Raw genomic sequence first — 136,556 nt, forward strand, 5'->3', positions numbered from 1 at the left:
ATATAATATAACTAGAAGGAAATGAGCTGCACAAACCTAAGGGTATTAAAAAAAATCTATGTGTTTTAAATAGTTTTAGAGAATCTGTTGCCCATTGTGAATGAGTTTTTTTTATTTCTTTCTTTCTGCCCTTTGGGTGATTCACGCGAACCCCCTCCTTGAGATGGTGCATAAAAGACACCATTTCCACCACTTCCTCGGGTCTTTCCTTCCTTGGAACCCCCTCCAATCTCTATGGCAGGAGGCCTCTCTCTTTCTCTCTTAAACTTGCTCTGCAAACAAGAGTTGTCCACATGAAAATTCTTCTTTCGTATGAGACAAGAAATGAGGTTGCTGCCGTGTTTCACGTTGAATTCCCTACCAACATCACTAGATCATGATTAGCTGCATTTGTCCTTTGTAAGCGTTTGCACTTTATCTTAAAGGTAACCATTAAAGGGTTGATACATCATGATCACATTGATGGTTGGCTAAGCTCACACTGGAAGTGGTATAGGGTATGGAACTGTGAGACTTGAATTGAGTTTGTGCTTTTCCAGATACGCCCACAGAAAAGGAGAGAGGAGAGAACAGAAGTATGGGAGGTGGTGGCAACAAGACTTGGTTACTGATTTAATGAGGTGGCTTCAGTATTTGGCTTTAGTCTCAAAGCGGCAAATTTGAAGAGGGGGTGATGGTGAACATTTTATTGTGAGTCCTATGAGTTTGGTATTCCTGTAGGTGAGCTAAAAGGAGGTGTTTGGTAGACAGGCAGGAATGTAGATTTGGGCCTCCAAAGAGAAGCCTGCAGTATTAATTCGGGAATTATTCACATCGAAGTAGTAGACGAAAGTGTTGCAGGGAAGGCTGAATTTAGATACACAACACTTTGTGAAACACACTGAATTTAGTATCTACAGGAAACACCACCACTCAAAAGATGGAAGGGGAAAGAGAAGTTAAAGGAGATTCAGAAAAGGCAGCTATAGAAGAAGAGAAGACCCAGGGGAGGGTAGATTCATGAAAACAGGAAATACATTTGAGGCTAACTTCAAGGTTAAGGATATAAAATATCCCAGAGAGGTCAGAGGAGTTGAGAAGCAAAAGACCTTTGCTTGTTCTCTAGCCACAAGCTATGATGAGTTTCCTGAGGACCTGAGCAAGGGTTTCCTCAAAGGTCAAGAGGCATGAAAGATATTTTCAGAATGGACAAGAAAAGAAAGGATGAGGAAAAGGAGGTGGCAACAAGAAGTAACAAGGTCTCTTGGTCTTAGCTTTGCGTTCATCTGTTGATGGGTAGAAAATTCTATGCAAACTTTGACACGCTGCAAACAGGCTGCCCTTGCCTTCAGGGTATGCTTTGCGTTGTCCTTTCTCTCTCTCAAGGCTTCTCCAATGCTATGGGCTCTGGCAAGAAAGTGCCCGCATCTGTGAGCTGATGAATAACACCCTTGTCTTCCATCTTTCAAGTGAACAATTCTGAGGGCATTCCATAAACGAGGCTCCATGGCATTGAGCCCCTTACGCTAGAATGATGACCTTGACAACAATGCATATGTCAGCTTCTGTTGGTTTTTCTTTCTCACTAGATTCTTCACTCCTCCTCTCTGGATATCTATCAGAATCCACACCCACACCTCAGGTTCTGCTTGGGATAATTTCGACTGAAAAGAAGATGTTTTAGGTAGCAGAGATGTACAATTATGCACATATTGAGAGGCAGTCACTCATTCTTTTTTTAGCATACACCTGAGCTCAGCCAATGGAACCATAGGCTGCTCAGAGAACAGAAACCAGAAGTGGAGATGAAATGGAGCAGAGAAAGTTGATTTTTCTCTAGCAAACCATTTGAAAGGCCAAAAGCAGTAGATTAAAAAGATAGGCAGAGGTGGAGCTGCCATATAACCCATAAGCAAGAGAACATGAAGAGTCCTTTCTTCTCCATGACTCTGGAATTTCAATTCTTTTGTGCAACTCTTCACCCAAGACCCCTTTGGCCTGAAGTAGCTTCAGCGAGACTGTTTCCTGCAGCTACAATAGCCTTAGTAGAGTCAGTGTGACCAGAGGAACATGTCTATCAGCATGGGGTGTGTTGGTTGCCACCTCTCACCTCTTTAAGCCAAAGCCCTGCCTTTCATTTTACCCAGAGACAGACAGAGAGAGAGAGAGAGAGAGAGAGAGAGAGAGAGAGAGAGAGAGAGAGAGAAATATTTCACTTGCTGCTTTACCCCCTAGATGACCACAATAGCAGCACTGGGCCAGGCTGAAGCCTGGAGCCTGGAACTCAAATTCAACCTCACAGACACTGGAGCCATCTACCTGCTGCTTCCCTGGAGGAGGCAGGACACAGACAAGGAACCTCGGCATGAGATATGAGCATCCCGAGAAGAGACCTAATTGCCACAGCCAATTCTGGGTCTTGGCAGCACTAACTTTTGGAGATTTCAGCACTGACTCTATTGCTATTCCTGGTTGAGGGCGGCTGGCACCTGGGAGCCATCTGGAAGGCAAGGGCTCAGATGGAAAAAGGGAAGAGATGGCAGTGTTCGTCCACATCTTTCTCTTCACCATTGGCTCCCTATCTCCACCAAAGGATGCTGTTTCAGCTAGGGGACTAGAATACCCCTTCTAGGTATGCAGGGAACCTGCTCTCATCTCTTGCTTTTTAGGGTGGGAAATGGATGGGGTGAGTGGTGGGAGAAGCGCTACTGTTGCTGGGGCCCCTCCTCACCCCCCACTGGAACTGTAGTGCTGTAATCTTCCTCTGGCTTCACCTGCTCCCTTTAGTGTAATTTCTGTGATTAAACTTTTACATGACTCAGTCCCCCAGGGCCTGATGAAGGAAGGTAGGCCATTCAAAGCATCTGGAAAAAGGTACTTTGAAACCAAAGGGATGGGAAATGGAAGTAATTTGTACCTGATAATAGAAGACTGTGGTGTTATGCTACCTTGAGAAGTGTTTTTCATGTTGAAACAGACCTGTGTCACCATACCCTAGATGAAAACTTCAATTTTCCCCTTCAAATGCAAGGTGAAATCAGGCCAAAACAAAGCATGGGGGAAAATCTGGGCTAAGAGGGGTTCTTTCTATTTAGAAGGCCCTCAAACTGAAGAAAGAGACAGAGGAAGTGGGACATTGCTTATTTTCCTGTCACCTTTTTTTTTTAAGATTTATTTTTAAATTTTATATGAAGGGCAGAGTGATAGAAAGGAGAAAGACAGAGAAAGAGGAATTCCATATTTTGGTTCAAAATGACTACAAGGTTTGGGGCTGGTCCAGAGAGAAGCCAAGAGACTGGAAGTCCATCTAGGTCTTGCACATGGTTGGTAGAAGCCCAAGCCCTTTGGCCGTATTCAGCTTCCCAAAGCACATTAGCAGGGAGCTGGATTTGAAATAGAGCAGCCAGGATTCATACTGGTGCTTATATGGGATGGCAGCATGGCAGGTGGCTATTTAACCCAATATATCACCATATTATTATTATCACCCAATATTATTCCAAAACTTCTTGTTGAGATATAACATATATAGGAAAGTGTGCAAATATCATACTATACAGTCCAGATAATGTTGACTTACTGATCAGACCTGGGTACTAGCATTCCTAACAGCTCCCTGAAGCTCCCCTTGTATCTTACAGTCACTACCCATTCTCCTCCAAGGGTGACCACTACTCTGAATTTAAACACCAGGCATTCATTGCCTCTGCTCTTGAAATCTATACACACAGAATCAATAATAATACAATTTCCTTTGTATTTGGCTTCTATTCTACATTGAGCTAGTAAGATTTATCTAGGTTGATTCAGTATATAGTTGCTTTCTGCTTATTCTTTTTAAAGATTTATGCATTCATTAGAAAGGGAGATAAGGAGGGGAGAGAGAGAGAGAGGAGAGAGTGAGAGAGCGAGCTCTTGCAGGAGTTGCTTCGCTCCCCAGACATGTCACAGAAAGCCAGAAGCTGGAGCCAAGCACTCCATCTGGATTGGCCATGTAAGTGAGCAGAACTCATGCACTTGGGCCTGAGGGATGATTCCTCTGACTCCTAGGGCCATTCCTGGGAATCTGCATCAGAAGGAGTAGCTGACTCAAGTGAGGCATCCAGCTGACTTCAGTGGGATGGTACGGAATGCAGATGTCTTCATCAGTGACTTAACCCTTTATGCCACAACATCAGCCCTCGATTATTACTAAAGCCATTTCATGTTTAAACAACTGTAATTATTACTTCTACTGTTAATAGTCATTTGAATAAATTTTAGTTTGGCCTATTAGGCGTATGTCTTTCTCAAACAATATTTATTTATTTACTTATTTGAAAGGCAGTGTTGAGAGAGGGAGAGACAGATCTATAGGGAGGTGTGTCATACATCTCCTGACTCACTCCCAAATGGCTGAAATGGCCATGGCTCAGTCTCTGTGTAGATGATAGGGACACAAGTACTGGAGCCCATCCTGTGTTGCCTGTCATCCACAAGCAGATCTGCAATGAGTTCCTGCCTCCTGGCTTTGCCCTGTCCAGCTCTGGCTATCGCAGCTGTTTGGAGGAACAGAGCAGTGGATAGATTTCTGTTTGTCCTGGCCTCTGTTTTCTTGTTGTTATTGTTTTTGAAGATTTATTTATTTTATTAGAAAAGCAGAATTACAGAGAGTGATACACACACACACACACACACACACACACACACACACACACACACACACAGAATCTGGGTCACTCTCCGGTGGCTCCATTGCCTGGAGCTGAGCTGGTCCAAAACCAGGATCCAGAATCCAATTCTGGGTCTCCCAAGTGGGTGCAGGAGCTCAGGGACTTCAGCCACGCCCCCTTCCTTTCTCAGACTATTAGGTGGCAGCTAGATCAGAAGTGGAACAGCTGGGACCAACATCCATATGGTATGCTGATACCACACAGAGCTTAACCTCCTCTGCCACAGTGCTGGCCCCACTTGCTTTTCAAATGAAAACAAATGAAACTTTAAAAAGAGGTGTCCACTTTGGTGCAAAAGTTTTAAAATACATATGTATGGTCTTTTTTTCTTTATTTACGTTGCAAACTTTTTAAAGACTGGTTTTCTTAAGTGGCTGTGCCAGTTTGCATTGCCACCAGCTAGGCATGAGGAGCCCTTCAGCAGGACTGTCCATTTTCAGTGGCACCAGGCCAGTATCTGTATGTTTTCCTTAGTGCTCCCAAGGACCCTATGCAGAAGGGGGTTGTCGGCAGGGTGTCAGGCAGGCAATGGCATTGATAAAGAGTTTGGAGTGTGTAGCGAGGGGTCAAAGTGCAGCAACATGACGATGCTGACAAGAGCATATAATCAACCTTCTGGAAGGAAAGCTGACACCTCTGTCCTACCTCTCGGTTCTGCCCTGGAGTTTCCTGGTACTTTGGTACAGTATCTCAAAAAGAACACCTTGACATTGAGAAGGACAATCCAGAAGGACAGAGGGGCAGATGTGCTTCCCTGCGATAACCCTGGGCTAACAGGAGATGGGAACTGGGGGTAACTGGTTCTCTCTTGCTCTAGGAAGATGGTCCTGACATACATTCTGTAGGATTCCCAGCAGGCCTATCACAACCACCCAGGTGCCTTTTGTGCTGGTTAACTCCTAAGGCACTGGCTTTCCACTGAGTCTATCCTGCTCTTTTGCTCTCCCCCTTCTGTTTCTGCTCCTTGGAGTCACACCCTTGTGCCTCCATCCCAGGCTTTGTATCCCAAGGAATCAGCAGGCAGCATCTCTCCACTTCGAGAGGAACACCACCAAGGCACTCCAGCACCTCTCCTTAGTTTGAAATCATTGCACTGGAATAAAATTATGTTGAGATTGTTCACTGAGGAACTGCTAAGCCTTCTCAGGACCGGGCAGGCTATTTGCATTGTAGGTGTATATATGAAAGTATAGGAGGTAGAAATTCAAATGGGTTATTGTTCTAGCCCAGTCCACAGGCAAAGAAAACAAAGGGAACTTTTAGTGGAGAAGAATAGAAACCCTTGGAGAATCTATTTGGAATTGTCTGGAATTTTGCCTTTAATAGCCAAGATTGTACAGATAGTTCTTTTCTATCACCATAGCCTGTGAAATCTTAAAACACACACCCTCAACACTTGCCTCCTCGCTCCTAAACTTGCGATTGTCACGGCTCCTTTAAAGAAGACAGTGCCTGGGAAGCAGCAGTCACCTCCCACACCCCACACTCCCACGCTCCCACACACGCTGGATATAACTTGTGTACACTTAGGCTGTCTCTAAGACACGTATTTTCTTTTTCAGCCCTCAGTAACCAGTCCTTTTTATTTATCCCCTTAGCAAAGAGAACAGTATATTTTTGTTCAGAGAAGCTTGGGAGGCAAGGGAAAATGAAAGAACCCGTCTAACCTAAATTTCAATGTAAATGTCTGCAGAATAACAGCAAACAAAAGATGGGTGGAGAGAGGGAGGGGGAGGAGCACAGAAGTTTCCAGAATGAGGACTGCTGAGCAAGAATCCCGCTCCATCTTGCTCCTTTGTAAATGCTTTCGTGTGTAAGTTCCTTCTGGGTGGTTGGTGGTTAATGACAGTTGGCTGGTGAGATGTAGGGCTTTGACTGGGAGGGCTTAGGTTTCTGATTTCAGGATTAAGGTCAGGGTTACCAACAGGCTGCCACTGCCACTGTGCAATTGGTTTGCAAATCCTCTCTCTGGGGGTGCTGGCTTGCTTTGCCCTACACATGAACTTTATGCTAGGCAAGTGTTTGCAAGCAATGAATCTCAACTGAACTTGAACTATGGTTATGCAACAAGGTGGAGGAATCCACCATGGGGGGAGGGGTATGGGAGGGGTGGGGGGAATCCCCAGTGCCTATAAAACTGTACTACATAATACAATGTAAGCAACAATAAAAAAAAAAAAAGAAAAATACTAGCACATATCCACTTTAAACATAGCAAGGGTTCGCCCACCCTCTGTGTCTATGAGAGTCCAAGGGACACAGAAGAGAGAGTACACCTCCCTAAGGGTGTGGGAGACGCAGCAACTGCCACAATTAGGAACACAGAGATATTTGGACAGTTTGTTAGAGTAGAGGTGGCAACATCTTTGGTGTGAAAAACTAGTTTACTGAAGCCCTAGACGAAGTCTACTGAGTGTGTCATACGCAATACGGGTGCTCAGCGACTTCTCCAATTAAAAGTAGTAAGCCACATCAGAAATGTCCCTGATGCTTCTGATTGTATTTCCTTTCACTTTAATTGCATTCTCGGAGGCATGTGAGATGTAGAAAGCTCATCAATGCAGTCGATATTCCCAGCCAATCTTCGTACATGGTTTATACACAGTTAAGCAAAACTCAGGAAGGGCTTAAGGTTCCTGTTGACTTCTGTTCCCATTACACCCACATACTCTCTTTCTGGTAGCAGGCAGCACACTGCCTTTCCCCAGACTTGCATTCATCTACGAAGGATTCATTAAAGAGGATAGATCCAAAGAGAGCTGGGGGGTAGGTACAACACAGCATATTTCTCTACAGCACTGTTTTGATCGGCACGTTTAGGCGCTGGTTTAAAACTTGTGCAAGTTTTTTCTTAGGTAGGACTCTCTTAGAAAACAAAAATTCAGGGCAAGTAATTCATTGGAGAAGTGAATTCAGGAAATACAAGCAGCAAGAAAGGAAAAGAGAAAGAGAAGCGAATGAAGAGTGTAAGTTGCTAAGGGGAAACTGCTTTAGCACCGACTTCAGATTCGATGACTTTCTAGGGATCTAAAAATCCGGTACAACACACCCAAGAAGTGTCTCTATCAGGGCCAAGGATGCTGAGTTTCCACTTGGCCCTTCTCTGTTCATCCCTGAAGTGAAGATTGCTTTGGGACACCTTCACACTGCAGCACCTGCCTGGGAATGGTCCCATGGAATGGTTACCTGGGATGCTTTGGTAACAAGTCCTGAAAATATCTGTCGTGCCACAGTAAAATGCTTTGTTAGGGTTTGATCTTCCTTAGTTTCTTAGTTCTTCAAAGCACCCTACATCTTAGAAGAATTTGAGGTTCCAAAAGTTACATGGAGAAAACTGAGGTATACAACCAAACTGTCCGAAGGGCAATTAACAAATCAATAATTAAGTGAAGGTCTAAAATGTGGACAATGACACCAACACTTTCTCTACTTATATTGATCTGATATTCCATTATAGGACTATTTGTTTCTGAAATTACTTACTCTCTGGGACAAGGATTTTGTAAATTTCTCCTGAACAATACAGTCTATGGTGATGGAGTGGTAGATGAGGAACTCTAATATTATTAAGTAATAATAGTAACAAAAATAAACAAATAAATAAATGTGTAGTTTGTATGCTTGCTTCATCACCCCTGGACTCTGGTCTTAGATGGGTTCAATTTAGGCATAACATTGGAGTTATTCTACACCTTAAGCAATTCCCTGATTACATCTTACCTTTCTGATGAGGTCTCCTTTAATCACTCCACCTTCTCTATTTCCCATCCCCTTCACGGTTTTGCATCTCTCTATGAAAGTTTGCATTTTCCTTGTTTATCTACCCCCATCTGGAGTGAATGTTCAGTTTATCAAGAACACTTTCCCTGATTTTTTTTTTTTTTTGGTTAGTTTTCTTTGCTGCTGTATTAAAAAGAATCAGAGCGTGACCTGGCAGATAATGGAAGCTCAAGAAATACTTCTTAATTTAACAAGTGAACAGAAGGTGGGTTTCCCACAACCTTTGACAGAAATCTGGAACATCTGTCTGCTGATGCTCAGGGAGCCCACTATCCTGTGGAGTTTTGGCTGGTTGAACAGAGAGGAGTACCGTTCCGGGATGTCTCTTCCAAGCCTCCCAGTAACTTTGGAGTCAGGCACATCTGATTTAAATCAAGCCTGCCTTACTTATTACCTGAGGGATCTTGTTCAAATAAACTATCAATGTCTCCATCTGCAAAAGGGTGCTAATGCTGCCAAGTTTGTTGAGTTTCTCAAGAGTTTAATGAGTTAATGTTAGTGAGACATTTATCACAGTGCCTAGCTGGCCATGGAATTCCAATTGTGTTCCCTTTTCTTATAACAGCCAGCCATCAATTTACTGACAACTTGGAACTCTGAGATTCGTGAAAGTTGGTCTAAAAAGGTGCTGGGGGAGGATACAGAGGGGAGCGGGGAACCAGTTTCAGTGGAGAGGCAGACAGAAGAAGAGGACTTATTCCAAAGGACTGGGGAGCTACTGTTCACCTTCCCATTTTTTGTTCAAGGATCATTTTGCTAGTGCTGTGTGTGATGGAGGTAGAAGATTTAGCCTTTAGAGTGTCCTGCCGTGCTTTGTCAGCTCATCATCCTGAACCAATTCTGTCCTGTAAAATCTGTCTTCCTTTGCATAATGGCTAAAGTTGTCAAATGTAATTACCAAAGGAAATTTGAGTATATTTTAGAATGTTTTAGGTGACAGGTCTTAAAGCAAAATGCCTGTATCTTACTCCTCATGTATCCAAAGCAAAAATACGGTCACTTTTCTGGTTTGCCATGGATGGGGTTTGGATCATAATTTCCTGGTTCATACATTGATTTCCTGGCAGTTTTGACATATGTAATACATATTTGCTCCCTCTTTTTGTTTCTTTTCTACTACCTTAATTTTAAGGAAGAAATACTGTTGTTCCTTACAATACCTACCTTGGGAATCTGGGTACCTACGGTATCTGTTTGGAGGTTTGGGAAAGTTGATAAAGAACTGCAAAAATTTATTAAACATACTAAGTTTGCCATTACTGTTCTTGTCTCTTACTGGTGCTCACAAAACCTCTAGAGATGCTTTCATGGGTGAGACTATATAATTATCAACCAGGGCAATGGATAATTTTATCTACTTTTATGATTTATTCATTTGAGAGACAAGAGATAGAAACTGACATTGGAAGGTGTGTATTAGCAGGAAGCTATAGGTGAAATCTGGAGTTTGGGAATTCGACCCAAGCACTCTGCTATGGAGGCAGGTGTCCTAACTGTTGGGCTCAAGGTCCACCTGTACAGTTTTTTCCCCCTGTCTATTGCAAAACCTTTTCTCCCTCAGCCAACACTGAATTCACACACAGTGCCTCTGAAAGAGGTTAAGAAAATCAAGCTAAGTCATCAGTTTCCATTGGGATTACTGAATAAGAAAAACTTTATTTTCCCATAGATCATCCTTAGTACACAGAACTGGAGTTCTATGAGAAAGGAGACGGAATAGCCAGGCTCTTCCTTCTCGCCTGAGAAATTTAAGACGGGTCCATGAAGAAAGGAAAGCAGAGAGCTGGCCGTGTCCATAGTTTTTAATAATTTTAAACTAGCTACAAAATGTCAATCACTTCACAAACCAACAGAGAAGACAGGAGGAATTTAATATTACATGCTGTAAGGATATTTATCTCACAGTTTATCTGTAGTTCATTCATTTATAATGTTTTTTTTTAAAGGTTTCTTTATCAGCTACTTAACATCTCAGCAATTTGGTGTGCATAGCTCTAGATTAAGCAACAAAGAATTGTACTGATTACAAATCACAGGGGAAAATGAGATTAATTAAAGTCAACCTTATAAAATTTACATCTCCACAGTTTCACAGCAAAATTGCTTTCTCCAAAACATTGTCTTCAAAAGCAGCAAACAGACCTTAAAGTACATCCATTTCACATAGCTTCAGCCAAACATATATTTTTACTGGAAAAAAATTAAATGGCAATGTGTCAAATCCATCTTTTTAAAAATTATATATTTTTTAAAAAGGATGATTATGATTGATAAGTTTAAATGTTGACAGAAAGAAAGTGACACTACTGCAGTTTCGCTGGTATAACTTAATCTTGACAGTGTCTCAATACTGAGCATGCTTGTTGTTGCTTTGTTGTTGCTGTTGTTGTGTTTTCTCATCAGTATGCTACTGTCATGGAAAGTTCTTAATTAGGAATCTAAAAATCTATTTAGTTCTCATGCATAAATGCATAAATCACATCACTTTTAGTGCAATGTCTGTTACGTAGTTCCACATTGTCTAATCATGAAATTATAGACAGGTAACAGCCATGAGGAACAAAAGAGAGCACAATTTGAGAGATTCAGAGCCTGACACCCGAAGAAAGGACCATGGCAGCAGCTCTGTGGAATGTCACAGTTTACAAGAACAATACTGTGTATCGAAAGAATCAACAGCACATTGAGCATTCCTAAATTGTTGTCATTCAGCAAACGTCACTGAGGAGAGAAAATGAAAAATGAAACCCAAGACATCTAATGTAGGGAGTTAGAGCCACCAAATGACCACTATATACAACCTTTGGAAAGAAAGAGACCCAGAGAATGAAAGACACATAATATTGTAGGAAAGCTGACAGGTGACACAAGACAACATTCACAATGAGGATGGGCTGATGGGTATCTGTGTGCAGACCTACTAGGTAATACCATGAGAAAAGCATGAAGGAGCTATCTTGCCCAACAGCATTCGGGAGAGTATAGAGAGAGGCACGCTTAACCACTTCCCAGCATCTTTGTTGCACGTTGGTTGGCCTCATCAATTCTGGTTTTGTTAGAATCAGCCTGAAAAGAGAGGGGAAGATAAGAGAGCTCAGCTTACACCCAGAAATTCCGTTTATCCTTTTGGATACAGCTTTAAAAAAAAAATAACTTTTTTTTTTCTGGGGGGAGGGTGTGAGACCACCTTGAGACTTTCTTCATCGGGATTTACTCAAGACATTCCCTTGTATGATAATGATTGCTATAGCTGTACTTGAACAAGACAACAGAAGCCTGATTTTAGTTTTCAACTATTTTATAAGCCAGAGAGCATCCCTTTGAAGTTGGTGGATCACGTTTTGTCTTGGAATGACACTCAGTGACTTCTAGGCACTCACACATGTTGCACTGCGTTGAATGCTCACTTCGTGTAGAGCTGCATTCTTGCCATGGCTAAAGCAATGTCACATTAAGCAAATTGTATTTCAGAGCCTCAGCTTTCTTGTCTACAAATTGGGCGCCATAAAGGATACTGCATGTCCTATGTTCCACTCATTCTTTACTGATAAGAGTAACTAAGAGGTACATAAGCTTATTATCTCCCTTTTCCAAGTGAAAAAGGCAGGCAGACAGAAGGAATTTGGGCAGTTTGTCTAAGGCAGTAGTGCTAAGGAATGGGGAAACCAGAGCTGCAATGCAAGCGGCCTAGAGTCAGAGTCCATGTGACTGAACACTCTGCTGCTTAGGTTTGCGGTATAGATCAACTAAGTTTCTCTATAGAATATGCTTGGAATAATGTTCTGAGAAATTAAGTGCTCAATGTATCTTGGGTTGCAGTTATCGTTATTGGGTGAAAACATAGCTTTCTTTTGGGTAATTCAAGGACATTGAAGCTCTATTTCCTTAGATTCGCTTTCATGACTAGTTTGTCTTGAACAAACATATACCACACTTTTGTACCTTGCTCACTTCACTATCTGTCTCTTCACTGCTCAGTGACATTTTGCTGTATCGGAAATGAAAAAACAGGGCTGCTGCCAGGCTTGATTGGGAACCTTCTGGAAACTAAGTCTCCCCATCAGCACTGAGAAAGATGAGTCTCCAAGTGGAGGTGAAGACCAGGGTGTGTTTCAGCTGGTGTTCTGCCCTGTGCTGATGGGTAATGCTGTCTCCCCCTCTAGCCCAGAGAAAGGAAAATGAAGCTCCTGGCGATGGTGGAGAAACCCACTGTTCTGTCAAGCAGGACTGGGCTGACTTCAGAAATTCGGATTTGGTGGTTACTTAACTTGCCTAGTGCTTCCCCACCTCTACCAAGTTAAGTCTTCTTTAGTTTGAATTGTGAATTCCAGAGACATTAGCTATCCATATTCAAACACAACATTTTAAATTTAAACATACTCATAATGCTGAATTTTATCTGGCCATGGCTCTCTGCCATCTGTTTGGATAATCAAAAGTTGGCTCTCAAGATAAGTATTTACATTTCGAACATACAGCCTTGATTCTCCTTGATTATTCTGAACTGTAGTCTCATATTTTTTTTTTTTTACCTTAGGCCCCTCATTTGGCAAACGGATAATCCCTCCAATTTTACTTGCCTCTTAAATCCTCCTCCTCCAGCTACAAATCATATCTGAAGTAATGACACTTCAGCACAAAGGAAAATTGCAGGCTCAGACCAATATGAAATACTCCTGGAGATTAAATTATGCTTTTTGCAGACTGAACTCAGCATAGCTCAGAGGGGGAAAAAAAACCCCACATTTTAGATGAAATGGCATTTCTGAAGGCAAATTTTCTGCGATGTTCTGTGTAAGAGTGTAAACCTTCAGATAGTAGATATTCATAAAGAGACATCTGAGGGAGAGCAGGAGGATGCTATCTGGATATCTATGATGGTTCTGGCCACAGCTCGGGCAGACTTATGTGCTCAATGAGAATCTGTGATTTCCAACTAAATCCTTTCTGAAGCATACAAAAACTCCAGCTTATAATACCTGACACAAAGGTTCCACACCTTCATTATGTTATATTATAGGGGAACCTTCTGGAACAAATTCCGAGAATCTCCTTTTAGATATCTTCTTGGTGTTTGGAAAACACATCTGTATTCACCGTGTTTGTATAATTCGGGCATTATTTATGGAAACAAGCCCATCCAGTTTTTGTATTTCAATTCAGAGAATCCTAAACAGAAGCTATATTATGCTGCATTTTTGCAGTTTCTCACTGATAGAAGAATTTAAGTCAGCCCCATTGTATCTTTTTTTTTCCCCCATTGAATCTTAATGTGTGCACCATATCTACTGTGGACAAATTCAGCGTAAGCCTGAACATCACTAAATCATCTCCTTAACACTTTTCCATGTCCTCTGATATGTATTAGCCCCCTACTTGGTAGTTCTTTGAAAGAACTGCATCTTTTTCATCTTAGGAGATGGTGTTGACAAATGCCTTTCAGCAGAAAATAATATTTTTGAAATAGAGCAAATTTTTGTCAGTCCATACGAATGCATTAAAATCTTCATTGTTTTGGACAGCCCAGACTTCATTACCAGCCCAAAAGAAGAGAAAAGATCATGACTGATGTGGGGGCAAGTTACTTTTTTGGTTATGAGACAATATGACCTCACTGGGTGCTTTTAAGTACCTCTTGGGTATTCAGAAGGCTTTGTACATTGCTTCCTATTATCAGAAAAGAGAACCCACAGGACACTGGGAGCTTGTAAATAGTCCATATAAGCTGAGGACTGATGGCAATGCTGTGTTGAAATAAGCTCTCTAGGAATCAAGCTCATACTTAGGGGGTTTTTTTGGGGGGGGTGGGTGGGTTGGAACTGTGATAACTGGAATGACACTAATTATTCAAAGACAACTAGATCCTTTTCCTGCTTTTGAAATGATTCGGCTCTCAAGGAATGATTCCAATGGAAGCAGCTCTACCCCATCCCTTTGCCTGGCTCTTCTTTAACCCCTATACCTGCATAGGTCTTACCCTGGTAGTACCCTGAGCCTAGAAGAAGAGTCTGCCTAACAGGAGAGCCCAAAATACAAAGTAGTTAAATTGGTATGCCTTGTGCTTTTCTAGGAACACTTGTCCTTGCATAAAGTCCAACTCTAACAATAGGAATCTGACCCCTCTAGTAGTAAAACCTCTGTTTTGGAAATTGTAACCAGTTTTGGTACCTTATCTATGGACATCTCAAATAAATTGACTGTGTTAATAAGTAATTTTCATGTTGCAGTGGAGTTCAGCAATTATTTCTCAGTTCATTTATCTGGGCCATTACAGCTTAGGTTGCTTGCATTGGCTCTGGCGCTTTTGAAGCTCTCAAATCCTTCTAAAAGCCATTGACTTTAAAAGCATCCTCACTTCAAAGGCTTCTTCAATAGTAAGCATGTCATAACTTGGAAAAAATTAAAAGAAGTATTTTACCAGCCAACATGGGCATGTGGGTAGCTCTCAATATTGGTCAGGCAAAAATACTATATAATCAGAGTTTTTCACATGGAACACATACAACACAAGAAATATGGTGTCCCCTTTGTGGCACCTACCCTTCTTTCCTTTTTCAAGTTAAGGCTGTTCTTGTACCAAAAAGCTACTAAGTAAGCCTTATGATGAAAAAGGCTCAATACTATTTTTATCTTCCTGCTGAAGTGGAATCAATCATAAAATTTAGCACTTCAGGATAAGAACTTCAGTATTTCCCAGGGAACAAATACACAGTATGAGAGTAGCCAAGCAAAGAGTGCAAATATAGAATTACTAATGAGTCTAGGTTCTCTTGGTATTTGAACACTTGTAGTAATTGCAAATCAATATTCAAGATCTTACTGATCGAGGAAGGGGTGGAATACAAGAAAGTAGAAATTATATCAGATTTGTATGGCAAAGAGTATTGACTTTCACTATTTTAGATCTCATCCTAGAGTTCTCCTTGGAAACCCTTCTTTCTGTTCTAATTTTAAGCCCCCAGATCCATCCTTTCCCATTCTACTTTTTTTCCAATCATCTTCACGGTCCTTGTCGACACTGAGGACCTTAAAGCTAGGTGTAGTGTCTTCAGATGAACTCAGTTTCAACAGACATACATTTCCATTTCTGAAGTCCGAGGATGCAAACTACTGGGCTGGAATGGAAGCTCAGGTCTTCTGGAACTGTGATTCAAATTTTCGCACTTACAGCAAGAAAACACATGTTCAACTGCTGGCTAACATGACTATTTTTTTTCCCTCCCATTTCCTTCACAATCTCCACTTGAACACCTCCCATCCTTTAAGACTCTACTCAAATTACCGACACTCCTTGAAGTCTTTCTTCATACTGTCTTGGGTGGAAGTAAATTCATCTGGTGGCCCATTGTGTCACATAGGTTTTGCATTTGCTGGTGGTGAGAATACTTTTCTCATTTTCACATGCTTCACTGTCCCTCACATTCTACCTGTTTTTCATCACTCAGGTTCCGATGCTAAAGCCGTGTTTGCATTTTGGAAAAGTAAAGGGAAAATTTCCCAGTACCAGTGTGCTCGCGTGAAACACAATGGCCCGAGGGGCCGGATCTGCCCTTGGTGCTCCAGCAGAGACAAGGTACAGCCGCGTGCTGCTTGCCACGTGCTCACCTTCTCCATGATCCTGTCAATCTGGCGATTCTGTGTATCGATCTCATTGCCCATGTCTAGGGCCATGTGGCGGAGATTTCCAATGATACCGCTCACCTGCTCCAGGTTTTCATCCATTTCATTTTCCCGTGCATCATTTGTTACCCTGGGAGCCAAATAATATATTTTTTAGAAGAGACAGGCAGAGAAACATCTTGAATATCTAGTACTGAAAGCTTAGGGGAAGTTTGTAGTGCTTGAGGCAACTATTCTATGTTTTAACTCTCCTCAGTGTAACAGCACATTTTGTAGGAGAACGCAGGAGGTACACATGAGCAAGATGACCTGTGTGTGTGTGTATGCCTTTAGGAAGGTTCCTGAAGGACCCTCGTCTGACAAATGTTTTCCTGCATAGTCACTTGGGATTTGTTTGTTTGTGATGGAAATTGAGCCAGAAGTTTGAAATTTAAAACAAAAACAAAACTTCATAATTGCCTGCAAAGCAGTGTAGCATTTGGGCAGCTAAAGAAGTAATTTTAAAAATTTCTTCTTGAATTCCTAAATTTTTATTTTTGAAGATGCTTTAAACAGATTATCTACTTTTCTCACTTCTCACAGCATATCTTTTCCCTTGCATGTTTATCCAAATTTTTAGTTTTCAAGGATAAAATCATATTAGTTAGAAGGACCCCTGGTTATCAAATGAATTATCTAAACAGAAACTATGCTTTTCTTTCTGTGATGTCAAGCAAAGCCTTCAAGACTCAACTTGACAATGAAAGAAAAAGGTTATTTTACTGAGTCAGAAATTCTTTCTGCTCATCCCTTTTTTCATTTGGGACCAACAACAGCGGGAAGAGTAATAATGAATGTGGCAGTTTGCCTCTTATCTCTGCTTTCTTGTAAGAACTCCAAAGGGAGTTCAAGATGATTTTTATTCATTCAGATTTTAATGCTACAGTTTCTAAGTGGCATTGTGAATGAGTGATTTCAAGTAGACAACTTTGATAAAAGATTATTGTTTCAGTTTCAATGAGGTGGGAGTGGAGAAGAAGGAGTTGGCTCACACAGTGCCTTATTATCTTGCTATTTTTTTCACAATCCAACTTGAAAGTAAAGGCATTTGGTTGCAAATGCAAGCTATTATTCCAGATTTTTTGTCAGTATGCAAAAGACACTTAAAAATTTTTGTGGAGGAAAAAGTGTTGTGGCACAGCACATTAAGCTTGTTGCAACGTCCGTATTACATATCAGAGCATCAGCTTGAGTACCAACAGCTTTGTTTTCTATCCATCTTCCTGCTGATGCGCTGGCAAAGGCAACAGAGGATGCTCTCAGTAATTGGGCCTTTACCACCTATGTGGGAAAACGGGATGAAGTTTCCAGTTCTTGCTTTTGAACTGGACTAACCCCAGTTATTCGTGGAGTGAACCAGCTGATGGTGTATCTTGCTCATTCTGTCTTCAAACAAATAAATCTTTCTAAAACAGTGAGAAAATGGAATTGAAGGATAAATTTATGCTGCTGTCAAATTTGTTTTGAAAGTTATACATAGCTTTTTCATGACGTCAAATTTTCATTCTTTTTTTTTTTTTTGATCTGTCTCCAGGTTGGTGGTTTTCGGCTCTGATTATAATCAGCTGAGAAGCTTCAAATCTACAGGTGTGGTGTCCTACTTCAAGCATCTGATCCAGTTGGGGTACATTGCACCAATTGTGTAAGTACTTAAAAGTATTTCCCCAGATGACTCTGACATGCAGGTGTTAGTGGCAGAACTCTTGGTCCAGTTTTCCTGGAAGCTGATAGAAACATGCATAGACTTGACACTGGCAAAGTTCTAGGCAAACGGCAATGCCTTACAACTCAGTGTCAGTGACCCATCGTTGGGAACAGGTAGTTACATAAGTGACCACACTGGCCACCCCCGCGTCCTATTAGCCTTTACCCATGATGCTTAGACTCAGAAGTGCTTCTGACTTTGAAATTTTTTTTCCTAGGGTTTTGGAATATTTGTATAAGTATGGTAGGATATCTGGGAGAGAGATTCTAGTTTAAATATAAAATCCGTTATATTCCATTTGCACCATATATATATAGATATATGGTTTGAAGGTAATTGAGTGCAATGTTCTTGGGTGCTGACTGCATTAAAAAAATTTTGGATTTTTAAAATTTTCAGTAAACTTGAACATCAACCTGTAGCAGCCTGCCAAGCAAGATACATTTTTTTTTTCTCACTAGAAATATTTGCCATTCTTTGTTTTCTGGTCTCCTAAAGTGGAGTACTGAATTATAAAATATATATTTCAGTTGGTTTTTTGTTTGTAGATTTTAAAAGTGATGATAAGAAATCACTGTTCTCTATTTTCGTCACAAATGCATTCTCTGGCTATCTTTGTGTGTAGAAAAGGTGGCCTCCACTGACTGTATCACCCAGCTCCTCCTGTCTGCTGGCTTTCACCCAGCTTCTCCTACCTGCTGGCTTTCAGGGAGCTTTGGCTAATAATCAGTGAGATACTGGGTGGCAAGAGTGAGGGGGTGCGATGTTTCATTTCCTTTTCTATTTCCTGTTAGCTTGTGGCAGTAGCCACATTTCTCTTATTGCAGGAAACAACAGTTCCTTCCCCAGTGCCTTCAGGTCCTTGATGGTAACAGCTTCCAGCCTTTGCTGATGCATGAGTAGGTCATCCTTTCTTGTTCTTGACCCTTCCTCAATCCCGGTACGCGGTTTTCTTAGGAAGCTCTGTTGCATTGCAGTCACGCGATGACCTGAATGAGGCTTACCTGCGGATAAAGCCACCACTGATGGCCATCTGCTCCCGCTCGTCCACCACGCGGGCAGGCTGGCTAGCCACCACTCCATCCTGATTATTGCCCCAGGCTTTTTTGTAAGCATCGCTTGATTTAAGCCTATGCAAAAAAGAGGGTGAGTGACAAGGCCCGGGGGTGGAGCAACAAGCTCACAACAATCGTGACTTCTTCAAGCCAAGTACCTAACCAAGCAGATGAGTTTTCAGTCGAGGCATTAGAGAATACCGATATATATCATGATCCAGACCCAAACAGTTGGCCACCACCATGCCTCAGCTACTCAGCATTTCATTTCCAATTGAGTCAGTTGCAATTGTTAAGGACTGCAATCTTTGGCCCACACGGTTGCTCTTGGTTGGGTTTATTTTTGTGGTGTAGTCGAATTGAAGACAAGGATTAAGCTAGCTGAAGAACATTCAGTTCTATTTCAGTCACATGGTTCTATTTTGAGAGACAAAACACACAGAGAAAAAAAACATACTGGCAGACAGACACAAAACAAGACTGCCAAGTAGAGTGTGTACATCACACCACAGCAACACACGGTCATCAAGAGAAAACATACTTGACCAAGTTTTTACACACTATCATGCAAGGATTCCTATTTCATGTTTATTTTTTCCCAATGTATGGGAACAACATTTCCAGCTCTGCATGAAGGACAAAAAGGATTGGTGGTTGGCCAAGGGAGGTGGTCTTTCAGTTGCCTCTAGAGCGATTTGAAATTAGATAATATATCGGTACTTCCCAACAGTCACCATACATCCAGAGTTGATGTACAAACCTTTGTCCACAGAGACAAAAAGTAAAAGAAGCATAGTGAAATGAATGCAGGAAAATAGAAGAGAGAACAAGCCATCTATCACCAAAAAGGGAAACCCCCTCTATGTCTTCTTCATGCACCAGCTACAGGCATGAGTAGAAAGTGAAGCATTCTCATTGAAGCCAAACTATTCCAGAAGTTGATCATTCCCGAAAAAGGCACTAGCAGGACAGTAATAGCCTTCATGAGGATTTGAAACGCAGGTTCAGTAGCTTCTTGGCTGGGCTGTGGAGCAGGGCAGAGAGCACTTACAAACTCCTATTTCAAACTATCCTGGGGTGGTGACAGGGTTTGGATCTGGTACGGTCTCCATGGGCTGTATTTCACTGAGCTGCCTTGGAGAAAAACTTAAAATCCAGGCATACCTGTTGTGCCCAATAGAAACATATGCAGCATATTTTGGTGGGTGTGTTGGAATTGAAGGCCATCAAAGATGTTTTTAGGTTCTTTGCATAGTAGAAACCATATGCATTTTAGTCCAAGCAAAAGAAATATCCTTTGGTCCCATTTTCATACCATCTATTATAAGACTTTACAATTGAACTTTTTAAAAATTTTATTTTGTTCCATTTTCTCAAGAGGGCCGCAGGTATTAATTAAATCTGGTCCTAATAGGTACATTGGGGACCAAGCAATGTTGGTAACAAATTGGAAAATTGTACCAATGGAATTTCAGCAACTTCCACAATCTCATGTGTAGTATCATAGCCCTTTGAGCAGTCAGAATTTACTACAACAAAGGGCCATGGCCCCACCCAATGGGATAAGATCTGTGAGCATCTTTTAACAGATTAGAATCTGCTTTCTTTCCCCCATCTCCCCATGGCCTCCATCCTCATATTAAAAGAAGTGACATGGACTTTGTGATGTTTTCTGCTATGTAAAATATCTGGTGTACCATCTTTGGCAAAGTCAAAGGAGTAGGAAATACGCGTTTCTGAAAGAAGGCAAACCACTGCACCCACAACGCTGCACATAGACTCACATCACTGCCGTACATCTATCATAGTCCTTCGAAACATGCCGAGACAGGGCGACACCCTCAGATAATCCAGGGCACCACCAGGCACTGCGTTGTGACACATGGTTTTTAAAGCATTATTTACACGCAATAGGGAACACTTCAGTCAAGCTTTGAAGCTCAGTTAGGGTCTCTTGTTCACTAAGGAATTAGTGGCCACTGATACGTGGCATTTGTAGGGGCCATCATTTAGTTAGAATGGTGGAGAGCATCCCAGGGTACCCTGGCTCTGCCCTTGCTTCATACACAGTGGACACAGGGGAGAGAATTATACGTTGGAATTCACCACCCAAGGGATGGAAATCTCACGTGGGGGCAGTCTGTCACTCAAAGGATATACAGTCAAGTCTTGACTAACTGGAGTACTTGGCAGTGGGTCATTGCGCAAGCTTTATGACTTTCTTAATGAACAACGAGTCATGGAGGGACGCTTTTGTTTTAAGGGAATTTGACTGAATATCTATATCAGACTCTTGCGCTACTTTCTGGAGAGTCGCTGAGGATTGGGTGTAACCAGATCTCTCCTTGGTTATGTTTTTTTTTTTTTTTCTGGTGCATTTGATGGCCTTTCCTTTGAAGACCACATCTTAACATTTGGGATTCTATGCTGTGGAGGCTGGAAGTGGATGGAGACCAAAGCAACAGAAACTATCTATCCTGGAAGAAAAATAATTGAAAATCTGTTGTGATTTTTCTCCCTTTGTCTTGTCAAAACTAAAAGGGAGCAAAAGTGTACAGTCAGGGATTCCATTAGCTAGACTCCAGTTAGTCAGACGTTACTGTAGATCATTCTTTACAAAGACAAAATTTCTACTTATTTGCAAATTGAGCCCCTCCCCCTCCAAAACAGGAAGTGGGATATTTTATATCAGCCTCAAAGTTTAAAGGATGTGAATGGTCATATAATTCACTAGAAATGACATCAATTTCTATTCTAAAAGCTAGAACTAGGAGCACTTTTAGGAAACAGGGCTTCTTTTAGATGGGGGAAGTGGGAGGGAATAAAGGAGATCAGGGAATAAGTTTAATTTTCCAAATGCATGTTGAATAATCCACTCATGCATTTAGTTTTTTTTTTCACTACCAGTCACATGAGACTATCTTCCAGAACCCTTCGTTTCAGGTTCCTTCTGTAGCAAACCTTTATAACCACATGTCACATTTCTGCTACATTCCAAAAAAAGCGTTGCAGAACCTTTAGAACAGTTGAATGTTTTGTGATGTCGTGCATGCAAAATCTACACATTTCAACATTTCAGCCAGTGTACAGGTAGATCTTCCAAAGGGGAAGAATTTCCGAGGGGTGAGTCCAATTTGGGTGAAGTGTGAGCCCTTCTTGGTGAAGAGCTTGTTGGTTCTGATTTGTGTGCAACTGCAGGGTATCAGGACCAAATCTGGTCACGGTGGGCAGGAGAAAAAGGCAATCTTGGTCATTCTCTCTAAATTACAGAATGCTATTTGGGCCAAATGATCTGTTTCTTATCCTTCTGAACAACCACATCTTGATACACGTGTTTCTCATTTTTGAAACAAATTACTCATCACCTCTTCCAAGTTTGCAATTCAGGCTCTTGGGGTTAGGAAAAAGGCGAGCCCTGGGTGCCTCTTTCTTGAGGTTCTCTGTGGTAAGGTACACCTTCTGGAAAATGTTGAAATGTGAATCAATAAAAGTTGCTGACAGTGAAGCTTTCACTGTAGTATGCCTGATTTTTTTAATGCATCAACAGTAACTCCCACTAATAGTATCTATGCTATGAGATGAATGCATTGGAGACGGTATTGATCTATTCTGCATGCCACATGCTCATCCTGCCCAGGAGCCTGGCAGGAATGAGCTTGTCAAGGCTTGGAGATGGGCCTTGGGAAACCCAAGCTGCAGGCAGGCAGGCAGCACCTACTTGTTACAGGGACACACACAAAGCCCGCAGAACTTTCCTAGGTCCGTCAAATTCTTTTCTGCTTCTTTCATGTCCTTATTGATTTGGTCCATCCCTTCCTCAATGCGTTCCAGTTGTTCTGATTAAACACAAGTATTTTATCCCCACAGAATGAAGCAGATGGAAAAGGACAAAGAAAAAAAAGACAAAACTTCAGACATTCACTTTGACATTAAAAAAATAATAATAAAAGAAAGAAAGAAAGAAAACTGGACGCCACAGATTAGAGCTGGTACCCAGTACCTACTTGTTACAAGGACATATGAAAAGGCCACAGCATTTCCCTAAATCTTTTAAATTTTTCTCGGCCTCCTTCATGTCTTGGTTGATATGGTTCATGCCTTCTTCAACACGATCGAGTTGTTCTGGTTAGGACAAAGGGATGACAGTGTGGAATGAATTTTTTGGGGGTTTCCAACAGAACATGAGAAATGACTATGTGAGACGGAATTTGAGAAAGAGAGATTACAATGCATTGTTCCAAGAGGATGCATTGTGGCAGTCGGCTGCTGCTTTTCCTGAGCGGGCATGATTGGAAGGCAATGAACAAAATGATGCCCAGCATAGTTTGAAATTCCAACATGATGAGATGAGTTTGAAAGATCAGTTTGATTCCGAGTGTCCAGGGAAACAGCACAGCACAGTCACTTACTCAGACAACAGTGAAACCCGGGAGAAAGATAAACAGGGTGTTATTAGCTTATGCTTTTAGGTATTCTTACGAAAGCTACCAGAAGAAGCATCAGGTTCCATTTAACATATGTATAACTTTTGGTTTTTATGAATCCTCAACAGGTAAGGGTAGAAAAACAGAATCCAGTGTCTTCTTAGAGAAAAACAGCAGCGGCAACAGCAATAACGGGCAATAGCTATGGATTGTTTTCTTCTTCTAGCAGTGGCTGTCTAGTTAAAGGTCACCCATGGGCTGTCCTTGGCTTGCACATTTAATTCATAAAAACTGTGAAAAAAGTAACATCAGTACAGCAGCATTATAAGTTGCGGAGCATTTTGGTTTCTCTCCCATCCTATGACTCATGTGTTATGAAAGCACTGAAAGTCGTTTTACTTCTCTGCTCCTTGACACCCATCTCTCCAAGGAGGGGCATGCCATCACCAACCATAGATGGAGAGGAGGGAGGCTGAGGTTTTGTCGGGTGGGGGAAGGTAATGGATTCTGTGTGATTACAGCTAGCAAAACTGACCTCAGTGTACTTAAGAAACCGAGAGATAGTCATAAAAATGAATCATACTGCTGGGTTGCCAGGGTTATATACAGTGACTTGGTTAATTTTGCAAAAGTTGCGTCACCCCACTGAGGTAACCACAAGTTCAAGGAAAGAGTTTTATAAATGGGTTTTAAGACCATTAAAGGAGAATAGCATCGAGATGTCTTGCTTTTCTAATTACAAAACTTAGTTATGTTTCTACTATTCTCTATTTTTGTGCAGGTCTGCATGTTTCCACCTCCAAGAAAAAAGGCACACCTAGCATAGAGTTGACAAGCACACTTCCAGCCTAAAGGAACAGATATCACTTCAAAACTATTCCATGTGAAGTTGTTCAGTTGAAACTGTACATTCTAAAACCCTAGATAGTGACCTAAACTAGGGGAGTGTGTATTTACAAAATAAGGCCTTTTGTAGGACCTAAAAAAAATATATCAGCTTATTAAGGATCTCTTACTTCTATGATGTTGTTCAAATGACCGGAAAAATAAAACTTTAGTGTTTATCCAACATTGGATACCCGGAAGAAACAAGAGTGCAGTCTGGGAATTTTTGCTGAGTAAATATAGGTATAGTGATGCCTTTAGGAAAACCTTTAAGAGGGGAGACAAATGGATAGACAGACATCATATAGATATGTAAATGTTTATGTTTCAGATCTTTTCTGAAGATCTCAATCTTGTACTATGTGAGCTTGCCAATGGACAGGTCAGGGGATTGGTGGAGCTCAACACAAAAGAACTCATCTCCAAGTAGAGAACACACAGACAGGAACAGTGTGCTACCCCCCATCACAGAAATCCAACAGATTCGAGGGGATGTCTGGGCTCAGAGTAAAAGGCTACCAGACTCAACTCAGCTGAAATGAGCAGAGACCACGGCTAGACAAACACATTCAAGTATGTGTCCTTGAGGGAGAAACTAAGTTGGTACTTTATTTTTTAGGCCAAAATAGTAACTTCTGACAAGATTTCAGGGCTCTCGCCCACTGTGTGCCCAGACACTAGAAGGAAACATGTCTATGTCAACCAGTCAGCAACTGTTAGGCCTCTTAACTAGAGAGCTGAATTTAAAAGATAAAACAGAAATAGGAGTTGAGCCTAGTGGTTCAGATGCTGGGCTTCAGCCCTGAATCCGGCTCTTGACAGCTAGTACAGACCCTAAAAGCACTGGTGATGGCTCAAGTAATGGTGCTGCAATCACCCACATGAGTGGCCTTAACTGAATTCTTGACTCCTGCTTTGGTCCCACTTAGAGTCACGGCAGGCATTCAGGTAGCAAATACTCTCTCTTCTTTTCATAATTAAAAACAAAACAAAACACATAAGTTAAAATCAATATTTCTGAGCATTTGGGTCACCAGCTTGATTTGAAAAAAATTTGACTTCCAAAGAAAGTCCTAAAGCTGAATCTGATTCAGAAAACTACTTTAAGCCTATCAACAGCCATGGAGTACATTTTTACACACAAATTATGTCAAGTCCTTAATTTAGAGCATATCATGGGCCCATTTTGTCACATGGTATATTCTCATGGTAACGTTTAGAGCATGTTGAGTTACATTTATGGACATGTTTTGTAAACTCAAATTATACTCTAATGCTTCCCGAGAAGACATTTTCCAGGTAACGCTTCTAAGCAACAAGTCTTCATAGTACGTCTCTGGCAGACACAAAGCACCACCCAGCACTGAAGGCTTCTTAACTCTGGAAACCTGCTCTGTGGCTTTGCCTGTTTCACACCTCTTCTTGAAGACTCGGAGAAGAATTACACTTGGAGCCTAGTAGAGGACTTGAAGCAGATACTACCATGCACTGAGACAATACCTCTGCCACACTTGGATGGTGGGTTGTTTGTGATTTATCAATAGCACGTGCTCAAGGATCTAAGGGTAGATAGATTCTCTACTAACTTCCCTAGGCACAGCAACATGGGACCTCTAGGATTTTGATATGGCTTTAAAAAAATTATTTATTTATTTATTTTTGATCTTGATGTGGTTTAAAAAAAAAAACTCAGTTAAGGAAGAGCGCAATATAGAGTTATCGATGTGGTGGGAAAGCCTTCTGGAGAGTATCTATTTATAAGATACTGCCTGTGTGATTGCCATTGTCCTTAGCACTAACACACATACAGAAATTCATTCCAATGAGCTAAAAAGCCACGTGTGGTCAGTGACTGTCCTGCTGGAGACTGACACTATAGTCATTCCTAGGAGATGATAGGAGAGGGATATTGTCTCAAATGCTGCTGTGCAGTGCCAGGAATATTTACTAAGACAGGCAGCTGATTCTCTGGCTGGGGCATCGCTTGTTCTATCCTCTGCCAAGCACCTGCAGTCAAAGATTTCACTGTTGACTTTGAGTTGATCTCAGGGGATTTCCCCCAAGAACCATATTTTCAGCATCAAAACAAACACATAACCATCCTCCAACACAAAAAGACCAACAAAAGGAACAAGAGGTGCAGAGATGAAAGGTTAAGTCACGTAGGTGTGAAGGTAGCTTCAGAGGGGTCTCTTAGAGATATGTTGTCTAAGCGAAGGAAAGTGCCAGGACTTAGTCCACCTCCAGAGCTGGCTGTCTGTCATGCTCAGTGCTCCTTGCCATCCCCTGCTATCTGCGTATAAAACAAGAATCTCAGTAGGTAATTTCCCAGCGCAGCCCCGTGGCTGGATAACCTGCGGTGGTCTGGACTGACCCAACACTGGTTGGCCTCGTCCTTTAGAATCACGGCTGCTTCTTGAGGCTCCCGTACAGCTGTAGGGCAGAAACAGTCAACATTTTTGATGTTCAGGCAGAGAGACAAAAATTAGCAGAGCATAACTGGAGAGAAAGCATTTGCTGGTCTCAACAGCAAAATGTAGCCTATGCAACGTTGAAGGTTAAAACACACTTCGGATGACAGTGAAAAGAATTACTGAATTATGTTCAGCTCCTTTGGAAAAGCCCTAAGCTTGGATTGTAAGGGTAAATGAACCATGTGCCATTTATAACCAGGCAGAAATCACACACTTGCAGATTTCTCGTCAGTATGCATCCTTCACCAGACATCTGGTAAAACCCAGCTACTTTAGGTTGTTTTAAGCCATGTAACTGAGGGTCTTGCATTTACTGTGGTGGAAATATTTTAGCTGTGAAGGTTAACTCTCTCACCAGTAAACCTGTCCAAAAGATGTTACACTCTGCTTTCTTTCTCAGAGAAAAATGGGTAGATGCTGCAGAGAGTCCCTCATGCTTAAGAATTATGTTTTTGCATTTTTATTGGATTTTGGAAATCTGCAGTTTTTTTTTTTCATAAAGACACAGTGGAACTTGTAACTTAAATAAACAGGTTGTTTACTTTCTCCATTTTCCACTCCAGTTTTAGATATATTGTTTTCCATGTCTTTATGTTACTATTTTACAGTTTGGGAGAAAGGCAATATCCTGAACTTTCCCCCAAATTTGTCTTTTACAAATCACCTTTTTTGTTTCTCCTTTCACAATGCAAATCGCTAAGTGGAAAAGCCCAATAAGGTAGAATTCCAATTATTTGTATATGTATGTATTAAATTTGCTCTGGAAATGAAATACCATTCTTGTATCTGGGTACTCACTGCTTAATTTTTTTTAAAGCAAGGATTTGCTGCATGTTGCATTTCAAAGCCAACACTTTCTATTCTAGAAAATGGAACTTGGGGGATTCTGAAGATTGTCATACTAATTGCTAGATTCTGTTATTTATCAATTTTGACAATGTGTATTTTGCAAATTGGAGGAAAGGTGTTGGGAGAGACATTCAATTCCTTTACTGAGTTGTTTTGCTCAGTTAGTGTCTATTATTTGAAAATGTAATATAAATAAATCATGTAAAACAAAAGTCCTTAGATGACATGAACAAGGGTGCATCTGTGAGAGCCCCTCCCAGCAGGTTGAGTGAGGAGAAGCTAAGACCTCTGCTTGGGTTCCATGGGGTCTGCCACATTCCCCCCCAGGAGGGTCTAACCCCAGTGCAGCACAGTGGGGTGGGGAAGGGGGAGGCTGTCAGCTTTCTATCCAGCACGGGGTTCCTCTCACCAGTATACTTAGCTCCTGGGCTCCCAACTGGCCTGCTGCCTGCCTGCGTGGACTTTCTCAGGGAAGCACTGCAGCCTGAAGTTCTTCTACGCAATCATCTTTCCTTCCCTGCCTCTTTTTTTTTTTTAAAGGCTTCAGCCCCATTGACAGGCAGAAGGCCCTCCCTGTCTGCTCCCATACCAGCCTGCTGCATATTTTCCCACCAAATCTCTTCTCCTTCTAATTGCTTCTTAGCAGCACTTGTTTCCTAAAGGACTCAGATGGTACGTGTCCACCAGTACCTTTCTGTCCCCAGAAGTCAATCAATAAATACAGATCCACCTGCTGGGGAGGCTACAGAACATATCTTGGATCCTTATTAATCTAAGAGGTCTCTCCTCTGATGGAAACATAAGCTGTTTTAGTCTTGCACAATTGCAAGTAGGGCATGTGTGTTTTCTTCAGACGGTTGTTAATTTATATCTACAGTGTAAAATTTTAGGACTCGCATGTCTCAGACAAAGATAGGCACACTTGAAAGTAGGAAACAGTGATCAAATTACTCTCAGAGACATGTTGTCTTGCTCTGCAGCATCTGTCTCTAGAATGACAGCTCTACCTTTTCCAGGACACACACATCACTAGTTAACATCAGATTTTTAAAATTACACAGACCACTAGAAAAAGAGTGGTATATCATTACCGCTGATGGTTGAGGCAGGTTTCACATACTGACTTCCAAACTGATGATTTAGGTCTATGCCTATATTTCTTTTGGGTTGCTATGCTTTTTTAACCCCTTGTTGATCTGCAAGAATTCTCCATATTTTGAGACAAATAATGACCTATGTCCATTGCCTATGTGGCAATTTTCCCACCCATTCCTTCCCCCAGTTTGAGATTTTTTGTTTGGAATTTGTTGACTGGATATTGAGTGAGTCTTGCATTTTTATCTTTTGTTTTTTTTTTTTAATTCTCATGATTGTGAAATGTTTCTAGTGTTTTCATAAAAATATAAAGAAAGAAAAAACTGAAAAATCTGTTTAATATTATGTCAGAATGGAATCAGGTAACTAACTACTGGCTAGAATTCTGCACAATATCACCCTATGTTTAGATGTTTTGAGACAAAGAAAACCTATGGTACTGTTCTTTTAGGTTATCTTTTAATACTATATAAAAAAAGGTTGGGTATTTGAATTTCATTGCTTCTTGCATTTCCATAATAATTTTAAAAACAGACAAAATATTTCAACCATATTAAGCTCCCATTTTCCAGACAATCCTTCTTTGCTGTGTCCTATTAAAAAATAGTTCCCAGTTAAAGACATTTCCATAGCAACATGAAAATCAAAGCTGTCAGATATTGAGTTAGGATGAACAAAGAGAAGGACAACTATGCTTCATTGTATCTAGTATTAAAAGAAAGAACAGTTACTTGGAAAGTTGGAGAGTAAGTCATTCTCATACTGTCACAATATTGTCCTTTAAAATAAAATATAAATACATGGCTTTTGCATTCAAAATTCTGTCACTCTGATGTATATAAACACATAGTAATACCTTTCAATTATGAAGAAGGCCTCAATTTTTCCTATCTTTACATGTCATTTTAACAGAGGAAAAAAAAAGCAATATGAAAATTCTATAACCCTCGTACTCATACACATGCATAATATACATCAACAGAAGCAAGGCAGATGCACAGATAATTAAGAACATATTTTATTCAGATGAGAATTGTTCTTACTGAAGAAATCTGAACTTACCTCCTTGTTCATCCAACATAACCAAAGTCCTGATACCAGCATCTTTACTCTATATTCCAATAATGGTAGCAAAGTTGAAAAGGAGTTAGAGAGAAAAGAGAGAAAGAGAAATCAGTAAGGGAACAATTAGCCCTAGAAATGGAAAATGAAGAAGGACCAATGGAAACAGGGAGAAGATACGGCAAGATGAGTAGGGCTCTGGGAGGGACATGGGAGAATGGATCAAAGTGTGGACTTGGTCTATCCTTTATGTTATGAGCTGAGCAGTTTCACAGAGTATTTTTTTGGGGGGGAGTGGGGCTTAACATATGCGAAGAATATATCAGAACATGAATATTTAACACTACATTGTAATTTTATCTTTGGAAAGTGAAAATGTCAAGCATAGAAAACAAATCTTTCAACATCCCTTAATTTTTTTCTCTGATGTGACTTATCAGAAAGTCTCCACCAAGAAGCTGAGCAGGGATGCCCCTGGGGAATGTGAGTATGAATCTTTGGAGGTGACATTTTTCATGTTCAGCAGAAGAGAGCTGGGCTTCTCAAAGGTTAAGCCAAATGCAACTCAATAGGAAACTACTTGTCTCAGCTTTTTCTCCACGGGGAGAAGTTCTATAAGACTCAGAGAAGTGATTGAGATGGGAAATAAGGGCTCCTTGTTTTGAAAATTAAAATCCTATGCCGTGACATAGTGGGAGAAAATAACTCCACTCCAAATTTCACTGCTGTCCCTTTGTGCAAAGGTACTCCTCATCTCACTTCTTTTTTTTTCATTTTTTATTATTATTATCATTTTATGATACAATTCCATTGGCTCCTGGCATTTCCCTTATCCCCTCCCCAGTTCCCTCCCCCTCCCCACCTAGTTCCTCTATATCATTACTAAAATATAGTTCTTCATACACAGTCATATGTCCATCTTTGTGGGCATGGACAATGGTAGAGAGTCCAGCATCCTATTCTCAAGATAGAGTGAACAGTTTCATTGTAAGTCCATCTTTGTCTGGAAGTAGAAATGCATACTACATTGTATCCTCACATCTAGATGCTAGTCTCCATTTCACAGCTACTGTACATCCCCTCAAATGAAAAGTCATAATACAAAATCAACAATAGAAAGAAAAATAGAAATTTACAATGCCATGAAGTTAAATGACATGTTACTAGATATGACAGTCTCCATTACACAGCTACTATACATCCCCTTAAATGAAAAACCACAAAACAAACTCAACATCTGGGAGAAAAAAGAAATTAACAGCACCATGAAGTTAAATAACATGCTACTAAATGACTAATGTGTAGCTGAAGAAATGAAAATCTCTTCTTATTATCCAAATAAATCAAACACTATGTAAACTATTGGGATGAGGGGAACAGGAGTTGGCAAGTGGAGAAAGAATAAAGGCATTCATATTACTCATGCTTAGCTGTTAGTGGAAGCTAACTGAGGGTCTCCTTAGAAATACAGAAGTTTAACAAGTATATTATAATTGTGCCCCATAAGAAGTAAACACATTCAAATGATTCCTGGGAACTTTCATGAACTCACCATTCTAGATAATATATGCAGTTAATTCTTGAGGACCAAAAGTGTGTGTCGTTTTTAAACACACTTTGGTAGACTTTAGTGTCAAAGTGAGGGTGTAGCTTGGAGACGGATGGCCCATAATGACTTCTGGAGCCACTGCAAATGCAGATTATAAACCTGATTCTGGGTGGGAATCTTGGGATTTTTGTTTCCTAACTATGGGGGCCTCAGGCAAGTGTCCTAATTGCTTTGTTCCTCAGTTCTTTCCTCTTTCGTACAACCATCAAAACAGTTAATATCTCTTTGAGTTATGGGAATGTAATAAATTAACATCTGACATGTGCTGGAATGGAGCCTGTTCTATAATAAGTAAGACATAAGTGTTGAAAAAATAAATATATCCAAAAGATGGATCACAGATAGTTGTACAGATAAGCTGGACTAAAAATACCATTATTACTACCTACCATGCGAGGTTTCTTCTAGGTTGTTACTTCTCAAACCTTAATGTGCCTGTGAATCATCTCAGTATTCCGGCTCAATAACACTAGGGTAGAGCCTGGGACTCTGCATTTCTGAGCAACTCCACCCCTCCCATGTATGCTGCTGGTGCTGCGAAACACCCTAGGTATACGCAGCTCCTTAAATGTCCTACAGATAGATTTGTTTGTATTTACCTATATTGCAATGAATACTTTGCCCTTTCCTACATATTTTAACCATTGCCCATGAGTTTCAGTTTTGAAAAGTAGATGCTTTTTTCAGGGCTGCGGAAATGACAATGCAAATTCCAGTGAGGACAAGAGCATTTTAGAAAGTTCTGTCCTTGGGCACCAGTCAAGGTCATATGCAAGATTCCTGAACCCTTCTACTGGGACAGTGCAATGGGATACACAGATTAGTGACTTTGTCTTATTCCTCTAGCCCTAACCTATTTACACCTCTTGATATTCTATTATGCCCACTTATTTTGTGGAGCCCGGAAAGCATTATTTCACATTTGTCTCATTTGGCACTGAATGTTTCAGCATTAGAGTGAGTCACAGAATTAATGGGAAGGAGCCCTACTCTGGGAGCCCAGGAGCAGAGAGTACTGAAGCAAGAGCAGGAATGTTTATTTGTTCAGCTCAGCACCCAGGAGTCTTCCAGAACTGCACTGATCCTGCAGGAAGTCTCTCCATATTGAATTTACACAGGTTAGAGATGCCAAGTAAGTTGGCATGTTGATTCAGTCATTTACTTGTTGTCTCTTTCCTTCCTTCAGCATGTTTACTGAACATCTATTCTGTGCCAGGTACCAGCTGTGAAGGGTAGAGGAAGGGAGGACTTCTCCACTGTGCTTCCCAGTGGTGGAGACAGCCAAGTCAGTGGGCATAACTGGAATCCAGACCTGGGGCCCCTATAGTTATTTCACTGTCCCCTTGCTCTAACGTCAATTGGTTTGTGTCTCAACTTCCCCAGCTGTTGAAGGGCACACCAACAGCTTCTCTACTTCCTTCCTATGGTAGTTCTGAGAGTAAAATAAGATACAGAAAATAAAGTCTAATCTTATGTGAGACTGTTCAGAAAGGATTTAAGCTAAATTGGATGTCACTCAATTTAGCATGAGTTGCTTGCTTTTCTTTAATCCATTTCTTTTTAGTGGAAGTCTCAAAGAATATACATTTATATATGTACATATATATATATTTATGTGTGTGTGTGTGTGTATACATCTATTTTTGTCTTGCCTGTCCACTTGTGATCTAGCTCCCTGCTTATGGCCTGGGAAATCACTGGAAGATAACCCACTGGTCTTGGACCCCTGCCTCCAGGTGGGAAACCCAGAAAAAGTTCCCGGCTCCTGGATTCAGATCGTCTCAGCTCTGGCTGTTGTGGCCACTTGGGGAGTGAATCAGCAGACAGAAGATCTTCCTCTCTGTTTCCTCTCCTCTCTGTATATATGACTTTCCAATAAATAAATAAATATTTATAAAAATCCTTTGTTGTTGACTGTGTTATGCCTGTTTTTAAAACTTCATTGCTGTTGTTTATAGCTCTGTGTCTCAAGCAAGTTGCTTTAACCAGCATGTGCCTCAAATTCCTTCTTGGTAAAATGGAGACCAAAGAATAGGCAAGACAGATACAAGGATTAAAACAGATAATACATGCTTGATGATGATAAGCACAATGGTGCCATCTCTTTCAAACTCATTACCTGGCATCTAACATCATCAGATGTCGGAATTTTCTAAAACCAGGGTTAGAGACATAAGGGATTTTCTTCTCATTTCTTCAATTTTCTTTTTAATCCTTCCTTTTTTCCCTCTCCTCATTTTTTCCTCCTTTGTTTTTCCCTCAGTCTATTCTTCTTCCCTCATTCCTTCCCAGATAAACCATGACAACATTTTGAAATCATTTTGTCCTTCTCAGGTACATCCTGCCAAATCCAATGCATTGGGCCTAAACCAAAACACTCCAGGCACTTTCTTAACTATATTTCAAATGACCTTAAGTCTGCAGTTTTTAAAAGAGCTGCCCAGTATGAATGACTTTATTTTTTAGGGGAAAGTCTAGCATAAATGCAAACATAGCATTCAAAAACTGAATGTTTTCCCATGATCAAAACATCCTAAAGGATAGATTGACGCGAAAAGCAAAGCTAAAATAGCTAAGAAATGTCAGCAGTTCACTCATCTCCTGTTGAAAGCTGTGTGGGGTCTTTGGCCTACCCTGTAGCAGCACAGCTCTTCCTGGGCTTGGTTTTTTATAAGTCTATGGCATTCATGTGTAAACTTTAGTTCTTTCATTTAGCAGTAGCAGCGTTAACTTTCTCCCCTGGAATCAAATATCCTCACCAAGGAAATATCTTCCTGATTGTTCTATCAGAATCAATTGTTCCCTCCTCTGTACTCCCAGGGCAGGCATGGTCTTGAATTTGGAAAGCTATTTGCCCATCTGCATCTCTGCAAGATTTCTACCTAGATCTTTCTTCTTGTTTCCAGAAATGTCCATAAATACTGATTGAAATACATCCACCAAAAAAGATTTCCCAAATCCAGGCTGGGACATCGTCTCCATCCTTCCCCCACCAACCTTACCTATGGTCTTCAGCTTTCCTGATGGCCCCAAAACTTTCATGTAACTTGTTCTTGCTCTTGAGATGCTCATGCTGGCTTCTATTAAGATGCCAGTTCTCACTGCTGCCATGCTGTTACACCCTGGAGTCTATTAGAGACATTGTAAGGATGCATATTCCACTGCAAGTGGCAGCATTTGCCTCAGGAAGGCTTTAGTTTAGTAACCTTTCCTGTCTTTGAGACTGAATTTCAATAAGGATTCCACCCAATTCAAATTACATAGTACTGATGAACTTTGGGATCATGGGCAAGATCCCAATACTTCCACACTCAGACTTTTCAGATGATTTCTGCCCTTTATGAATATTTAATGCTGATTCTCATTAAGGAGAATTTCCTTTCTGATTGAAAAGTAGACTATCATCTGAACACCCAATACTCTAGACATGCAGCATATCTGACCATAAATATAAAATAACCCAAGAGGATGTAAGACCAGTCAATCTGCTCTAACAATGCCTGGCTCATAATTTCCTAAGGATGGGAAAAATCTAATAGCTTCCACTTTTCTATTGTAGGAAGAGAGGGCTTCACTCTGCTTTATTCCTTGTTCCAAGATATAACTTCATTTGTGGACACACGTTAGGAGGAAACAAAAAAATAATCATTTGAAAATTCTGCTTCATAGAGCTTTAAAATTTTTTTCCCTCTGTAAAATTAGCCAAACAATCATTTGCTCAAAATGGGCTGCCCCTACTTGCACTTTGGAAAGACATATGACAAGGTTGTTCATGCCCCAAAGATTGGGATGGGTGAGGGGCACTTCCAGGTGGAGCTTTCTCACACATTTGACTCAACCACTCTGAACATGCTAAGCTGTCTTCCAACAGAGCATGCACTGGCAAATTGGTGACAGCTCTGTTATTCTAGACATTTATATGACATGTACCTACAGGGGAACAAAAAGGAAAAACGAGTTTGGAGATGGTGGTTGAAGGTCATAAAATCTATTACAGCGATGATGCCACAGCAGACACCAAGATGCTTACGTTGGTTGACTTCTAGACTTCTGTAAGAACGTGTCCTGGAAAGCTGCCAACACTGCCCCCTCCTTTTTTAATTTAATTTTTAATTTTTTATTTTTTTGTGGGGTGAGTGACTGCCTTCTGAGAGCCTCACCAGCACTTCTCCATTCAAACTATCTGCTTTCACTCTCGAACCTCAAGTATTTCTGCATGAGCAGGGTCTCAGAACACGGCAAAGGAAATAGCACCCCCCCCCTTCATTCAGAGGCGATTGCCTCTTTCTTGTACTGCACGGGGCTCCCCAGCTGAGCCTGCCTTCCTAAATGTTCAAGTTGTCAGTATTTCAAAGATGTTGGAGAGCTCACACCTGCCACTGCGTCCCCACTCCTCCCGTGACCATTCTGCCACATTTTCTCCTTAGGTAAGAAGCGGAGTTGCAGAAATAAGGGAAGATGCTTACTCCTGCTGTGTGAGAGCCAGCTGCATCCTTAGATTTCCTTTTTTCCCCTTTCATGTCACTGCATAAGTAATTGACAATAGCATGAGGCAAGTAGGCACATTTAATCACTCTGCTGGAGAAAGTCCAAGATCGCTAAAAAATGATAATCTCCTGTGAAATTTGTACATGCAAAAACGGTTCCAAAGCACAGCTAAAATAGCATCTCACTGACTGAAAACTATTAGGCTTGTTTTATTAGGTTAGGATAAATATAGTCCAACCCATTCCTTTTTCCACTTCATCTCTCCCAATGGACAAGTTCAATTAATCCATTTATTCTTCCGGTTTGACTGCTGCTCTGCCAAACGAGGGAGGTTTATTACAAATGCCCTTTTGAGTCTGTTATTACTATCTACCCCATTTTACCCATTTAAAAATAGTTTGAGATTCATTAACCATGCCTCACAAATGGATGTTCAACCCAGAGTCAGGAAGATAAAAGAGCTTTTATATTTATATTATTGGTCCTGATGGCTCCTTTTGTTAAAGATCTTTCCTGATTTTCAAATATAAATTTTAGTGCCTGACTCTAAATAGAACAATTTCTGAAAGTGGTATACCTGGAAATCACACATATAATTAAAGTCAGAACACGTCAAGATTATCTGTGACTCCAAAGACACCCAAATCATTTTGTAGGGAAGTCCTTTGTATATTAAAAATTTCTTTCACTTTCTTAAAGCGATCTTACTTAAAGACAGCTTGAGTGGGAAGGGGACACGGACATGCCCTGGTGACCCCCAGGCACCTTACTGCATCCCCTGCCATAGCGGGGGCTTCCTGATTCACATCAGAACCAAGAGTGTCACGGCTCCAGGAGAGACAGCGGGGTCTAGGAAAGCAGCCTGTCAGTATAAGGGTTTGGTTCATTCATCTTCAAATACGATCAGTTCTTACCTCTTCAACCAGTTGCAGCATGCGACGGGTGCTTTCCAGCGACTAAAATGAAAAACAAGAATATTAGAGACTGCGGTATCTATAGGTCCCAGAAAATCAGAAATAATTCCTTCAAGTGAGAAACACGGAGGGTCGCTATCGCGTGTTCTTTCACACTTGAAGCTGCAACAGGAGACACGTTTCCATTGTCTCTTTCTTCTCAGACTTTGTACATGATCTGAGTCCCTAAAGCAAGGGCACTGAAGTCCATTATCATCAAACCAAACTGTATGAAGCTCATCATGGTATCAAAGACAAAGTAATCTGGAAAAGATCATTTTGCATGCTCAGGATGCATAAGTTATCTCAACTACTCAGAGGACTAATTTGGCCTCCTCGGGATGGGAATATTGGATTTTAAACACTGACATAATTCTTGATGAATTGAAATGAATATAGCACCACATTTCTTACAAAGTTCCTAGAAACACAATTGGAAGCTCTTATCAATACAAATGAAGCTATTGCCTTAGGGTGAGAAAAATTCAAGCATGTCTGAAATCACTAACCTATCAGAGACAGTTATAATAATTATCTTATCTCTTAGATGAAAAATAATGAGATGGAAAGTCTGAGCTCAGCATTAATCCCTCTGGCACATTCCCTTCAATTCCTTGGGAACGCCTAGAATCCAGCAGCCAGCGTGCTGTCTCCCGAAATGTGCTCCAAAATGGCAGGGAATGATTCTGGACAAGATTCTGCAGGAAACTGAAGGAGGCCAACTTTCTAGAAAGAGCTGGGAGCAGTCTCTTTTTGAAATAGAATGACTGCAAGCTACAAAATGCAGGTAAATGTTTGACTCCTGGCTTATTAAAAATAAATATATTTATATAATTTAATAGCTACATGCATGCATGCATGCATGCACATTTTTAGATTTAATCTGCATTAATAACGTCCCCACTTTCTTAAATTTGGCAATTCAATACCATTGGCAAAGCTGCAGATTTCTACGGCATAATTTCTTTTTATCCTGAGTACTAAGCATAGCAGGACATCACTGAACATGAATTTAGGAAGACATATGATGAGACGCCATCATATGGACCTAAAGGTTGTATTTAGTAAAGAACTTGTAATTGGTTTTCAGAATCGAGCCCGCTCTAGCACATCACTGCTAGTTAGATACTCAAAAAAACATTGTTTCGTCTAGAGTACCCTGACTTTTCAAGATTTTTACAAACCAGGATTTAGGGCCAAGATATTACTTTGTAAGTAGTTTTTATAAGCAAGTCATTTGGGTCTGTAGAGCTTGGGAATACAGTAAATTGAAGTCATCATTTTTGAAAATTGAAACATTAGAGGAAGCTTTTCCTCCACCTGGACCCAGATAAGGCAGACTTCCTATCTCCCCATTGTGGTTCTGCCTTCTCAGGTCCCAGGCCTCACCTCATCGGCCAGCTGGTCAGCCCTTCGCTGCATCTCCTCCAGCTCATTGCGCATGTCCGCGTCTTCAGCCATGGTAGCGGTGGGGTGTGGCTGGGCGCCTGGGCTGATGGCTCAGGGATGGGTTTGCTCACAGAACCTGGGAAGAAACAGATTTGAAAATGTAAGGGTTTATGCATATACATGCAAGTGTGCATGTGGATAAAAAGGGCCTTCACGGGTCAGCTAACTTCTAAAATGGAAACCACACTTGAGCCGGGGTCAACAGAGTTAGGTCATTTCTCCAAAAGCTACCATGAACGCATACTTTCCATCTCTACCACGGAGACTGAGAATTTTTTTTTCCAGATTTATTTATCGGAAAGAATGAGAGAGAGAGAGAGAGAGGAAGGGAGAAAGAGAGATCTATTTTCTAGCCCCTGTTTCCTCCTCAATGCCCACACAGCTGGGGCTAGGCCAGGGGCCAGGAACTCCATCTGGGCTTCCCACAAGGGCAGCCGGAAGCCAGTGAGTACTTGGGCCATTTTCTGCTGTGTTCCAGTTGCATTTTCAGGAAGCTGGGTCAGAAAGAGAGGCAGGATTTGATCCCAAGCATTGCAATATAGGATGCCAGCACTCAAGAGGCACCTGAATTTGCTGTGCAAAAAATGTCCACCCCATTCTCTGAGACTACAAAGTATTTTTTTTCTACAAAGTATTTTTAAAGACAAGCCACACAAGGGTTAGACATAATCGGCTAGAGGGATGTGGCAATGGATTTTGATTCTTTTAATTTTATGGTTAATCACTTACATCTATTTTATTTTCTAACAGATGTGACTTAAAGTTGACATACAATCAACTCCAAAGATTTGAAATACACGTTTGAGAAGTTAGGGCATCCAGCAATCTGAGTACAATAAAAAAAAAGAAATGAATCCATCACTCGCCAAATTTGCTTTCTATGTCCTACCCACTTGCAATTCCCAACCCAGTGCCACCCTACACCTGTGCCCAGAAAACTTCGGATCTATTTTCTGCCATTAAAATTAGTTTGACGGCACAGTAGCTAAATCCTTGCCTTGAATGTGCCAGGGAGTGAAATCAGCAGACAGAAAATATTGCTGTCTCTCCTTTTCTCTGTAAATCTGCCTTTCCGATAAAAATTAAGATTAGCTTGAATGTCCTAGAATTTACAAGATAAGTACATAATACATGCTATTTTTTTTTTTTGGTCTGACTTCTTTCAATGAGTTTGGGATTCTACGTTTTATACCATATTGTTTTGACATTCTATGTATTATACCAAGTATTGCTAGTTTCTTGCTTTTTGTGGTTGAGTAATATTTCATCTTAGAGGAATTTAGAAACAAAAGGTAGAACATATTTCTTTTTTTCTTCCAATTGTTACTGAAGATTTGTGTGATGGTTAACACAGCCTCCCCTCCCCCAAAGACAATGACTTCCGGCCCATTTCTCCGCCACTGTCTTAAATGTGGTGCGCATGACTGGAAGAGGGTTCACTGCCCCCAGTGCAGGCTTCCTTTTCCTCCTTTCTCCAACTCTCTCTTTCTTCTCCAGCAATTACTGAGCACCTGTGATATGCCAGGGCAGTTTTAAGCACTAGGAATAAAATGATGAATAAAACAGGCCAATTCATGGACTTCACAGAACTTTAATTTACCTGGAATGATGGGAATGAAAGGGAAATCAGATCAGACAGAGTGATAGCTACTACACAAGGAGAGGTGTGTGGTGTCACAGGTCACAGAGGGTCACAGCAGGCCTCCCAGAGGCAGGCATCTGCTCAGGAGCTGGCGGGGCTCCAGGGGCAGAGTATTTGATGAGATGGATATCTTTCTGTGAGTAGGACAGTGCAGAAGGCATGGGGTATTGTCTGGTGGTTAAGATCGTCAACTGTTCTCTGGAATGTGTTCAGAGCAGGGTCTCTTGGAGGTTTACACATCCCAGGCCTCACTGCAGGGTGCAGTGTTGTATTCCTGGAGCGGATCTGTGAGCTGCAGTGCAGCTGGAATGTGGCTCTATCAGGCTGAGCGCTGCAGAAGCAAGTATTATACCCATTCCTTTCCCTTCTGCTGCAAGACCTGCAGCACTTGGGTCCTCTGAACTTTGCAAGGAGGAAAGTTGAGCCCTGAATGGGAACATCTGGCTCCTTGCAGAAGTGGAAAGAACACTCCCATTGTGCTACACTACTGAAGATGTTAGGATGCCATTTCATGCTCTAGTGGCTGGTGTTACAGGACTGAACAGAGGCCTGAAGAAACCAGAAATGGAACATTGCACAGAACCTGTTGCCCTAACTACAAGACATGCTTGAGTTTGTCCTTCTATTGACCAGGGAAGCCAGGAGAGGAAATTTCACTTAAGGTCTTACAGCAATCCTGCATTGATGCTATTCCTACCAGTTATGCAGAAATTGTTTTGTTAAACTAAAATGAAAACTTTCCATTAAAAAATCAGGAGCACTCTCATTGTGAGGCCAAGGAGTTGAAGCTCAGAGAGGTAGGCTTGTGATCTGAATCTGGGGAGTTCTGCCACCTTGTCTTCTATGTCTATTATGAAAGCACTTCAAAGAATTCAGGGAAAAGGAGACCAAAAGATGCGTTTATTTTGCTGCAAAAAAAAAAAAATCAGAAATTCATGCATATTGAAGAGTCTTCCAGAAGTTCATGAAAATGTATATTATGAAAAAACTATGTATGGGTTTCAAAATTTTTTGTACCAAAATAAACTTATTTTTAATTCAATGTTCTACAGACTTTTTGAAATAGCTTCATACATTCTTTTCTCAAACGCTAAGATGAAATGATTCGTGGGCTTCGAACAGTACACACTATTAGAATCTTTCGCATTTCTTGCTCTTGTGAAGTGAGCTACACTATTTTGGGGGCTTAAATAGGAGGAATTCTGAAGTGAAACTTCTTTGCAGATAACAGATTTCACAGTTCTTTTCTAGTCAGTGATTCTTGGATAAAAATGGAAATATGAAGTCATAGTAAAAATGAATGTGCAAGGCATAAGGTCTGTATCGCCCCATTGGTATTAAAGACAAGAAAGTAAACCCATGAGAGTCTAGCCTTGTGGGCAGTCATTGAAACACTGACACTGTTATGATGTAGTGGGTTAAGCCATTATCTCTGACACCAGTACCTCATAGTAGCTGATTCAAAACCTGTATGTTTGTATGATCCACTTTGAGACCAGCTCACTGTCAATAGCCTGGTAAAAGCAGTAAAAATGGCCCACGGGCTTGGGGCCATACACCCACGTGGGACTCATGGAAGAAGCTTCTGGCTCCTGGCTTCAGCCTGGCACAGCCCCTGCCAATTGTGACCAATTAGGAAGTGAACCAGCAGATGGAAGCTCTCTCTCTCTCTCTCTGCCTTTCAGACATGCTGAAAATAAATCTTGAAAAAAAATTTTTTTTCACAGAGCATCCTACCATGAGCCTACTAATTTTACCACCCATGATCTAAGGACCATAACGTTCCAGGATATAATGCAGTTCTGTATCCCTAGGTGTTTTACTTGGCTTGAGTTCTCCCTTTCAGAAACTGGAAAAAATTTACATGAAATCACTCTTGAACCTCAAGATAAAAAAAAAAAATCCACTGTTCCCCTGAGAGATGCGATCTGAAGAATAAAACAACAAACATATGGTACAGTTGATTGGGCTCTGAACCATGGTTAGCGATGTGGAAAAGAACTTCTGGCATTTAGAAAAACTGGGTTGGACTCCTGGCTCTGGCACTCAGACACCGGGTGGCTGGGGCAGGAGCCTTACTCTCTCTGAGAATCCATTATCTCAACAGTGTTAACAATCAGTCTCATGGACTTGGCAGATTGGAGGGAGTTGTGGAGTTTGGATCAATCGTGTTGGTTAGGATGTGGGGATTCAAGATGCAGAAATCCTTGCTCATTCAGGTGAGGCTTACCACGTTGGTCAAGAGAGGGACAAAGCCAGGCTCTGCTCACTGGCTTTCATTTACTCCCTGCCGGGTGGGCGTCCCTATGGTGCCTGAGCCCCAGGGAAAGCCTGAAGCCTGGGAAACCATCATCAGTTTCCAAGCAGCGCCCCTCCCGGGATTAGCACACACAAACAAGAGCTCTCTTTGGCTCTGTCCTCTGCCTTTCTACTTTGCACTCCTTGGGAGCCTGAGCAAGTAACTTACATTTCCTTTTAATGGGAGGCGAGGCCTGTGAGCTCTCAGACCTTAGCACTAATGCCCTTCGCTGCAGTTCTGTGTCTATGTGCTGGTGTGTGTCTGCACCTCTCTCTCTCAAGTGTCATCTGTTGCCTTGGCAATCTTCTCTCAAGGCTGCTATGCTCAGCAAATGAAGAACAGCCACAGGACCTACCAAGCAGACTGCCCATGCCCAGGTCTGGCTGGTTACTGGGTAGGTGGTATGAGCTCAGGGAGCCGTGTGTTGGACACTTATGTTTCCAGCACACTCACAGTAGTCCAGCCCCTGGAGATCCTGCACTTTTGTCCTGCAGTGAAATGCAGGAAGGAGCAGGTCTATGATATGAGAGGAGCCTGATCAATCAGACAGGTCCCAAGCATACCACATGCAGTATTTTAAAGCTACAACAGCCAGGCAGAGGGACCTGATACTGCAAATCTTCTGTTAGGAGGGTCCCTGCTAATGTTTGATAAATTGTACCCCCACACCTCAAAGTCATGCATAGAATCATTTCTCTTTTAAAAAGATGTATTTATTTTTATTTGAATGGGAGAATTACAGAGGGAAGAGACATACAGGAAAGAAAGATCTCCCACCTGCTGGTTCATTCTTAGATGGCTGCAATTGCTAGGACTGAGCCAGGCTGAAGCCAGGAACCTTGAGTTTCATTTGGGTTTCCAGTGTGGGTCCGCAGCCCCAGGCGTTTGGGCCATCCTCTGCTGCTTTGCCAGGCACATTAACAGGGAAGTGGATTGGAAGTAGAGCAGTCAGAACTTGAAAAACAGCACCCATATGAAATGCCAGCAGCACAGATGGAGGACTGACCTACTACACCATGGCTCTGACCTGCAAGGTAGCATTTCTTCTTCTTTTTTAAAAAAGATTTAAAAATTTTTATTACAAAGTCAGATATAAAAAGAGGAGGAGAGACAGAGAGGAAGATCGTCCATCTGATGATTCACTCCCCCAGTGACTTCAACGGCTGGTGCTGTGCTGATCCAAAGCCAGGAACCCGAAACCTCTTCCCCAGGTCTCCCACGTAGGTGCAGGGTCCCAAGGCTTTGGGCTGTCCTCAACTGCTTCCCCGGGCTACAGGCAGGGAGCTGGACAGGAAGTGGAGCTGCTGGGATTAGAACCATATGGGATCCCAGTGCATTCAAGGTGAGGGTTTTAGCCGTAGGCTACCACACTGGGCCCCGTAGTAGCATTTCTAAGAGACAGCAACTGATGTGTTTCAATGATGCCAATTGACAGTCAATTGAGTTTATGAAAGGATTAACAGTGAAATGGCATAAGACACTTGACTCATGTCAACACATTAAACTGCCATCTTGCATGTTGTCTGAGTATGCCCTCAACCAGCAAAGTAAAGAAGGCATGAAACAGAGCCACCCAAAAGGATTTCCTGGGATTTCTTATAAAATAATCCTCCAGTTCAATATCGTCCCCCAACAGTGTCTAGAAAATTACCTCAAATCACCAGTGGATAGGAAAGTGTCTGTTCCCTAGTACGTGTTTAAATCAAATTAAATGGTTGGATGAATAAATGAATGAATGAAATATGCTGACACCCCGGCAGCCTTGGCTGTTCCCAAGTCGGTTCTTGAATGTAGTGTGCCCAGAAGCATGTTCTCAGGCTTGAGCAGGAGTTAGAATCTCTGCGACACTAGTGTAAACTGAGGCAGCCCCGCCCTCAGGGAGTCCGACTGAGCTGGTACGGGCTGGGGGCCCGGTTGCATTTGTTATGAGTCTCCAAGTAGTGTTGCTGCTGTCCTGGGCTGCACTCCAGGAAGCTCTGCTCTCTGTGCTGCAAGAGTAATAGGCTCATGTGGTAGATAGAAGGAAGATCTGCTTGTGTACCAAGACGGTATGTTGACCAAAATAATGCAGGGCTTCCGGGCCATGCCTGTCTTTGTGCTGGTCTTGAGGTAAGGATGGTTTTATCTCCTTAAGTAATTAAAAAGACTCAGAGAAGTAACTTTGTAATACATAATAACTTTGGAAGCCCACACTCCCATCTTCTACCTAAGGTCAGTGGCACCTTTTATGCTAAAGAACAGAGGTGAGTGTTTGCAACGTCACCACAAGGCCTGCAATGCTGAAATACTTATTGCCTCACTTTATACAGAGCATACATGCATGCCTGCAGCTTAAAAAAAAAAAAGAGTTAAGCAGGTATTCTTAAACACTTTTGATCAGGCTTCCACAATATCCGCTAGGCATTGTATATTTCCTATAGACAAATCCAGTGTAGTGTATTTTTCATATGTCCTTTTCATTGTGCTTCCTGCTTGGGGTTTGTGTTTCCTGGAATATATTCTTTATGATTGTGATTATCACTATTTAACAGGTAGAGAGTAAGGAAAAGAGAAAGGAGAATATTTATCCTTTAATTCATTCCCAGAAAGCCCACAATGGCCATGACTGGGCTGGGTACAGCTACATAGCAAGGGCTCAGTCCCAGCCTCCCACAAGGGTGGCACAGACCCAAATCGACTAGGTATCTAAACCATCACTATTGCTCCCCAAGACCTGGAGTATCAAAGAGCTGAATCAGAAGCTGGAACTGGCATTCAAGGCCAGGTACTCTGATAGGAGATATGGGTAGCCTACCCAAAATCTTTTTAAGAAATCAACTAGTTAACTATTTTTTTGGTTTTATTTTATCGGAAAGACAGACACACATATACACACATACAACAGAGACAGAGACAGAGAGGTTTTCTATCTGCTGGTTCACTCCCTAAATATTCACAAAAACCAGGCCTGGGTCAAGGCAAAACCAGGAGATTGGAATTCAGTCCAGGTCTCCCACATTGATGGGAGGATTCCCAGTAATTCTTAGTAGCATGGTCTGAGGTTTTTCATAGAAACCTGTTTTAGTTGCTTGTTAAAATGCAGACGCCTGGGGCAGGCCTTATGGCATAGTGGGCCAAGTCTCTCCTTGTAACACTTTCTTCTCTTATTAGAGTGCCCGTTTGAGTCTGAGCCGCCCTGCTTCCATTTAATGCATCCTGGAACGCAGTGGATGAAAGCTCAAATGCCTGAGCCCCTGACATACATGGAGATGCAATTCCTGGCTTCGGGCGTCCAACTGGTCCTGCCCTGGATGTCATGAGTGTTAGATTTGCCGACCATCCGTGAAGGAACACATCAGCTGGGTATTAAAAAGAATGCAAAAGACCTTCATTGGACGAAACTCTGTTCACAGACCTTTCCCACACAGCGGACAGACAGACATACAGAAGAGGCTGCAAAGGGGCAGAAAGGCGAGGAAAGAAGCCAACAGGGGTTTTTTAACCCCTCCTGACAAGGAAGCTGAAGTAGATGTCACTTTGGTCCTTATTTGGTGAGGAATATTGGCCTGTGTCTGTCATTGATTCAATAGTGGCTCTCTTGCCCCAGGGGCATGCCGGATCTCTGCTGTCCCTTCCGGTTTCCAGTATGAGATCAGAGTGACATACCTGGTTCGCAGCAGCTCTGGCCTCCTCCTTTATAAGAGGCAACCATCAATGAGCATTCTGAGAGTGAACCAGTAACTTAATCATGTTCATTCACTTATTCTCTCATTCTTACTCTGCTTTTCAAGTAGTCAAATGAGAGAAAGAGAGAGAGAGAAAGAGAGAGAAAAAGAGAGAATCTTCCCTCAGTTGGCTCATTCCCCAAATGGATGCAATGGCTAGAGCCAGTCATAAGCCAGAAGCCAGGGGCTTCCTCTGGGTCTCCCACTAGGTTCAGGAGCCCAAGGCCTTGAGCCATCTTCCACTGCTTTCCCAGGCCATCAGCAGGGAACTTAATTGGAAGTGGAGCATCTGGGACTGGAATCAAAGCCCATATGGATGTTGGTGGTACAGGTGGAGGATTAGTCTGCCACAACCTTGCCAGCCCCATGAATACATTTTTCACAGGAGACTTTGGTGGAACAATTGGTTCATTACAGAAACTTCAACCAGCTCCTTGAAACACCACCCTCGCCCTCTTCTCTCCAGAAGCCTGATTTCTTCAAGCATGAATTCTTCATTTTCCAGACCACCCCACCCTTCACAATTCCTAAATGGTGCCCCATATCTTTCAATCTGAATATAAACAGTAACAACCCACAGCTGATTTCTTCTGAGAAGAGAAGTCTGGCTTCCCTATTGAAGCCCCTTCCTTGGGCTAGCCCAGGATGAATGGCAGCATGACAGACAGGAAGTTTTGGTTTCAGGTTTGTGTTTTAGAGAGCTGGGTCTGGGGTGACATGGTATTCAAATACAGCTTACAATGGCATTCCTTTATTGCTACAAAACCAACCCTGACTATGCCTAAATCTCCCTTTCGTGAAATGCCAATGTTTCTTTTGTCTGTTTTGCAAATGTGGCTAGATGGGTATTTAGCATTGCAGTCTGGATGACTCCGCAATTCCTGACTGTTTACTTACAGCACATGGGACTCACTGGCCAGGAGAGGCAAAGGGCAGTACTGACCATGTGCTACCCCGAACGCAGCTACATCCAGGATTCAACTGGAATGTACTGGTCACCTTGGAGGGCTGAGTCTAGGAGGCTTCCACTTTCAAGTTTCCTTCTCCACCTCTCTCAGGAGAGAACTGACGACCACATTTACATTCCAAGGCCTAAGGCTTGGTTCTTGAGAGATGGGCAGTAACCTGCTGGCTGACACAAAAACAAGCCTGTTACACCCTCAATGAAAGGATGCCACTCAGGGATGCATGAACAGGCAGAATTCAAGGCCACACAGCAGGACTCTCCACCCTCATTTCCACTAAAACCAAACTATTCCTGTGTTCATGAGAACAAGTCAACAGATGGGGACTCTGTATGTTTAGGTTTATTGGCAGCTGTGCCTTCAGGAGTGGAGGCTGCTGTGTTCTGCTCCGCCCCCTTCCTGATTCTTTGTCATCATCCTGTATCTGTGCCTCAGGCCCATCCTCTTTGTAAGACCAACCTAGGGTTGGTCCAGCTGACCCATTGAGAACCACAAGTACCTGGCAGTTCACATACCCCCCGTACAGGTTCTCAGCCAACACCTAACTGCCATGAGCACACCTGGCCCAGTCCTTTTGCGTTACGGTGAGATGAAGTGTGTAATGTGCACTGCAAGGATACCCTCAGGATGGTGCCAAGGCTGGAATCCCACCTGCAAGCTTCCTCCTCTCCTCCTCTACCCTTCTTTTCCCACTCATTGTCTGGTTTCTCCTGGGAGCACTCAATAAGTTACTTGCACACAAATCTTTGCTAAAGGGCCTGCTTCAGAGCTACTCAACCTAAGACAATTTCCATTTCTGTGAACTATGTGTTCTCAAGTATAGATGATCAGTTGCCAGGTCCTTAGAGAAATGAACAGAGTATGGCATCAAGAGAAGGAAAAAGGACAGAAGTTGCTTGCATTTCCTTCTAAACCACAGAACAGGGACAGACCTTGTCAGATTTGAAGGGTCGGTACTCCAAACATCCCTGATTTGGCTAGGACTTGCTGGTTATCCAAGAGAGGAGGGGGAGTTCAGAGAGGTGGGGTAATGGGAGATTATGTACTCATCCAGAACCCGAATCGTTGATAAACACTTAGTGAAGGGCTTATCTCAGGGTGCACTTGAAACAGGAAACTTGAATGTCACCTCATTCTAAGCCATACTATCTAAAATCAAAAGCTATATGTGCTAATTACATTTTAAGTATATTAAAATGAACACAAACATTAAAACACAAACATCATCTATCTTAAGCTCATTTGGCATGACCTCAATAGTGACATGTCATGGCTAGCAATTCATTGCCATTGCTATGGGAGAAGTTCAGACAACCCCCAATCTTGGCTACATTGTCATATGTCTGTTCTATACAGTGATTAGAAAGACGGACAAGGGAAGCTTTGGGTTTGAGCAAAATGTAAAATGCAGGGGAACATCTGGCAAGGGGTTGTCGCCACATCTATAACCTAGGATCAAGGAGCTCACAAAATAAGTGGTTCCCATCAAAAGTGCAATTCATCAATTTGTGGTGACTCTAAACTGAGAGGAGACTAATGAGACCCAGGGCTTTGGAGCCACATTTTACTAAGAATGATTTATCGCATAAGGCAGCAGAGCAAGACTCAATATTCACCACAAAGAACAGATACTAAACTCCTTCCACATGGTCCATTAAACAAGTTCCCTGCTTGTGGCCTGGGAAAGCAGTCGAGGACGGCCCAAAGCCTTGGGAACCTGCACTCTTGTGGGAGACCTGGAGGAGGCTATGGGCTCCTGGCTTCAGAGTGGCGCAGCTCCAGCTGTTGTGGCCACTTGGAGAGTGAATCATCAGACAGAAGGTCTTCCTTTCTGTCTCTCCTCCTCTCTGTATATCTGACTTTGTAATAAAAATAATAATAAAAAAAGATATAGTTAACAGTTTCATTGGGAGTCCATCTTTGATCTGGAAATAGAGATGCATACTACATTGTATCCTTACATCTGGATGTGATAGTCTTCATCTCACAGTTACTGTATATCCCCTTAAATGAAAAGCCACAAAAAAAAAAAACCACCTACAAGAAGAAAAATAGAAATTTATAATGCCAAGAAGTTAAATAACATGCTACTGAATGATTAATGTGTTGCTGAAGAAATGAAAATAAAGAACCTTCTTGAAGAAAATGCTACTGTATGATCTATGAGTCAATGAAGAATTTAACATGAGTAAAAATACTGTTTTGAAGAAATAAAAATAAAAACAAAACATCAAAATCCATAAGATATAGTTTCTGCTGCTCTTTGTTGGTGAGATGCTGTGTTTCCTGTAGGCAACAGATAGATGTTTTTGTTTTTGTTTTTTTGATGTGAAGAACATCTCAGTAAAATAGCAACAGAACACTAAATCAGACAATGACAACCCATTGCTAAAATCACAGGACTGAATTACCACCTATTCATATTAACCCTAAAGGTAACTGTCTTAAACTCAACAATCAAAAGTCATTGATTAGTAGACTGGATCAGGAGTGATTTTTTAAAGTCAAATTGAGTAATCAAAGTCTGTGCATGGAGCATACCCGGGAGGCAGCAGAAATGGCTGCAGTCGTTGGGTTATTGCTATCCCTATAGGAGACCTGGATGGGATTCCCAGCTGCCACTTTTGGAATGATCCATTGCAGGCATTTGAATGGAGAGGAGATTCCCTGAGGTTTTTTTCTTTAGGACAAAATACCCAGTTTCAAGGTCATGAGGGATGACATGTATACACTCCTCTTGACCTACTCTGAAGTAGTTCCTGAGAAGGACCAAACTGGCAGAGGATGAAGTACCACAGGCTCTAAGACACAAGCCCCTTAAGACTGGAAGGAGAAGATAAACACAGAATTTAGCTTGATAAGGGATCTGTCCAAAGTCTGGGTTGGAGAACTTGAATAAAGTGAATTTACTGCTCCTGAGAGTTCCCAAGGAATGGGTGGGTAATCAGTTGGTGATCCCTGTTAGATGTGGCTCGTTATGAGATGGGACATTGGGTAAGGTGGCATGTAAATGCACCCCCAAACCCGGGGCCTCTGGCTCTGACAGAAGCCATGGTGTGAATGGTCTTTTCTAGCAGTCAGAACTGGGACTGATTGATTAATGGAGGCAAGTCCTCTAACACGTCCCCTCAGCACCCACTTCTATAAGACTGGCAAAGAGATGAGAAGTTTCCTTTCCTTTCTCCCCTTCTTTCTGAGAAATGGTTGCCATGTCAGAAGAAACACCATCTGCTTTGCAGTATTTAAAAATGCACTGTAGTTAGAAACCAGGAAGACATTTCCTAGCCAGTGACTTCCCAGGAAGAAACTGGCTCCTCGGCAAATTTTGTTACTTTGGACGTGCGAGAATTAAAAAATGTAATCTAATTGTTATTCTGGTAATCTCATCTCTAACAACAGGGGCATTCACCCCAGAGTTTATACTTTTTATCTTAGATGATAATTTTTTCCTTTTTAAAATTGTTTTCCACAAACATTTTTGTAGGTAGAGATCCAATCCTACTCCTCCTGCTTCTTCTGTTCTCATTCTTCTCTCCCAGCATTTTCAACCACATTTTCATAATAGTATAGTCTCTTAGTACAAGCTACCAGTTTAACTTTCTGACATCTAAATGTATCATGACATGATAAGTACCGACAAAGGTAGGAAACCTAGTATCGTGTTTTGGAGGTACATTCCACTGGGACTCCTACTTTTATTTGGAAATAGAGATGCATACTACTGCCTAGTCCCTTTACTTCCCAGGATACTAGCCTCCCTTGAACAGTTCATGCCTATTAACATATATATACATACTATTTACATGTATATATTGTACTTTGCATGTTGGTTGTCTTATATCAGTGAGAACATGTAATAGTTGTCCTTTGGGGACTGGCTTACTTCACTAAGTGTAAGTGTTTCCAGCTGGGACCATTCTGTTGCAAACTCGAAGGTTTCATTATTCTTTATGGCTGTGTATTCCTCTTTCATTTTTTTTTAAAGCTTTATATTCATTTTTATTTGAAGGATAGAGAGAGAGGGAGAGAGAATTTTTCACTCCTCCCAATAACTACAACAGCTGGGTCTGAGTCAGACTTAAGCCAGCAATCAAGAACTTGAGTCATCAGCTGTGACCTCCCAAGGTGTGAATTAGCAGAACTACTGTATGGAAAGTGGCAGTATCATCCAAGCCAGTACTCCAGTATGGGTTATAATTGTCCCAAGCTCCAAGAAGCAGCTTGACCTGCTTCACTACAATGCCTGCCCTTTTTCCCCTTATTTTCTCCCCACCTCCACCTCCTTGCCTTCTCTCCATCTCTTCTTTTTCTTTCTTTCTTTTTTTTTTTTTTTGCCTCAGGAAACTGTTCTGTGGCATTTCTCCTTAAACATTGCAGGATTTAGGAACATAAATCCACTCCAGAGCAGCCTGACTCCAACTTGCTAAGCAGTGAAGTGTAGAGACACACTGAAAAACTATTTGCTATAGAAATAAATTCACCACAGAGTTTGGTTAAACAGCAAAACTATTGCCATTTTACAGATCATTAATTGAATCATTGACATAGAACATAGGAACAAAGATTGAAAACTCCAGCCAAAGTGTCAAATGATGCCCAAGTGATGGTGTAAGACAATGGGGACATAAAACTGATTTGTAAAATTAGGGTTATCCAATCTCCAGTTGCTCCTGATATGTAACCAGTCTGGCTCTAACTATCCCAGCGTGTAAATTTAACTTCTCCAGTTACTCATTGTGATCACCCACTCTCATTAAAATGAAGTGGATTGAAAAAGCACTTTGGATTAGACCTTGTGGGAAAGGGCCTGGAGACTTCTGAGAGTGATCTGAGTATATCAGATGGACGGAAACTTTGAGTAGCCAAATGGCAAGATGTTTCTGTTGGGTAAGTCTCCCAGTGTGAGTTTTCTGTTCTTATGTCTGTTAATAAACTCTACGTTTGATTTTGAATGGTTTGAAGGTACAATTTCAAACAGTTAAAAACATGATGCATGAAAATGTAGACTAAATATGTGTCAGTTTTATTTGACTCATTATTTACCCAGGATATGGTCATTCATACATAGAGATCATTCATATGCAATGCATGCAATAAACGCATATAATGCATGGAGTCAGACTGCTGACTTACAGGTCACTACTGTTATACAGCAGATTAACATGGTGCCTATAACATTGACACCTGTGTCCCGGCTGCTCCATTTTCTGTCCAGCTTCCTGCAGTGCACCAGGGAAAGTAGGGGAAGATGACCCAAGTAATCTAAGTATTACTAAGTATTACTAAGTATTAGATGGCCTCTGCCACCCATGTGGGAGCCTGGCCTAGCCCCACCATCGTCGCCTTTTAGAGAGTGAGCCAGTGCATGGAAGGTCTCTAGCCTTCCCTTTTCCTGTAATTCTGCTGAATCTTTTTTTTTTTTTTCTTAACTTAGACACAAAGCTGATAAGGCCATTAAACTATAACTACTCTGCCAGACAGAAGTCATTTAAGTTTTAATGACACAGAAATATCCAAATTAATAAGCATGTAATTTCAGAGTCTGGAATCTGATCAAAAGTTAATTGCAAGCCACAAGAAGGGCTGGGGTAACCCATGGGGGGTCCCATACACAATGCAGCAGTATGTGAGGTGAAAGCACAGGCAGGAGTACTTCTGTTTTGTTTCCAGGTTTGGGATCATTTTTCATGATGGTGAGGGACTAGAATCCCTGGGTTTGATTCCCAGCTCTGGCTCTTGAGTCCTGCTTACCATCAGCGCTGTTCCCAGGCAGCAGTAGGATGGCTCACTGAACTGCAACCTTTCAACCTATGAGAGATCTAGATTGAGGTACCGGTCTCCAGCTTCTGCTTGGTCCAGCCCCATCCCTTGTGGGAGTCTGTGTAGTGAACCAGAAGATGGGAGTACTCTAGCTCTGTGTCTCTTGACTCACAAATGAAAAACAACAAATTAGGTGGGTTCTTCCTTGGGCCTAGTATCCTGAGGAACTTGAATTGTATTGTGAAAATGTCCATTAATCATTAACATTGCTTAAATGCCACTTTTGCAGGTTGCATTGTGTTCTATTGTATAGATATGATTTATTTAGCTAATTTCCTACTGCTGGCTGTGTGGGTTGCTCTTTCCCACCCCACTAGCTTCTCCCCTCCCTTTCTTTTTTTCTTTCTTTTCTTATTGTAAGACTACCACGAACCTATTCACACAAAAATTTTTTATCAAATCTTGAATCTTTTTCTTATAATGATTCATAGGAGTAGACTTATAGGTCAACAAAAATGAAAGTTTTAAAGATGTCTATAAAATAAAAAGTGGAAGAAGAGAAACAAAATGAAAGATATTCCTGAAACATCACCAAGGTACATTATATTGATATCCATCTACATCATTATAATTTCCTAAATTTTTATTTGAAACATTTACAATATTCCAAAGACAATAAAAATTCATTTTCCTAGTTTTTCCCCATGATCATTTTTAATTTAAATTTTAACTCAGTTTAATTTTTTTGCATTTATTAAAAGGCTTCAAAGGGTTTTTATAAAGATTATGAAAACACTTTGTATGGATTTCAATTTTTTTGTACCCAAACCAACATTTTTTATTCCTTTTTTTTTTTGCCTCTTTTGAAATTTCCTCCATATATTGAAAGAGTTAAAGGACGAGTGTAAAATTTTTCCAACAGCTCCATTTCTCAACATCTTTTGCTGAATCCTTCCTTCTACTTCCATAAAAGACTTAAGAAAATTGAACATATATGAGCTGATTAACTGTATTCTGTGACTGTGGACAGCCTTCCAGATGCATAGGAAGAATGCTGAAACTAATAACAAACAAGTTTGAGAATAGTTTTGTTTAGGTTTCAAGAGTTGTTATTTTTTGGAGATACCACTCTGAATCATTCAGAGAACACTTAGGTGTTCTAACACAATGCAAAGCTCATCTTCTCTAAGATGGTTTTAATCATCCTCAAGCAGCTTGTAGCTTTGCCAACAACAGTCCCGCTTAAACCCATCTGTTCTACTTTAAATATTCCCCCTTTGTAATACTGTTCATACCCTTGCATTAGCTGTAAAAAAAAAAAAAGCGTTTCTACATAATGTCACAGATGGATTCAATACCAATTGAGAATTTACTTTGTATTGTTTTTGTTATATTCTTATTAGTATGTTGTTATTTTAAATAATCCTTATAGTCTCAGTTTTAAAATCAGGAAAGCCTAAAGTTATCAGAGCCACATTACATGAAGGATAACAGGGCCTGATTTTTTAGTTATGTTCAAGAAAATAAAAATTGTAATGCATGTAGTAAATAAAGCTTCTCCCTTCTAACCCATATGACTTCTATGTAAAACCATAGGGAAGGAATTCTGGCTGCTAAGTTTAAGGAGTTAAGGAGCTAATTCCAATAGCATGATTACTGTTCACTAGGAATGTTCATTGAACACCTCCTGCTATCAGATGATGTGCAGCCCACCAGTGGCTGTCACCAAGAGAAACCACTGACCTTGGTGAGCTCAAGGAGGAGCTCAAACCCATGTGCATGTGTGTGTGTGTATGTCTATGTGTCTTCACATGTTATGGTTCCAGAAACTGGTAGGAATATCAAGATGGTGGACAAGAATTAAGGTTGTCTTCTGTGGTTTGGGGAAGCAGGCATAGTTTGAATTTATTTTAAGAAACCAAGTTTTTAAAATGCCTTCTGGTACCTGTGGGCCGGTGTTACCTCACATAGAGTTTTACAAACTTAGTAAGTTGGCAATGGTCATCATAAGCCTTCTGATTTTACAAACGGCAATAGGACAATTTTGAGGTTCTTCTGCTTACCCAAAGGCTAGGCTATGGGCTGCCCCACGCCTTGTGGGGAGGGACCTCCACCATTCCTGGCGCCCTTAGCAAATAGCTGGACTGGGAACTCCCTGTTGTGTCACCTCAACCTTTTTACTCCAAGGAAGAAATAGCCTGAAATCATAGATCCCTTCCCATGCTGCTGATAGGTAGCAGGGCACTTGACCTTCTCTGAGGCCAGCACAGCACAGGCAGGCTGTGTCTGCTGGAAACAAGATTCCTGAAGCTCAGGAAGTGCCCAGTGTATTTGAAACGAAACCCAAACAACACAACAACTACCTCTCCAGACCTGAACTGACTCTCCAGTGATTTGCTTTGGGGGAGTTATATTTTCCTGGTAGGATTCTGAATTTCTGCTTTTTCCTTCTACCAAAAGCACCAAATCTTTCTATTCTTGTTCTTCTTCTACTTCGTTGCCCCTGCTGTGTTGACAAAGTGAGGCGCTTGGGATGGGGTACATTGTTCAAATGAGCATGCTCAAATGATCCTGTCCTTTTAGGGTCTTCCAAGCTGAACTTCCTTGGTGATTTTCCAAACTTTCCACAGAGACCCTTCTCTTTGAGGGGGATGGTAGGGGTGTGGAAGTAGGTGGTCCTATTCTATCTTCTTCCAGGACCCAGCCCTGGGCCAGGAGAGCAGTCCAGGAAGAGAGTGGAACAAGTAAATCTAAAAAGAGGGAAAAGCTGAGCGAGGGGGATTCCAGGAGTCAGCCTCAAGTCCTAAGCGCACATCAGAGTCAAGCCACCTCCAGTACAGGAGCTGGTCTTTCTTACTGCCACATTGGTCATTGGCTGAAGCCACTTTGGGGATACAGAACGCTCAGGTATTTCTGGTCCTATGCCTGGATGAAATCCCAGGGTGCCTTTAGCATCCAAACATGCAGAAGATGTGTGGTAGGATAGTAAAAGGGGTGCAAAGGGGGATCTTACAGGACCACATATTCCATATAAGAACCCCTTAAGGACCATCTTGTACCTCAGGTTGAGCAATACTTAGACCTGGGGAGGAGCCATCTTCCCCAAAGCAGGTGGAAAGCCATCTGTGGTCTCCACAGGAACAGGTGGGCACATCCTGCATGGGGAACCCTGCCAGTCATCAGAATGGCAGGCATAGCCAGGTCATCCTAAAAATTGCCTGACCAGCTTCTGTGTGGTGACAACACTGTTTCTCCTGTCCCAGAGTGTATGTCGCTAAAGTCTGTTATTAAACTGCATTTGCAGCTATCAAAGAAATTGTGCTGATACTCAAGCTATGCCTTTGGAATGATTGCTATGGGATACCTTGAAAGGGGAATTACTCTGCAAATAAAAATCACCTGTTCCTATCTCAGGACTCTGAGTCTGCTAGGACTGCTCAGATTCCCATGTATACGACCATGCACTGCAATAGTTCCAACAGCTCCGTGTGAGGGAGGTGACAAAATAAAAAATAAGTAGTTACAGTCCAGTTCTTCTTGCATTTTCTTACAGTGTATAATAGAGGTCATAAATAAAATGAAGTAAAATGGATGGCTCAAGATCATACTAGGAGCCACATCTGGTTCTACGACCTTTCTAGTCATCACATCGTCTCTTCAAATAGCTTCTTACTCATCTTCCTTAGAAACAACAGTTGAGAAGAGCTAACATTTCCTCGGTTCCTTGCTAAGCCCCCCACATGCACTATTTTATTTAATCCTTGTAATCAGCCTATGACAATCTCCATCATTTTAGATAGAAAATCTGAGCCTTAGGGAAGTTTAAATATTTTACCTAAGGTTATACAATTGGCAGGCGAACTTTTACTCCAGAAAATTATTTTAATTAGTATCCAGAAAAATTATCTGACACTAAGAGATAATGCAGAAAGGATGATAACACTGCTCATATTACACCAAAACATGAAATACCTTTAGGACAACACTCTCAGGCTCGGGCAAGGCTGCTCTGATTTTCCAGGGGAGTGTCTGTCCCTTTGTCTGGCTTGCTGCTTTTTTTCCCTTTCATTCCACAGGCCGGCTGAAGTGTAACTGACACACAATAGTCATATATATTGAATAAACAACCTGATCAATATTGACGTGTTTATTTTGTCATGAAACCATCACTACAATGAAGGCAATGTACGTTACCTATCACCGCCCAAAGTTTTTACTCTCTCAGAGACTGGATGGTGCAAGTGGATGTTGTTTTAGTGGAAACTCAGTAAGCAACCTTTGCCCAGCAATATGCAAACCATTTCCTTCTGACAGAAAGGGTTACAGCGCCGCTACCCCACAGGACGCTTCCCTGTTTAGAATACTGCCTTTGCTTCCTGGTTGAGTACATGAGACCTTCTTCCTAAAATAGTCTGAATTAGCTATTACAACCTACTGATCTCTCACTAATGAAGTCAATACATCGTCGAGATATATTCACTATACGTTCAAATGACAGTCATGCTCATAACGTTTTGGAAATTACACTTTGAATTAAGTATATCTCCCAGTGGATATTTTTGTGAGAAAATGTCCCCAAGCCCTCACAGGAAGCAATTCAGGGTACATGTTTATTTTTTTTAAATTTATTTTATTTTTATTGGAAAGTCAGATATACAGAGAGGACGATCTTCCATCCACTGATTCACTCCCCAAGTGATTGCAAAGGCCAGTGCTGCACTGATCCAAAGCCAGGAGCCAGAACCTCCTCCAGGTCTCCCACGTGGGTGCAGGGTCCCAAGGCTTTGGGCTGACGTTGACTGCTTTCCCAGGCCACAAGCAGGGAGCCAGATGGGAAGCAGGGCAGCTGGGATTAGAACCGGTACCCCTATGGGATCCCGGCACATTCAAAGCAAGGACTTTGGCTGCTAGGCTATCGTGTTGGGCCCGAGGGTACATGTTTCCTGTCCATATACAGATGACAGAATTCTGGATAGTTCTAGGTTTCAGTGAGCATAAAAGAAACCAAAGTTATGGACATCACCCATACCTGTTTGTCATGGACTGATGGAGAAATCTGGTCAACACAAGTACACATAAGATTTGAGCCTTGGACTTGGCGTGGTGGCCTAGTGGCTAAAAGTCCTCGCCTTGCATGCGCTGGCATCCCATATGGTTCTAATCCCAGCAGCCCCGCTTCCCATCCAGCTCCCTGCCTGTGGCCTGGGAAAGCAGTCAAGAACAGCCCAAAGCCTTGGGACCCTGCACCTGCATGGGAGACCTGGAGGAAGTTCTTGGCTCCTGGCTTCAGACTGGCATAGCACCGGTCGTGGTGGTCACTTGGGGAGTGAATCATCGGACGGAAAATCTTCCTCTCTGTCTCTCCTCCTCTCTGTATATCTGACTTTGCAGTAAAAATAAAACAAATCTTTAAAAAAAGATTTGTGCCTCAAGTTTCTCTAAGTTATTGTTTTCTATTCACTCAAATTTGCGACTTCCTTTCCTTTAACTGTACAAATACTAAATTTTGAATAAATGCAATTTCTACAAGGAACATGTTTTAGGCAAACAGGCTTTCCTGGGCCTGCAGTTCATTTAGTTGCAACCTCAAGAGTATACAAGGAACAGGGAAGATTCCATGACTAACCATGGAAAGACAGGCGCCACCCAGGAAAGGCTAGCCTGTATTCAGCACCAGGGCAGACCTGGCTCCCTTCACGTAGACTGATGTCTGTTCTGCTTTGGAAGCAGCAACAGATCTGTTGAACATTTTCTAAGGGCTCAGATCTCAGGCTTATGAATCATTGCTCCCCCAGGAACAAACCTGGTGGGAATGCCTACTTCTGTGTTCTTATTGGAATCTTCCAAGCGTCTGCGACTTCACTGGGGATCACTCCTCAATCCTGCCCTGCCTCCTTCATCTGGCCAGCTTGCACATGCATTGCAAATGGCTTCTCCTGGACGAGGCTCCAGCCAGGGTCAGGTCCTTCCCGTCTCCTCCAGGGTTCTCAGGCATCTATCCTGTCCTTGTATTGTGCTTATAGTGGCCTCTTTGTATCTTCTGTATCCTTCAGTACAAACTGATAGGTCTTTAAGGGGAGTTTTCCTTTTAGTCCCATGCCAGGCCCAAAGAAACATCCTTGGGTATAATGAGGCTTCTGCATCTGCAGGTTCCACATCCGTACATTCAAATGAGGACAGATGAAAAATATTAGGAAAGAAAAAGCATATCTGTAATGAATTTGTAGATTTTCTTTTTCATCCCATCATTTCCTAAACAATACCATCTAACAACTATTAAGACAAATAAAACATTTATGTTTTATTAAATGCCGTAGTTAATCCGTAGATGCTTTAAAATATACTGGAGGATGTGTAGGTAATATGCAAACAATTCGCCAGATAGCATAAGGGATTTGAGAATCCCGATTTCAGTTTCCATGGAAATTGCTGGGCTCAATCCCCTGCAAATATCAAGCGGTGGCTGTGAAGTTACGGGGGTTTCATTATAGTGTTTTATTTTGTTTGACTTTACGTTAGGCTCTCATACTCCTGCCTATGTGAATCTGGGTTCTTTAATTGTTCCAAGCAGCATTTTGGCACTAGGATTCTTTGAGCATGTAAGGCAGTATGTTCTTACTTATTCTGAGCATGTTAATAGTCATTGGCGTGCATACTAAGCTGTTTCAGAAAGCGCACACACATACACTCATACATATGTGCATTTTGGCCCTTTAAGCCCCAGTATCCCAGAAAGCGAAGGTGCTGAGGGTTCAAGGGTGGAAGTAAAGTGTTTAGGTAGCACTTCTAGGCTTCTTCTCCAGAGGTTTGGAGACCATTCTTGACCACGTGGGTATTGTTTTTTTAGGGTTTGTCTTATATCCCCAGGAAATGTAGCATCCTCACATGACAAAGATGGGGCTTCCGTTCTAAAAGGTGGGAGGTGATCACCATTTCCTAAACACGAGGTCACAAAGTCAAATCTACTCTCAGACTCAGTGAGCACATTTAAAAATGCCCTGAATAACCAGAACTAACTCTATTTCAAACTAGTGTGTGGTCTTGGGTTGAAAAATTAGCTTTACTAGTAAGTGGTTTCCTCAAGAAAGCAAGTTTCCTAAGAAAAATTAATTGAGAAATGAAATTCCAGAACCCAAAACCTGGAAAGCATATGAAAGTTGAAGTTAATTTTTTCTTTGAGAATATCAGTTTAGTCTCAGTATGGTCCAGGACAGACAGTAGCAGCATCCCAGGGAACTCATTAGAAATGCAAATTCAGGGGTCAGGCTTTGTGTCAGTACTAACACACCCACATCCCTTATCCGAATGCCTAGATCCAACGTCCTGCAAGCACAGATCCTAAGAATTAGGAGTGATGTCCCCAGTGACTAGGTTCCTACCACACATGAATGACCTTAACTGAGTTTCTGGCTTCTTACTTTAGCCTTGACCCAAACTCAGCAATTGGGAAATCAACCAGCAAGTGGCCTCTCTCTCATCTCTGAAAGAAAGAGAGGAGAGAGGAGACAGAGAGAAATCTTCCATTTGCTGGTTCACTCCCCAAGTGGCCACAACGGCTGGAGCAGAGCAGATCTAAAGCTAGGAGCTTCTTCCAAGTCTCCAGGGTGGGAGCAGGGTCCCAAGCCTTTGGGCCATCCTCTGCTGCCAGAAACCATAAGCAGGGAGCCAAATGGGAAGTGGAGCAGCTGGAACACAAACCAGTGCCAGTATGGGATCCTGGTGCTTGCAAGGTGAGGATTTAGCCACTGAGCCATCATGGGCGTGCCGCTGGGAAGTTATATTTGAAGAAGCCCTCCAAGTGATTCTCATGGTCCCTGAAGTTTGAGGCATGCAGGCCTGAACATTTCCAGAAAGTCAATTCTTCTTGGGAAGCAAAATATAGTTGTGTTTCAGGATTGCCTCCAGGACCCCCTGGACAGCAAAATCCACACTCAAATGACTTATATAAAAAGACATAGTATTTGTATATAACCTATGCACATCCTCCAATATGATTCAAATTACCTCTAGATTGTTTATAACACTTACCACAATGTAAATGCTATCAAATAGCTTTTATATGGTATTGTTTAGAGAATGATGACCAAAAGGCTGCTGAAGTTCAGCCAAGGTCCATTTTTTTTCCTGAATCTTTTCGACCCAAGGTGTGTTGAAGATAATGCACTGACACAGAGCTCAGACTGTCATTCTCTCTGTTGGGTTCTCACTGGACTAGGGCTTGTTAATACTTAGTAGCATAAAAATAGCCAGGAGGGAAAGACAGTAGGCACAGTGGGATGCTTGCATCTCTATCAGAGTGCTCGGGTTCAAGTTCTGACTGCTTCTGTCACCAGTTTTCTGCCCACATGCCTGTAGGGGCAGCAGGGGATCAGTCAGACAGTGCTAGGTTCTGTTGACACTCATGTGAGAGACCTGGACAGTGTTCCTGGTTCCTGTCTGGCCCAGCCCTGGCTGTTACAGGTGTTTGGTGAAATGAAGTAACAGATGGAAGACTCCTTTCTACCATTCATATAAAATAAGATTCTAAATTTATATTTTAAGTTTAAAAACTAAGTTTATTTGAAGGATAGTTACAGAGAGAGAAAGTCTTCTATCTGCTGGCTTATTTTACCAATGGCCACAACGGCCAGGACTGGGTCAGGCCCAAATCAGGAGCCAGGAACTCCACCTGGGTTTCTAATGTGGTAGCAGGGACCCATGCACTTGGACCATCTTCCACTGCCCTTCCAGACATATAAAGAGGGGGCTGGACTGGAAGTAGAACAGCTAGATTTGAAACGTTGCCCACATGGCATGCAGCACTGGCTTAACCCACCACACCACAGTACTGGTCCCCAATTAGTACAATTTTAAGAGTCATCTGGAAAGCCTGTTAAAATCCAGACTCCTGAGTTCCAACCCCAACTGGTTTGGAGTGGGCTTATGAAGTACCATTTCTGTCAAGGTGCACAGTCAAGCTGCTGGCCTCTGGGCCACATGTGGAACAGCAAGGATAGATATGCTAAAAGCACCAAAGCAAACTACACAAAAACACCAAGCTCGTCCGACCCTCCATCAACTCAGAACCGCACAAAGGCTTTGCCATCTTAGGAGCGTTGGTTTGTTTTTCCTTCTAAGAAACTCGACAAACCAACACCAGGCTCTTTAGTGTTTAAAAATAGCAGATGCCTTTGGAGCAGGTTCTTTTCTGTAGCTTCAGATATAACATGATCATCATGGCTAGAAGTTCCTCACCAAGGAAATGCACGGAGGAATGCAGTCTTCCTTGTTCACAGCAATGCTCGGCTTTTGGGGTGGGGTGCAGGGGGCACATCTTGGAGTTCCACCAGGAGGGAAACCTGGACTACCAAAATGAAGTGAAAATAGGTGTGCTTGTTGTTTCCTACAGAGTAACTGGAGAAGAGGAAGAACACCAGTTATGTGTTCTGACCTTTTAAGGAAGCTCCCTGCATTTCTGCTTCTGGCATCTGTGAAGTGGGATTAACAGTACACACCTTCATGTTGCTGTGAACAGAGCTACAGGGAGGGGGCTTCGAACTCCAGCCACCTGAGCACCACCGGGAAGTCAGTGAGAAGTACAGGTTCTTAGATCTTAACCCAGAACACTTGCATCATAAGAGCCAGGGCTCAGGATCCTGAGCTTTAACAAACTCCTCAGGGCAGGTGGCTGCTCACTCACGTTTGAATGTGAGCATCTGAAATGCTTCTGAAAAGTCTGAGGAGTGAGGTTGCTGTACTTCAAATTCTGCTGCTGATGGATTGCAGGCAAGATGTTTAGCAAAATGCCTCGTCTCCCCATCTCAAAAGTCATTTTTGTGGTATGGATTGCTTCCTTAAGGAGAAGTTGCCCCAAATTCAGATATATAGGATTCAATGATTGGTATTAGTAGTATTGTTAATGGTGGTATTAGAATGGCATTATTTAAATATAGACAGAAACATATATAATTATAATCATTGCCATTAGATCATGGTTGATTATTTTTTTCTCTGTTATACTTCTCTTGGCTTCATACATTTTCCTGCAATTAATTTGAATTACTTTTATAGCCAAAAGGACACAATAAAACTGATTTGAGTTGAAAGATTGAAAATATTCACTGAATTAGATGAGGTATTGGGGTTGGCTTTGAAATGTCTTATAGATCATCAGGAATTTTTTCTGGGGGCGCCATCCTCTTACCCTTTAAGCCAAGAATACGGTTGGTGGCTTCTGTACCCACGCAGGTGAGTTCAGTACCCCACCAGGCAATTCAGTCAGGAACAGTCACTTTTCAGGTCTCTCTTGCCCCAGCTCTATGCCTGCTGGCCTGAGGAGTTCTCCATCCCATGCATCCATGCAACTACCAGGGGACTACTCTGGCCAGCCTAGGGGATCATGGACAGACACAAGTCATCTCAGCTAGGACTACTCTGTCCCTTGTCAGTCCACCAAATGCAGAGCATATCCAGCTGAATTCCATTCACGCTGCTGACTTCTCGAATTATGAACTGAAAAATGTTTGTCGTTTGAAGCCAGTACCTTTGAGGTTATTTGTTACACGGCAAGGTTGGCATGCTGGTTATGACTCTCTGGAGGTTTACTGTTGGTGCCATCATCCCCTCTCCCTGTTCAGCCTTCCATACTCAGCAGTCACATTTCCTTTCTTCCTCTTGTATTAAGAGATTCGCAGGCAGTTGGACCGTCAGTGTGAGTAAGCAGCAGGCAGTAAGTAGAGCAGAAATAAAGCATGCTTGGAAGGCACGTCAGAGATGGAAGGCACTGACTTCCCATCCTTTAATAATAAAAGAAAATAGGCCAAGAGGAGATGAGGAAGCCTGACTTCATCTAAAATTTTTATATGGCATCTTGCGAACAAGCACAGATGCTATTTTTAGCCTTTTTCTCTATTGAAGCTGAAATTTATATCCAGTTTAATGCCTATCTTGGTCTGTAAGAAAATACAGGAGTGATGCATTGGGAAGGGAAGAATGTTTTTGGTAAAAGACAATTTTGTCATTCCATACTAAGAGCCCAAAGATAATCAGGGCAGGGCTGGAACCAGATGTCACCAGTGAAAGGCAGAAGTGATTGCTGGTGGTGCCGCTTTACCCATTTGCTGATGGCTCTCAATTAGTGCCAGCTCAAGGGAGGGTGTTCCACGCAGCTCCGCAGTCCTCAGGGAGTCAGCAAGCTCCTCCCCTTTGCTACTGAGGCACTGGCTGCTCTTTCCTAACAGTTGCATCACCTGGGCTTAATTTAGAGGCCTGAGGTCATCTTAAGTTCCTAGAAATGTCATAGTTAACCCGTATAAAACAGTCACTTGGCCACGTCCTATTGTCATCAGCTTTATTTTATGTATGAGGAACTGAGAGACTGGAAGGTTAAAAGACTTCCTCTTATGTTGGAGGTCAGCTCACCCTTATGTGAAATTGGGACCAGATGTCAGAACAGTGCTTGCAATGAGAGATGCTCCGTCCATATTATGCCTGCTTAGTGACAGTGGTCCTACTAGGGATGAGCCACCTGGGACTAGTGTACACACTTTTGGGGTCACACTAGTGATAAGAAATTGAGATATTTTCTTCTTTAGTTCCTGAACCTTCCACTGAAGGGCCACTCTAAGCACCTCTATTCTTTTTGGATCTCACAGGGTCCATAAAATTAAAATGTGGCTAGTGCAAAGGCTCAACTGGCCAACTTTGCACCTGCAAGTGTCAGTATCCCATCTGGGCACCGGTTTATATCCCAGTTGCTTTACTTCCCATCCAGCTCCCTGCCTGTGGAATGGGAAAGCAGTTGAGAATGACAAAAGTTCTTGGGCTTCTGCACCCATGTGGGAGACTTGGAAGAAACTCCTAGCTTCAGATTGGCTCAGCTCCAGCCACTGCAGCCCTGTGGGGGAGTGAACCAGCGAATGGAAGATCTTTCTGAGTCTCCTATTTGTAAATCTACCTTTCCAATATAAATCGTCAATCAACCAATCAAATTTTGAAAAAGGCTGTGGAGATTTGGAGATAGGTCTGCAAAGTGAGTACCCTGTCAGAGTGTTGGGATACTGACGGAGACTTCAGTGCAAAAGGGCAGGTAGAGTGCCCTTCCTCATCTGACTCCCACTGCACCCCTCCAAGAGTACCTCCCCCACTCCCCCTGTGTTCAGGGTGACTTGCCTCTTCTCTTTTCTCCTCTCTGAATAATGTTCTAGCCAAGTATCAAAACTCCCTGAGCTCAGTTAATCATTCTGTCATCATGGCCAAAGACCTTCTTGCAAATGCAATGCTTTCTTCTGTTCAATAAATAGGTCAATCCCTCTTTCTTCTTCTCATCTTCTCCTAGTCTGCATACGCATGCAGAGGTGCACAAAATACACGCATCCACTGTCTTCCCTTGTCCTCTAAATTAGGAAAATTCAATGTGAGACCCCGTCTTTTGAAACATAATGACTCTAAAGTAGCTCAGAATCAGTCGGGAATCAATATATCCCCCAGAGAGACCAGTGGAATTCAAAGTTTTCCCAGCAGGCTTCAGACAGAAGTGGAGTCAACATATTCAAGCATAAGATGAATTTCAATGAGCTCCGCTAAATGATGCCAGTGCTTGAGAACATTCATTACCTGGGCTGAAGGGCACACGACTTTCAGTTGCAGGTAGGTTTATATTCCAGTCATATAGTAAACTCACGTTCTTTCATTCCTTGCCAATATTGGAAGCAGAAAGTTAATTTTAAATGGAGACAGGACAGGGCAAAGGAAAGGATGAAGGTTACAATTTGCATGTGCTCTTGGAGGCTCAAATATGGGTAAATAAGCAAGCCACACAGTTTATCATAGGTCTAATTTAAGTATAATTTCTCTTAAAACTACATATGGAGCATCAGCTGTATGAAAACTGTGTGTGTGTGTCTGTGAGAGAGAGAGAGAGAGAGAGAGAGAGAGAGAGAGAAAGAGAAATTAAATAATAGTGTTGTCACCAAGAAGTTAATAGCTGAATTTAGATACAAGGATATAGATATGGGTACAGATATAAATGAAATACTTTAAAACACATACAATCCTAGAACCAGTTATTATTCCAGACTTCAAATTTAGATGAATGTTCATTTTCTCCAAAATATAACTTTGACAGCTAATGTAAATCCCTACAATAGAAAACTCCCTTTGCATTAAATATGTCATGATCTAAGAGTTAAGGAGAATGCATTGATTTTCTTAAATGTAAAAGACAAAGTAAGAGATTATGTTTTTAATGGTCTAGATCCTTTTGTACTGGCCTTTATCCTAAATATGCCTGTCTGTCATGGGTATATGCTCTGACTTACTGATTTTTTTGTCATTGAAGTACATTATCATGGTACCAGATATCTGAAATATGAGGCTGGAGTTATGCAAGGAAGGCATTGTTACTACTACTATTAGTAGCTGACAATCATTGAGTGTTTGCACTATGATCAAAACAGCACAGGTATTGTCTTTGCAATAACTTAGAAATACTCTACTGATACCCATTTCTTGGATGAGGATACTGAGGCTTAGAGGGCACTGAGTAGTTGCTGAAGGCAGCACAGCCACAAGTGCTGGTTCCATGCTACAGGAACTGAAAAATATGAAGTCCAGGATCATCAGGGACTCTGCACTGTAGTGAATGAGAACCAAGGCAAAGAGATGAGGATAGCATGCTGGCCAATAAAGGGTTTTCACGGGTCACAACGTCCTCCCCATGGACACACACATACTCAGAGGGTGAAGCAGATTCAGAAATTAAAATTAGGAAAAGGAAAATCACAATCACTGTGTAGAGAATTAGTTAACAGAATCCAAGTCAACCCTACCAGTGATGTCACGTGGGCTGGACCAAATTTCCAAAACTCCATAGTTATAACGAACAACTGTGGTCTTATGTCGTTGCAAGAACAAAAATAGACAAACACAGATTGGGGAAATCTCACAGCAGGCCTGCTCAGTGTTCTTCAAGACTGTCAAGGTCATGAGTAACGAATAAAGCTGAGCGCTGTCATAGACCAAATCAGAGAGATGTAACAACTTGATGCAGTGTGGTACCTTGGATTTGTCCTGGAATAGGAAGAAGCCGTAATGGAAGAACTAACAAACCTCCAATCAAGTCTAATATAGATATGCTGATGTCAGTCCCTCAATTGTGACAAATGTACCATGGTAGAGATATTAGGAATTAAACATGAAGGAAATTGGATAAAACGTATTCTATCACTCCCAAGTTTCTGTACATCTAAAATTATTCCAAAAATAAAAGTTGATTAAAAATTAACTCCAGAAGTTATAATTTGACTGATTCAGGTTATGGCCTAGGCTTCGAACTTTCCTGTCAAGATTCCAGAGTTATTACTATGCACAGTCAAGTTTTAGAAACCACTAGCCTACATTCTAAAAAGCTACGTATTAGAATGGCAATGCCAGTGTCATTGGAGTGAAGCCATGGCAGTCACGAGGCAGCTGTGTTGGACCCCCCTGCTCTTCAGCTGCAGGTTCTTTCCCTACCATGGCAGTGCAGTGGTTCTTTCAGGGGCAGCACTCCATGCTAATAGCACCCATTCACGCTCAAAAACAAAGGGTCAGAGCTTGTCAGTGGCAGATACTAATGCACTGGTTAAGTGCACCTAATCCTAATCTCCTTTCATGTTGACTAAATGGATATTGAGATATAACCTTTCAGCATGCAGTGCATTTATTCCTGAGAAGCTGGGTGAATGGAACACCCATAAATCGATTCTTTTCTTAAGTGCATAGTGGGAACAACCACTTAAAGGCATTTTGTAGGCAGTGGCAGGCATCTTCTGTAATAGGCCTCCTATGTTAACTCATCTATTTTTAGGAATGTGTTCTCTATGCTTTCTTGCAACAGGGCAAGTCTGGCACCTTTCCTCTCCTTTCTCAGTAAAGCCAGGGCTATTATAACAGATCTGGAAGTGTACTGTCCAGCTTCCTGCTAGCCCTTTGCTGGCAGTTGCACCCGTTCTCCAGATGCTGTGACTTCTTCTGATCCCTGCCCTTCCCTAAAGATACCTGGGAAGAGTTACACTTCTCCAACCATGCAGGACTGACAGACACAGGGGTCACCACTCACCCTTTTGGCTAGTCTCTTCACCCATAGCTGCACTTTGGAGGACCTGTAATTGTTTTCTGATGGATTTATTCTTTCCACATTCGCTCCACTATCAACCAAAGTGATCCTGTGCACACACCGTATTATGTCAATCCTTCTTAAATTCTTAAATTCCAAGGACTGTGGTGGGCATTTGGTCTACTTAGATGCTGGTCGGGATGCCCATATTTTACGCTAGAATGCCTGAGTTGAAGTCCTGGCTCAGCTCATAATTCTGGTTTCCTACTGTGCACCCTGGGAGGCAGCAGGTGCAGGCTCAGCTAGCTGGGTTCTTGCCACCCAAATGGGATAACTGGATTGACTTCCAGTTTCCTGGCTTTGGTCTGGCTAAACATCGCCTGTTGCAGGCATTTGGGGAATGGACTAGTGAGTGGGAGCCCACTGTCTCTTTCCATCTTTTTGCCTCTCAAATCATAAATAAATAAATAAAATTAAATTCCAGAGGCTTCCCGATCCTCTTTTTACAAAAGCTAGTCTTTGAATCTGACTGGAATGTCCTGGCTGATTCATTTTTTTCCCTTGCTCTTGTTTTTCCTTGCCCACTTCCATCTAGTGGCACCGGCTCATGGATGTTCCTCAAAGGCCAACCTTGCCCCACCTCTGTTTTTCTCCTATCACAAATACACGCCTTCCCCTCCCCATCATCTGATGACTGATCCCTTCTTGTACCCAGGCCTTACCTTAAATATTTCCTCCTCAAAGTGACCTTCCCTGATCCTACTCCTCATTATCATTTACTTCAATCTCCCACTTAGGTCTAGCTCCATCTCATAGTTTTTCTTGTCCAGGTGTATGTTTGACAGATTTTTTCCACTAAATGCTACTGACACTCTTGTGTCTTGTTGCCTGATGTGCTCACCCCTATCTTTCTGTTGTCTACAGCAAAACCAGACAAGTAGCAGGTGCTCCACAAGTATGTGCTGAAAGGCAGAAGGTGGGAGAGGAACCCACTGGGTGCTTTGGACTCCAACTCTCACAGTGATGACAGTTCAGATGTGAAGTGTTGTACCCTCCTTATGTTCCCTGTGACTCAGGTCACACTGCCAGGTTGTCAGTCAATCACAGGACAAAGATGTCGCTTCCCTCCTTAATTGCACCTGCTTGTGCCAGCTCACCTCCCCTCAAGGTCTGTCCCAACCCTTGGCTCTGGCCAAAACTTTCGTCATTCTCTTTGGTTAAAGGCAGCCTATCTTTGGCAGGATTCACTCCAGGGAAGCAAGAGCGAGGCGTTGCTTGGAAAGACCGCACCAGCCTTCAGTTCACATCAGGCCTTTCTGGAACAGGACAGCAGCCCTAGACCCTTGGCTTGGCTCTGTGGAAGCCCAATGAGCCTGAGGGAAACTCCCATCTCCTCCAGCAGCCGCCTCACGAAGGGGTGCCTCTAGCTCATGTCAGGGGCCTCCCAGCGCCTGCTGTGATTGCTGGCTCCACGGAGCAATGGAAGCCATTTGCATCGCTCCACAGGGCGCTAATGGCAAACACTGGAGGATGAACACTTTCAAGCCCCCTGCTTGCTTTTCTCAGGCTCTGCAAGGCCTCACCTTGCCTGCAGCCTGCAAACTGTGATTGAAGCAATCAAGGCCAGAGGCCAGAGAGATGCAGGCCCCAGCTCAGGCTGGCAAAAGGATATGTGAACATCAAAATTACCCAGTGCAGGGCAAAAGCCTGGAAGCTGGGAAATGTCATCTGGGCAACATCTGGACTGTGGGATGTGGACTAAGGCTCCACCAAAGGCAAGGGCATGCACAGATGTGCAAGGGACTCCCAAGGATGCCTGAAGGAAGCAAAATGTTCTTTCCTCAGTGTGTAGGGCAGAAGTCTAAGGTGACTCTGATATTTCTGGCCCAGGTGCATACATCTATAATCTGTTTCCCTCAAGCGCACACAGCCCCAGTGACTGGGATAAGATGCCACTCCAAGACGAGGTTATAATACATGGAAAAGGCAAAGGGATTTCTGTAATCAAGGGTCCCAACTCATTGACTCTTTAATCACTAAAAAGGAGTTCATTTGGGGGTGAGACTGACTTAATCAGGATCTGGCCTTTCTTGGATAGCCCCCTTGCCGGGGATGAAGAAGTTATATCTGTTAGAGAGGCTAATGGGATGTCTGGCAGGAAGCAAGGTCTTCATCCTATAATGCTGAGAACTGAATCCTGCTATGGGCACCAGTGAACTTGTGTGTGGATCCCAGGTGAAAGGGCAGTTCCATGACCCTACATGGTCAAAAAGTCCTGACCCATGGACACTGTGAACTAAACAAAACACGTGCTGTTTTAAGTCACCAGGTTTTCAGGAATATTGTCACATGGTAATACACCTATATTCCAGAAAGGCCACTGGAAGTTCCCAGTGTTGCCCCCATCTAATCTTCCTCCATCCTTCTCCTTGGCCAGGGTTCAGGGGATACTGATTCCACGGCGTCTAAACACTGTCTAGCATGGGACTTTGGGCTTATTCCCTGGAGTTTCATGGAACCTCTTTCTCTCCACTTACAATGGGGAGCATTGAGAGTACCCATTGCATTTAGCAAGGGTGAAGAGCATTGGTGAATTCACACACATACAACACTCAGCCTTAGTGGCTAAAATGTTAAATTTATAATGTTTACTTAGTTCTCTGTTGCTAGGACCACTGCCTGAAGCCATCCCATGAGGTCTAGGTTGCACTGTATAAAGGTACATAAGCTGAATCTACTCAGAAACCACTGTGTCCAAAACCAACGTACTTGCATGAATGCCTGCTCTGTCAAACATAGAATCATTGCTCTCTGCCATTTCTAGCTTATCTCTCTTCAGAGCACTTATGTTACCTGCAACATCATCTATGGTGTGTGTTTATATGCGCATAGCCTCGCTCTGGTTAATCACTAGTCACACACACAATAGTGATTCTGTAAGGTTATCATGAAATGGAAAGATTCCAGTCACCTAGTGATATGCCTTGCCATGTTCAGCACTGCACATTCTTCAAGTTTATGAGGACGCAGGTGGAAGCAAGCCTATTGCACTGCCACTTATGGAAAGCAAAGCACACGCAATTATGCACAGTTCCTAATACTTGATCACAATAATAACTGTTACCAGTTGATCTATTTACTATAATGTACTTTATGTACTTATTTTAGAGCATATTATTTCTGTTTATTAAAAAAGCTTTACTAGAAGGTAGTGTGCCTCATTACTTTATTGCATCATTTTAGCTTGCCCTTGATTTAATCTTGGGTTGTTCTGTTCATCATGGCCCTGGGAGCAATAGGTTATACTATTGTCACATTGGGTACCCTGGACTGGAAGCAGACTGTACCATCTAGGTTTGTGTGTTTATACTCTGTGATGTTTGCTCAGCAATGAAATAGCCTAAATATACATTCCTAAGAGCGAATACCAGTAGTCTAGCAATGCATGACAGGATATGTGTGTGTGTGAAACTCAACTATTTTCTAAACTTGTAGGAGATGACTTGCTGAGATACCCGAAAGAATCTGGAGTTGGGGATCAGAGGCAGGGATTTAAAGCCAAATCTGAATCTCTTAGGTCTCCCTAGTCTTCCTTTTCCATTATAACACTTCAGATTTGGGCATCTAAGTAGCCTATTTGAACCCAAAATTTGTCTAATGCTTATGTTCTCCATCACATATATGCTAATTTCCATAAATATCTTTGCCACATTCTTTTAGTTCTTTCAGTTCCAATGTGTGTGTGTGTGTGTGTGTGTGTGTGTGTATGTATGTGTGTACACTTGCATGCACTTGTGAAGGATGGAGAGAACCTACCATTCTTCGATGCTGGCTTGTGAGCACCAGAGATAGTGCTGGCTTTGAAGCTTGATGGAGACTGCTATTCAAAATAACAGTAAAATTCTTCTGAACTCAGATATGCGCGCTCTAAGGCAGAGTCATACAGCATCCTTCTTGGATCCTGCCGCTGCAAACTAGAGCTGTGCGGTTACTGCTATGCTGTTCTTCCTGAGATTGTGAAAGCTGTTGCCTCCCTCCCACTCCCTTCATGGCAGGCTAGAATTAACTCTTCCCTCTCTTGGTCCTTGTCTAATGCAATCCTATTTTTAAAACATTAACAACAGTAAATTGGGACTTAAACATTTTGGCCTAGTGCTTAAAAACAAACCACTTGGTTCAATCTGGCCATAGCCCATGGGTAAGATGAGCATAAAAGTGGCAAAGTGCCATAAAAAGATAGTTCACCAGTTCCTTCTCCACAAAGGGTACCCAAAGCAACACCTGCCACTTGATGGAAGGGGCACAGACTGGTATTTGTGAGTGAGGATATATTTAAATGTTTGGAGATTCAAAGACATCAAGAGTTTGGAGAGGGAAAGGGGCCCTGGAGAATGAGAAGCCTCATGAGAGGCTGAAAAAATAAGAATCAATTCCACAAAGCGTCCTGGAAAAGATAAAGGAGCAGGAGAGAGGAAGACAGAGAGGATTCAGGGGAAATAGTGGTCCATGGGCGAGGCATGACTGGGACTTGGCTCCAAGCCACAGGAAAAGAGATCTCCACCTGATCAAAGCGGGTGGAGACTGCAGCAGGCGGGGTGCAGGGTCAATCTGGGGGGCATCTCAGCTCTGCCATTTTGGAAACTTACAGTAACTTACTGACCCTTGCTGCCTATGAAGTTTTCTCAGCTGTCGAATGAGACTAACACCTTGCAGGTCATGGTGAGAATCAAATGAGATGACACATATAAAAAAAATGTCAACTCATAGCCTGGGGTGCCCAGGAGGAGCCTAATAGATGGGGGTTGAACAACGAAGGACAGATATCCATGCATGCAAGCCGGAGACACAGAAAGAACTGCGTCAGTGTCCTGCAAAGATTGTTTACAAAACTTGGTGCTCCCTGCATCCCCATGGCAGGGCTCCAACTGCTATGCCTGCACCTGCAAGTGAGGCAGCATTGGTCACGGAGAGGCTCTTGCTGGTCTCAGGGATGTAAACTGACACCCTGGAAGCAGCCACAGCCAATGAAGAATGGAACTGGCACGTGGTGCAGTTCAGGTACATTGTACACTGTGTCCAAGAGAAGTAGCTAGCCAGAATGAGCCTCAGCAGGTGGCAACCTGCTCCACACAGCGACTTCATTGGCTTGCTTCAAATCTGAATCCTTCATCTAGCTTCTCTGTTCATTTGCCAGCCTTTTTAGGATCACTTCTCAAGTGAAACACCTGTATTCACATCTTTCGCTCAGAGACTGTTTTGAGGGGTGCTAGGCCCGAACTAAGAAACTCTAGGCAAAAAAAAGCACCCCCCCCAAAAAAAAGAAAAAAGAAAAAAATGCAGTTTCATGTCTGGGTTTATTTACTTACTTATTTTTTTAAGATTCAGTAAACTGTAGCTGGTATAGAAATCAGACCAAGTAAACAGTTCTTGTGGGTAGGGCTCCAGTGTCAGGGGTCTGCCACCTGGCTTTAGCAGACTTGAGAAGTACCCAATGAGGGAGCGGGGTGAGTCAGATGTGCCCTGCTAATAGATGAAATCACTAAGACAAGGGGTTGGTGGGGCATGCTGTGAGCTTGGGAGCTGTTCCCTGGCTTGCTTTCCATGACGCAGCAGCACAGTTAAAAAACCTTCCGGGTTTTTTCCACTGCCTCCTCCCTCGGGGTTCCCATTGCCAAAGCGCTCCAGTGCGGGGTGGAGGGCTGAGAATGGTTTCTGTCATTATAGGTAACTCTTGTAATTAGAGGAGAAAGGGGACTTTGCTTAAACAGGGGAATTTCTGGAGAGACAGACTGGAAACTTCAAAGAAAATGACCCTCAACAAGACAGGTAGGAGTCAGATTTCAGATACAGAAAAAGAACCATAAAACAATAAGATGCTATTTCCTCCTACCAGCCCCGCCTGCTTCTCCACCCCTCCATCCCTGAAACCTCATCTAATTCAAATAGAGAAAGGCTTAGTCATCCTAGAGGTTCAAGAGAAAATTTTCCTATGACTGACCCCTGAATATACCTTCTCCTTCAGTCTGTTGGCTTGGTTACCTAGAAGAAAATGCAGCCACGTGTTCCAGGTGCCCTTGAGACAAGAACCCCCAAGACCTAAGATTCCAAGTTGGGGTGGGAAAGGAAAGGACAGGCCTGGGGTGGCTAAGCAATAATGATGCATGCATAGATGCCATTGTTTGTGGGATTAACGTCCAGGATGGACGGTGGGGCCCACCGTGTCCACATGGCAACACTTAGATCTAGCTATTTGGATGCTGCCTCTGGTGCCCCTGCTGAGAGTCAGTACCAACTACAAAACATGGGAGAGCACACACTGCAGACCCACCAGACCACAGACCCCAGCCAAACTACCAGCTGGCTGAAGACCCAAAGGATCCATTGATAGGCTCATAAGCCAGAAGAAAAGGCTGCTGTGTGTAGCTTAAAGTTGTGCAATGTTTGTTATACAAGTAACACTTTGCTCCAGGGCTGCCCAGCCGTCACTAGTGTCTGGACAGCATATGAATTGTCCCCTTCCACTCAACTGCCTTCCTTTTCAGAGTGGTGCATCAGCTAGTGATGTGTCACCAATAGAAGCCACAGTCTTCTTCATTCACTTCATACTCATTGTAAATTTCCCCAAATATCATATATTCTTACTGTTATTTCAAAATTATGATAGGTATTATAGTCACCATGAAATATTGCTATTTAAGGTTTTAATGATGTCAGGCTGCACATTTTACCACTAAGGATTTTTAAATACCTTAGTGACTTTAACATAACTAGTGTTCTATAGAATTCTAAATATTTATATACTAAAAAATATCACTCAGAAAAGGGATCTATCACTTTGATCAAGTCACCAGTGGAAAACAGAACCCTAAAATACCTTGCATTCTCTTTGGATCAACAGCCTTGGTTATTAAACTTAGTGCAGCTTTATTTGCCCAATGTTGTTTCTCAGAGTGTAGACGTAGCTTATGGAGACATTAACAGGAAAGAATCATGATAAAGTAACAAAGGAAATCTACAGTCATTTCTGATTCTAGCAATGGTAGATTCTGCAAGAACTCTAACTGCATTAGGCAGTGGAAGCAAACTCAAATGCCTACAGGGCTGAGAAGGTAATAATACATGGACTCGACCAGAAACATGAAGACAAGAAATTATAGACTCAGTGGCAAGTGAGAGAGGAAAGAGCCTGACTTAAGGCATTCAGTATGTGACTGGCATTAAGCCTATGATTCAGTGGTTTACCATCTATGAATCAGGAACAAGACGTTGGAACTAGGCATCTGGTCAACTTTCATCCTTGAGTACTTTCTGTCACCAAATAAGTGATCTTTTTCAGGGAAGTCACGTTTCTTATGTCCTAGTTTTTACATCTGCAAAGCAGTTACCATTTCTTTATCATCTTCCATTCCAGTCCAGAGCTGTCGTGGAGATAAAAAATTAGATCACAGTGTAGAAATGATTTGGTAAAAAAGAATTGAGTGTCTTGAAAGAGGTTTCACTATGCAATTGCTTGGTGAGTGACCTCATAAAACTCAAGGGCGCCCATAGAAGACATGATTCTTTCAAGTCACTTATCTGTCAAATTCAAAAAAAGCATGTGAAAAATAATGAGGAGGACAGGGCCTGCTTCAATGAAAGGCCAGCTCTGATCCATTGAGCCAGAGCTGGGAGGAAAGAGCACTTGAACAGAGCCAACCATGAGCTTCCAGCACTAAACTGGAGGCACTAATTTCCAAGTTAATAACACATGGGAAACTCCACTCAGAAAACTAAAGTAGAAAATCTGCATACATTAGAAAGGAAAATATATCAGAGCATAGGAGGATTACAAAGAAGAATTGATGAATGAGAGTTTGACCTTCAAGCTGAATTTGGTGCCCAGGAAGCAAGGTCATATGGCCTAATGGCATGCTTAGCCCCAGCCCTCCTTTCCAGGGCCTGTGTGTCTTCCTACAGTCCATTATTCAATTCTTTGTCAACCCTGCATGTTGCTCTTTGTGGTGACTGACAGAAAGATGGGCTCCAGCAGGGGAGGCAGAGGTATCAGCCTCATGAAGCTCACTAGGGCTATAGTCTAAAGAGTTATAGAAGCATCAAGGAGCATAAATTAAGATTGCCAGAAAATTCTACGCCAGTTCCTTAGTTTGTCTCTAATCTTTAAGTCTTTGAGCCTACAGAGAACAAGGTGTCCCAGCTTATTAGTGTGTCTGTGCATATAATATGCTCCTACTGAGGCAAAAGGAGCCAGAGGAGGTGGCTCTGTAGCTAGAGGACAAAGCTGATCTTGTTGTGACCCCTGTGGGCCATTGGGATTTCAAGACGTCACTTTCTTTATCTCCTGGAGCTGTATGTGCCCTTGGCCTTGAAATCTGGAAGACAAATGAGATGATGACGGGAATCCATATTTGTATTATTCAGCCCAAGACCTGTTTTATTTTTATTGCTCATAAAGAACATTCTGGAATTCTATCAAAGGTGTAGAGTTGAGGGGGCTTAGAAGACCCCAAATTTATAGGCAATTTCACCCCTGCTCAAATGCCACCTTTCAGAGAAGGCATATCTCACCGAGCTCTTTCCAAAGCTTAACTCTACCCCACTGGGCTCATCACTCTGTTTCCCTGGCCTGTCACTGTTTCACTCTTACATTCTGTCTCCATCTCTTCCAGTTTTTCTGCCTTGTTCAGGCTTACTCTCCAATAGTAACTTCCTTGATGTTGGAAGTAACGGAGGCAGTCATGACAAGGCTGTGTGGGCAGTAGAAAGAACGCTGAAGTGTGCGCAAGAAGCACTGGTTGAAGTGCTCACTCTATCACATTGGTGAGTAGTTTTTACTAGGCTTTGTCATTTGTCATTTTTAAAAGTGTAATTTTAACTTCTGTGGCAGATCTCCAAACCCATCATTTTAAATAAGAGAGCAGAAAAGGGGCACTATGAGGCATTGGGACCATTTTTCCATGGGTGGTTTGTGCTCTGAAGCAGAACAAGAAACAAGGAATTACAAGGGGTTGGGGGTATAAAGCAGCCAGACCCTTCACTGAACCTAGGGCAAGAGCAGGAGTCACAGAAACTGCTTCATCCTTTGTACAGGGAGGGAGACAACTGTCCCTCTCTGTCCAAGTCTGCTAGTAGGGACTGCAGAGGGAGGAAAGAGGTTGCCCTACCTATCAGTGAGATGCTAAGTTTTGACAAGCTTTAAGAAGGAAGATTATAACAAACTGGAGCCCAAGCCATCTTTGCAGGAGATAAAACACTAAAAAAAAAAAAAAAAAGTTCCGCCCAAGACTCTTGTCCTTGTCTTTGTGGACCTGCACTTTCCTCATCTTTCAAACTCCCTCAGATGAACAGCAGCATCTTTGTTACTAAAGACAGGTGAGTAGTGGCTTTTAGCCTTTGTCCCTAGGCAGTCTTCTCTCCAACTATCCAGTCACTGATTTGGTAAGATGAACAACAGTGAAAACATCCAAGCCTTATCAGACTGAGTTTGAGAGAGATGCGAACCCTGGGAAGGATAACTAAGCTCTCCGGGGCAGTGGTTCTCACGTGCATCAGGACCACAGGGAGGCGATCGGAGCACAGTCCTAGAGTTTAAAATTCTGCAGTGGGCCCTGAGAACTACCTTCCTAACTAACTCTGAGCCGCTGCTGCTGGGCCAGAGAGCGGTTTGAGAACCAAATGTCCTAATGTGATAAACCGTGGATAGTGAAAGGTCAGTACCATTTCACTTGAGATCTTAAATCTAATCTCAAAATTTCCCTCTCGTCTGCTGTTCAAAGAAGTATTTTCATCCTCTCAGAGACTCACCAAATCCTACCTTTTCCATAAAAAGAGGACTTTTCACTCTTAAGGGATTCTAGTGGGAGGTATGTATATTTCCTGATCCCCTCTGCTCCTTCCACTCCAATAGTAAGTGCTCTGCAATACAGGAAATGAGCCATGAGTTCAGTCTCCTGTTTGGCTCTTTCTGTAGGATCATCTTGCCCACAGCAAGCTTGCATTTGCTGTTCCTTTAAGCTAAAAGCCCGAGGCAGGTTCTGTCTTTAGGAGGAATGGGAAAGAGAAAGAGTGGGTCCTCTGGTTTTCTATGCAACCTGTCTGATGACACGGGTTTCTGATGATCCTTCTCCTTTGGTGACACTGTCCTGCCATGGTCCTGTTGTCTAGCCTTGGTCCCAAAATCTAGCCTTGGAGTAAGGGAGTGAGATTGTGCAACCCTGGCTGCTGATTATAATGATATTTTTTCAATTCAGTTTCAATGAAATGCATGACATTTAATTATGACTCTTTTTTTTATGCATCAATTAGTTCATCTAGGAGGGGTTGTATGTATCATCTTAAAATCTTTACTAATGTGTTAATCAAACAGTGTGAAACAAAAACCACTACTCAGGAGTTTGAAATGGAAATTATATACACAACTATCTATAGCAGACATTAATATAATAACTAGCACATATTAGATGCTCAAAATACAGTATGGACTTCAAATAATTTTCTAGTAAGGTGTTTCTTAGGGGCCCAGGTTTTCAGGAATTTCTTACAAAGCAGATTATAGGGATATTGCTGTGTAACACCACTGGAACTTTTTCATAACTTTGAAGTGAAAACCTAGATTTTATAGTTCATATAACTTGGCTACACAGGCTTTGCACTTACTGATTTATGAGGAAGGCTGAAATTAATGGGAATGAGGTGATATGTGTACGGATCTTACACCAAGAGCTGACTTAAAGAAGAAACTTTGAGTTCTACCTTTTCTCTCACACAAGCGTACTTCAAAACATTTATGAGGAAGAAGGAAGTAAGTTCACTTTGTTTATTTTAGTGCAAAGTATTTTTTGAAATCCATGCATAAATCTTTCATAATATGGATTTCCAAAAAACTTTCAAAGTTTTCTTTGTATATTGTATGCATAAACAAAGATATGCACACATGATATTTAATAAAGAACCTACCCTCCTCTCCACAAAACCCACAACACAAGGCTGAATATAAAATAAGTCCACAGATGTGGCTTCAGTAATGGTTCACTAAGTAGCTTCAAGCAGATTCCTCTTTCATACGCTAAAGAACAGCAGGGAATTTTGCACATCATCTCTTTTAACTCCTCAAGGACCTCTCAAAATCCGAGGTATTAAGCAAAAAGGGACAAGTGTTTAGTTAAATGACAACTGAGCCTCTCTGGGTATCTAGCAGTACCCTGAAAATCTTGAGGCCATTCCCAACGCAGATATTAATCAAAGGCAATTTTAAATCACCCCTAGAAGGAAAAAAAAAAAACAAGACTGTTGGCATATTTCCCCTATTTATCAAGCATGGTATTCAGGCTAAACAATGACGTGATACTAAGACCTGTTGATTCTTTAAGCAAACAGCATAATAAAAACGAAAGGAAGCATATGGCTTTCACGTAACTGGCAATAAAGAGAATTGGAAATCTGGTATGGCAAATGGCAGATAATAAAATGTAGCACCCATCCTTTGCTCTCCCCAGGAGAGTGGAGCTAACAGTACTTCACAAATACCAGGGGCTTCAGGTCATGTGACAATCACCTGATACACTCTTGGCACCTATTGCTTTATTTTTACAGATGGGAGAACTGAGGTTCATGCTAAGTGAGCTGTCCAGGGTCATTCAAGTGTGTGGGAGAGCAGATACAGAGTCATCTGGCTCCTAGTTCTGCACTCCCCGGGTCACTCATATCACCACATATGACTGTAGCCTGGAGGACTGTGCTCGGCAAACCAGGAATACACTTCCTAGGATAAAGGCTTAGTGGATTGTGTTCCACTCAGGGAGTATTCATGAGACAGTGAGGAAAACATGGACATGGCAGTCAGATGAACAAGAATGCAAGCTTTCTTAAGGTGGCAATGGTAATTAAACAAGAAAGTGTAGGTCAAGGGTCTAGCAAAGCACATAGTAGGCATTCAGTTAGCTGCTTTTTGTGTGTGTGCCTATTAGGTAAAGGGTTTTCCTTCTTCTCTGTAGAAAATGGGGCATATAATAATTGACCAGAGGTTTTAGTTGTATCTTGAGAAGAGACACAAAATTCAATTTTTAAGACCAAAGTCAAATGGAACAAATTTACTACATCACGTCCAAGTTTATTTTTCTCTCCTAGGAAAGAGCATGTTATTTAGAAGAAAGAGTTAGAGATGGCCATCTCTGGAGGATACTTTCCAGGAAGACAAATTAACTGGTGGAGTTTGTGTTCACCCTGCCAATTATAACAACAAAGCTGTAGCAAATGCGTGACACTGAGGACAAGTGTAAGCTGCAAACAAAAATATTTCCCCCAATGGCTATGAATCTCTATGGATATATGGACAGTGGCATAAAAAATAACCTTACTTAGGCCAGCATGGTGGTAGGCTAAATCTTTGCCTACAGGCACCCCATATGGGTACATGTTTGAGTCTCGGATCCTCCACTTCCAACCCAGCTCCCTGTTTGTTACCTAAGAAAGCAGCAGAGGATGGACCAAGTCCTTAAGGCTCCTGCACTCATGCAGGAGACCCAGAAGTTCCAGGCTCCTGACTTTGGACCGGCCCAACTCTGGCTATTGTGGTCATTCGGGGAGTGAAAACAGCAGATGAAAGATATTTCTCTCTGTCTCTTCTTCCTGTCTGTAATTCTGCCTTTTCAATGAAAAAAAAAAAACCTTTTTTTGTAATAAACTTTCAGGCCTGGCACAATGACTTAGTGGCTAAATCCTTGCCTTGCATACACTGGGATCCCATATGGCCACTGGTTCATGTCCTGGCTGCTCCACCTGTGATCCAGCTCCTGTCTGTGGCCTAGAAAAACAGTAGAGGATGGCCCAAAGCTTTGGGCTCCTAAATGCCTGTTCAAGACCAGGAAGAAGTTCCTGACTCCTGGCTTCAGACTGGCTCAGCTCTGGCCACTGCAGCCACAAGGGGAATGAACCAGTGGATGGAAATTTTTATCTCTGTCCTTCTCTCAGTAAATCTCATCTGCCTTTCCAATAAAAATAAGTAAATCTTAAAACAAATAACCTTACTATTCCAGTGAATAGTAAAAAAATTGCAAATAAATTCTTAGGTATGCCTACCAGCTTGGTTTTGCATGTGTAACTGACTTAAACTGCTCTTGGGCAATGGCTTTTGGTCTCTGAATATACACCTGCTTTCAGCAGCATTTGCCTTGAGAATCTTCTGTTTCTTCATTAGCATTTGCACTTCTGACTCATACATGATGGAAGAACAAGTTGGAATAGTAAACTATTTGTCACAGTTTGACAGACAGTTGGGCTGAACCAAAGTACCTCCCTAGGATATGTTCATTGCAATATTTAGGATGAATTTACATGCAGGTCTGTAGGACAATTCCTGTGTTGTTCTGATCCTAGCATTTGACCAATCAAGGGCAGCATTACTTACAGTGGCAGGATTCCTTTCTCCGCAAAGGGGAAGGAAGGTGTCCCATGCACTCAAACACTTCCTGCGTACGCAATTCGAGAGAGGCAGGGTTACAGACACGGAGGAGCCAAATATGGCTAATCTAGAGCCCTTGTTCTCAAGGATTTCCATGGTCTACTTACAGAGGCAAACAGACAGTTACAGAGCAAAGCGACACCTCGTATGAAAAGGAGCACTGCTCATTGATAAAGGGTGCAGTTTGAAAAGAGCAGCTGATTCACTAAGACACACTTCCTTTTGCTCACGAATCCTGAACTTGGTTTAATGATAAGCAGTTTTCAGAGGAGGGTGGTAGACTGGCCTGAAAGGTACTGTCCTTCAAAGGAAACGGTCATTTCTCACTTGGCCACTTTGCATTGCTCCATGAATTCTAGTCTCGGGTGTGAGTTTTCTTGCTGAGGAGGTACCAGGTTTCTCTCTGGTCTGACTTCTCCCCAGTGAGTGATGGGATAGTGTCCATTCACGTAAAAGTTACAACACAGTTGGATCAGAGAACACAGACACTGATAAAAGGGAAGTGTAGTGAAATCCCAATTGTCGGGTGCGTTGAGATACAATTTACACAAAGGTATACCTCTATGCATTTATATATCTATGGATTTAATTCTTCAATGGCTGAGGCCAGTTCTGTATGTACATTCATTTATGATGGAGCAATCTATCTTTAGATACTGACCTCTTAGTAGAAAACATCAGTCAATTGTGTATTTTGTACAGACAGCCTGGTTCTGCTACAAGTTAGGTTATTATCTTAGAATCTGAAAGGAACACTTCAATAATTCTAGGAGAAATATGTGAAACATGTCATCTACATCTTCTAAAACCTTAATAGCTCAAAGTGGGTTCCTGGGCCCAGTGCAGTAGCCTAGAGGCTAAAGTCCTTGCCTTGAGAGCGCCGGGATCCCATATGGATGTCAGTTCTAATCCCGGCGGCCCCACTTCCCATCCAGCTTCCTGTTTGTGGCCTGGGAAAGCAGTTGAAGATGGCCCAAAGCCTTGGGACCCCGCACCCTCGTGGAAGACCCAGAACAGGTTCTGGGCTCCTGGCTTCAGATGGGCCCAGCACTGGCCTTTGTGGTTACTTGGGGAGTGAATCATCGGACAGAAGATCTTCCTCTCTGTCTCTCCTCCTCTCTGTATATCTGATTTTCCAATAAAAATAAATAAATCTTTAAAAAAAAGGAGGGTTACTAAGTATAACCCATTGAAGGTAGACACATATTTATTTTACTTAATGCCAACTCTTCAGTAACCAATAGAGCTGAGTGTATTGTTGGTACATGGCAAATTCCCAAAGAAATTTTTTTGAAAGTTAAAGTGCTGTAGTATGTTTCAGTTCTATATGGGCAGTCATGTTGAACTGAAAAAAAGTATATTTGTTCAACAATTACCCAGGCACAAATCAGGAACACTATTTTGGTTTCCAGTAAAGTTTCCAATTAGCACAGACTTTTCCATTAAAATAAAATATTCATTCAATAGGACTACCACTTAAGAAATAGTTTCCTAGTTTTTGTCCCAGCAGTATTTCTGGCATTTATTTCTGTTTATGAAAGGCAAAGTCAGTGTGATTTACCTATAACTAGTTATCAGGCCAGCACTGGACTAACTGCAGGAAATTTTGAAAAATTCATTGTCTTATAGTTTGCTAGCCATTATTCTCTGAAACTGTATAATAGATGAATATAATAAAAGAGGTCAACCACTTGAGCTGACACTCTCCGTGGAAAGGGAGCTTTGTCCAGTTGCAGGACCTAGCACAAGATTCCCAAAAGGGACTGAGGCGGGAGTGTAAGGCCGGGCTCTGTCCTCAGGGGGGCGCCTCCATGCTGTTATCAGCAAAGGAAGAAACCACAGATTCACGCCTGAAGCCATGGGATGTCACCTACCAAGCTGAAAACCTGCTACTAGTGTCATCTGAGAAAGTGTTGAGAAAGTGGGGACCAGGTGGTCCTTTGGTAGCACCTGTTACTTAGAAGGAAAATAACCTTGCTCTTTTTAAGTATAAAAACAGATCACATTGGAAGCCATGGCGTGCCAGCAGAAATTGCCAGCCGTCTCCATTGAAAGCATTGAGTTCTTTCGGAGTAATAGGAACTGAATCAGATCAACAACAACAAACTAGAGGATCAGAAATATTTCTCCAAAACCAAAGACAGCAACCCATGGATCCAGTAAGCTGTCATTCAGCATCAGCCTGCACATGCGGCATAACTGACTTGGAATTTCTCTAGACTGCCGACTAGGCAGTCAGAAGGAAACACTGAGCTTCAAACAGCATTCCTCCTTATCTCTTTTTGGGGGGTACAGATTTGTTTTCACCCATTAGTTAACCACAGCTGATAGTAACGTCTGGGAGTCAGCAATAAGGAAGTCACTTAGCATCGCCTTGTCAAGCTATTATACTTTACCGTGGTGCCGAAATGCTGAAAACCACAGCCGATGTGAGGGCAAAGGGAATGCCTTTCCCAGGACATGTGAATTGAATCGGCTTGTGACTACGAACGTAATCAATTCTGTGTCACAGCTGCTGACCTCTGACCTTAATCCCTCCAGACTTGACACTTCCTCCTCTCCACGTCCTCCGAGCTTTCTTTATGTTGTTTTACTTGTTATTCTCCCAATGTGATTGGTTGTTGAATGGACTGCCAGCATCGTGAGATTTCGGTGTTATGGAAATGGCATTTTTTGATGGAAGGGGAAGACAGGGAAGGAGGAAGGGCAAAGGAAGGGATGAATTCTTATACCTACAAAAGTGTATCATGGACAATTATTATTTTTTAATTTAAAAAAAATAAAATGGCAATTTTAAATTATACAGCAGCTAATAGAAAAGTTTCTCTTGTTTTTTTCTCTTTTCTAACTCTCAGAAGAAGAAAAACTGAGGAAATGTTGAATATAAATGATATCAAACAGGGGTCCAAAGAGATAAAAAAAAAACCCAGTTAATTGAACAAATAAAAGTTTTGCATGCTATAGGGGATCGTAAATGCCAAACAGTTACAACCAGACTGAGAAGGACAGCAGACAGCCAAAGCAGTGACGACTCTGAGCAGAGCTTTTAGGGAAAATCCAGGATTTCTTAAGTCTGATCAGGAAGGCTTTAGAAAGATGACACCAAAGCCTTGGTGGAGTGGAGGGAAGATTGGGAATGCATGTATTAATCTTATGATGGGGTGAGAGGAGGTGGCTGGGTGAGCTGCTGAAGAACTGTACAGGCAATGCCAGCTGTGTCAGTCACACCGCCAGGAGGTGTTCACCACTGATTTCATTGGCTGTTGCGTGGCAGGGACAGAGAACAGCATTAGTTCACTTTTGCTTTTGTGCAAATGAACAAACAGTTCAATAGTGGTTGCGTGACTTAGCTAAAGACAGGCAGTTGTTCCAAAGATCACAACCGGGGTTCCCAGGCTTAGCATCCTTCCTATCATGGCTTAATGCCCAAATGAGAGGGAAAAGAGATTGCAAAAAAAAAAAAAAGGCAGGAAAACATCTTCTCTGCTTTTCATGTGACCACCATGAAAAATGTAGATCGAGAGACAGCACATTATCTCGTCACCAGCTTAGTCTCTGGGGTCAGACTGGCCGCGTAAGTCCTATGCCAAACTACTTGGTCTCACTCTACTTCCTTCACTTCATCTATGGCTATGACAGATAACCACCTGACCACCTGCAGGGTATGAAGGGTCAGTGAACTTCCTAGATCAGGTGCCTCATACATCCGTTCTGACTAATCATGTTTGTGCGAATTTCTGTCCTAAACCAGAGTGACGTCTTCTAACCTCACCACTAGCGTTTGCATTGTCCAGGTGGAAATCAGAAGCTGCTTTGGATTTTTACCTGAGGGGAAGTGCTGAAGATCCTGGGATGCTGAAGCATCCTGAAGATGCTGTTCTTACTGCAACAGTAGCGAATCTGAAGGATTCATTGCATAGCTGAGGTGCTCTGGAATTTTCTGAGCCTTTTCCCTCCCGTCAGGCACATCTAAATGTGTCCTCTATTCACACATTCCACTGCATCTCCCTTCCTCTTACCTGCTATCTGAGGGTCCTTGGGTCCTGATCTCTCCCTAAAGCATCAAATACCATGACTTCCCTATAAACCCAGGGGGTTCAACTTGGAAATCAGATCATTACCCCATGAAGTCACTCCCACCAGTGTTGTAGAGAAGAACAAATGAGGCTCATCTCTTGATGTTTTATAGCCAGAACGAAATAGCAATAAGTTCTACGTCTATGATGGCGATTTATTTTTGCTTCTTTGGCTCTTTTGGCTTAGCAGTGCTATCAGAATTTGTAATCTTGCATTTCTGCTGGCAAGAATATTAGCCACACAGTTGTTTAAGCAATAGGTATAGTTCAGATTTCCACTGGCTCTGGAGCATAATCAGCAAGCACCAGCAAGGTTGGTAGAAAAAGAAATTGGCCCAGTTTCCTTTTTGCAGATTTTCAAATTTTTATCATCACCTCCATTCTTATTCATCTGTTTTGCTGCCTGAAACACGCTTGGGAGATGTGATCTTTTTTTCATCCATTCAGTCAGTGTTTGGCAATGCAGAATGCTCAGAGGGTGCAAGAGGGCATTCTGCATCTTGTTTATCATTCAAGTGCATCTTCTGAGATTCCTCAACACTAAACGCCTGACTGCCTTGCCATCTCCCTGGTGCTTGCCCACCTTAAACAATGTACTCCCTTTAGAAATGAGATGTTGAAACCTACAATTAACTTCTGGGCAGGGCTTGCATGTCAAAAAATTTTTCAGTGAGAAGCAATATTTTTTAAAATTAGTGATTCTTTCTAATAACATTTTCTCCTATTTCCAAAAGAATGTAAGTTAAACCCTCCGTGTCAGTGGCAATTGCTGATTATTAAAAAAAAAAAAAAAGACTTGGTTAGTTTGTTGCATTAGTTTCTATTTGGAAAACAATTTTTGAGGATCGAGTATCAAATTATGAGTTTGGCATTTAAGACCTTCCACAGAAGGCTCCAATTCTGTTCAAGTGTGTGCGTGCACGCACACACACATACACACAGCTTACCACTCCCCCACCCCATTTCTACGGGCACTGTCAAGGTTTGCTGACCAGCATATGAAACTTTCCCAAATTGTCCTCCTTATGCTGTAACTTTTACTTAGCAGACTCCTCCAGCCTGTCTCCAACCTTCAAAAGGCAACCCAAGTTTTTCCCCTTCTCTCAGATCATTGAGTCCACTGCAACATTGCTGTCCTCGGAATGTACGCTCGTTTTTGTTGGCTGCATTCACTGGAGAGTTAACGATATGTACCCTCACAAATTTCCTTCTACCGTTTTTATTTTCTTTTACTTCCAGATGTTAAACTACAGAGGTCAAAGGCCATTAACGATGCAATTTGGTCTCACACCGTGGAGCTCACTGGTGCTGACTGATCGGTATCTTCCTATCAGGTGAGTCCCTGTTGTCAAGGGATGACACTGCAAAAACACTCGGCACCGAGGCTGAAAACACGGGTTTTCCTAGCTTGGTAGAACTGCAAAAACAGTCCCATCACACAGGAAACATTGCTTATTCATAGTGCATCATCTGAAAAGCAGCCTCTATCTATTTTTCTCCTCCTAGTCTCCTTCTCCCAAGCTCTTCCTTGAGTCATTTCTTGCATTTGATGGCCTAAACCTACACATTCTGCTCAAGGCCACTTGCTACGCAGCTTCTGAAGGTGACCGGAGAACACAAACGTTTCGCAGTTCATCACCTCAACCTGGGAATATCTCAGACAAGCTACCTGAGGATCAGTTTATATTGTATTTGTACAGCTGTGCTTGTGCATGCCTAACAAAGTAGAAATAAAATGTTTAATTTTTTTTTTTTTTGAGATTTCATCAGGCATGTTAAGCAGACGGTAAGTGGTTCTCTTATCGGAATGCCAAGACGATAACATGGAAAACGCCAATGAACAAACAAGCAGGTAGGTGCTTGTTTAGCTGCGTGAATGGGCTGCACAGGCATCAGAGGGACTGCGTGAATGATTCCTGGCTCATCCTTCCATCTACCTACTGCAGCTTCCTTCACCACACTGCTCAGGCTTTTAAAAATTCAAACTCAATACATGAAATCTTAAATTCTTCTCTAGAAGGCCTGTCAACAATGTACCTATTAAATTCCTGACTCAATGATGCTTTTCATTTTCAGTACACTCTTTCAGAATGAGCCCCGTCGCCAGGCATTGCCTCTTCCTCCCGGTCGTATGCTTCGTGAGCTCAACTGCAGTCCGCCACCTCCTCCCCGCACCCTCCAGCCTTCCACTAGCAAACAAACTCAGCAGTAATTACCAGTGTCCAAGCACGTAATTCCGGCCGCATTAGGCTTTTCATTTGACGCAACTATGCAGAGAGCTGTCTGGACATGCAGCATGAAGTCAAAGCATTTTTCACGATTCTTGCCCATATTCATTCCCTTCCTCCCACGACTAGAACGCAGTTGTTAATTTTTGTCTGAAAATTTCAGAGTTACAAACTTCATTCATGCAGTTACACACGCTTGAATTGATATCCATCCCAAATATTTTTACAGATCACTATAGGTGTGCAAACATGAGCAAACAGATGTTTAACCATGAAAAGAAAACACATTATGTAACAAATAAATAGCTTGGTATAAAAACAACCTTCCATAGATGAACAAAATGCTTTAACTTGTGCCTGATTAAACACAATAGAAGACCTTACACTGAGTCTTTTAGAAGGGTTATGATAGTATTTCTTGACCAGGCTGTATATATTTTTGTATATGACACCAGCTACTTAAACAGTACAATTTTGACCGTGGGAATTTCATGACAGTTTTATTTGTATGAATCAAAGAGGAATATTGCTGTGGGTTTTTTTTTTTTTTTGCTCACTTGGAAACTCCAAGTCTCAAAGTAGAAATATGGTTAAAGTGCTTATCACCACCGCAGCAAAATCCCGCAGTGCCAGAACAGAAATTGCAGCAGCTCTTTAGGTCGGAATCCAGTTTCATTCTAATACCCTGGTTCCGTAGTCTGCGCTATCCTGAAGGACATGGTTGGATTCTCCTGGGCTAGACCAATCTTGTTGTCAAAACAAACACACATACAACAACAACACAAAACTATTGGCCTGCAATAGTTGATACTGATAGCAAATATTTCCACTAACTTGGAGTCCACAGCCAGAGAGGTATAGTCCTCAAAGATGTATTTTTTGTGTGTGATAGTGTGGATTTTCATTAAATAAATCTGTTAATCCTAGATCTTTCTCAAATGGAAATATTTATAGAGACACGACTACTGTAAACAGTTTGGGAATCTTTATATATACCCCAAACATGCCCATCCAAGATGTAAAGATTGATTTACTCTGTTAAAAACAAAACCACATATCTATATGTCGTCCTAGAGACTTAATGCATGCTATTTTTAAAAAGCAAAAAGAAGAGAGGCAGACAGCAACACAGGAGATTTCTACAAGTAGTTTTTTTTGGTGGTATGCAGGAGGTGAATAGGGCAGTGGACAAGTCTCTGTGGACAGAATATGTGGGGTTTTTTTTTTCCTTTTCTCTTTTCACCACCTATGCCTGGTCTATCCAGGGTCTCTACAGACGACTTGGCCTTCAGTGCTGGCACGTCTAGTCCCCCCCGCCAGGCGTCTGCGGCAGGTGGATGCGGCGCAGCGGCCGGAGCGCTGTCCGCGGTGCTGTCCTCGGCCCCGCTCTCCAGGGTGCTGAGCGCGAGCCGCCGCAGTCCCCCGGGCGAGCCCACCGCGCCAGCCCTCCGCAAAGCCCTCCCAGCAGCCCGCAGCGGACGTGGAGCAGGCGGCATAAATCAAGTCCCCTAGCCCGGGGCGGGAACTCGACCCGGCTCCTCTGGCCTCCCCAGCACCCACCCCGTGCCTTCTCCTAAATTCTTTCCAGGATAACAGCGCGCTAACGACCACAATTAGAAGAAGATTAGAACAACATGATGGCTTTTTGTTTTGATTAGGGTTTTTTTTTTTTTTTTTGGTCTACAGATAGAAAACAAGCCGCTTTTACCCTCAGCTGCTAAACATCTCCAAAAACTGCATCGCAAAATGGAAGAGCAAGAGGGTCCCACGACTGTTGCAAAGGAGTAAGTTATTATTTGGTATGTATCCTTGCTCTTCCTCCTCATCGCTCCACCTGCAGTATCCCCCTCCATCCCTTCCCCACGCAGCTCACCTCGAAAATACTTTCTAAAGCCCTAGACCGGAGTCTGACCAGACGTGCACACCCGGAATACCGCACCCTCAGTGTACAAACACTTGGATGTGCCCAGGCTCACTTGGGCCGCCCAGCTGTGGGGTCCCTTCTGGGCACACAGCCGTCTAGAGCCAGAGCCTCAAGCTGGGCGATGGTCTCCTTACCTTGGCTTCTCCGGAGGGTGGTGGTGTTCGCCGGGCCCCTGCAGGTTGCAAGCGTGGAGGAGCCGCCGAGCAGGGAGGAAAGACAGCGCCTGACCTCCCCGAGGGTTCGTCTTCAATGCAACGTGAGCTCTGCCCTCATCAAAGATGGCCGTCCCTTTGACGTCAGCAGCTTTTAATAGCCGGCTGGGGAGGGGCGGGGAGGAAGTCGGCTGGCGCGGAGCGGGGCGGGGGACGGAGGATGGGATGGAGGGAGGAGGATGGGATGGAGGGAGGAGGATGGGGCGGGGAGAGGAGGATGGGGCGGGGAGAGGAGGATGGGGCGGGGAGGGGAGGATGGGGCGGGGAGGGGAGGATGGGGCGGGGAGGGGAGGGAGGAGCATGGGGTGGGGAGAGGAGGATGGAGAGGAGGGAGGAGGATGGAGCAAGGGAGGTGGACCCAGGATGGAGAGGAGAGAGGAGGATGGGGCGGAGGGAGGGGAGGAGCCGCGAGGTGCCCAGCGTTGGACTCAGCTCGGTGTGCGCTCCCTCTGAAAACCTTTGTATTTTCCTCTCTCTATAAACACCCGGACAGCAGCATGTTAGGACTCCATTTTAACACCTGATCTTAAGCAAAAACACATTGCCCTTGCCACGGGCTTGCTTGATGGCCTTTGTTTTTGTACGTGCGTCGTTAACGTATGTGTGTGCTGCAGACATTTAATTTTCTCCAGCTGAATTGAGTTACAGACGACGCGAGGAAGGCAGAAAGGATAGAGGGAGGCGTTGGGAGGGGTAGAAGAAGGGGGGAGATTTCACCTACAACCTGTTCCCTACCACCCTTAACTAGAAAAGGGTCCCCAGGGGCATCCCTGTCAGCTCCATATATGGCCAGGCTACGTGGGTTGCTATTTTTATGAGTGATTTCTTCATTTTGCCCAAGCAGCGACGTGGGCTTGGAGTTCGCATTCGTGTGGTCAGCTGGGAGAGAGTCTTGCACACTTTATTTTAAAGTACGTCAGAGCAATTGCCGCTGAGAACCACCCTCTGGGCCTGGGAGGGAGCCTGGAAGGGGTTTTACCCCAACTAGCAGGGGGTCGCTAGGATGCCTCAGAGGTGACGTTGACAGCGGTTGGCCTGACGCTGCTTTCAGTGGCATTTGCAATCGGAACCTGGAGTTTTTTGTGTTGGGTGCTTTTGGAAAAGTCCGCAGAGGCACGTAGGCGCCTCCTAGAATCATCCACCCATCCAGGAAGAAGGTGGCAGGTCTCTGTTCAAGGATGGTTGTGGGGCGACCAAACACCCCTGCTTCTCTCGGTGCGTCAGAGGGACTGGTCTGGGGGCCCTCTGATGCTCACATTGGGGCATGGGCGAGAGAAGCCACTTGTGCAAGTCATATGAGAGATTAAAAATAATAATCAGACAGCCATCGTCCTAGCTGGCCCCCGTGGTCGTGCAGGCGGCGCCCGGGGAGGGGAGGCGGTGGGGATGGGGGAGGCGTGCAAACAGCTCCTCGGTGGCAGCCTCTCTCTCTCGGATGATTCACAGGTGTTGGGGAGGCTGTCGCGGGGCTCTCCGCGGGGAGGGAGAGCTGCGGAGCGCGTGGGAGGTGGGGGGGACCTCGTCTTAGGAACTGTTTGTACTTTTCTGGGGAGGATGCGATTAGAAGTCGTGCCTTGCCGTGTTAAAATTTGATGGCCTCTGAGGCGATGGAACATTCTTGTCTCCTGTAGATGTAGAGAATAAACCTTTTAGAACTGGGTCCGGAATAAAACAAATGTCGATACCTCCCTCCCTCCACCCTGTACGCACACACAGGCACACAGCTGCTGGCTGAGAGCCGAGCTTAAGCAATAATGAGGCTTTTAATTGCAAGTGTGATTGCGGGAAGAGGTGATGCGGGAGAATAGTTGTAGAGGCACTGTGTCAGGGAAGAGAGGAGCTGTTAAGTGCTTGCCTCTACTTGAAAGCAGCACAAGTCATTGTTTCTTAAAGGCTGCCTGAGACACAAGGTATTTTTGGAAATATTCCTGTTTGCAACAATAATGAATAGTGTTTGGGTTTTATTAAAGCTGGATTCCTAAAATAAAGGCGTGTGGCTGAAATTTGTTTACTTAAATATTCATTGAACATTTGAGATTGCTATACAATAAGACCAATAACCTGCCTGGTCCATAGAAATTTCAACCCAATTATGGTTCCTGCTTTCATTATAAAATAAGTTGGAATAGAGCGTGTGTGGTGGTTGGGGGGAGTGAGAAGAATGCAGCAGTATCTAAAAAAAAAAAAAAAAACTCTAGAGTCATTTTTTCCCCAAAAATGTGACGCTTAAAAAAAAAAAAGGCAGCCTGCAGAAGTTTGGGGGAAAAAATGCCTGCAGCAGGGAGAAACAAAATATACGTAGGGCCCTCTGACTAGACATCACTCGGGCAGAAAGTTTGTGAAAGAATGGAGGAGGCGGGGGATTTTCCAGATTGAAAAAAAAAAAAAAGTACGTCAGTGAGGAGACTCATCCCGCAGGCGAAGGCTGTGTGGCAGTCTCAGGGGAGGCCTGGCTTGGCAGCTTGAGTGTTCAGCTGCTGACGCCCCACGCCGACATCTTTAAAAACTGCAGATGAGAGAGTCAAACGGATTCACGGCAACGCAGAACATACCGCTGGGCCTTGGCAGGCCAGGTGATCGCCTTTTCCACAGCCATGTGCTTGTCCTGAACACAGTGCTGTTTCACAGGAGCTTCATTCTGTTTTGGGAAAATAAGAAGGTAACAGAGTCTAATTGGATAGGCAGTAGCCTAGTAAGTTTGATGGGATACAATGTGTTTTGAAACGGATGATGATTCCTCTACCTTTTTGTCATTCTTTGATTAAAGCAAAAAGAAAAACAAATAAATACATTCTTAAAATCCATAGTCATCCTTGCCAGTAGGGAACCAGCAGGTTTCTGTCACTCAGGGCTCTGAAAGGCTTTAACCCTATAGAGAGGGAGGGTAATGCTCCAGGACGAATCAGCTCCTCTGTGTCATTTCTATAAAGACCCAATATGTAAGGTAACAGATGTTTAGGAACTTACTTGATGAGCCCTGAAAAAACTCACCGACTCTGCTGGCTGGATATTTACATTCCGATAACACAATTTCTGTTGCTCTGGTGCCCATGCCCTAAAGTGCTCTTCTAGTCTGTGATACGTCCAGACTCAAGGTATTTAGTATATATTTCTGAGGAAGGCACAACACTCAAGATTGAATCATTACAATTTTATAATGAATAGTAAGAGCTTATTTAAAATATCATATGGTTTAGTCAACTTGGAAGTTGTTTAGGATTTGCCTAGCTCAGAAGCTGTTGGAGGATAGCCCTAGAATCCTGAGACAGTGTTTGAAAATCTTGTGAGGGCACAAGAATAAACAATTAGATCATCCGTGTGATTTCCTTGTTTTGCTTTCGACATGGTTTATCTGCCTCCTTTTCTAGGTCCTTACCCCAGTCCTCATCCCATTCACCCTATTTCAGCGGTACTTTAATAAACTCTAGATATAAACTCTCCAGAGTGACCTTGTTTCCTAAAGCCTCCAAGGAGGAGACAGATTTTGCAAGATGTAGAAAGAGAATCAGCAACATTGTTTCTGGGTTGCCATGTTGAGAAAAGCATGAGGCTGCACACTCAGAATTTTAAATAACACTTTTTTTCCTCTAATAACCACACTGTTGGGAGGAGGAAGAGGCTTAGCTGCCACCAGCTGATCCTTAATAACCAGAATTACAGACTCAGTCTTCTCAGCAACTGCATCCTGGGAGTCTCCCAGCGTTGACAACTGCCTGGGCTCAAGCAGGAAGGAAGACGCAAGGACAGAGGGAAGCAGGAAACGGTAGTCACATTCAGAAAGGCTACTTGAAAGAGATGGTGATATTTCTTTAATCTTTTAGAAATTCGATTCATCCTGTAAACTGTACCTCAGTCATCTCATAGACAAAACATGGTAGTAATTACATGCCTACTCACAAAAAATATCATGAATCACTTAGAATCATGTCTGGATGTCATTATTGGTTAAATATAAGAAATCATTTGGTGAACCTTTCTTTATACGAGTATGTAATGTTATAATATAGAGGTTTGCTATCTTCATTGACTACTAACCTGCCGAAGATCATTTAATTGCTTTGGGTCTTGATTGCTTTGTAGCCATGAATTCATTTATTCAATATTGTATACCTTCCATTGCTAGGCACTGAAATATATTGAGATTGAAGTGAAATAGGGGAGGGATCTGAGGATTCGAGGTAGTAAAGGTACCCGTGAGATTTTAACTCAGCTCAGAATCACTCTGTTCTGGCACAGACTTTTGTAGTTCAGCAGACTCACTTCCTCCCTTTCAGCTTAAGTTTCAGTCTCAACATATTGAGTATTACACATGCCTTTCCCATCGGTGGCTTCAAGGTTTCATTTACTAGAGGGATTGGTAAGAATCATTTACTAGAGGGTTTGGTTGGTTGAATCACAAAATTTGGTTGGGGTGATTTATAAGGGAAGGATCTAGACTGTTCATCTGGACTAAACAGAAGCAACATATTCAGAGGAAGAATTTGTACAATCAAAAAGTATTCAGCAATTGACGCCTAGTGAGTGGCTTAAATAATACTCAAGGTACATACAACATGGACTCAAAACTTAATGGAGAGGGTCAGCCAGAGTTCATAGGAGCCTGGCAGTGGAGACCAATGGTTTTGAGGTCTTACACAAGAACTGGTTCCAAGGGCCAAGAACTCTGAGGGTGAGGATCAAGCTAAGATGGGTTGCAGCAAATGATTCAGAATATTCTTCAGAATGGGCAAGGCTATCTGGTGCCATGCTCTTGGTAGGGGAGGGGATAGCATCATGATTCTGCCAGCTCTCAAGTACTGACTAGACAAAGCACCCTCTGCTCCTCTACACATTTCATCAACGTTTTCTTGGTCGTGTCCACTGGACTTTTCCTCTTGGAATTTTGGACTCACCTGACACTGCGCTCCCTCCTCCCACTTCTTAAAGCTCTCTTTGTCACATGCCTCCACCTCTGCTTTCTCTCTTCTTGGCTGGCTTCACATTTCTCATAGCAGATGGGTTGAAGTAGCAGAACTGTGGTACTCAGCAGGTGAAGTTGGACATTTCCCTGAGTCCCTCACAACCCCCCTGGGAGCACCATATGTCCTGACTCTCCATCAGGAAGGCTCTGTATTCTAGGTTAAACAGAAAACAAAAATGAATAGCTCACATTTGTATAACTCTACATGTTGTTCATACACATGATCATATTTCATCCTTGGAACAACTCTGTAGTCTATATGATAACAATTATTATTTTTTTATTCCCAATTGATAGATGAGGACTTTACACAAGATAGGGAGTAGTGGGTTTGAAATGAATAATTCCAATTCCAATTTCTATGTTAGATCATTTAGAATTTTGACTGATTTTCAGACATATATACTGATTTGGGTGCATCATTAATACTCAATGTGTTGTCTTCATGGTATCTGATTCATGCAGTAGCTTCTTGGTCTTGTCGTTCAGATGCTTGCATTCTGTGTTGGAGTGCTCAAGTCTGACACCTGTCTCAGGCTCCTGACTCCAGTTCCTGTTAATGCGGATCCTAGGAGGCAGCAATGATGGTTCAAGCATGTTCCTGAAACTCATGAGAGACCTGGATTGAGGTACCAGGTCTAGGCTTCAAACGGCTTAGTCCTTGAATAGTGAATTGGGATATAGGAACTTTCCCAGTACCTTTCCCTCTAGGTCCTAATAAACAGATCAGTTGATCAAATCAAGTTAATTTAAATATTTTTGATTTATTACTGTTGATTTCATACTACCACTCACCGTGATGATCTTGACTCATTTTTAACTTCTTACTTGACAATTTGATTTGGATGGATCAAAGCCATCTTAAGTGGAATATATGAAAATATATTAAAAAGTTAATGTAAAGCAGTATTAAAAGATAATTTTATTTTGGCACAAAGTATTTTGAAATTCATGTTGAGCCAGCACATGTGGTACAGGGGATTAACCTGCCACCTGTGAAGCTGGAATCCCATATATGCTATGGCTCGAGTCCTGGATGCTCTGCTTCTGATCCAGCTCCCTGCTAACAGGCTGGGATGGATCCTGGAGGGATGATCTGAGTCCTTGGAGTTTGCACCCAGGTAGGAGGCCCAGGGAAAGCTCCTAACTGCTGGCTTCAGGTCAGGTCAGGCCTGGCCATCGCAGTCATTTGATAATTGAACAAGGAGATGGAAGATTACTCTTCCCCTCTCTCTATAATCTGTCTTTAGAATTCATAAAATCATCTTTAAAAAAAAAAAAAAAGAAATACTTCTCTCTCAAAAAATACTCAGGCTGTTATCAAATGAATTTTCCATGAATGTTTTGAAGTCTTCTCATTTATATCTACAAGTAGATTCTCCCCTTTCTGTAAGAATGTACTTACCACATTCCAATTAACCATCTCTGCTGCTAAGATCAAGTGTAGTATCTGTTCTTTTTTTTTTAAGATTTATTTTTATTATTTTTTTATTGGAAAGGCGGATATACAGAGAGGAGAGACAGAGAGGAAGATCTTCCGTCCAATGATTCACTCCCCAAGCGAGCACAACGGCCGATGCTATGCCAATCTGAAGCCAGGAGCCTCTTCCGGGTCTCCCACGCGGGTGCAGGGTCCCGAAGCTTTGGGCCGTCCTTGACTGCTTTCCTGGGCCACAGGCGGGGAGCTGGAAGGGAAGCAGGGCTGCCGGGATTAGAACCGGCGCCCATATGGGATCCCGGGTGTGCAAGCTGAGGACCTTAACCACTGCGCCACCACGCTGGGCCCTGTTCTTTTTTTTTAATCAGTTTTTTAAAATTGGATTTGCTTTGCCTTTGCACTTCTGAGGCTCAAGTCCTGGTGCTCTTCTCCTCACTCCCATCCAATTCCAAGACCTTGAGTGACACCTGTTTGGTGATATCGTGAGCTGTTATTCTCATGTCGGCGTATTTGTCCTGACTTCACTCCGAAAGTTCAGCTTAGAGAGACAATGCTGTACTGAACAGCTGAACTTGAGTGTAAGGCAAATATTAACTTGGCATAAGCAAAATAGAATGGATATTTTAACTTCAAAAGGCTCCTTTTCCCCTTTTTTCCAAACTAGAAAATGGAAAATACATCCCCCAATTTCTGATAAGAATGTTATCTTACTTCATTGATCTTCACATGTACTTTTAATACATTAAGAAATGGTGTTCTATTTTGAAAATATATTAACTGCTTGTCAACATCTCCACAGATGGCTTCAGTTTAAGCTACTCTGATTTCTTTTTTTAAGTACCTACAGTGCTTTTTATTCTTCTCTTTTATGGTATCAGAGTGAAGTTTATAAACATATTATCTCTTTAAGTTTGACATTAAAATTATGTGAGGAGGATATTATCACCATTTAAAAATTATTCATTATATTTATTTTTGATGACAGTTGATTAAGGTGATAAGGGTCAAGGGCTACAGGAAGGTGGGTGAGCTCACCATTTCCACATTCTCTCTTTTTTTTTTTTTTCTTCCTGCACCTGGGGGAAGGGTGGAACCAAAGAGAGAAGCCACAACCCAGCCTCCAAAACGCCTCTGCACCCTGGGATGGAAGACAGCTACCTGATACCACCCCAGGGTCTCTGATGTTGGGGTATGCTCTGAGAGTCCTGCTCAAAAGGTTTCGATAGTTCAACAGTTCTGAATTACTGCCAATCTTGCCACTCCAAGCATGATGAAATCTCTACAGAATCCACTGGTTGATATGAGTCAACTCAAACTGAGTCTCCGTTTGCCCAGATGTTCACTGCCAACATTTGCTGGGGTAGTTGATCAATTCGTCCTGTCATCTGTCATGGTACCAGGTGTCCTCCGCAGGCTCCAATGTACTGACATATCCTCCATGTGCACCTGGATATGCTGTCCACTGCCTTGAGTCACTAAGGCTCAGTTCTGACACATGCACTCCATGGTCAGATCATGGAACCTGCAATTCTTTGCATGGATGGAGTTCAATTCAGTTGGGGGGGATCCTCAAAGAAACTTTATTTGAAGTGATCCCCGAACTGCTTTTCTTGTGTGCTTGCCAATACAGGGACCAGCACAGCCCGTTGGCCAAATCAGCTTATGCACATGCTGGTGGTTGCAATTGCTGCATCAGTTCTGCCTCCAGTCCTGTCTTCTACACAAACCAATGGGTGTTGAAGTCCAGTCTGATCCTGCCCACCACACACTTAGCTCTCACACAAACCAATGGGAGCTGCAGCCTAGTTGGAGTGACCCACAATAACCCTCACCAGTCCTGCCCCCTGCACTGGTTCCTGTGCCTGCCAGTATGTACAGCAGATGGTACAGTCTGTCCCACATTCCATTCAACTCTCACACTTGTCAATGGGCATTGAAGACTAGTTCAACCCAACCAGCCCCACTATGATTTCTTAATTGGGAAGTTAAAGTAATATCCTAGTTTTTCTTCTTGCCTCTCATTTTTCACATAGTTGAGATGATGATACTTTTAAAAGGCTAGTCTAATCCTATCACTCTTCCTTAACAACTTCCAATGGTTCCTATCACTTTGGGGAGTTGTTCATTTAACACACAAGATCTTGTCACCTCCAAACTTGTTTTCTCTCTGTCTCTCTCTCTCTCTTTCTCTACTTCTCTTCATTCCAATCACATTGGCCTTCTTTTTCATTGAACAACCAACATGCCCCTCACCCCCACCCCCTGCATGAACCATTTTCCTTGCTTTTACTGGAAATATTCCTTTCAAAGTTTTCCCAGGTCTTACTTTCTAAAAACTTTTAAAACACCACTTTTACTATTTTGGGGGGCTGGTACCATGATGCAGCAGGCTAAGCCTCTGTCTTCTAAATGGCAATCTTCTGAATGCCAGTTCAAATCCCTGATGTTCCACTCACTTCTGATCTAGCTCTCTGTTTATGGAATAAGAAAGTCATGGAGGATGGCTCAAGTTCTTGAGCTCCTGCAGCCACATAGGAGACCTAGAAGAGACTCCTGGCTCCTGCCTGTGAACCTAGCCAGCTCTGGCCATGACGACAATTTAGGGAATGAATCAGCAGATCAAAGATCTCTCTGACCTTGCCTTTTCTCTCTCTGTGACTCTGCCTTTCAAGTAAAAATAAAATAAATCTTTAAAAATAAAATTCCACTTCTTAAGTGAAGCCTTCTCTTTAAAGATTTATTTTTATTGGAAAAGTTGATTTACAGAGAGGAGAGATAGATTTTCCACCCACTGGTTCATTCCCAAAACAGCCGCAATAGCCACAACCAAGCCGATCTGAAACCAGGAGCCAGGAGAATTCTCAGGGTCTCCCATGTGGGTGCAGGGTACAAGGCTTTGGGCCATCCCACATTCTTTCCCAGATCACAAGCTGGACGGAAGTGGAGCAGCAGACACAAATCAGCATTTTTATGGGATCCCGGCTGTGCTTGTAAGGGGAGGATTAGCCAAGTGGCCATTGTACTGCCCCTCCAAGCTAAAATTCTAAACTTAAACTCATTATCGTTATTTGTTATTTTTACTCTACAGTATTTTTCTTCATGTTTCTCCTCTTACTGTATACATGTATATTTGCATTAAACATCCTATTTCAAACAGATAATCATTTCCAATATTTGTTTTTCCTATGGGTAAATCTTTATTTATCCCTAAATAATGTGCAGACATTATATGTTCTTGAATTGGCAGCTGCCCTATCAGTTGACCCCCTATTACGGAAGGTTTTTCTCCTTATCCTCTCAGTCAATACTATTTCTTTATGTTAAAGAATGCAATCAGTCATTAATATGACTAGTTAAATATTGTGCACTAATAAATTAGTATCACATCATAAATATGCTTTTCTTTGTACAATTTTCCCTTTTCCCTGGAGAAAATCAAAGGTGCTCTCACAGAGGAGAAAAAGATAGCTGCAAGGGAAGGAATGAGTCATAGTAACATTAAACAAATCAGGGCTGGTAAAGCTGCTGGTAGTGACACTGGCACCCTGCAAGGGCACCGGATCTTGTCCCAGCTCTATTTATGTAGTTCCCTGCCACACATGTGGGAGACCCAGAAGCTCTTGTCCCCTAGCTTGGAACCGGTCCAGTCCCAGTTGCTGTAGTTGTCTCGGGGAGTGAATCAGCAGATGAAAGATTTCTTTGTCTCTCCATCTGTGACTGTGACTCTTTCAAATAAATAACAAATAGCTCTTTAATAATTTTTTAATACATCAACATCAGCAAATCCAGATGGTAGGGGTAAAAAGGAAAAAGTATTTTAACATTGGAAAAAAACCCAATTGTAACCAAAATGCTAGTAAAGGATGAAGGGCAAAATAAAGATATGCATACAAGCAGATGGATGCAGGAAGTTTACTTCTCATGTACTCTTTCTGCAAATAAAAATGCCTTCTGAGTATTGTATTCTAACAATACAGCAACTCACAGAGGGACCCATAATAGCAGAAAGGTTAGAGGTCAAAGATAATGCAGCTAATGTAAAATGTCCTTCCTGAAATTAGAGCTAGAAAGTACGTAGGGAACTACAATCATGTACATTGGATCATGGCATGTTAAAAGTTAGGTAGTTAGCAATCAAAATAAAATGCTTCTATATATGATATGAAAAATAATCTCTACAAATATATATGTATAATCTATTTATATAATATTTATAAATATGATTTAGTCCTAATCTTATGACAAGCATATTACACAATTTTAAGCAATTCTTAAAGGAGGTTTAAGGAAAGTTCTTCCACGTATCATTTTGCTTTATTGCGTTTGTCAGATGATATGTACTAAAATAATATCTCCTTTTAAACATTCTCCTTTCTACCTGGTTATTCAGTGAATACATAATTATAATATAAATATTATTTATTGATTTTCAACATTTAAAATGAAGCTTTAGACCAAGAATGAAAGACTTAAATATGTTTACTCTACAGAACCTAATGTTACGAGGCTTAATAACATATAAAAGTGGTGACAGAATTGGAAGAATGAGGAAAATAAGGAAGGGGGCGTTAGAGGGGTAAACCAGAGAAATGTTACACAATATAGAAGCCCTTCTTCCTTTCTTTCTTCCTTCCTTCCTTCCTTCCATCCTGAGCAGTCAAATTGATATGGATAACTGATAAATGACTGCAGCAGCTGGAGATGAGCCGATCCAAAGCCAGGAGCTTAGAACCCAGAGCTTCTTCTGGGTCACCAACATGGGTGAAGGGTCTCAATGCTTTAGCCCATCCTCTACTGCTCTCCCAGGCCACAAGCAGAGATGGGAAGTGGGAATACCGGGATTAGAACCGGCGCCCATATGGGATCCCAGCGGTTGCAAGGTGAGGATTAGGATACTGAGCCATCGTGCCAGGTCCAGCTGCACTATTTTTGAACTCTCTAGCCTTTTTGCTTTCATGGGTTCCTCTGAGAGTTGTTCTCTAGAATATAACACTCAGAAAATACTTTCATTTGCATTCTGACTTTTAAATGAACACATAAATAAATCTGAAATAAATAAACAAACCTGTGAACTAATTACAGTAGCGCTCTTGTGTACTATTGAAACCACTTTGGACAGGAGGTAGGATTTATTTTATTTAACAAGTACATGAATAAAATACTATGTGTTGCCAGCACAGTTCTAGATATTTTTGCATATTTGGGGACTGGTACTGCAACACAGTGTGTTAAGCCACTACTGGCAATGTCAGCATCACACATGGCAGCAGAAAACGCCCCAAGTGCTTGGGCCACTGAACTCACATGTGAGACCTGGATGAAGCTCCAGGCTCCGGGCTTCATTCTGGTCCGGCGCTGGCTGTTGCAGTTCTCTGGGGAGTAAAACAGTCTGGAAGAGCTGTCTCTTTTCCTTCCCTTTGTAATTATGCCTTTCAAATAAAATAATAAAATCTTTAAAAAGTCTTTATAGATTTAACTCTGCGCAACTTCATAATGTCCATACTATTCCAAGTAAGTAGATGAGCATATGAGGCACTGATGAGTTCAGCGTTTTGCCCTTGGACACTCAAGTAATAAAAGTTAGAATCTCTATTGCTACTTCCAGAATGCAAGTGCTCAGATATTGTGCTCTGTTATTTTATAGCTCCCCAGCTCTGCTGTATGTTCATTCTCTCTCTACTTTGTTGTCTCTGCTGTCTGATGTCTTAAAAACTACTCTACCCTTTTTGGCTTATGTTGTTATTTATTAAACAAATCACTGTCTTTAGTTGGGTTTCATATTATACACAGGGGTCAACCCATTTCCTTCTGGTTTACAGAGGCCTCCTTTTCTGCCCTTTGCCTTTCTTGTTCATTTGCTTGCCAGGTTGCCATAATACATTGGAGCTGGATGCTGGAAAATCTGAGTCTTAGAGAGTCTGGGCTCAATGAAGTCTTTGAAATAGCCTGGACTTCTCATGCCACAAGAGAAGAAATGGGCAGAAGAGGAGCTATCCAGCCAGCTTGCTTACTCAGGCAGCAACTTTCTCCTATGAAATGACATATGTTTCTGAGCAGATCTTTATAAGCATGGGTACACCAATCAACTCCGGCAGCTTGTTAAGACATAGATTTAGATGCAGCTTGCCACGGTTGGGGCCTGAGAGTCTGTGTGTTGAACAAAGTCCCAGGTTATATTGATTGAGTATAATACAAAGGATGTGCTTTAGCCCAGTCATATTTGCACACTCTTGCTTGAAGAGCTATGTCTGTGCCCCATATTGTCTCTGCATTCTCTATATGTCTTTTCCCAAAACATCCAACATTATCTTATGATATCCCATCAGAATTGGAAACAGAATGGCAAATATAAAAGAAACATTTTGGACTTTGGAAGTTGGAAAATGAGTAGATAACATGTGACAGGAATAGAAGGAAAATGAGCGGTTGAGCCAGAAACGGGTGTGGTCAGCAAACTTAGGAAATGGAGTGGCATGGAAGAGCAGGAGTAGTTTGCAAGTTATAGATATCCAAATCACAGTAACTTAGGCATGAAGGGGACTCTGGCTTATGTAACTAAAATGTCTGGGAGCCGGAGTTTCAAGCAGAACTGGGTTTCAGTGCTTAAACAACATTGTCAGAAATGTGCCTTTCATTATCCACAATAATCTTGTTCTCCGATACACTCAGTCAGTGGAGATCAATAGTGGGAAAGAACTTGTCAGTTCTCCAAGACTTCCAGGGAAATCAATGGCTACTTTTTCCATTGGCCAGATGTGGGTCCCAGACACATTCGTAGGACTTTAAGTCCCACTCAAAATACATGGCCCAGGATTTGGGGGCTGGAGAAGGGAGACTGTTCCCTCAGTGAAAAATCAGAATGAGGCAAACAAGAAGGAACTGTAGCTGAGCAAGCAGAAACAATTGGTGCTCATCCAAAGAGAGAACCACTTGAACAACTGGAGACATGAAGTGTGTGGGTGCTGGTTTAGAGGCTCAGTGATGAACTTGGCTGCAAATGTTTTTGTGGGGTATGAGCCTTGCTATAGCAGTGCCTCTCAGATACTGATTTACTAGGGCTGAGTAGGAGTCCAAGACTCCTAGCGTTTAACAAACTCTCAGTGAGGTTCATTGCTCATTCATGAGCCACAGTTTGATAAGATGCTAAAGCAGAAATGCAAAGGGTCCCCAGCTGTGGTGAACTGTGCATCCTAATTGCCCTTCTCTGGATCGGGTAGGGAGTTGCAATTATCTGTGTGCCTTGTCTGCATGTACAGCTCCAGTTAATACAATCTGTGTGGTCGTCAGTCTTTTTCCTCAGGGGGTTACGTGCATGGGAGCAAGTCTTTCTTCTAGAAGCATGGAGTTGGTAATTTTTCTACTCCAGGATTGCACAAGCATGGGCAGAGGCATTGGGCTAAAGGATACACTTGGCATCCAGTTCTGGGAGAACTAGGGAGCTGACCCCTTTCAGCATTCTATTGAATGAAAGAGTCAAAGATTTCTCCACTTCCTTTCACTCATTTACTGCTCTTTGGTGACAGATTAAAAGTGTTTGCCCAAGCCCGGGTGACTGCAGTGTCATGAGGAAACCCTGAAGTGGCTAGTACACAGCACAACAGCCAGGTAGACTTCTAGGCTGGTGAGTCATACCAGCTGCTAGTTACAGCGATCTAATTCTGCAGTCTGTGGCTACAGCTTACTAACAGGCTGTGAACTGGGGGCATTTTTAAAAACTCTATTAAGCCTTTGGGAATAAACTCATATAGGGCTTTTGAGGAGATTAAATGGAATAAGTGAAAATTTTGACCCAAATTTCCAACAAATGGTAGGCTTAGGACTACAGTTTATACTTCTAAAGGTAGTTTTCAAAAAGCTTCATGGAGAAGGAGACTCTGGTAAAAACAAGAAATGATGGAATGAGAAGGAGGAAAGAAATGTGTGTGTTGACCCTTGTTTGGTGTCAGCCTCTCTCCTAGTTCCTGTAATGAATTTCGTAGCACTCGAGCGTCCTTAGCAATTTCTGTGGCCAATTGTACTGTTCCTATTTCCACACACAGGGAGCCCATGACTCAGAAGAGTAAGCGATTGTCAGATTAGTAGAATCCCTAGGATTCAAACACGAAAACTGAAAATCCAAGTTTAGATTTTTGGTCTAATCTTCTTGTTCTTTTTATTATTAAACCTCAGTTCAAACCTTCATCATGTGACAGATTTTCTGAAAATATCTTTATTGAAGGCTCCTCCTAGACAGTAAGAAAGTAGATATTTTAAAAAAACCTTTAAGTCTTTAAGACTATTTTTACTTTTCCATTTGATTTAACAAATGTATCTCCTTTCTAAAACCAGTTGATCTCTTTCCCTATCTTTTTCTTTTTCTTTTTCCTGCTTTCCTTTCTCTTTTTCCCTCCCTAGCATAGACTGCTTTCAGATCCCCATAGTTAAAATTCAAAAGGAAGACAAGTGACTCAGCAAGCTGGCTGTTGATCTCTCTGGTTTATCTGTTCTTAAAGGGGGAAAAAAAATCTCATGGCAGTATATCTAGAAAGAAAGAAAGAAATGAAATTTTTAAATCTCTCATAGGAATAGCATCTTTAGACTATCTAAACAGTATTTTGTGCAGTGTTTAGGAAAGACAAAAATGCACCGTTTCTCCATCATACTTACTAACGGATTTCTACTGATGGAGACGTCCCTTGGAATTCCATGACTGTTATTACACAGAGAACGGGGGAGTCAGATTAACACAGATCCTGAGCACTTGCATTGAAAGAAACAAACATCACAATTGTTCCTATTAAATTGTGCAGTCCAACACACATGGTCTTGTGATTTGAGGGGGTGGGAACTGGAGCCTTCTCATATTCCCAAAGAAGGAAAGCCAGAGGTTTTATAAGCTGCCCAAATAACCAACCCTGATGGACTGTCTGAAGTCAGGCAGAGTCTTTGTCTCTCTTGGATCAATAATGAAATTGATCAAAATCCCGACCAATTCAATTTCCTCTTGGGTGGACTAACAACATCTTTCCTCCGGGGCTGGAGGAAGGATAACATATTTTGTTAAATTTAGGTATCGTAAAAGGTGTACTTGTACGAGGAATTTCAGTGCTTTGCATAGGTACCACAGAATTTTCTTTACTTTTAAAAAAATAAATCTCTTTTTTTAAAAAGATCTATTTATTTGTTTTGAAAGGCTGGCAGGAAGGAAGTTACAGAAAGGGAGAGGTAGAGAAGTGTTTTCTTCTCTGGTTTACTCTTCAAATGGCTGCAACAGCCAGATCTGGGTCAGTTCAAAACTGGGAACCAGGAGCTTCTTCCAGATCTCCCATGTGGGTCCAGGGGCTCTAGGACTTGTGCCATTCCCCCCTGCTTTCCCAGGCCATAAGGAAGGAGCTAATTCAAATGCTTGCCTTACAGGTCAACCCTCCCCTACCTAGATATTTGGGAGTTAATACTGGCCTCTATCCATAGGACACAAAGCACTTATGTTCCTTTGTCTCCTCTTTTCTGATTTGTCTAGGATCTCCAGTCCTTCTTAGATATACTATGTGTCAACCACCATGCTAAATCCATTGTAGAGATAAGTGGCCCAAGTGCCTGATGAGGGAGAGGGTCATAAACGGTCAATTCCTGATAAAACAGAGTAGTAGCATAAGATGCTGAGAAACACAGGAAAGGCAGGGACACAACAGAAATAGAGTGAGAGTGAATCTTCCATCCTTCAGGTTAGTTAGAATTCAAGGAAACAAGTATTTCCAGAAATATTTTTTTTGGCAGAGGTTGGCTCAAAATTTACTGATCCTATTGTTTTTCATGGTCTTCTAAGGCATATTATCCAGCTTTACTTTTATTTAAGTGCTGGCCATGTAAATAAGGTGCTGGCCAATATATTTGGTCAAATTGACATGTTTCCATGACACGTTTTTCATGAAAACATTTCCTTTTTGCCTCATGTTCTTTCCTTTCCTTACAGGAGCCATGGAGAGGATGTTAACATAGCAAGAAGACTGCAGCTGGATCCCTGAAGCACAGCATGGAGAAAAGATCCTAAGGATGCCTCAGGAATCTAAGTGGTTGGGTATGTAAGAAATAAACTTGTGTTAACCTGCTAAAATTTGGAGGTTGTGACAGCTGCTGGCATCAACAACCCTTTATAATGCATTGCTCAACTGGTTTCCATTCAGATGTTAGATGGAATCAGAAAATCTTATAACTCAGAAATCTCTCAGTCTGTTTAACTCTTCCATTTTACAAAAGAAGGAACAAAGTGCTTACCTAACTTCACATGGCCAGTGCTTGGCATTACCAGGGCTATTATCCAGTCCCCAAACTCTTAGTTGAAGGCTAGCTCTACAAGACGAACTTTGCATCTGTAGGCTGCATGTGGTTTCTGATGACCCTCAAGTGACTGTCTGCAAAACAAACACATAGATTGAATTTTATAGAAAATGAAATTTGTTTTTGTGGAAAAGGAAACATTGGAGTGTAGCCAAAAGCCATTTATTTTGATATTAGCCTGATTAGGTTGTTGGTATAAACTTTATAACATGGTTGTATTACTTATTAGGACTATTTCAGGTTTACTATCAAATGGTATCTTATTATAATGTTTAGTTTTGTTATATGCTGTACCTAGTATATAAGCAAATCCATTGCCAGGAGATAAAAGGTTGAAATTATCTGGATACAACAGAAACACTCATTATTTACTAAGAAAAGTAGATTTGATAACTACTGAGAAAAGCAGATTCCAGTAAGTTTGTTGAAACCCAGTGTCACCAGATTAGATGCTAAGTATTTTAGCCCATTGCTTTAATCATGGCATCCATACTTTCTAGGATACAGTGGGAGACAAAGAGCACTGGGTAATTAGATGGCAGTGGCAGATGCTTTTGCTTGTGAGATCAATAGCCATCACTTATTTCTTTATAGATATCAGAACTTTGTTGCATTTCAGTGGCAACAAGCCTAGCCCAGGTCACGATAAATAGTAATGAACGTAGAGCAGATATGATTGTCTTGTCCTTTGTAAATGATTAGTCTAGTGGTAAGAGTAAGTCTGAATTTATGTCAGTGAGCTTTAACTCCAAAGTATAACTGGAGGTTTCTGGGAAATATTTTCCTTTCTGCTAAGAGGAAGGAAGTGGTGAGAGGCTATGATTGCCAACCTCTCTCTTCTTGCATCTACATTCAGTTGTTTGGGGATGTGACTCTACAGCAGTGGCTCAAGTTCGAGGGTAGAAACACGCTGCATACATGGGTTGGGCTTTTTTGTCAAAATTCTTTGTAATGGGGCCCGGCGCGGTGGCGCAAGTGGTTAAAGGTCCTCGCCTTGCACGCCCGGGATCCCATATGGCCGCCGGTTCTAATCCCGGCAGCCCCGCTTCCCTTCCAGCTCCCTACCTGTAGCCTGGGAAAGCAGTCGAGGACGGCCCAAAGCTTTGGGAACCTGCACCCGCATGGGAGACCCGGAAGAGGCTCCTGGCTTCGGATCGGCATAGTATCGGCCCGTTGCGCTCACTTGGGGAGTGAATCATCGGACGGAAGATCTTCCTCTCTGTCTCTCCTCTCTGTATATCCGCCTTTCCAATGAAAAAATAATAAAAAAATAAATCTTTAAAATTCTTTGTAATGATCCCTCTTCCAAATGCAAGTAGAAATTTATGTTTGATTTAATGTGCTATGAAAAGTTTTGGAAAGGGCACTGACATAATTTTAGAATTAAACATTTTGAGATGGATTTTGAAAAATATGTTTTATTCTCATCTATTTGAAAGGCAGAGGAAGAGAGAGAGAGACAGAGAATCTTGTCTGTTTCACTCCCCAAAACCTTGCAACAATCAGGACTGGGCCAGGAGGCCATAACTCCATCCAGGTTTCCCACAACGGTGGCAAGGGCCAAGCACTTACATCATCTTCTTCCCAGAACTTACTGGCAGGAAGCTGGCTCGGAAGCAGAGTAGCCAGTACTTGAACTGTGCAGTGGGCATCACAAACAGTGCTTAACCTGTGGTGCCACAATGCCAGCTCCCAGGTAGGAGAGTTAGATGAAGCTTCAGGCTCCTGGCTTCTGCCTGGTGCAAGTCTGGTCATTGTGGGCATCTGGGGAGTGAACCAGTGGATGGAAGTTGTGTGTGCGTTTCTCTGTCCGGAACTCTTTCAGATAAATATAGCTTTAAAAAAATAAAAATAATTACAATGGGAGTTTCATGTGGTCTCTCTTGGGTTCCTTCATGCCTCAGGGATCAGCTGTGAGCTGACTTGGACAATACTGCTGGGGGCAGCTTGACTGTCATGGTCTATGCTAGTTTTCATCCTCTGGTGTGCTGTCTTAGGCTTGTTCATGTAGTAAAGTGATTGTTCCATAAACAGACAGAGACCTGATATTGCACTCAATATACTGTTATTTCCCTAGCATTCTGTTGGGCAACAAAAATTTATAAGGTCAACCCAGACTCAAGAGGTGGTGGGATCATTTGCAAAATCACATTTCAAGAATGTAAGGATATAGAAAGGCCATTAATTGGGGCCAGCTGTGATAATTCACAGGATATAACAGTACAGGTTACCACTTGAAAATTTTACAGTTATCAGTATTAGTGAAAGCTATGAGCTCAATTCAACTCAACTAGAGAGGGTATGTTGATAAAGACAAAGATATTAAGAAACATAAATATTTTGCCAGTGAGTTTGAAACCAGCAAAATCTGTGCTGGAGAGGGTGAAATAAGAAATGGAACCACATAGAGCTAAGTTCAGTATGCGTTCATGTGTAATACGTTTTGTCTGAAGGTTCACATTTATTCCTGAAGATGTCCTCATTTCAGGGCCCTGGTTATTTGTTGGTAGAAAAAAATGAGGTATGTCATTTAGTCCTGTCATTTCTTTCTTTTTTTAAAAAAAGATTTATTTGCCTTTATTGGAAAGTCAGATATACAGAGAGGAGGAGAGACAGAGAGGAAGATCTTCCGTCCAATGATTCACTCCCTAAGTGGCCGCAACGGCTGAAGCTGAGCCAATCCAAAGCCGGGAGCCAGGAGCTTCTTCCAGGTCTCCCACGCAGGTGCAGTGTCCCAAAGCTTTGGGCCGTCCTCAACTGCTTTTCCAGGCCACAGGCAGGGAGCTGGATGGGAAGTGGAGCTGCCGGGATTAGAACCGGCGCCCCATATGGGATCCTGGGTGTGCAAAGCGAGGACCTAACCACTATGCTATTGTGCTGGGTCTTAGTACTGTCATTTCTTATGGAATATATTATTTATTTAGAGCGATAACCTAATACTTTCATAAATTACTAATCATGCAAAACAATTACAGAGGCATTTATTAGAAGGTAATCACCAAGAGGTTCTCAAAATGAGATAAAAACTCAACCCCTTGGCACATTGCATGAACGTTTTAAGCTTGTGAAAGTTTATTATATCATACATTTATTATTTGTGTATTCTCATATCCTGTGTATGTAACAAGTCAAAACACACACACACACACCCTTCAGACCATTGGGATTTTTTTTGTTTTTTGCTTGATAGTAGTTTATGTGGATTCATAATGCCAAATATATTTTTCTAAGACTCCCTTTTACATATTTACATATAATGATGCATTCATATATATTTTTTGAGTTCAACATTTATACAAAGAGACTTAAGGACAAATAAAATAAAATCTTCCTCTTTATAAGCAATTTAGTCGTGATGGATTTTGAAAACCGTTATGTTTTGAAGAGTGTACCATTTTGTCTTCCATCCCAGCCTAAATGAAATCTCTACCATGTAAAAGGAACTTAATCAGCTGCCTCAGCATGCATCGTGCATCTTGTACAGAGAAAAACAAAATTCAAACAAGAAATTGCTTTTTGTTATAAATTTATGCTAATCAAAGGCCTCTTTTGAATAAGACAACTGAAGAAAAAAAATGCAACTGCTAAAATGAAAAGAAGACCTTGCAAGAATTTTTTTTAAAAGGCCAAATCTGATAGGGACTTGCTTGGGAAAGTGGAATGGAGACAAGCTGCCTGGGTCAAAAAGAAGAAAACAATTTTCAGAAAATGGGAAACAATCATAGATGGTTCTAATAACTGAATGGTGCTGGGGAGAAGGAATGGCAGGAAGGCTCAATGCTCAGGAAGCTTGTATGATGGCCTGTTGATTTCTTATAATGAATGCGATGCATGCGTTATTATTAACGGTACATCCGTGATCTGTAAACAGCATCAGCAACAACCTCACAGTAGGCTGTACTGCAAGGCACTTGGAAATGATCGGATATAAAGAGACTTCATAGAGATGAGGAAAGCAAAGCCCAATAAGATTCAATAATTCTCTCAAGGTCTTCTGACTGATAAGGGTTGACATATAAGCAGTGCTAAAAAATAAAGAGACATAGAACTCTACTGAGGTCACCATTTTAATGTCCAGAGAGACCCGCCCAACTGTTTAGATTAACTCATCAAAAATTTAATTTACTGAGGAAGAAGTGGATTTCCACACCAACCACAGGCAATGACCAGGATAAGAATGCCAAAGGAAAGTGATTTATAAGGAATACAAAATTCTGTACATTAGTGTCGTCTTTTTCTTTTTCTTTTTCTAACGGCCACACTGACAACAGAATGACAGCAGGAGATATAGCAGGAAACAAGTTCATAGGATGTGGCTGCCCTATAGGATAATGGCAGCTTGTTCTGGGGGATGATTCTGGATATGAAGTGGAGAAAAAGGTATTCTAAACATATTGGAAGGAGATTTAACTGGACTTTATCATAAAATGGATGTGGGCAGCACTAGCTAGAGTTAATATTGCTAATTCCTCTAGATAGAAAAATTTAGGTACTGAAATCAGAAGTCATAATTTAGCTGTGTTTTTATTTCAGATGACCATGAAATACCCTAATTTCAACTGATGGTGAAATAGGTAGTTGGTTCTATAAGCTCATAGCATAAGTAAGAGGCCTAAACTTACTATATAATTTTTCTTTATAAAAAAAAAGTTTTAAAAATTTTGAATTATTCTTTTGACACAGCTGTGTTGGCTTTTGTCCAAATTGGTGAATCTCAAAGTCTTTTGGGGGTTCCCGGTCACTTCAACTCTTAGCCATAGCACTGGAGGGAAAAAAAAATACTTCTATAAGGTTAAGTGCTTATCCACACGCATTTGTAATTTCACAGCAGACTCTGGAGTTTAAGAGAAATCTGGAGTCCCCAAGTCTGAGAATAAGGTGGTGCCTCCTCCTTAGATCTGACTGTAATATTCTGCATCTCACCATGGCACATTACATCATTTTTTTTTTTTCAGTCTAGAGAGAGAAGGCTCAAAGAATGACCCTTCCTGCTCTTGTAACTCCCTGTGGGACCGTAGTACTATTGACTTGTTCCCTTGCTTCCAAATCCTTACTATTTCTTTCCCAGACAGGTCATTATTTTCCCACTAAACTTGTTAGTTTGCCTCTTTAAGTCATAGCTTTGGAAGAAAGATATACCCGGACTTATTTAACTTTTTTTTTTCAGAAATAATTCTCAGCATTTCTTTATACCATTGATTCTTAGTCTGCAATCTTGGTAGCTGGTCATTGTCATAGGAAATTAGAATGCTACAAGGAGAAGAAAAGGTTGCTTTCTCCCAAGATATGCCACATGTCTAAGTGCAGAAGACTGTTGTTCCAGATTCCTGCCCTAAGGAATTTAACTGGGAAAAGTCCCTTCAATGATATGGCCACATATGTATTCAATACATGGGCAAGTGTTGGTTAGTCTAAGTCAATAGTTTGTCAGAATGGAAAGCAGCCTTTCTCAGAAGTGGTTAGGGTCACAGACTCTGAGATGAGATTAATCCCAGTACAAAGGGGCACTTCCAGAAATTCATGGACAACAGAATTAGAAAAAGACTTTATTTTGGTGCAATTTATTTTAAAACCATACATATGAGAGATCTTCAGAAAGTGCTTAAAGATGTAGATTATGAAATGACTATTCATAAACTTCTCAAACCTCTCAATCTCATTTTTTCAAGATTTATTTTATGTTTACTGCAAAGTCAGATGGCAGACGTGCGCCTGAGAGATACTGAATATCACTGAACTACCAAAAGAAAGGTAGTTTGTCAACAAGCAAGAAAAGACTTAAAAATGGTGAAACTTCTTTCATTACAAAAGCTATGTGTGGAGCTAGAACACAAGATTTTAGTGTAAAAAAGTGCATGAATTAAGCTTAGATTTCAAGTGAAGTTTCAGCGTGATGGAAAGAAGTAGAAAATTTCCCACCAGCAAACCAGACAGAAAAAAAAAAAAAGACTAAGACAGGAGATATAAGTGTGAGGTTCCCTTTTAGTATATATGATAAAACTTTCAAACATTGGCTTTACAGAACATTATTGTTGGAACAATAACCTTTCATAATTGCCTACCTCCATATTGATAGAATGCATTTTTGCCAAGTGGTCGTCTGGTCTCATACAACCTATGGACAGGAGAAAGTGATCTCACTTTTAGTTAGAGAAGGGGATTTAGTCTAAACCAATGAAGGGATTGCAACCTTTTTGATGGCAACTAGTCAGAATGTGGGATTTAGTTGATTGTGACATAATATTTCTCTTTTCAGGCCTGTCGTTTTTTAGGTGACCCAACAGGCAGAAGTAAAAGCTTTCTGCTTCTCAGTTATCAAGTATTCCATGACATTTTTTTTTCTTTTAAAGGCGGAGAAAGAGACATTCAATCCACCAGTTCACTTCCTAAATGCCTTCATGTCTTTCACATGCATCACAAGCACCTTCCAAAGGTACATATCAGCAGGAAATGAGACTTAAGGGTGGGACCAACACATGTGCCTCCGTACTCTAACAGATGTGGCAGGTGTCCCCAACCCATCACTCAACTGCTAGGCAAAATGCCTGCCCCAGAGAAGCTTTTTAAAAGATTTGTTTGTTCATCCGAAAGGCAGAGTTACAAAAAGGGGGGTGGGGAGGGTGAGAGAGAGAGAGAGATCATGCATCCATCTGTGTGAGAGAGATATCCTGCATCCTGCAACATCCATAGCTAGGCCCACATTAGGATTCAGGAGCTTCTTCTGGGTCTCCCAGGTGGGCGTGGGGGCCCAAAGATCTGGGTACACTAGCGCAGGGAGTTGTATTGGCAGTGGAACAGCTGGGGCTCAACCTGGTACCCACATGGGAGTTCCACTGTGCGGGTGGTAGCTTCACTTGCTATGCCATAGCACTGGCTCTTAGAGAAATTTTTTTAATACCAGGTTATAGAGAGGGTTATTCCTTTTCTTCTCCAGTGGTGATGGGGCAAACAGGCTCTCAGTACTCTTTACAGCCAACTTCTGACCATGCAGGGAAACCATCCCTGGAATAAAGCCAGCTGTGGTTTCAGAATGAAGAGACAGAAATAAGCCTTGACCTGCTTGACATTGCTGAGCGCTTGAGTCAGCCAGCCCTAATGCTCGCTTTCCAGTTTTGTGACATAAGAATGCTTTCTCGTTTAATGCAGTTTGATTCAGGGTTTCTTTATTTAGAGTCAAAAGCATCTGAAATGATACAGTGGAAGAAATAAGTAGACTGTTTTGGAGGAACACCAGAGCAGAGAAAATTATTCTTTGGTTTTACCAGCAGATCCCAGGGAAATTTAAAATGTCAACATAGCAAGGGCAAGGCCAAATGACTTTTGGATAAGCTGGAACAAAGCTCGTGCTCTTGCTTTAGCCTGAGAATATTTTGTGAGAAATTCAAAATTCCCTGAGTAACCCAGGGGGTAGAGGACAGAGAAGCATTTGAGAGATGAGGGGACTGACTCCTGATGCAATCAGGGCCTCTTCATAATAAAGGGTATAGTGATTTTGTGGTAGAGGGTTGCCGGTGAGCCTACAGCTTGTGTGGGAATCTTTGCCATGTTCCAGAGGGTGGATTTGCCAGGTAGACCTTAATAAAAAGCAATTCATGGCTAGTGCAGAGGCATATCAGGCTGATCCTCTGGTCGTGGATGTGCCTGTAGTTCATTTCCTGGTTGTTCTGCTTGGATACAGCTCTCTGCTTAGAGCTTGGGAATGCAGCTGAGGATGGCTCAAGGCCTTGGGACCCTGCAGGACAGGGTAAAGGATGCTGGGGTAGAGGGGACGCTGCAAAGAAGCTCTTGGCTCCCAGCCTCAGAATACTTCCACTCTGTTGCAGGCAGTTGGTGAGTGAACCAGTAGATGGAGAAATTCTATCTTTTCTCTCACTGTTAAAAAAAAATTCTGCATTTCAAATAAAAAAAATAAGCAACTTTTTAAAAAGGGCAATTCATCAAGCAAAGACCATGGATTACATCAGGCTCATCCACAGCAGATCCAGCCACGTTACAATGCCACCACGTGAGCTCTGTCTGAGTGCGAGGCCGTTGGGAACCAGGAGAGAACAGCGTGTAGGCCCTGCGGAACAGGCACAACACCATGTAAGAATGTTAATGACCTATACTCAAACATCATGCTACAAGTAAAAAGAAGCTTGTGAAATTGGGTTGGAAGCAACTGACTGTTTATCAAAAGACTGTTAATCTGAAAGTGATTCTGATAACCTGGTTGTAGGAGATCGCAGAAACAAGAGACCTTATTTGTCCATTCTTATGTCTGTTTCCTTTGTCATGTGGTCTTACAATTTTTAATTTGAGCTGGAGGCTGGCTCACAGTCGAGTTCCACGCTCTTCGGACCTGGGGGTGGCATGTAGGATACATGACGATCGGTGGTCTCAGGCCTTATGGGTGTTCACTTGCTTGCATTTTTGTGTCTATTCAGATAGGGAGAATATGACCAGCTTGAGTGATGGGAAGAGGTGTCTGAACCATGCCAGTCCCCACGTCTGCTACCATTAGGCTACAGCTGCGCACTCCGGGAGGTGGTAGTTCTCTGGTACCATTGTTACAGTTTGAGTAGTTTGGAACAACAAGGGCCTGTTGGTGTACATTTGGAGGTCATGAGTCTCAAGTCGGTAGGCAGACCTGTACTGCTTCTGGAAACGATCAAGAATGTTTTTTTGCCCAGCTTTTCAGCAATTTTTGGCCCCTTCCTAAATTTATCTTCAAAGCCAGAAACAATAGCATCTTTTCTTTGTGTGAATTTCTGCCAAGGTCTTATCATAATCCTTTTGATCACATCAAGCCCACCTAGATAAGCAAAGATAATTTCCTCAGTTCAGGATTCCTTGCTTAATGACAACTGCAAAATCCCTTTTTACATGCGAAGTGGTACAGTCACAGGTTTTGAGGAACAGTGCGTGGATACCCTTGGGGTCATTTTTCTATCTTACATATTAGTCATATGGGCAAACCACATCAAACCAAGCAAATGTAGATGAACTAAATTGAAAGATAGGGGCCAGCTCCAGGGCATAGCAGGTTAAATCTCTGCCTGCAGCATCAGCATCCCATATTGGCACTGGTTCAGGATCCCAACTGCTCTATTTCTGATCCAGCTCCCTGCTTAAGGCCTGGGAAAGCAGTAGAGGAGGGCCCAAATCATTGGGCCCCACACCCCTGAGGGATACTCAGAAGCAGCTCCTGGCTCCTGGGTTTAGATCATCCCAGCTTTTTGGCATTTGCAGCAATTTGCAGAGTGAACCAGCAGATGGAAGATCTCTCTCCTGCTCTCTGTGTGGCTCCTTCTCTGTAATTATGCATTTCAAATAAACACAAATCTGTTTTTTTAAATAACAGGATTAAAAATGACAGTATAAGAGTAAAAAAACTAAAAAAAAATTTTTTTTAATGCTTTTTAAAGTTTTTTATTTGAAAAGAAGATTTTTCAGAGAGGAGATAGAAAACTCTTCCATCAGCTGATTCACTCCCCAAACGGCTGCAACTCCCAAAGCTGAGGTGACCCAAAGCTAAGAGCCAGGAGCTTCTTCTAGGTCTCCCACATGGGTGCAGGGGTCCAAGTGCTTGAGCTAACCTCTGCTTCTTTCCCAGACCATAAACAGAGAGCTGGATTGGAAATGGAGCAGCAGGATAAGAATCGGCACTCACAGGGGAGGCTGTTGTCATGGATGGAGGATTAGCTTGCTATGTCCCCATGCTGGCCCAATATTTCTTTATATTACTTTCCATTTTTCTCTCCTCCTTTTCTTTAAAGACAACATATAAAAAAACAGAAAGGAAGAAATTAAAAATTACATCTAATCATACAATCTTGAAATAATTGCTATCCATACATTGGTATATATCCATTCAAGTATTTTTGCGATATTCAACCCTTGGAAATTTTATTATGGGAGTTCCAATTGAAGGTTAAATTGATGCAAGTTATCTTTCCTTCTGCTTCTAAGACACAGAAGTGTCAAAACGTATTAGGACATAAATAACATGAGAAAGAAGAGAGTACATTCTGAATTATGGTACTGTTTGAAAAAAGGACAGAGATGCCAAAAGCTTGAAATAAAAAGCAATTTTTAATGTGTATGTTTTAAATATTTAATACTAACTGCTAAATTCATAGAAATAAAAGCTGACATCTAAATCAGTGGAGAAAATCAGAAGGAAACAGATGCAATAGAATTCAGGGACAGGAAGAAGAAAGAGAAAAAACTGCTCTAAGGGAACATGAGAAGCAAGATAGCAAGGATCATTTAAATATATCGGTCACTGCAAAGGTAGAGACCAGCTCAGTGGGCAAAAATAAACTATTTGTTACTTTTCAGAGACTCAGGAAGGTTAGCAATAAAAGAACAGAACAGACATTTGTTCTATCAGGCAGAGCTATGTAAAAGAAAGCTGCCTTTAACACTAAGTTCAGTACCTATTGTTGTCCTGTCTGTATTAGAGAAAAATTGGCGATGACCTAAACATCCATAAACTATGGAATGGATAAGATGATTAAATATTCACATGATGGGGAACAAACTAGAGTCATATAAACCACATCAAGAGATTAAAAGAAATGTTGAATTTTACAAAAAAAAGCAAAATATTATACTGAGTCTGCTAGTATTTATCCATAGTTTTTGGGAAAAAAACCTTGTATTTCCTCTATGCATTTGGCAAAAAATAGGAAAATTTTGTTATGCATGAAACAAACATATAAGTTCTTGTCAGTGAACTTGAGAGAGGACGAAATAGGATATGTAAACAGAAATGATACTTGACTTTTAGCTGTTTTGATTAAAATTCATAACTAATATTTCATTATTCCATGTAATTATCTATACTTTTGAAAAACTATCCAATTATAATTTTCTTCTTCTTTTAAAGATTTATTTACTTATTTGAAAACTAAACTTAAAGAGAAAGAAGGAGAGATAGAGAAAAACAGATACAGAGAAATCTTTCATCCACTGGTTCACTTCCCAAATGTCTAACATGACAGGAACTGGGAGCCAGCAGCTTCTTCTAGGTTTCCCATGTGGGTCTAGGTGCTCAAGAACTTGGGCCATCTTCCACTGCTTTCCTAAGGCACATTTATAAGCAGCTGAATTGGGAGTGGAGCAGTCAGGACTCAAACCAACTCCCATATGGGATGTCAGCACTGCAGGTGGCAGCTTCAGTGGCTATGCCACAGCACTGGCCCCCAAAGTACAACTTTCTAAGTGAGGGACATTTTTTCTGTGGCTGGCACCATAGCATATCCTACAAGGGTGCTGGTTCATGTCCAGTTGTTCCATTTCTGATCCAGTACCCTGCTTATGGCCAAGGAAGGCAGTAGAAGATTCCTCAACACCTTGGGCTCCATCATCCTGCGGGAGGCCCAGAGGAAGCTGCTGGTTTCTGTTTCATGCCTTTGGAGCAGCTCACCTCCAGTCACTGGGGCTCTTTGGACAGTGAACCAGCAGATGGAAGATCTCTCTCTCTCTCTTTCTTTTTCTCTTTCTCTAACTCTGTCTTTTAAAAAGTAATTCTTGAAAAAGTTTAAAAAACGTATGAGGGATTTTTTTTCTAAAGCTTTTTTCAGTGACATAATTCCAATTCAAACTAGTGTATCTAATATATAAAGAGGAAGAAAAAGAAAGACATGCAGTATGCCTTGGAACTTGGACATAAATATTGAAACATTATTTGCTACAGAAAGAAGTATTGGGAAAACAGTAAATATCTCAAAATAAGAAAATTGACACTTCCCTTTGGGATCAGCATTAAACACCTGTTAAACTTCTGTGGCAATCTTGCTCTTTTCAAAGCAAAGATCAGGGATGGAAAAAAAAGAGGTTTGCATTCTGGTATACAGGTGGTTAATACTAAACAAGTTTGTTCATTATCATTGATATCACTGATGTACTTCACAGGAAACATACAACATAAATGTGCCTTTGTTTTTTAAAAATCAGCAGAATAAGAAAAGTACAGTTGATACCACAGTGTCACTTGGAAACTGGCCTTGTTTAGCAGTAATTGAATCCCTGGGAATACTTGCCTGCCCCAGGCTTCTCACTAAGATAATTCTTTGAAAACTACCAGCATTTTTTCCTTTTTGCTTCCTGAATGAAATTTTCCCTGCATTATTAGTATACAAAGGATGTCTGAGATGAATGAAGGTTGGTTGATTTCTGGATCTCCTTCTTCCACTCCCTGTGCTAGAAGTCACGTCCTGCTTCTGCTTCCCAGCCAAGGAATTTCTCTGGCTGCCTGCCAGACACCCATCAGTTTAACTCGTCTCCTCGGATGGACCAATGCATGCACCGAGAGAGGACCTGTTTATGACACACCTTATTTAGCAGATCACAAACTTGTTTAGAATGTGTTTATTGCTTCCCTGAACATGGAAACCCTTTCTCTAGTGGAAAATGCATATCCACTGTGGAATCAGATGAATTATATAGTTTCTTTCAACACAGTAGAGCACTCATCTGAAATGACTGAAGATTCATCTTTTGATGAAAAATATATATGATGAAAACAGCCACAAGCAGCCTATCACTAAGCAAATATGCACTGAGAGGTAACCTTTCTCTCTGAAATCTACTTAGACATCAAATGATGGTCTCTACAAAAGTGAAAAACAATGCTCAATATATATAAGCCTCACAATAGAGCCCAATAGCTCTATGGTATAATAATAATTAATAAAATATGGAAGCATTAATTGTTTAACATAAAGGTGGCACAGCCGTCCTTTCTACTCCTTCTTAAGATTTACTGGAAAATCAGATATACAGAGGAGAGGAGAGACAGAGAGGAAGATCTTTCATACCCTAAATAACTCCCTAAGTGGTCACAGCGGCAGGAGCTGAGTTGATCCAAAGGCAGGAACCTTTTCCAGGTCTCCCATGAGGGTGCAGGGTCCCAAGGCTTTGGGGTGTCCTTGACTACTTTCCCAGACCACAAGCAGGGAGTTGGATGGGAAATGGGGCTGACAAGATTAGAACCAATTCCCATATTGGATCTCATCACATGCAAGGCAAGGACTTCAGCCTCTAGGCTACCATGCCAGGCCCTGAAACTTCAGATTTATTGGGAAACCTGAGCTGATTGTAACTCAAAAGGCAGAATTATATATACAGAGAGACAGAGAGAATTTTTGTACCTGCTGGTTTACTCCCCAAATGGTGGTAATGAACAAGAGCTGCTTCCCTATCTCCATCATGGAGACAGGCACACTAATTAGCAGGGAGCTGGATGGGAAGTGGAGCAGCTTAGACTCCAGCTGGTATCCTATGGGATGCTAGTGCTGCAAGCGATAGCTGAACCTGCTATCCCACAGTGCTGGTTGCATTTTCTCCCCCTTTCCCACATGTGTCACACTGTCATATGGTTTCCCATTTCCAATTAACTCATATTCCTGAGCACCCTGCTTCCCAGGAGGGAACTCCCTGACTCCTTATGTATCACAGTGTTGTTCACTTGCAAATCATTCCCTTTCCCATGCTAACTTTAAATGAAATCACAGTAAATAAAACCCTTTCCCATCCCCCTTAAGTGTCAGTGATAACTAGCAACTTGATTCCCAATAATACAGTACAAGCAGGGAATAACATTACAGCCTTACTCAGATGTTCAAGGTTAACACCATCAGAGAGAAGTCATCTTGATGCTATATAATTTGACATCATGTTGCAAAGTGTGATTTTGCCTCCTTCATGAATCCATGACCAAGTCTAATCCTAAAAACAAAAAATAAAAACTCACATGGAGGGATCACCCAACAAACATGTGACCAACTCTCTTCAAAGCTGCCCTCATCACCTGGAACAAGCTCCGAGGAGCCTCAGGAGCAGGAATGACAATGACATGGGAAATGGGGACCATGTTGAGATCATTGGAAAGATAACGAAAGCTGAACAAAACAAACAAAACCACACACAGCAATTCATGTTCTGATTTAGGCAGAGCATCTTTTGTGAAGTTGAAATATTTTGGTTATTCTGCCAGGGGACATGTAATTCCTGAATAAATTTTCTCCATATACATTCCCAGTTCCCATGTAATCTAGGCCTGCCAAAGTGTTAAAAACTCAACCTGGTTTATAGCCAAATTAACACAAACAAAACGTAGATCAAACTTTACTTGAATATTTAGAAGAAAAATAGATGAGATCCTATGTATAACAGTGTTTCATTTAAAAGATCTTTATCCTCCCCAGTTCTCACAGAGCCTCCAGTTTTTCTCCTTTTCCACGTGTCTTTCTTCTTTTTCCCCAGCTCACCTTCACTATGGCCCATTACACACAGCAATGCTGTTTTTTTCCTCACTCCTTTCTCCCTGCTTATTCTAAACTTTCTCTGCTCACTATTCAGAGCCAGCCACCACAAAGCCTGGGCTCTTTCCCAGCAAAGGTACAAAGGACGTAAGATACAACACTAAGTAGTCCAATAGAACACTGCCTTTGGCAGAAAATCCAGAAAGGAATGGAGGAAGCCTGAGACCCCTGAGAACACATTCCCCCATCACAAAGGCCTTGATATGCAATCAAGTACTAGGAAAACCCAAAGAGCAAATGGAGCTCCATGGGGCAAGCCTTTGGCTCTGAGGGTTAAGTTGCTGCTTGGGATGCCTGTATCCCACGACACAGTACAAGCCCTGGACAAGTCCTAGCTACCCCATTTCTGTTTCAGCCTCCTGCTAATGTGTACTCGCGAAGGCACTAGATGGTGGTCCAAGTACTTGAGCCCCTGTCCCCCACCTGGGAGACACGGCTGGAGCCTTATTGTTATGGGTGTCTGCGGGAAGGGAATCAGAGGACAGATCTGTTGTGAGCTTTTGGAAATGGAACCAGAGGATGGACGATCTCTGTTTTGAATATAAGTTTTCTTTTTAATTGAAAAGATAAAAATACATCCAGAGGAGGAACACCAGGCCACTTAACTGATAATCTCTATGTTCTATACACATAGACTCTGTCCCCTGTTGTCTATGACCTTGCCAGAGCCCAGCCCAGAGAAAGAAACCCAGTGCATGATTTAGAGAACAAGGTATCAGGTTTTCCATTGAAAAGAAGCAAATTTAGGCACTACCTGTCTTACTTGCATCACAGTCAGTCAGTAAGGATCCACCTGACCTACATCATATAAGACATGCTGGCAGGGCACAGAGATGTGTGGACAGAGTGTCCAGTGGAAGCCAGCGAAACCCTCCACAATCAGAGGGCAACTCCATTGGACACACTGTCGTTAGCTTCTCATCTGTGGAATGGTTAAGATTAGGTTACATAATCTGCAGTCATATCCACTCTACACAATGTGACTCTGCAACTTCGTCTATCAAGCCGTGGCCTGTGACTTGCTTTGACAAGTAGGTTATGGTGGAATGACAGTGAGTTCTGAGACTAGATCTCAGAGACCTGGTGCGATCTTCTGTCACTCTTGGACCCTGCATCCACCATCTGAATAAGCCCAGCTAGGCTGCTGAAGGGTGAGACACATGGGCTGGGCAGCTTGCATGGCACCGGTCAATACTTAGCCAAGCTCAAAAACAGTGTTGCTGAGCTTACCAAAAGCAAATTGCAGAAACAGGAGGGGCTTAGGTGACCCCAGAGGAACCATCAGCTGACCTCAACCTAGAGTTGTAATCTACACAATGGATGAGACAAATATATCTTTTTTTTTTCAAATATATCATTTTTTTAAACCAGGTATTAGGGGTAGTTTGTTATATAGCGGTTGCCTAGTGATAGAACTTTAAATGTAAAATTCCTCAAGTCTATTACTCTTCATTCACTTGTACCTTCAGAGAGATGCCACATTTTCAAGATAAACTCTCCTGACCAAGAAGGGAATCTAAAGCATCCAGTGCATTATTTTCATGGCATTTTGTATGATTTTGTAGCCTTTCTATATTTTTGTGATATTGGTTATTATAAGCTTCCTATGCCTTAACATACTGGGTTTTATTAAAAATTTGAAGAGACATGCTTGAGAACCTACTTATTTCCTAAGCACTTTCATATTTAGCTAATGTTAAGCTAAGCTCGGGGCTGGATATTCACAGAAGAACATAATGGGGTAGGACGTACCTCCTTTAGTTTTCTTGCTCCTCTTCTCTGGGAGCTAGCTATTGTTCTTGAGCTGGCCAGTACTCGGCTATCTTTACACAGCTGGGGTCTTTCACTCATGAACATTGTAGCTCACTTGTTTGGTGTTTGTCAGAGGTGTTTCCTCCAGGTCTTAAGGTAAATACCTGACTATGTACCACACCAATTCTGTTATGGTATGGGATATCATTGAGAACTCAAACTGGCTTGAATGAAAAGCATTTAATTAGGTCTCTGTCTTTTCCACTCTATCAAGATGTTAGTTTCATTTGTATTGGTTTAATCAACAGGCAGGCTTTTCCCATGTGGTGACAAAATGGTTTCTGAGAACCCGAGACGCCCATGGTGATGGGTTACTGCTGAGTAACTGTAGCAGAAAGAGATCTTTTTCTGATGCTTTCACCGAGTCTTGAGATTGAGTCTTGTTGATCCCCCTTAAATCATGCTGTGACTAAACCAATCTGTTTCTCCAGGGGATTGAAAAAGTGCAATGTAGCTTCGGAAGTGATAATGGGGTTAGTGTCACTAAATTAAGTGGACCAAGGCATGGTGAGGCAATGTTGTGGTACAACAGGTTAAGCAGACATTGGAGAAGCCAGCATCCCACATCATAAGGCCTATTGGCAGGTGTGGCTATGCTGTTTCCAGTCCAGCCTTGTGCTAATGCACAAATGAAGGCAGCAGAAGCCATGTGGGAAACCAGGGGTCTGTCCCAGCTGCCCTGGCGTAGCCCACCCAGACCTAGTTGTTACAGCCAATTGAAGCGTGACCAGGGATGGAAGACCTATTTCTTTCTTGTCTCTTTCTCTCTCCCTCTCTCTCTCTCTCCCTCTGTGGTGCTCAGCTTTTCAAGTAAACAAATAGATCTTAAAAAAAAAAATAATAAAAGACAATGTGAGATTGCCACAGAAATACAGATGCTGTTTCCAGAAGGGAGGACAGAAGCGATTTGCAATCCTGGTAATTGCCATTAAAACAGAAAGTTTCAGTCTCTGCATGATATTGTCACCAGGGAATCTTTTAGAAAACACCTAAAACACCTTCAGAAATAGCCTGAGGTGTGGCCTAGGCATCAGTGTTTAAACTCTACAGCCAAGACAGAAAACTGACACACTGGGAATATCAACAGCTAATTAAGCTTTAGTCCTCAGAGTGCCGTGGAATGGTCTAAGGGTAGAGTTTCTGGCTCCAGAGGAAGCCCAAACTGTGCGGTGCAGCAGATGTGAGAATGGACTGGGGCATACAAGCAGGAAGCTCTGCCTGTCTCCAATGAGAAGAGTTCGAATATTAGCAACCACCCTCTGTGAGCACAAACTGCCAGTTCTGATGACAATTAAGGGATTAAATTTAGAGAAGCCCTGTGTTCCAGAAAGCCAGAGTTTGTGCAGTAAAGCTCCTCCTCCTCCCCCCCCTCAAGTACAAACTACAGAAGGTTAGCTTCCCCCTAGAGACGGCTTCCCCTAGGGTCAAGTGTAGAGATCCTGGCATCCATTCAGACGCTCGCACCCACGCCTGGCTCCCTCAGGCCCCATCAACGTGGGCTGAACAGTCATTCCCAAGTCGGGGCTGCAGTGCTTGCTCCCAGCTGGTTGGAGGGCCAGATTCTCCCCATCTTGCCAGTGAGGAGAAGTTCTGACCAATCACAAGCAGCCAACTGGAGATTGCAAATGTGGGCATGAGATGGCAAAATCTGTTCTTGCTACTGCAGAAGCAAACCTCTCTGTGTACAGAGATGCCCCAGAAACTGGCTGTGAGGTGGCAGCTGGCAGCCGCCCACAGCCCAGGGCTCCCTGCCTGGGTAGCAGCCCAGAAGGACCCAACATTCCCTGACCAGGGTCGAGGTCCCTGGCATACCACCCTGTGGGGAGGCTTCTCCCAGTATTTTCAGTTTGGAGAAACTGGAAGAAGAGTATGCCTTGGGAGAGGCATACGGGTGCAGCAGGCAAATCAACGGACTGGAAATCCCTGGCCTAACACTGGGGTCCTGAGAGCCTCCAGGAGCCTTGTTTCCTTATCTGTAAAATGGGTGCCAGGTGCCACCAGAGAGGCCTCCACCTTCCGCAGAGTCCGAGGTTAGGATGAAGGAGGCTGGGGTAGACAGACCGATTTGGTTTGGGGACAAGGGTCGTTTGCAGCCAGTGGGGACACTGATGCTGCCTCATTTTTTTTTTAAATAGCCAACCTCATCTCTCCTTTTCCCTCTCGTTGCCCATCTCTACCCCCCCCCCGCCCACCCACTACCATCCCTGCAACCCCAGGAGGATAAATCTGATATCCAGGGTGGGTGGGGGCCGCGCAGCCACGCCCACGCATCTCCCCGCAGGTTCCGAGTTCCTGCATCCCCCAGGGAGACACACTGCAGTCTGCGGGCAGAAAAGTCAATTTCCCTTTCCTTTGTGCTCCTTTCTGTCGCCCTCGATCTCCTCCTCCCCTCTTTGGCCTCTTCCCTTCCGCCTCGCCTCTCCTCGCTTCTTTCCACTGCGGTTTACTGATTGCCCAAAGTTGTGATGACTGTGCCAAATGCAGGGGCCTCCCGAATTCATCAGGGGATGGATAGGAAAACTCTGCACTCACGGAGTCTCCAGAGGCTCCCCAGAGAAATCAACTGTGACATGATAGTGACAGCACAGAGCTCCGAGGGCTGCGGAGGAAATGTGCGTGAACTGTTGCAAGACCCACAGGAGGCTCTCTGACCCTGGGACATCGCACAGGCTACCCCTTGCCTGGGTAGCAGATGCAGTAGGGGGAGCGCGGGAAGGGAAGGAAGCTGCCGCAGCATCCCAGCCCTCACTCCTGGCTGGCGTGTGCCGCAGTGAGTCAGGAACCCCGCCTCCTAGCCTGCCCCGCAAGCCAATCACGCGCACCCAGTTCGCCGCAGCGCGGCTGGGCAGGTTCCCCGCTGCCCACGCCCTCCGCGAGCGGCTCCCGCTGGGGCGCCTGCCCGCCCCTGGCCTCCTGCGCCCTCGCCTTCTGCTCCCCTGGGGGGGGGGGGGGGCTTTGGCTCCTTGAGCCAGCGGCCGCTGAAGGCGGGCATCGCCCCGCTCCAGGGTTCCTCTGCAGCGGGAACGTTGCCCGGGAAGGGGAGAAAAAGCAGCAGGGAAATGACTCAGGATTTTTGAAGCGGCCAAAACAGAGTGGCGCAGAGAGGCCTCGTTCCAGATGGAGAGGGCGCCAAACCCTTGCACAGTTTCTCTGTCTCCGCAGTGGGACCCCTGCCCAAGCTCTTGGCTTGAATTTCTGCAGGGGTGGAGAAATGCATTTATCATTTATAGCCCTAAAAATATCAGACGTATACATTCGGATGAATTCATAATCAGTAGGTGACACAGAAGAAAAAAATGAAATAATATCACAGAGTCTTGGGTTTCCACAAAAGGATCATTTTGGGCAAAGACCAAGATCTCGAAGCCCAATGACCTTTTCAGCCCGCTTGACCTTTTTGGGAAGAAAAGTCAGCCGCAGGATGTGAAAGAGAGTGGATGAGGGGAAGGCTAAATGTCCAACCCAAAGGCTACAGCTCAGTCAAGGGACCTGAGCTCAGGAGCTGCAAGGGTTGCCACTGGGGGTAGGAGGTTCTGAGGGAACTGCACTGCCTGGGGTTTCTGAGATCAAAGAGTTACCCCAGGCCTTGATTTGCTTCAGCCAGGTGGACTCCCAGCAGGTCTTCCTTCCTATCTCTCTCTCTCTCCCTCACTCTGCTTCAGCAGCACTTGCCTTCTTGCTGGTGTTGGGACAGGCCAGGCAGGGCCCTCCTTTGTAGCCTTCACTCTTGGCTTTCTCCTCTTCCAGTAGCTCAGTCTCATTTCATTGTCCAAAGGCGTAGACGATGCCAGGCACCACCCTACTCACAGCACCTTGTGCCTCCTTTTTTTTTTCAGCCTCACTGTTTCATACATTCATCTATCTGTTTATCCTGTGTCTACAACCTTTTTTTGTAAGCAAAGACTTTATCCCGTGAACTGTTTGTTTCCCAGCACATGGGCATTGCAGATGCTCAACCAGTATTTGTGGAAAGAACAAAGTTTGCAAAGCCCTTGGAATTTGTTCTGTTGTATAGCCAGGAGCAAAAATGTTTATCGTCCTTTCCTGACCAAGAATTTTTCTGTCTGAAACCCACTATGGATTTTTACATGTAACTTCCAAATGAAATCAGAATGGACAATGGCCACTAGACAACCTGGACATCATGTGAACTAGATAGAGGATTGGGATCCTCCGGTCTCTCTCAAAGCCAAATGCCCCCATTGGTTTGAGATGTAAATATTTTCTTCTTCTTTTTTTAATTTTAAAATGAATTTATTAAATAAAGTTCTTAGGAAGGCTACAACTTTTGATTTGTCATTTAAAAAAGCTATCTTTTCTTCATGCTGTGTGGCTCTGATATAGCACAGTGTAGTCATTCCTGCAAAGCTAGAATAAATAAAGTCTATTCTCTGCTCTTCTTCAAAAAGTGATGAGTAATAACAGAAGACAGCATAAAAAAGCCATTTTTTTCATTCATTCGGTAGTATGGGAGCCAGTATTTTTACCATCACAGGCTACAATTTTCACTTTGTCCACTTTAATAAGTTCTGTCATCTCTCTGAATTCAACATCGTTCAATACAAAAGTCCACACATTATCGCAGAATCTATGTATTTAGAGAGCCCCTGAAATTGACTCTGTTCCTGACCCTCTGAGCCAATGCTGACTTTATAGCCTTATCAAACTGAAGTAGAACTTGAAGGGCAAGTTGGGGGATGATCTGTTGAGACTATATGAGCTCGTCTAGGCTCTCCTGAAGATTGCTTCCCAAAGTGGTATTTCTGTATAATTGATACACCCTGGCTCAGGAGGAGGAAATTGTTCTTCTTTTTCAGGCTTGCACTGATGTCCACCACAGCGAAGGCATTCCCAGCCGTGGCCCCACAGCGGCCTGCAGACCCCAGCCTCGCAGCCACCTCCGTCCGCCACGCCGCTGCCAAACCCGAGATGTCAGTATTTCCAAAAGTGCCAAATTCCAGTAGATGTTGAGCACGTTGCAGAGTAGTGCCAACTTCTGATATTTCCTGACATTTATTCTGTTGTCACCGATGAAGGCTGGACTGCAAGCCAGAGTTCTGGCATTGACTTGAGACCTTTGTAATGCTGCTCATGCAACCCATTCAGGCTGGGCTTATTTTAGGGGAGAGTCAGTCTTGCTAACTGCAAACACAGAATTTTGAAAGCTGTAACAGTATGTAGAGTGTAGTGGATAATAATTCGGGCAAAAATGAGAAATCTAAGTAGATCAGTCCTTTTGAAGACACTGTTTTGAGCCACACTGTCCAGTTTCTTCTCTTTTTGTAATGATTTCACTTTTGCTGTTAGGACAAATATTAGAAATGGTCCACACATTTCTTCAGTGCTGGTACTTTTTCATATAATATGATGGAAAGATATATATTCTGGGGGGTTAGAGTTTGGAAAATGATGCTTGTGCCTTGGTTGCTCTATGTATCTGTAAGGCACCCCCAAATGGGACGACCTTACTGTCCTTCCCTGAGAGAGTGAGTCTCCCCAATGACCAATGAAGATGAGACTTGATGCAAAAGCAGGAGGCTTTATTCAATCACCAGCACGCTGGGGCTGGGGCCAGTTCCTCACGCAGGAGGGTAGACACACCAGCAGCGAGTCTTTGTTCAGCATTCTTTTTAAAGGCTAAAAACCATACTCAGGAAAGGGGGCCATAAAAGACCTTTGCCTTGCCATGCAATTAGGGACTTTTCCACTGCTGCTCTCAGTTCCTTAACGCACTTCTTCCTGAGATGCCTGTCCCTAGACTTTTCTCATGACCTAATCCGGATGCAGCTGCAGGCGACCCTTACCTCTCTCTGGTTTCCAGGCTCTATCTAAACTAAATCACGAGATGTTTGTTCGGCTATTCATTGTCCTTTTCATCGAGCAAAGTACAGAAGGCAAAAAAGCAAACTAAATTCCTCTATCCTAAATTTTCCTTTTCATATCAACCCTGTAAAATTCTTTCTACTCATAGTCCGCATTTCAATGGTTATGACCATATTAGTCACCTGGGAGTACTGATGAGAGAATCATATGAGTTATTTCGTGAACTGCCGCAGTAACATGTTAACCAGAATTATATATATATATATATATTATTAATTTGGTTCTCAATTTATACATATTCCTGGGCTACATTCAGGATGAGGCCTGTGCACAAAATCTAGCCTACCATGCACATGAAGAAAGGCTTGGGAAACTTGCAAGTTAAGTCTAAAGCAGCATGCTGTCATTAAGTAAGGAGAAATGGGATCTCTGAGTACTTTGGGATGCTTGTGATGGTTGAAACACATGCCTGGAGCAGGAAGAGTTGGAGGGAAAAAGGATTCCTTGAAATTGAAAGTGGGGAAGGGCGCAGGGACGGTTTGGATGGGGACTAGTTTTTATCTTCCTGTCTTCTTTACTAGACTACATATTGGCTGCTTACCAGACAGGCATTAGACACGGGATTACCCACTTGCAGAAATGGGTTGGTATCAGGGCATTTCTGCCCCAAACCCAGCTTAGCACAGTTTCTTAAAAGGCTAAAAGATTTAAATGTCTTAAATACATAGGAAAGCATATAATGTTCCTTAGATGGAAGTCTGCTGTAAGTTCCTAGGGAGGCAGAAGAGATAGACTTTCTGAGGTTTTACAAATGGTAATGTAGCCAGTAAAGATGATGTAAGAAAATCAAATGAAACATAATGCTGAACTTTACCCTTTTATTTTCAGTTTATTCAATGCCTATTCAATGTTCTCTAGCTCTTTCCTGCTCCTGCATTATTGATTTTTTGTTGATAAGCCACTGAGAAATGGGTATTATGTCTTCATACATATGAACACTAAGCCACTATATAAAGGGGCGTATAAGAAACATTCCCTACCAGTGATGTGTTTTCTCTAACTTGCCAACCATTCAATGCTGTTGTGTGGTTGCAGTCTCTGCCATACATAAGATACTTATCCAGCACCCATGGCATTCTCTTTTGTGGCTATCATTTCACCAACCTTATGTGTGATACCATTGTGTTGCATAATAGTTTTGTATAATGATGAGCACACAAAGCCTAGTATTGAAATTTATGTTAACCTGGAACTCAAGAGGTAAAGTGATCCTCTCTTGGAAAGAAATAGAATAATGATATTAAAGGAAAAAAAATCCATTTTAATGAGTGGCAGAAATAAGAAAGGAAAGATGAAAGAAACTACTAACAAATCAGTAGTTTCAAGTAACAATCTTTTTCTTAGTCATGTATCAGCCAGTGGCTGGATGTTGGATTAACTTAACTTGACTCAAAGCAAGGAGGGGATTGGCATTAGACCTGTGCACATTAAAACTTTTTCTTGATCCAGTATGCTACTGTGGACAGACAGAAAAATAAGAGCACAAGGGCAATCCATTTCTAGTCTTTTCTTGCACCATATTTTGCTAAATTCACTGAGTGAAGCAGATCCCACAGCCATGCCCACAGTCAGTGGAGAAGAATGTGTCTACTATTCTACCTCTACATGAAAGTGCTGCCAAAGATTATGGATATAGAAAGGGGTTGAGGGTTGATTTTAATAATGCATACATTAAAATCTCATCTCTGTAGTTGGAGTTTTCCCCAAATTTAGAAACATCATCTCATTCTCACGCTAATGTTTTAGTTCACAAGAATCAGTTAATCCATGGATTCAGCTGTTCTAGCAACACTTGGACTTCTTCCTGGTGAAGAGTCTTTCGGTTATTCATTGATGAATGCCAATTCAGATGCATTGCTGGGTAGTAGAATGAAAGGGTCTTGGGTTTACCAGCCGGTGGTGCCTCTCACATCTGCACATTCCTGACTGACCATTTAGTCTTTCTGAACCTCTGTCTCCTCATCTGTAAAATGGTGGAGGTTAACGTATCAAGCTCTGTTTATCTCATGGGTTATAATAAAGAAACATCATGCAAGATCCTGAATATCAAAGTGTTTTTATAAAACACTATTATTCAAAGCCTTTCAATGGATATTGGTTTGCTTTTGTTTTGTTTGGATCTGTAGAAATCTGTCTTCTTAACCAAGTCCACTGAATCAATGACTTGTATTATGTTTGTACTTGTTGGGACTGACGCCTTGGGAAGCATAAGTAGTCTGAGTTGGGAGTGAGTTCAGAGTGCAACTATTGTTAAATAAAAGTAGAAAAGGGTGATGAAGTCAAGGGAAAATTCATCTCATACTTTGTTCCTCTGAATGCTGATTCTGCCATCAGTGGATTTTCCAGCAGGAAGTTCTGAAAGCAACTTTTTTTTTTTTTCAGTATTCACTTATTGTTTCCTGGTTATTTTCCTAATTTCTCTAGAGGTTAGAATATGTTGTGGAGGCCAATAATGCCAAGTTTTCAACAGTGTCTTATGGTTTAATTTGCTTGGCTTCCATTTAGTTATAACATTCTTGCTTTTGTGAATTCACTTAAAATACATACTTAACAGCCTTAGCAGTCCACATTATACATATTCATATCTGGGATGCCATCTGTTCTGTCTCTTGGAAAGGGTTGGTTCCTAGGTGTATACTATCCAACCTCACGCAGGTGGTAGCTGGGGAGCCCAAATAGTTTCTGCCTTTTCCTATTCAAACTAGTACCTGGTCTCAGTCCTAGGAACTGGACTGGGATTAGGGAATAACATTAAATAAGTACTTGGGTCAGAACTATAATCTGATTTTTCAGTCTATTTCTAAAAGGAGAAGAGTATGCCAGGTATGTTTCCTATGATGTCCAATGACAAAATGCATTACATAGGAATGTTTTCCCCCCAGTGCAATTGTTTAGTCAAGGCCACCTAACATATAGTGGGATAATCTGAGGTTTGCTACAAATACCCACATCCTATCCAACACAGGTTATAGGGGTTCAAAAGTGAGTTTAAGATAAATGAACATGCAAACATTTAAGCTACAATTAATGAGGGTAGTATGGTGGTGGCGGTGAGGAGGTGTATAAACAAGATTAGCTACAACTCTAACTTTGCTCCTAACTAGCTATGAAGTATAGAAAAGCATACTTGCCCTACTTTAATCTAGAACAACAGAAGTTGTTCCTCCAATTCAGTCGAACCAGTAGAGCATTATGCATTCTCTCTTCTCATCCTCTCCTTCTCTGGTCTCTGATAACCACTATGCTATTTTCTTCCTCCATAAAATTAACTTTTACAGCTTCTAAATATAAATAGAGCTTCCAAACAAATGGCCAGATTTATTTCACTTAAACATAATATTTTCCATGTTGCTGTATATGATACAATTTTCTTTTTTATGGCTCAATATTCCATTGTGTCTATGTACCACAATTTATCAGTTCATCTGTCAATGGGCACTTCATTCAATTCCACATCTTGTCTATTGTGAATAGCACTGTAGTCAAACTGGAAGGTTAGCTAACCCTTCAATATAATGCTTTCCTTTTTTGGATATATCTGCAGCAGAACTGCTAGATCATATGATGGTTCTGTGTATATTTCTGGTTTGTTGAGAAGTACCCTTATTGGTCTTGATAAAGGATGTAGCAATTTATATTCTTACCAATAGTGCATGAAGGTTCCTTTTTATTTCAATCCTTGTCAGCGTTTGTTACTCTTGTCTTTGTGAAAATAGCCATTATAACTAGGGTGAAATGATTTTTCACTGTGATTTTGAATTGAATTTCTCTGGTGATTAACAGTGTTTCGCATGTTTTCCTATGCTTTTTGGCCTTTTATATAATCCTCTTTTGATAAACAAAATTTGCGCTGAATTATTTCTGTTGAGTTTTTAAGTTCCATATGTACTTTGGTATTAATCTTTTGTCATATGATTTTTTCCTGTTTCTCGTGTTTCTTTTCTTTTCTGTTGATTGCTTCCTCTTCTGCAGAAAATTTTTAATTTGATGCAATCTCATCTATTATTTCTGTTCTTATTATCTTGCTTTTGGCGATAGATTCAAAGAATCTTTGCCAAGTCCAATTCATAAGTGTTTCCTCTATTTATTTTTCCTTTATTTTTTGATTCATTTCAAGTTTATTTTTGTTTACAATGAGGAATAGTTTAGTTTCATTGTTCTGGCCATCGATATAGTTTTTCCAGGAACATTTATTGAAAATTTTTCTTTTTCCAATGAGTCCTTTTTCCAATGAGTCCTTTTTATGTCTTTTTAAGAATCTGTAAATCTGCATATTTGTTTTCCAGATTTTCATGCTATTCTATCATGTATATGTCAATTTTTATGCCAGTACCAAGTTTTGGCTGCTATAGCTTTATAGTATGTTTTGAAGTCAAACAGCATGATGTCTAGCTTTTCCCTTTTTGTTCAGGATTTCTTTGGCTATTTGGCTTTTTTGTGGTTCCATATTATTCTTAGGGGGAGACAGAGATCCTCCATCTGCTTGTTCACTTCCCAATTGGTCACAACAGCCAGGGCAGGGATGATCAAAGCCAGGAGCTAGGACCTTCTTTCAGATCTGCCACATGAGTACAGGGGCCCAAGAACTTCAGTCACCTCCCAGTGCTTTCCCAGGTCATTAGTCAGAAGCTGGATTGGAAGTGGAATAGCTGGGACCCAAACCAGTGCCCATATAGGATTCTGGTGCCACAGATAGGGTTTTAGCTTGCCACGCCTCTAAACTGGCCCTGAGTCATGCTCTTAAAAGTTTTGAGGAGACATCATTCTTTCTCTCTCTTTTTGACTATGTAATTAATGACTCTATTGTTGATATTCTCTACATTTATGTTTGCATAACAGTTAATATTATCTCCTTGGGGGGCTGGCACGTTGGTTTGACCTTCACCTTCAAGCGCCAGAATCCCATATGGCACTGGTTCTTGTTTTGGTTGCTTCATTTCCCATCCATTTCCCTGTTTATGGAATGGGGAAGTAGCGAAGGATAGCCCAAAGCCATGGGACCCTGTACCGGCCTGGGAGAAGCTACTGACTCTGGATCAGCTCAGCTCTGGCCATTGCAGCCATTTTGGGGGTGAAAGCAGTGGATGGAAGAACTTTCTGTCTTTGCTTCTCTCTGTAAATGTGCGTTTCCAATTAAAAATAATAATAATAAACATTAAAAAATCTCTCTGGAACTATTTTTTTCAGGTTCAACATCTAGCACAGAAGAGAACATGTGTTCTTAAAACATCCTAAGTCCTGAAATAAGGGTTTTTGATTTTGGCTGTGATTTTGCTTAGGATCATATTTATACCTTTAAACCAATGATTGTAGGTAAGGGGCTTGAATCTTAAAAAAAAAAAAATCACTTTTGCAGGGAGTGAGAAGCAACCTAAACTGGAAATACATGGCTAAAATATTTGAAGTCTGTTAGTACAGGAATAGGCTCAGTTCTCCTGGGGAACTCTGACAGCCCATCAGGAGCATTGTTTCAAGACAACAAGAAGCTGGGTTATTTGTCCACAAACTCCCGTTTCTGCACTGTTAGAAGGCTGTCTCTAAAGGTATTTTCTATCCCACACTTCTGCTCTGTCTTTTGCTCATAATTTATATTGGTGTCCTTATATCCACGAGCACAGCTCTTTCATAATTCCGATCTCTGATATCAGAATCCTTCTGAATATCTGAGGAGTAGAGAAAAAGATTTGCTATGGTGTGATAAGGGGTGGGAGGGACAGGAAGGAAAATTGATGGTGAAAAGCTTGGGTACCAACAACCACTCCAGGGAGCTGAATTCAGACTGTATCTTTGACAACACTAATGCTGGGTAATATTTATTTAGCTGAGCCTAATAAGCAGTGTAAAGAGTCTCATCTCTCAAATTGGCACAGCACGGGGCTACAGCAGCCAGGCTGCTGATAATTAACAGTGAAATGCCTGGCACGTTCTCTGCCTGCCACTGCTGGGTGAATTCGCTTCCCTCACATCAGTTGGGATAAGGATGGAGCACACTGCAGACAATGACTGGAGAGGCAGCTAGTCAAAGCAAGGACAAAATGGCTGTGTCGAGCAGCGGACTGGGGCGGGCTACCTGTGCCTCTCCTGTGGAAGGTCATATTCTCACACAGTTTCTCGTGAAGCACAGCCCAAAACAGGTGGAGGGAAGCTGTGCAGTTTACAGCTCACAAGCAGCTTGAAGCAGTAGTTGCGGAATAATACAATGAGATAGTTGCATAATGATAAAATGCTGGAATTAACATTAACCTTTGAAAGAGTACTATTCTTTCATCTTCACCGATGAAGGTATGATACTGTCTACTGGGAGATATGAGTTCACAGTGGAGTTGAACTTCCATTTGCCATGGCAATATTGAGGACAACAATGCTTATGGCCCAATTTCTGGAGACCCAATGAAACATAGATATTGCTCCTCTGTCGCAGATGAATCTTTTAGTGGAATTTAGACAGCATGGAGATGGAAGATATAGGAGATGGAAGATTACAATGTGGTACAGTGCTGCCCATACATAATTCTGGAGGGCAATGGGGATGAGAGGTACAGAACAATCATTTGACTCTCAACATATTCCACACACTATGTTAGCTAATTCAGAATTTTCCAGGCAGTACTATGTTAATAATAGTAATTTAATGTTTTTGAATATTTTGTTTTTTATTCTAATTTTTGTGGCCCTAAAATACTCATTTATATTTTTGTGTAGTTTAACAGTGATTTTATTTCTGGACAAGCTCACAAACCATGAAGTTCTAAGCACAACTTAAATGGGTACTTACAGGCTCAAATGATAAAAATGAGAAAAAAAATAGAGGGAATTAGAGAGATGGGAACCCTTTGGAAAAGGGAACCCTGAAATGTCATTAATATTTAAACCCCCTTCTTAAAAAAGGACAGTTTTTTGGAGGGTATTAAAATATTTCACTCTAAATGAATTTATGTCAACGGTCAATGAAAGAATATTACTAATACACTGTGGGCACCTTTTGCCTTTACTCCACTTTTTTTACGCAGTGAACTTCAACCTAGCAATTATTACAACAAATGGTACGGTCTAGAGCTCAAATACATTTTAGCAGTTTTGAAATCAAATTGTGTATAAACAAGCAAAATATAACATCATAACAGACTGTTCCACCTGAGACAGAGACACTTGTGCTTAGGGCCTTTCCCTGCAGGTGTTTCAGAGCTCATCACCTTGGATCTCCATCTTAGGCTGGGGTCTTTACCTCCCCTGGACTGTGTGACTGTGTGGCTGTGGCAGCAGCAGGCCCAGCCTTCGTGTGTGTGTGTGTGTGTGTGTGTGTGTGTGTGTGTGTGTGTGTGTGAGAGAGAGAGAGTGTGTGTGTGTGTGTGTGCCTGTGTGTGTTCGTGGCCTCAGCTTCAGGCCCAGCCTTCGTGTGTGTGAGTGTGTGTGTGTGTGAGTGTGTGTGCGTGTGTGTGTTCGTGGCCTCAGCTGGAGGCCCAGCCTTCGTGTGTGTGTGTGTGTGCGTGCGTGTGTGTGTTCGTGGCCTCAGCTGGAGGCCCAGCCTTTGTGTGTGTGTGTTCACGGTCGCAGCTGCAGGCCCAGACTTCGTGTGTGTGTGTATGTGTGTGTGTGTTTGTGGCCTCAGCTGGAGGCCCAGCCTTCGTGTGTGTGTGTGTGTGTGTGTGTTCACGGTCGCAGCTGCAGGCCCAGCCTTCGTGTGTGTGTATGTGTGTGTGTGTTCACGGTCGCAGCTGCAGGCCCAGACTTCGTGTGTGTGTTCGTGGCCTAAGCTGCAGGCCCAGCCTTCGTGTGTGTGTGTGTGTGTGTGTGTGTGTGTGTGTGTGTGTGTATGTGAGTTCGTGGTCGCAGCTGCAGGCCCAGCCTTCGTGTGTGTATGTGTGTGTGTGTGTTCGTGGCCTCAGCTGCAGGCCCAGCCTTCGTGTGTGCGCATGTGTGTGTTCGTGGTTGCAGCTGCAGGCCTAGCCTTCCTGTGTGTGTGTGTGTGTGTGTGTGTGTGTGTGAGTTCGTGGCCTCAGCTGCAGGCCCAGCCTTCGTGTGTGTGCATGTGTGTGTGTGTGTGTGTGTGTGTTTGTGGCCTCAGCTGGAGGCCCAGCCTTCGTGTGTGTGTGTGTGTGTGCGTGCGTGTGCGCATGTGTGTGTTCGTGGCCGCAGCTGCAGGTCCAGCCTCTTCGTTCATGTGTGTGTGCTTCTAATCCTTTCCACGTTTCTTGTCCTTGTGCTTCCTGCCTCCTTCTGGGTCTCTTTTGTAGCTTTTCTGGCCTGGTATGGCTGCTGAGCAGCTGGTGGGGGGCTGCTGAGCAGCTGGTGGGGGGGGGAGGGGGGGTTCCCA

General features: G+C 42.3%; 1 protein-coding gene across 2 annotated transcripts; it reads right to left on the bottom strand.

Moving 5' to 3' along the window:
• Positions 1-10,263: 10,263 nt before the first annotated feature.
• SNAP25 (synaptosome associated protein 25) lies at positions 10,264-89,592 on the bottom strand. Of its 2 annotated transcripts, none has more exons than XM_040980969.1 (8): positions 89,443-89,592; positions 38,119-38,254; positions 36,691-36,732; positions 29,680-29,728; positions 22,609-22,726; positions 18,840-18,965; positions 16,077-16,221; positions 10,264-11,537 (listed from the first exon to the last, which is right to left on the bottom strand). In XM_040980969.1, exons 2-8 carry the CDS (start codon positions 38,188-38,190, stop codon positions 11,469-11,471), a joined length of 621 nt encoding a protein of 206 aa, XP_040836903.1. In that variant the 5' UTR covers positions 38,191-38,254; positions 89,443-89,592; the 3' UTR covers positions 10,264-11,468. The 2 variants fall into 2 exon arrangements, with proteins under 2 accessions (XP_040836903.1, XP_040836904.1); XM_040980970.1 differs by lacking the exon at positions 22,609-22,726 and adding an exon at positions 22,895-23,012.
• Between the last annotated feature and the right edge of the window lie 46,964 nt (positions 89,593-136,556).

Source organism: Ochotona curzoniae, unplaced genomic scaffold, assembly GCF_017591425.1.
Source record: "Ochotona curzoniae isolate NIBS_2020 unplaced genomic scaffold, NIBS_Ocur_1.0 contig_3520, whole genome shotgun sequence".
Taxonomy (NCBI): domain Eukaryota; kingdom Metazoa; phylum Chordata; class Mammalia; order Lagomorpha; family Ochotonidae; genus Ochotona; species Ochotona curzoniae.

Excerpts from the sequence above, each read along its gene's own strand:
- SNAP25 (XM_040980969.1), bottom strand. The coding sequence starts at position 38,190 with ATGGCTGAAGACGCGGACATGCGCAATGAGCTGGAGGAGATGCAGCGA. Across the intron at positions 36,733-38,118 it reads CTGACCAGCTGGCCGATGAG|TCGCTGGAAAGCACCCGTCG; the intron begins GTGAGGCCTGGG and ends TTTTCATTTTAG. Across the intron at positions 16,222-18,839 it reads AGTGGTGGCTTTATCCGCAG|GGTAACAAATGATGCACGGG; the intron begins GTAAGCCTCATT and ends TTTGGCTCCCAG.